At 48.3% G+C, this 141,418-nt stretch overlaps 5 protein-coding genes and 1 pseudogene across 24 annotated transcripts; 1 reads left to right on the top strand and 5 right to left on the bottom strand.

The window, feature by feature from the left end:
* Positions 1–29,057: 29,057 nt before the first annotated feature.
* On the bottom strand, positions 29,058–32,079 carry ZBTB9 (zinc finger and BTB domain containing 9). Its single transcript, XM_027525163.1, has 2 exons — positions 31,817–32,079; positions 29,058–31,560 (listed from the first exon to the last, which is right to left on the bottom strand). The coding sequence occupies exon 2, from the start codon at positions 31,552–31,554 to the stop codon at positions 30,169–30,171; it is 1,386 nt and encodes a 461-aa protein (XP_027380964.1). The 5' UTR covers positions 31,555–31,560; positions 31,817–32,079; the 3' UTR covers positions 29,058–30,168.
* A 771-nt stretch (positions 32,080–32,850) lies between these two features.
* Positions 32,851–64,093, bottom strand: SYNGAP1 (synaptic Ras GTPase activating protein 1). Of its 16 annotated transcripts, XM_027525124.1 has the most exons (20): positions 62,643–62,709; positions 60,707–60,778; positions 59,377–59,498; positions 57,151–57,256; positions 51,046–51,137; positions 50,525–50,646; positions 48,648–48,801; positions 48,329–48,427; positions 46,343–46,969; positions 46,064–46,208; positions 45,705–45,849; positions 43,985–44,221; positions 43,660–43,861; positions 43,301–43,479; positions 42,719–42,760; positions 41,334–42,411; positions 40,815–40,988; positions 39,501–39,712; positions 38,338–38,431; positions 32,851–34,744 (listed from the first exon to the last, which is right to left on the bottom strand). In XM_027525124.1, the coding sequence occupies exons 3-20, from the start codon at positions 59,479–59,481 to the stop codon at positions 34,598–34,600; spliced, it is 3,960 nt and encodes a 1,319-aa protein (XP_027380925.1). In that variant the 5' UTR covers positions 59,482–59,498; positions 60,707–60,778; positions 62,643–62,709; the 3' UTR covers positions 32,851–34,597. The 16 variants fall into 16 exon arrangements, with proteins under 16 accessions (XP_027380925.1, XP_027380922.1, XP_027380919.1 ...); XM_027525121.1 differs by lacking the exons at positions 60,707–60,778; positions 62,643–62,709 and adding an exon at positions 63,901–64,093; XM_027525118.1 differs by lacking the exon at positions 60,707–60,778 and having other exon boundaries at positions 62,643–62,744.
* Positions 64,094–64,854: 761 nt separating this feature from the next.
* On the top strand, positions 64,855–66,433 carry CUTA (cutA divalent cation tolerance homolog). 3 transcript variants are annotated; one of them, XM_027525174.1, is made up of 7 exons: positions 64,863–64,947; positions 65,029–65,080; positions 65,339–65,547; positions 65,699–65,758; positions 65,869–65,914; positions 66,043–66,092; positions 66,209–66,433. In XM_027525174.1, the coding sequence occupies exons 2-7, from the start codon at positions 65,039–65,041 to the stop codon at positions 66,333–66,335; spliced, it is 534 nt and encodes a 177-aa protein (XP_027380975.1). In that variant the 5' UTR covers positions 64,863–64,947; positions 65,029–65,038; the 3' UTR covers positions 66,336–66,433. The 3 variants fall into 3 exon arrangements, with proteins under 3 accessions (XP_027380976.1, XP_027380975.1, XP_027380977.1); XM_027525175.1 differs by lacking the exon at positions 65,029–65,080 and having other exon boundaries at positions 64,855–64,947; XM_027525176.1 differs by lacking the exons at positions 64,863–64,947; positions 65,029–65,080 and adding an exon at positions 65,092–65,179.
* A 98-nt stretch (positions 66,434–66,531) lies between these two features.
* Positions 66,532–71,979, bottom strand: PHF1 (PHD finger protein 1). Its single transcript, XM_027525158.1, is given in 16 exon segments — positions 66,532–67,171; positions 67,326–67,406; positions 67,676–67,770; positions 67,853–68,042; positions 68,151–68,178; positions 68,181–68,254; positions 68,414–68,481; positions 68,588–68,711; positions 68,867–68,935; positions 69,113–69,208; positions 69,371–69,519; positions 69,614–69,714; positions 70,490–70,585; positions 70,684–70,765; positions 70,849–71,023; positions 71,760–71,979. Coding segments are annotated over 15 exon segments (1,701 nt in total). The 5' UTR covers positions 71,008–71,023; positions 71,760–71,979; the 3' UTR covers positions 66,532–66,882.
* A 1,029-nt stretch (positions 71,980–73,008) lies between these two features.
* KIFC1 (kinesin family member C1) lies at positions 73,009–87,929 on the bottom strand. Of its 3 annotated transcripts, none has more exons than XM_027525155.1 (11): positions 87,735–87,929; positions 80,528–80,665; positions 80,346–80,439; positions 79,771–79,824; positions 79,605–79,655; positions 79,016–79,413; positions 77,572–78,351; positions 76,260–76,550; positions 76,092–76,165; positions 75,901–75,976; positions 73,009–73,214 (listed from the first exon to the last, which is right to left on the bottom strand). In XM_027525155.1, the coding sequence occupies exons 1-11, from the start codon at positions 87,744–87,746 to the stop codon at positions 73,170–73,172; spliced, it is 2,013 nt and encodes a 670-aa protein (XP_027380956.1). In that variant the 5' UTR covers positions 87,747–87,929; the 3' UTR covers positions 73,009–73,169. The 3 variants fall into 3 exon arrangements, with proteins under 3 accessions (XP_027380956.1, XP_027380955.1, XP_027380957.1); XM_027525154.1 differs by having other exon boundaries at positions 80,528–80,668; positions 87,735–87,879; XM_027525156.1 differs by lacking the exons at positions 80,346–80,439; positions 80,528–80,665; positions 87,735–87,929 and having other exon boundaries at positions 79,601–79,655; positions 79,771–79,786.
* A 190-nt stretch (positions 87,930–88,119) lies between these two features.
* Positions 88,120–130,618, bottom strand: LOC113882290 (annotated as a pseudogene).
* Between the last annotated feature and the right edge of the window lie 10,800 nt (positions 130,619–141,418).

Below are 141,418 nucleotides of genomic sequence, written 5' to 3'. Positions count from 1 at the left end.
TTAGTCTCTCAGTCTTTGCCACCCCATGGACTGTGGCCCACCAGGCTCTTCTGTCCATGGAACTCTCCAGGCAGGAGTGCTGGAGTGAGTAACCATTCCCTTCTCCAGGGGATCTTCCCAACCCAGGGACAGAACCCATGTCTCCTGCACTGGCAGGCTGAGAAGCCTGTATCCACCACACCAGCTGCTTAAATATTTTGAGGGGCGGCATTAAAGACTTGAGTTTTTTTAAAGCAGGGATCCATTCTTAATCACCTTGTATCCTCAGCACTTCATGTGAAGTCCCTGATTGAATGAGGGGCTGAGTTAGGCAGGAGCTTTCACGTGGGCCATAAAGCACCAACCAGGTGCCTGCTCCTGGGAGGAGGTGGGCTTGTAGTCAGACTTTCCTGCCCCGCAGGGCCGGGAGAGGGGTTACCGCTGGGCGCCCTCCAGCGCCCCCAGCCCCATAACAGTGAGGGCGGTGCCTGAATCGAGCTGGGGCGATGGGCTGAGCGCACCTCAGCCCGCCAGCCCGCGCCAGGGGGCTGGGATGCTGGGAGGAGGAGAAAGAAGCACCTTGAACCCCAGGAGTCGGGAGAAAGCTTACAAGGATGGGAGGAAGGGCTTCCGTCAGAGGAAAAGGAAGGAGAAAACCTAGGTTTGAAACAAAGCAGTCATCATCACCCCTACCCACGTAACCAGAGGGGCCCCGGAAGGCTGAACTCCAACTGCAGACGGTGGGCCAGGCGCGCCGGACCGCCCCTAAAGTGCAGGCGGCGCCAGCCTCGAGCCGCGGAAGAAGCAGGTTTACGAGCCTTGAAACCCTCTGAGATAAGATAACATCCATAAAATCCAGGATTGCTAGAAAGTCGCAGACTTTCTTCTCCAGACTGCCGAAAATAGAAGGTAGGAAGTGAATTAACAGCGCTGGGAATGAGAAACGAACAAGGCCAGGCGCGCTTGTCTTTAAAGCATCTTCTGTACACATTCCATTCCGGGTGCTGAACCAAGCAGTTTTCACTTCTTGTGTCATTTAATCCTCAGAACAACACAAGGAGATGGATGCCCCAATCTTGTTTGACCGATGAGGAAATTCTGTTAGGTTGAGTAATTTGCCCAGAGTCCCCTGGCTGACTTGAGAGAACCGATTTAATCACTATGCCAGTAACTTTTAAACTTTTGGGGATGACCTTCAGTAAAAGAGATGTATTTTAGATCCAGAACACATAGGTATAACTGAAAGGAAATTTTATAAAACATGTACTCCTGCTAGCTACAGTGCTCTCTGATTCTTTCTATCCTTTGCATTTTATGTAAAAGGAAACACTGGTCCCGACCTGCTTAATGAGTTTCATAATTCATTAAAGGCGCAGGGACACCCCTCCTGCCCCCCACCCCTCCCACTGGAAAAACACTGTATTACTGCCTTCCAGAAGCAGAGAGGCTGGACTGGACTCTGAAGAGGGCTTTACCAGGCTAGTGATTGCTGGTGTGAAGGATAAATACCCTCCTCAGATAAACAGTGAAGGCTGCAAGTCTTCTTGAATCTCCTGGCCCTGATGAATTACATCCCAGCCGAGTGAGAGAACTGCCTCAGAGATCTTGGAGGAATTGCCACCAACAAAACTGGGAGTGGATTATGAACAAATCCTTAATAAGCACTTACAAAGGGGCACTGCATACATTCACAAGGAACAGGTCTCTGTCCCGGTGGAAATACTTCTGCTGTTACTGTAGACACCTGAACTTCAGCAGAGTGTTGGACTAATATCCTAACAGCCCTCAGGAGAACATGAGAAATGTGGGATGGCTGGATTCCTCTGGAGGTCTAGTTGCTAAGACTCTGTGCTCCTAATGCAGGGGCCCCGGGTTGGACCCTGGGTTGGGAAACTAGATCCCCCATGCTGCAACTAAAAGATCCTGAATGCTGCAATGAAGACCCGGCGCAGCCAAGTAAATAAATATATTCTTAAAAAATAAATAAAATCAGGCTTTTCTGGTGGCTCAGTGGTGGAGAATCCGCCTGCAGGAGACACAGGTTAGACTCCTGATCTAGGAAGATTCCACATGCCGCAGAGTAACTAAGCCCGTGCACCACGCCTACTGAGCCTGTGCTCTAGAGCCCGGGAGCCGCAACCACTGCAGCCGGCACGCCCCAGAGCCCGTGCTCCGCACCAAGAGAAGCCACTGTGGTGAGAGGCCCAGGCACCGCAACTAGACGGTAGCCCCACCCACTGCAACCAGAGAAAAGCCTGTGCAGCAACGAAGACCCAGCACAGCCAGAAATACATGAATAAAGTTATATTTTAAAATAAAACAAAAAATTAAAAAAATAAAATCTTTTCATACATAAAGAAATGTATTCCCAGTTGGCTGCCTATCCTAAACAGGGCTCAAAAGAGATAGTCCTTGCAGGGAGTTCTATGTAAAATCAAAAGTACCAAACAAGTGTGTTAGAATTTATATTTTTTATTTTTTAAAAAAGTTTTATTTATGTATTTATTTCTGACTGTGCTGGGTCTTCGTCGTTACATGGGCTTTTCTCTAGTTGTGGCAAGTGGGGGGTTACTCTTTGTTGTGATGAGTGGGCTTCTCATTCTGGTGGCGTCTCTCTTTGAGGAGCATGGGTTCTAGGTGCGCAGGCTTCAGTAACTGTGGGCCAGTAGTTGCAGCTCCCGGGCTCTAGAGCACAGGCTCAGTAGTTGTGGCCCACAGGCTTAGCTGTTCTGCGGCATGTGGGATCTTCCCAGACCAGGCATCGAACCCAAGCCTCCTGCATTGGCAGGCGGATTCTTTACCACTGAGCCACCAGGGATGCCCAGAATTTATACCATATTTAAATGCATCTGTCTCCTCCACTAGAATGTGAACCCTCTGAGACTGGAGAACTTATTTCATTTGCCACCTTTGTATTCTCAGGGCTTAGCCCAGGCTCAGGCATTCATTTATTCATTTATATTAATTTTTAAAGTATAGTTGATTTACAATGTTGTGTTGGTTTCTGCTAGACAGCAAAGTGAGTTAGTTATACATGTATATATATATCCATTCTTTTTTTTAAGAGCAGGCTCAGGCATTGAGATGCTTCTCAGTCATTCTTGGTGGAATGTGACCATCAATTGATCAATAGCTGCCTGAAAGAGAACTCCAGGGACATGGTCCAGGGCTCTGGCCTGAATCCTCTCATGTTCTACATTCTCACCAGTTACTTGGACGTGGGAATGGATGACATATTTATCAAAGTTTCAGGTGGCACAAAACTGGGACAGCCAAAGCACCGGATGACAGAATCAGGGCCCAAAAATAACTCAGCAGCCTGGAATGGTGGGCTGAATCAGGATGAAAAATAATAGAGATCTGTATCCTGCCTGAAGGTCTAAAACTTAACTTCCTAAACCCAGGATCTGGTTTAACAGCAACACATGTGAGGGACATGGGGGGTTTATGGGAAGCTAACAAATGAAGCACCAATGCAGTGAGGCTGCTGACACTGCAGACTCGGCTTGGTCACCACTACAGGGAAGGCAGCGCCCCTCTACATGGTGCAGGTCAAAGGAGGCTGGAAGAACCGGCTTGGTCTAAACAGTCATGAAGGATGAGACCGACACAACTCTAGAGGCGGACAGTACAGAAAATTTGCCCACATCAAAACCCAAGATTTTGTTTAGTGAAGGACACCATCAAGGTACTGACTAGATGGAGGGCAGATTAGAAAAACATATATTAAATGGAATGAATACCTAGAGTATTTAAGGAACACGTGTGAATCAACACGAGAAAGGCAGGAGGCCAAGAGAAAAGAGGGCATTTCACAGAAGAGGAAACTTGAACTGCTACCAGCTTCAGAAGAGATGCTGGGATGCACCACTAATCAAAGAAATGCAAATTAGAGCAACAGGATTTCTCTTTCTGGTAATAGCAGGATAACGCTCTCCAGCCATCTTCCTGCTGAAAACAACTAAGTAAGCTGGACAAGACGTTGAAAACATCCTCTGTAAAGAACTCACAAGGCGGACAGCTTCAGTCTGTAGGTCACCAGTACCAAGGTGGGAGGAGCCCAGAGGCTGCTGTCCTGCTAAGGAAGGGCCTTTGTCCACTAGGGGAGGGCTGACCTTCCCTTCTGATGACATCTGGAGAAGAATGGGTCTCCATCACAGCCCAGGGGCCTGCCCGGTGGGAAGTCAAACAGGAGACCCTTTCCCCCGAATAAGGCAGGATGAGGATAAACTATTTTATTTTATTTTATTTTATTTTTTTTTAGGATAAACTATTTTAAAGTGGACCAACTTGCCAGAAAGACAGCCTGGTTCTGTTTACCTGGGTTACCCAGGATATCCCAAGCCTTGACTTTGTGTGGCTGAGTATGACAAGGTACCCAGGCTCCTGGAAGAAGCAAAAGAAATTCTCTATGGAAGAAATTACCTTCATCCTGGTGCTCAAATTATCCCTACAAACAATTTTTCCAATATAATGACTAGCATATAGTCAAAAATAACTTAGGGCACAAGGAAATCAGGCTCCAGCCTGTTGCCGTAGAAGCCCAAATTCTGCTAGACTCCAAACCAGACACCTCGGGGCACAGGTGGCACAGAGCGCTTAGCCATCAGCAAATGTGCCCAGAACCCAGGGACTGGGGAGGGGGTGACAGTGTGGGTGCGTGTGTATGCCACAGAGTGCAGGAAAGTTCTCCCTGGCAGAGCTGGTCAGGTTTTCTGATAATCTTCTCACTTTTCCAAAAGTGTGCTTGAAGAAACGTGAAAGTGTTAGTCACTCAGTCGTGTTTGACTCTTTGCAACCCCATGGACTCTAGCCCACCAGGCTCCACTGTCCATGGAATTCTCCAGGCAAGAATACTGGAGTGGGTAGCCATTTCCTTCTTCAGGGGATCTTCCCGACCCAGGATTTGAGCCAGGGTCTCCTGAACTGCAGGCAGATTCTTTACCATCTGAGCCATGAGGACCACATGCTTGAAGAAGGGCCACTTTTTCTAATTTGCTTAAAGGTATCCTGTGGCCTAGGGGCAGCCCCATGCAAAGACTTTAGACATTGAAACTATCTTATACAGGCTGTAAAATAATGAAGTGTATGATCATAAAGAAATAGGTTGAACACATCTGCGAGAAATAGAAAATTAGAAAAAGAGATATGGTGGGTTTGAAAAAGAACCAAGTGGGACTTCTAGAAATGATAAATGCAGTAAATGAAATGAGAAATCATTCCAGTGAGATAACCACTATACCAATCAGAGAGACAAGTCAGACGGGAAGGAAATATTCAACACTGGCTAGGATTCAGGGAACTCAGATCCTTGGCCAGGGCTTGTGGATATGAGTAGAAAACTATCTTCTGGAGAGGCACCTGGAATACTTTGTGCAGTGGCACACATATGCCCTGTCACCTAACAGTACTAACCCTGGGGTCAGAGCTCAGAGAAACCCTTGCACGGGCCAGTGTGGAAATGACCTTGAGGGCCACCATCCCAGCCTCACACGGGCTGCAAGCAGCTGGGATGTGGCCCTCATGCAACTGGCGGTGGCTTTATTAAGGCAGATGTGGAAAGCAGGTTTTCATTTGGGATAACTGATACTATAGCCTGTAGAAATTGAAAAAGGAAGAGGCTTTTTTTTTTTTGCCATGCCACATGGCATGTGGGATCTCAGTTCACAGACCAGGGATCAAACCCACACCGCTCGCCTTAGAAATGCGGTCTTAAGCACTGGATCACCAGGAAAGTCCCAAGAAGGCTTGTCTTTAAGGGGTTCTGACTAAATAGGAAGCCAAGGTGGTTTTTTAAATTGAGATGATTACAAAATTCAATTTTAAAAATATTTTATTTGTATTGCTGTCATAGTATTAAAATCATCTAATTTGTTTTGTTAAAGTCAGTACACATTTGTTATAGAAAAAATAATCCAGATTATATGGCATGGCTGTTTTAGAAAAATAAAATAATGTCAGTATTTTTGGGGGGGGGAATGGTGGTTGATCTTCTCAGAGTCTGGCAAAAATAAACTCATAGCCAAAAAGGAAATCTGACCAATTAGTTCCAGAGAGTTAACCTCCCAGGACTCTATTTATTTGCATCATCTGTTTTTGCTAAATATGTTAACAAAATCATCTTTCCATTCTTCTGTGTATACTTTTGCAAAGTTAATGATTAACTTTAATTATTTAGTTAATTATTTAACAGCATTAAACATTTTAAAGTCCTTATAATAAAATGTAACCTACAGCCAAATCTGAGATGTGAAGATATTAAATTTTTTTAAACTCTTTTTTTTGGTTGCACAGCATATTGGATCTTAGTTCCTAAACCAGGGATTGAACCTGTGCCCCCTACAATGGAAGCACAGAATCTTAACCACTGGACCACCAGAGAAGTCTTGAATCAAGTTTATACCAAATGACAAGTACCAACTAGTGACAAATAGTCAGTTGGTGGATTGTTGATTAAATCAAGAGACCAAGACTAGTACCTTAAATAAACTCATACCATATATTTTAAATAGTGAATTGAGTCTACCTTATGAAAATCAAATCACCTAACTCCAAATGCTAGGTACAATTTATGTTGACAATATTTAAAACAGTTGGTAATTCCTGAACATCCTGGCTCTTCCTTGGAAGATGATCCTGGAAAGAGCTTGACAGACAAGACGGGCAGACCCAGAACCTAACATTCCTAGTGGGCACATCCCATCAGCCTGTGTGGGGCTGGGTAACATACACTGAAATACGTTGGCACCAGTCGGCTTTAATGCTGCCTGGCTTGTTGATGTAAAATAATATATGTTGAGGCTATGTTGGAAATTCCTTATTCAGGAATTAAATTCACACTTGTTTGCTTGGTTGGTTTTGGAATGCTCAGCTCAGATATCTTTTTATTAGATTCTCAGAGCTGTAGGTATTTCTCATAAGTAAGCTTCTTGTTGCCTTTTTTGTACATAAATGAAATCCCAAATTGGAAAAATGAAAACTAACTTTTTTCTACTTAAAATGCAATTCTTTTCTAGTTTTATGTGTTCTTTTCCCCTTTTCATTAATTATTTAACACATTTAATGATCCATGGGGGTAACTGGCCTGAACTGAAACTGGGGAAAAAAATACATATGTAGTACAAATGATTATTTTTTTCCCTAAAAATTGTTTTGAGAAATAATGGAGTGAATTTAAAAGAGCATGAACTTTACAATCATTCCGACCTGGGTCTTAACTGGGGTTCCCCAATCAGCTATAAATTAATGACCCTGTTGCTGTTTCTGTTCCATAAAATGGAATATCACCGTCCTCACAGTTGTTATAAAGTGTAAAGCTAATGTGAGTAAAGAGCTTGGTGTCTGGGATAGAGTTTTTGATATTATTCCCTGTGTGATTCTTGCCAGGGTTTGATGGCTTAAGCATGTAACTCTATTTTATTTTGTTTGTTTATTTTTACACAGCATGACCAGGTGGATCATTCTGGCCCTTCAATCTATTCTTTTCAACGTGATTTAATTTTCACCTGTACTTGAGACATACCATCATATGAGTTAATTTATCCAGTCTTCACAATAGCCTATGAAGGTCTGTCTCAAGGCCATCAACATAAGCTCACAATCCAAAATTAGAAAACCCACAAGGAAATAATCCACACTGAGTAAGAGTTTGCCTACGTAACAAATAGCAGGATTAGACTCCCAAAGCACAGACAGTAGTTACAAGATTCAAACTATAAGTGTGATAAAAACGATTAGTCATAAAACAGAGAAATCAAATGCATGAAATAAACAGAATATTATAAAAAGATTAACTAGGTATCAATGATTACAAATAACTAATATAATTCAATATATAAATATAAACTCAATGGATGGGTTAAACAGGTTAGAAGTAGCTGAGGTTAGAATTGGGCACTAGAAGATAAATCTGACAAAAGTATCTAAAATGTAGACAAGAAAGATAAAGAGATGAAAAATGTGTAAAGGAGAGGAAGAGGCATGGTAGATAGAATGAAATGTTCTAACAAATATCTGAAAAAATTTTGAGCAGGAGAGAATAGAGAGAATGAGGGGGAGTGCAGAAAAATGCTCACTTATTTACAAATGCATTCAACAACTATTTATAAGCACCTAATACGTGCCAGCACTATTTTAGGCTCTTAAAACAGATAATGAGATGATGAGAACAGATCATGATTGATCATCATCCAGAACTGGTTTTGCACAAGAATTCTCTCTCAGTCTCAGGAAATAAGTCTCAAGATACACTAAATCCTCACCCAGATACATCAGAAAGAAACTAAAGAACTCAAAGACGGGGGGATGGGGGGATATTTTAAAAGAAACAAGAAAGAAAACGTGTGTTCCACAAGCAATGAATCCAGGACAAATAGCAAATTTCTCAACAGCAACTATAGAAACAAGAAGACAGGGCACTGCTGCCTTCCTAGGTCCTGGAGGGAATATCCGGCAACTTACACCATTACACCCAGGTGAACTATCATCTGAGAATAAAGCTGACTTGAACAAACCCCCAGGATACAGTCGACTCCTGTTCAGGTTTACCTAAATCCTTACTGATCTTTTTAGACAGTTGGAGAAATATGAATATAGATTTAGTATTAGATGGTGCAAAGAATTATTATTTTATTAGTGATAAGGAAGTTGTGGTTAAGTAGGAAATATCTATTTTTATAAGATAAATACTCAAGAATTTAGGGGCAAAATGTCATGATATGTGTAATAACTTAAAAAAATCACAATGAGATCTTATTTTACATAATGATATTGGCAAAAGTAATGAAAAAAAAAGAAAGAAAAATCTGCAAATACCAAGCACTGAGGAAAACAAATGTCTAGATGCTGGTGGTAGAGGAGTAAATGGGCTAGTTGGAGAGTAACTTGGTATCAAAGAAATTTGATAAAGCTGAAGATACAATTTCCTCCTACCCAGTCAGATTTGTATCATAGAAAAATTCTCCTACCTGTGCAGAAGCCTATTCCAAGTGGTCCCAACTCATGCTAGTTAGAAGTTAAATGTATATGCCCGCCATCTTTAGCATACCCTTTTCCAACCCTCTTCACAGTCTCTTATTGTATCCTGACTGAAATCTATCACACAGAATATCTGTCTAGAAAAAGTCTAAAGCAAATTATTAACAATACAATCTTAGCATATAACTATGTACAGGAATACTTATATAACAGATGGCTGCTGCTAAGTCACTTCAGTCATGTCCGACTCTGTGCGACCCCATAGACGGCAGCCCACCAGGCTCCCCCATCCCTGGGATTCTCCAGGCAAGAACACTGGAGTGGGTTGCCATTTCCTTCTCCAATGCATGAAAGTGAAATGTGAAAGTGAAGTCGCTCAGTCGTGTCCGACCCTCAGCGACCCCATGGACTGCAGCCTACCAGGCTCCTCCGTCCATGGGATTTTCCAGGCAAGAGTACTGGAGTGGGGTGCCATTGCCTTCTCCACATAACAGATGGATAAGTAAGATATTATTGTTTTCTGATAGGAATATTGCATCACCTGTAATGTGATCTAGTCAATTAAGTTTGATTTAAATCTAAACAAGCCTTTGGATCTAACTTGCAGTTTAAAGGAAATCTAGAGGAAAGAGAAACATGCTAAACACCCCTGTATGGAAGCAATCAGACCCAGGAAGCGGGCTACGTCATAGGAAAGCCAGCCTTGTCAATTCAGTTAATCAGTGTTATGAAAAAAGGGACAGTTCAAAACTTAAAGAGGCTTAAGGGATACAATAAAGAAACCAATGCAGTATGTGGTTCTCGATTGGATTTGATTGGAAAACCAGATATTATTGGGATAATTGAGAAAATCAGAATATGGAATGGATATTAGATGACACTAAGAAATCACTATTTTGTTAGATATGTTAACATTAATTTGGCTATGTAAGCAAAAGTTTTTAAAAATGTAGATACAAACATTTAAGATTAGAATATCAAGACATCTAAATTATGGATTTTTAAAATATAAAGTAAGTTAATTTTTTATTGAAGTATAGTTGATTTACAATATTTCAGGTGAACTGCAAAGTGATTCGGTTATTTTTTTTTTTAATATTTTTCTCCATTATAGATTATTATAAGATTGAATATAGTTCCCTATGCTATACAGTAGGACCTTGTTTTTTATTTTATATACAATTGTGTGTATTGGTTAATCCCCAATTCCTCATTTATCCCTCCCCTTGCTTTTTGCCTTTAGTAATCATAAGTTTGTTTTCTATATTGGTGATTCTGTTTTGTAAATAAGTTCATTTGTATCTTAGATTTCATGGTAAATTAATTTTTTAGGTGAGGGTGAAATAAAGTCACTCTGAGAAAAACTCAATGTTTATCACTTACGCAGTCTCAGTGCAAGATTCCTAAGGGATATATTTCTGGATGAAGGAAACAGAACACTGAAATGCGAGAGAGAAGAGCTTACAAATAAGGACTTTACATTTAAACAGGTTTGACTGCATAAAGCAACAATAATAACATCAATATGGAGGATCTAAAAATAAGCCATATCTGAATGCTGGACATATTAATGTACCATATGGAAGGGAGAGGGTCAGTGTAGTAGCAATCAGAAGCCCCTTTACTGTTATGGAAAAAGGTACATAAATAACCTCCTTTAGACTATCAAGTATGCACATTAAAATAGAAAAGAACTTACTAAAAGAATAGAAGAAATAGGAAGTATAACTTCCAAATCATTACAGAAGTAATAAAGGAAAAAGAAAATACAATCATTTCAAATGCAAGCAGGAAAGCAGAAAGTAGCAATTTAGGAAAATCACAATATAAAATATTCATTATAAGATAGTAACAAATCCAGATATATAACTAATTGCAATAAATATAATTTTCCATTCCCCAAGGATTGTTGTATTTAATGATTTTTAAATATAGAGCTATATGCTATATATTAAAGATATCCTTTTCATCATAGGGGACTGGAATGCGAAAATAGGAAGTCAAGAGATACCTGGAATAATAGGCAAGTTTGGCCTTGAAGTACAAAATGAAGCAGGACAAAGGCTAACAGAGTTTTGTTCTTTTAAAATTTATTTATCTGGCTGCACTAGATCTTAGTTGCTGTGTGGGATCTAGCTTCCTGATCATGGATTAAACCCAGGCCCCCTGAATTGGGAACATGGAGTCTCAGCTGCTGGACCACTAGGGAAGTCCCGCCAACAGGGTTTTGTCAAGAGAACACGCTGGGCATAGCAAACACCTTCCCACCCACCCAAGAGATGACTCTACACATGGACATCACCAGGTTAATACCAGAATCAGGTTGATTATGTTCTTTGCAGCCAAAGATGGAGAAGCTCTACACAGTCAGCAAAAACAAGACCGGGAGCTGACTGTGGCTCAGATCATGAGCTCCTTATTGCAAAATTCAGGCTTAAATTGAAGAAAGGAGGGAAAACCATTAGGCCATTCAGATATGACCTCTAATACCTTATGATTATACAGTAGAGGTGAAGAATAGATTCAAGAGATTAGATCTGGTAGACAGAGTGCCTAAAGAACTATGGAGAGAGGTTCATAACACTGTACAGGAGGCAGTGACCTAAACCGCCCCAAATAAAAAGAAATGTAAGAAGGCAAAGTGGTTGTCTGAGGAGGCTTTACAAATAGTTAAGAACGAAGAGAAACAAAAGGCAAAGGAGAAACAGAAAGATATACCCAATAGAGGGCAGAGTTTCAGAAAATAGCAAAGAGAGATAAGAAGGCCTTCCTAAAGGAACAATGCAAAGAAACAGAGAAAAACAATAGAATGGGAAAGACTAGAGATCTATTCAAGAAAATTAGAGATACAAAGAGAATATCCATGCAAGAATGGGCATGATAAAGGACAGAAATGGTAAGGACCTAAGAGAAACAGAAGAGATTAAGAAGAGGTAGCAAGAATACGCAGAAGAACTGTACAAAAAAGGTCTTAAATTTGGGATAACCATGATGGAGTGGTCACTCAACTATAGCTGGACATCCTAGAGTGTGAAGTCAAGTGGGCCTTAGGAAGCATGACTACGAACAAAGCTAGCAGAGGTGATGAAATTACATCTGAGCTATTTAAAATCCTAATGCTGTTAAAGTGCTGCACTCAATATGTCAGCAAATTTGGAAAAGTCAGCAGTGGCCACAGCACTAGAAAACGTCAATTTTCATTCCAATCCCAAAGAAGGATGATGCCAAAGAATGTTCAGACTACTGTACATGTGCACTCATTTCACATGCCAGCAAGGTTATACTCAAAATCCTCCAAGCTAGGCTTCAGAAGTACATGAACTGAGAACTTCCAGGTGTGCAAACTGAGTTTCAAAGAGGTAGAGCAACTAGAGATCAAATTGCCAACATTCACTGGATCAAGGAAAAAGCAAGAGAGTTCCAGAAAAACATCTGCTTCATTAACTATGCTAAAGCCTTTGACTATATGGATCACAACAAACTGGAAAACTCTTAAAGAGATGGGAATACCAGACCACCTTACCTGTCTTCTGAGAAACCTGTATGTGGGTCAAGAAGCCACAATTAGAACCAGACACGGACCATCTGACTGGTTCCAAATTGGGAAAGGAATATGACAAGGCTGCATTTAACTTATATGTAGAGTATATCATGTGAAATGCCAGGCTGGACAAATCACAGCTGGAATCAAGATTGCAGAGAGAAATATCAACAATCACAGATATGCAGATGATACCACTCTAATGGCAGAAAGTGAAGAGGAACTAAAGAGCCTCTTGATGAATGTGAAAGAGGAGAGTGAAAAAGGTGGCTTGAAACTCAACATTCAAAAAACTAAGATCATGGCATCTGGTCGGTCTCATCATGTCATGGCAAATAGAAGGGGAAAAAGTGGAAGCAATGACAGATTTTATTTTCTTGGGCTCCAAAATCACTGCAGACAGTGACTGCAGCCATGAAATTGAAAGATGCTTGCTCCTTCAAAGGAAAGTTATGACAAACCTCAGTTCTGCTACTGCTAAGTCGCTTCAGTCGTGTCTGACTCTGTGCGACCCCATAGACAGCAGCCCACCAGGCTCCCCCGTCCCTGGGATTCTCCAGGCAAGAACACTGGAGTGGGTTGCCATTTCCTTCTCCAATGCATGAAAGTGAAAAGTGAAAGTGAAGTCGCTCAGTCGTGTCTGACTCTTCGCGAACCAGGCTCCTCTGTCCATGGGATTTTCCAGGGAAGAGTACTGGAGTGGGGTGCCATCGCCTTCTCCTTCTTCTTCTTCTGAACTGAACCTCAGTTCAGTTCAGTTCAATTGCTCAGTTGTGTCTGACTCTGCAACCCCATGGACTGCAGCACGCCAGGCTTTCCTGTCCATCACCAACTCCTGGAGCTTGCTCAAACTCCGTCAAGTCAGTGATGCCATCCAGCCACCTCATCCTCTGTCGTCCCCTTCTCCTCCTGCCTGCAATCTTTCCCAGCATCAGGGTCTTTTCCAAGGAGTCATTTTTTTTGCATCAGGTGGCTAAAGTATTGAAGCTTCATCATCAGTCCTTCCAATGAATATCAGGACTGATTTCCTTTAGGATTGACTGGTTGGATCTCCTTGCAGTCCAAGGGACTCTCAAGAATCTCCTCCAACACCACAGTTCAAAAGCATCAATTCTTCAGTGCTCAGCTTTCATTATGGTCCGTTGGCTATATTCCTTGTGTTGTATAATATATCCTTTTAGCTTAGTTATTTTAGACATAGTACTTTGTACCACTTAGTCCCCTATCCCCATCTTGACCCTTCCCCCTTCCCCTTTGTCACTGGTAACCACTAGTTTGTCTTTGTATCTGTGAGTCTGTGTCTTTACTACAGTCATTAGTTTTATTTTTCAGATTCCACATTTAAGTGATATCATATAGTATTTGTCTTTACTATGTTGTAAACAAAAGTGCTGTCACCCAGGCTTTGTTATTCCACTCATAGAGCACAGGCAGAATAAATTTAGCACAATACTTAAGGGCCTTATGGTTTTTAGAAGGGCAAATGAGCACTGGCTTCAAATTAAAGTTACCAGTTGCACCAGCCCCTAACAAGAGTCACCCTGTCCTTTGAAACTTTGAAGCCAGGCACTGACTTCTCCTCTCCAGCTATAAAAGTCCTAGATGGATTTCTTCTTCCAGTGTAAGGCTATGCGTCTGCACTGAAAAGGCTATTTGTTTAGCACAGCCATTTCTATGAATTAGCTAGATCTTGTGCAGATCTTCCTTCGGCTTCTACATCAGCACTTGCTGCTTCACCTGGCACTTTTATGTCATGCGGATGGCTTCTTTTCTGAAACCTCATGAACCAACCTCTGCTGGCTTCAAACTTCAGCTTCCTCACCTCTCTCAGCTTTCACAGAACTGAAGAGAGTTAGGGCTTTGCTGATCAAACTATAGCTGATTTGATCTTTTGAGACCACTAAAGCTTTCTCCACATCAGCAATAACGTTTATCATGTCCAGAATTATTGGACTCATAATTGTGCACCAATATGAGATACCCTTGAATCTGTATTTAGTTTATCTCTTCACTTCTGGTATACTTGTATCTTATGGCAGCATCCAGGGTACTTCTTACTCCCTGGTGTAAGATGTTTTCAATTTAAAGGATCAGTATAATATTCTGGAGAATATCTAGATGATCAAGGTCATGTTAGCCTATATTTTGACAGAGAGAGCAAGAGAGGGTGCAAGGGAGTAGTCCTGGGAAGGACCATGACTGGATACCGAAGTCTATTCTGTGTGAATGTAAACTGTTTCTGATCTTCCTTCCTGATAGAGATAGAAAAAAATATAATTATCAGGTCAAAAGCCATATACTAGGGCTTCCCTGGTGGCTTAGTGGTGAAGAATCTGCCTGCCAGTGCAGGGGACACAGGATCAATCCCTGATTTGGGAAGACCCCCACACACCTCAAAGCAACTAAGCCTGTGTGCCTTAACTGTTGAGCCTGTGCTCTAGCGTCCAGTAGCCACAACTATTGAGCCCACGTGCTGCAACTACTGAAGCCCTTCCCCCCTAAAGCCTGAGCTCTGCAACAAGGGAAATCGCTGCAGTGAGGAGCCCGTGCACCACTAGGGAGTAGCCCCTGCTCTCTGCAACGAGACAAGCTCGCACAGCCAGACCCAGCGGAGTCAGAAGTAAATAAATACTTACAAATAAAGGCAATATACCAAGAGCCAGAGGCTATGTTGGATTATCAAACAGTCCACCACCATCCACCATAATCAATCTGGTTTTTACAGGAGCCATTAAAGTTACAATTCAGTTGCTCAGTCATGTCCAACTCTTTGTGACCCCCCAGACTGCAGCATGCCAGGCTTCCCTGTCCATCACCAACTCCCAGAGCTTGCTCAAACTCATGTCCATCGAGTCAGTGATGGCATCCAACCATCTCATCCTCTGTTGTTCCCGTCTCCTCCTGCCTTCACTCTTTCCCAGCATCAGGGTCTTTTCCAATGAGTCATTTCTTTGCATCAGGTGGCCAAAGTATTGGAATTTCAGCTTCAGCATCAGTGCTTCCTGTGAATAGGAACCATAGTAGTGAAAAAAAATAAGAGGAAATATAACCATATAACCACCACATTCTTTGAAGTATTTGAGGATGATATTAATGTCTGCCATTCTACATAGGATGCAAAACTACTTCTAATTGATCTTGGCTTGGTAGGGGTAGACGATACTGTTTTGGGAGCTTTTACTTGTCTTTTCCTACCATTATGGCTCTTACTCCATAGATCAGGGAACTCCTAGGAGGGTTCTACCAGAGTCTAAATAGATCCTTTCTAACTATGCTTTTGGGAATTACTGATATCATCAGAGGATTTCTGCATAGACCCATGAGACTTACTGTGAGAAATACTTAGGCCAGGACTCCATTTATCGCTCAGCTTCCCTATACCACTTACTACGGGTGCCATGATGTTGCTTTGGTACCCTAATACCACTGTCAGTTCACATTCTAAAACCCACATCTCTTAGAAGATCCTGTGTTCCTCCTTTTTCCTATGTACAGTTCCTTTAATAAATTAGAACAGGTCCTATTAGGATTAGAGGAACTTCTAGGATGTTGTCATAGAGTTTTTCCTCAAGATAATTCTCTGGGTCTGAGAACTGGCTCTGATCTGTCAGTTGAGTGAGGGATCATGATTCTTCTCTTCAGTAGCAAACATCAGCCTTTGGCTCATTCACTCTTGATCTTTTTGTTTTGGCTATGTAGGTTGCGTAATGTCCTACCTGGCTATCTACCTTGCAGCAGGAATACCCTGACCTATTAGCTGTTGACACAGACCTCTATCTGCCTCTTCCCTCTAGTTTCCATTATGCTTTGCTGCCTATCATGGTAATTACGCCTGCCTTGCCCCTGACAATTAAGTCAGGGCCTCTACTCTTTCAAAATTGTATCTCTCTATTGACACTGGGGACTCCAGTTCCACATCAGCCTCCTCTGAGATGAATCCTAGCTGTCAAAGAACAGCTACTACTGATAATCTCAACAATGTCAGTGTTCATCTCTAGCAGACTTATTGCTTTATTGAGGGGAGTTGCCTCTGGCCTCCAGGAAACACAGTCAACTGAGGAGTTTTTTTTTAATTTCCATTTCTGATTGTTGATAAAGCAGCGCTTTTTTGTTTAGTTATTTTTGACTATGTTCCATGGCATGCAGGATCAAAGTTCCCTGACCAGGGATCAAACCCTCCCCTGGCACTGGAAGCCCAAAATCTTAACCACTGGACTGCCAGGGAAGTCCTATGTTCTCTGACAGTAAAGCAAATTTAATCTAGCATGTCTACATTTTAACTTTTCCAAGGAAGTTCTAGCATCTCCTCCTCTCTCACTATGGGGTGTTGCCTTCCTGAGCCTTCAAGGAGCTTTCTCAGTGATGTAATAGGTTCAGTTCCAGGTGTCTTTGCCAGGATATTAAATCCTAAGTCAGAAGAGAGTGTCTTTTTATTAACATATGCTTCCTTATCCAGTCTTATATTCCAATCTTGCTTCAGCACCCTTAAGATCCCCTTCCCTTGGTACATGCTCCCAATTCCTACTGGTACATATTAGCCAGGTTCTGCAACTCTTCTGGTGAATAATTTCCTTTCTTCCAAAGTAGAGTCAGTGTTTCCCCAGCTGGGCCATAATAAAAGATCCAAATTTTTAGCCTAGAAGTCATGTAGGAAGTTGCAGGCAAATCTTGAAGAGGGCAGGTGTCACTTACAAGGCGTCTGTCTCAGATGCTGAAAGTGAAAGCTAAGAAAGAGTTGTAAATGGCCTGGTTAAACACTGAAGTTTTCTCAAGCCAGAGCCAACCTAAAAAGACCTAGAGAGTAATTTTCATTTTCTGGTTTTTTTGTTGTTGTTGTTGTTGTTACCCGTAATTATCAAGGTATCCAGTTTTCAGAACTTCCCTGGAAGTCCAGTGGTTAAGACTCTGCACTTCCAAGGCAGGGTGCATGGATTCAATCCCTGGTTAGGGAACTAAGATCTCGCCTGCCTTGCAGCATGGTCATGTGTCTTTAACGTATTATTTCACTGTTCATTTACATTACTGCAAACATTTGTTACAGTTAAAAGGAAAACATGATTTGTACCCTAAAGGTTACTGCACAAAGTCATTAATGAGTTAATTACGTGTTGAACAATTAGAGAGCTGGTGTTTTAAAGGCTTTATTTTAAGCAGAAAACCTGGTTGATTGTTATATACATATATGTATTAGAGTGTTTCAAGTACTGAAAGAAATTGGTTGGGGCTTCTAGATGTGCTGGGAATATGTATGTTTTTCTATTTAGAACAATGATGTACAGACTCCCCTTCTTAAAAATTCACTATCTAACATGTTTTTAGGAATGGATTAAATCTCTGAGGGATGCCTGAACTAGAATATGAGATACTAAGAAGAATAAAATCATATTGTTATTACATTGTTGTGAATATTGCAGTCCATTAGAGACACATGCTCAGCCACTAGTGATGCTAACATTGATCATCTGATTACAATTAATGCTTTCCCTCTTGAGATTGGAAAGTTATCTCTGCGGTGGCTCTATATGAATGTTTACAACAATCAATCATCTGGTTTTAATACCAGTTGATAATCCTTAGCTGAATCAACAATTTCATTGGAGTTTGTTAAATTATGTTTTTCTGATTGTTTCCTTATACTGTTTACAAGAATTCTGTGAAGGTTTTCTTCATTAACTGGGACTATGTGGTTTTCCTAAAATAAACTTTTACTAGAAGAGCAAAATAATGCTTAATAGTCTCCCTTTGGACTTCCCACGTGTCTCAGAGGTAGAGAATCCACCTGCCAACCAAAAGATACAGGTTTGATCCCTGGGTTGGGAAGATCCCCAGAGAAGGAAATGGCAACCCACTCCAATATTCCTGCCTGGGAAATCCCATGGACAGAGGAGCCTGGTGATGGGGTTGCAAACAGTCAGACATGACTTAGCGACTAAACAATAACAACAATTTTCCCTTTAATTACCAATTTTCAAAGCAAATGTTTTAAAAGTTACCCCAAATGGCAATGAGTGAAGAGTTCTTGATTTATTCTCATTTTGAGTATCATCATAAAATAATGAATTTCATTCAACCAATGTGTTCAATTTGATCATTATTCTTTTAGTTACTGAGATTGTGATAACTTTGTTCAGTGGGGACATTTTCATGTAGGCTTCTGGGTTCTTTTGACATGACAAACTTTTATCTTCTAAAGTTTTCTTGCTTCCTAACACAAAAAGGTGTCTCAGGTGCACTTTGAAAAATGCCTACTTCTAGATGTGGAATCAGCAATTTCTTCAAGAAGCCATGCCTTCTTTTAGTAGGCACTAGGGTTGCTCATTGTTTCTAGTCCCTTTCAGTGGACAAGACCAGAAAATATATATTTGAAAACTCATAAGTTCCTCCTGATTTTTCGTTTTAAACATTATTTTCAGTGGGTTTCCTTGGTTATACAATTGTATATCTTTTCTCTTATGCTAAAAGCATTGACTCCTCAGGGGCTTCCCTGTGGTCCAGGGATTAAGAATGCACGTGCCAGTGCAGGTGACAGGGGTTCGATCCCTGAAGATTTCACACGCTGAAGGGTAACAAAGCCCAACTTCCCCAACTACTGTGTGCCCACAGCCTGTGCTCTGCAACAAGAAGCTGCAGCAGTAAGAGTCCTGCACACTGCAAGGAAGAATAGCCTCTGCTTGAAGCAACTAGAGAAAACCCTCACACAGCAATGGAGACCATCATAGCCAAAAACAAACAAATAAAAACACCGACTGCTCCCACTTTTAATATAACCATGTCTTTTGACCTATTTATTGGAAAATACTTTATTTTTTAAATTCCTGTATTGGTAATACTTCAAACAACATAATTTCAGAGACAAGTTTAAAGCTTAAGAAAATTTCACATTTAAGGGCTTAAAAGTTTAAACTTTTAGTCAGGGATTTTTTTGTCCTTAAGAGTACATCCCATTAAGGATGGAAAGTCTTCAGAACTAACTCTCTTTGTGATTATATTGCCAAGTTGATATGGTTCAGTTCATTTGTTCTCAAATTGAAAGAATTTTAAAATTTTTATTTTTTGATTAGGTAATTAAATTACATAATTCAAAAACACACAGGCACTTCCCTGGTGGTCCAGTGGTTAAGACTCCACGTTCCCAAAGCAAGGGGTCCAGGTTCGATCCCTGGTCAGGGAAATAGATCCTGCATGCCAAAACTGAAAAAACAAAAGATCAATCCTGAATGCCACAACTAAAACCCCATACAGCAAAATAAAAGCAAAAAACCCCAAAGTACACCTACAGGAGTCTTAAAGCACATATGGTCATTTCTGTCCTTACCTCAACTTCTTTTCCCATTTTTACTGTTTTCTTATTTATCCTAGGAGTGCTTATTTTTACAAATGTAAGCAAATATTATACCTTTCTTATTTCCTCTCTACCTTTCAGTTCAGTTCAGTTCAGTCGTTCAGTCATGTCTGACTCTTTGCGACCCCATGAATTGCAGGACGCCAGGCCTCCCTGTCCATCATCATCTCCCGGAGTTCACTCAAATTCATGTCCATCGAGTCGGGTGATGCCACCCAGCCATCTCATCCTCTGTCGTCCCCTTCTCCTCCTGCCCCCAATCCCTCCCAGCATCAGAGTCTTTTCCAATGAGTCAACTCTTCGCACGAGGTAGCCAAAGTACTGGAGTTTCAGCTTTAACATCAGTCCTTCCAATGAACACCCAGGACTGATCTCCTTTAGAATGCACTGGTTGGATCTCCTTCTCTTGAGAGAAGACTCTCAAGAGTCTTCTCCAACACCACAGTTCAAAAGCATCAATTCTTCGGCGCTCAGCTTTCTTCACAGTCCAACTCTCACATCCATACATGACCACTGGAAAAACCATAGCCTTGACTAGACGGACCTTTGTTGGCAAAATAATGTCTCTGTTTACTGTCTCTCATACAAAACATAGCATATTATGTATTAATATATCGTCCTGCACTTTGCTTTTTACACTCCGCAATATATGCTGGAGATCACTCTAAATCAATAAAGAGAGCAATGAATTATTTTAAGAGTCAAGTAGAAAGTTTTATTAACTTTGACCAGAACACCAACCAGAATGTGCTTGTAAAACAAGATTCTTGACTCAGTTCAGTTCAGTCACTCAGTCGTGTCCAACTCTTTGCAACCCCATAGACTGCAGCACGCCAGGCTTCCCTGCCCATCACCAACTCCCAGAGCTTGTTCAAACCCATGTCATCAAGTTGGTGATTGATTAGATGCTCTTAATGTGCATTAACTATTTCCAAATTTCTCACTCTTTTTAAAAAGTGACTATATATACAAAAATTATAATTAATACAATTCTCTAGAATGCATATGTGTATTTGGCATTTTTATTCAGTCTACATCTATGGATACACGCATTTTTCTGTAAATAACCAAAGAAAGGGCTCCCTATTTTTCTAAACTCACAATACCATTATCACAACTAAATTTTTAACAATAATTTCTGATATCTTCAAATGTCTAATCAGTTGTCTCATAAAGGTGATAATATATTTTTTTAAATCTTAAAAATAAAAAACTATGATCCAAACAAGGCCCACACATTACGATTACTTAGTCTTTTAAAATCTTTTAAACTGCAGGTTTCCTTCCATCCCTTTTTTCCCCTTGCAATTTTTAAAGAATAGTGGTTGTCTAATCCCCAATTTCATACAGTCTCAATTTTGCTGACTGCATCACTGTGGTATGGCTTAACATGTTTCCCTGCCTTCTGCATCATCTGTGAATTGGTAGTTGTATCTTGAGATTTGATCACATTCAGGTTCCATACTTTCGGTTAGACTAATAGGTGGTGGCAGTGTTCTCCAAAAGCAACATATTACACAGACATATGGAATTTAGAAAGATGGTAACGATAACCCTATAGGCGAGACAGCAAAAGAGACACAGATGTATAGAATTGTCTTTTGAAAGTGAAAGAGGAGAATGAAAAAGTTGGCTTAAAGCTCAACATTCAGAAAACTAAGATCATGGCATCTGGTCCCTTCACTTCATGGGAAATACAGGGGGAAACAGTGGAAACAGTGTCAGACTTTATTTTGGGGGACTCCAAAATCACTGCAGATGGTGACTGCAGCCATGAAATTAAAAGACGCTTACTCCATGGAGGAAAAGTTATGACCAACCTAGATAGCATATTGAAAAGCAGAGACATTACTTTGCCAACAAAGGTCCATCTAGTCAAGGCTATGGTTTTTCCAGTGGTCATGCATGGATGTGAGAGTTGGACTGTGAAGAAAGCTGAGCGCCGAAGAATTGACGCTTCTGAACTGTGGTGTTGGAGAAGACTCTTGAGAGTCCCTTGGACTTCAAGGAGATCCAACCAGTCCATTCTTATGGAGATTAGCCCTGGGTGTTCTTTGGAAGGAATGATGCTAAATCTGAAACTCTGGCACTTTGGCCACCTCATGCGAAGAGTTGACTCATTAGAAAAGAGTCTGATGCTGGGAGGGATTGGGGGCAGGAGGAAAAGGGGACGACAGAGGATGAGATGGCTGGATGGCATCACCAACTCAATGGACGTGAGTTTGAGTGAACTCCGGGAGTTGGTGATGGACAGGGAGGCCTGGCGTGCTGTGATTCATGGGGTCGCAAAGAGTCAGACACAACTGAGTGACTGAACTGAACTTGGACTCTGTGGGAGAGGGCGAGGGCGGGATATGAGAATACCATTGAAACATGTATATTATCATATATGAAACAGATCGCCAGTCCAGGTTTGATGCATGAGACAGTGTGCTCAGGGCTGGTGCACTGGGATGACCCAGAGGGATGGGATGGGAGGGAGGCGGGAGGGGCATTCAGGATGGGGAACACATGTACACCCGTGGTGGATTCACGTCAATGTATGGCAAAACCACTACAATATTGTAAAGTAATTAGTCCTCCAACTAAAATAAATTTTTTAAAAAGCAACATATTTTTATTGTCTGGTTGTTTCTTTTTTTATGGTGTTAGCCACCACTGATGCTCAATGTCTAGATCCATTAGCTCACTAAGGGTTCATTTACTTTTTACTGTGGCTAATATACCTAACAAAATTTACAATTTAAGCCATTTTTAAGTGTACAGTGGCATTAAATAATTCATGTTGTTGTGAAACCATCACCACTATCAATCTGCAGAACATTTCTCATCTATCCAAACTGAAACTAGGTACCCATTTAACAATAATTCTCCTTTCCTGCTCTCCCCAGCCTCTAGCAACCACCATTATACTTTCTCTATGAACTTGACTGCTCTAAGTCCCTTATATAAGTGGAATCATAACAGTATTTTTCGTTTTGTTCCTGGCTTATTTCACTTAGCATAGTGTCTTCAAGGTTCACCTATTTTGGAGCATGTGTCAGAATTTTCTTCCTTTTTTAAGGTCAAGTAACATTCCATTGTATATAAATACCACTTTTTGATCATCCACACATCAATCAGTGGACAGGCTGTAGATGTGGTACCATTTCTTAAAAGGCAAAAAGAGCTTATATGGAAACATATCAATAAACCTCAGCAAAATCATTAAAGTTGTCTGAATTACAGGTAGAGTCAAGAACAAGAAGCAAGATCTCCATCCCCACACAAATTTGCAACAGATACATATTCTGAACTCAAACTGTGGTTCCAGCAATAGTTTTCAGACCTCAGTGCAAGTGCAAAGGAAATTCCTATATTTCATTTAACTGTGCAGTTGGAGAGCCTCTACCTATCCTTCAACTGGATGTGCTTAATTGACAATGTGGAAAACAGTGAAAAATTCTTAAAGAGATGGGAATATCAGACCACCTTACCTGTCTCCTAAGAAATCTGTATGCAGGTCAGGAAGCAACAGTTAGAACTGGACATGGAACAACAGACTGGTTCCAAATTGGGAAAGGAGTATGTCAAGGCTGTATATTGTAACCTTGCTTATTTAACTTACATGCAGAGTACATCATACGAAATGCCAGACTGGATGAAGTACAAGCTGGAATCAAGATTGCTGGGAGAAATATCAATAACCTCAGATATGTAGATGACAGGACCCTTATGGCAGGAAGCAAAGAGGAACTAAAGAGCCTCTTGATGAAAGTGAAAGAGGAGAGTGAAATAGCTGGCTTAAAACTCACCATTCAAAAAACTAAGATCATGGCATCCAGTTCCATCACTTAATGGCAAATATACGAGGTAACAATGGAAACAGTGACAGACTTTATTTTCTTGAGCCCCAAAATCACTCCAGATAGTGACTGCAGCCGTGAAATTAAAAGACGCTTGCTTCTTGGAAGAAAAGCTATGACAAACCTAGATAGCATACTAAAAAACAGACATTACTTTGCCAACAAAGGTCCATATGGTCAAAGTGATGGTTGTTCCAGTAGTCATGTATAGCTGTGAGAGTTGGGCCATAAAGAAGGCTGAGCGCCGAAGAACTGATGCTTTTGAACTGTGCTGTTGGAAAAGACTCGAGTCTCTTGGACTGCAAGGAGGTCCAACCAGTCAATCCTAAAGGAAATCAGTCCTGATTATTCATTGCAAGGACTGATGCTGAAGCTGAAACTCCAATACTTTGGCGACCTGATGAGAAGAACTGACTTACTGGAAAAGACCCTGATGCTGGGAAAGATTGAAGGCAGGAGAAGAGACAACAGAGGAAGAGATGGTTGGATGGCATCACCAACTCAATGGACATGAGTTTGAGCAAGCTCCAGCAGTTTGTTATGGACAGGGAAGCCTGTCGTGCTGCAGTCCATGGGGCTGTGAACAGTTGGACATGACTTGAGTGACTAAACTGAACTGAATTGACAATGTAATGATATGATAAAAGGCAAGTTATCAAAAGAATATAAATGATAGAAGTCTATAAATGCCTTTCAAGTGATGAATATGCTCAATTAAAATCACATGCTCTTAGACTGATACCAGTTCTGGCAGTATTACCTATGTGAAGACATTTTCAAAGATCAAATATAAAAAATCTCACTATAGATCAGCACTAACAGATGAATGCTTGCAGTTGATTATAATGATAGGAAACACTGCTTCTAATTTTTTTTTAGCTGCACCATGCAGCACATGGGACCTTAGTTCCCCAACCAGGGGTTGAATCCATGTCCTCTGCACTGGAAGCACAGTCTTAACCACCGGATCACCCTGGAAAGTCCTAGGAAACAGTAACTTTGATCCCCAATTAAGCAGCTGACTTGTACAACAAAAATTTGTACTCAATTATTATTTTGAATTTTGTTAATAATACAAAGAAATTGTGGAAATGTGTTTTCCTTAATTTATGTACCTATATATCCTTGATTTTGCTTCTTGGCATGTAAAGCTTGATATTTACTATGTGATCCCTTATAGAATAAGTTTGCCACCCCCTGGTCTAGAAGAACACTTGTCAATACATCCAGCTGCTTGTGATCTCTCCCAAGTTCTATTCCTGTCTCCCACTCATTAAATGGCCTCTAATTCAAGCCAAAACTCTAGAAATCTTGGTATTTTACTTTCCCACAATCTCTACATTAAGCTGTTAAAATGTTGTGTGTCAGTCCTGCCTCGAAAAATTGTAACTTTAATGCATCTCCTTCTCTCCATATCTGCTTTTACTCACTTCTTGTCTGCACTAATGAAATAGTCTAATTGGTCTCCCTGCTCCCGCTCTTGCCCTCTGTATAAAATTTATTTTTGGCTTCAGTGAGTCTTTGTTGTTGCGTCCTGGCTTTCTCTGAGGTGCACGGTCTTCTCATCGCCGTGGCTTCTCTTGCTGCCGAGCACGGGCTCTCAAGCGCAGGCTCAGTAGCCGCACACAGGCTTAGCTACCCCAAGGCCTGTGGGATCTTCCTGGACCAGGGGCAGAAGCCACGGCCACTGCATTGGCAGATGGTCTTTACCACTGGACCACCAGGGAAGTCCAGTGAAAGTGTGAAGTTATTCACTCACGTCCAACTCTGCAACCCCATGGACTGAAGCCCACAAGGCTTCTCTGTCCACGGAATTCTCCAGGCAAGAATACTGGAGTGGGTACTCAGTCCCTTCTCCAGGGGATCTTCCTGACCCAGGGATCGAACCCGAGTCTCTTGCATTGCAGGCAGATTCTTTACCATCTGAGCCAACAGGGAAGCCCCGGAATCTCTTTAAAATGTGAAAAGATTATTATTTCCCTAAACCCCTTATTGCTTTCTCAATGCATTTAGGATCAAATCCAAATTCCTTATCATAATCAAGGCTTCATATAGTCCAGTCCACCTCTTCAATCACATCTGCAATGAACTGAATGTTTATGTTCCCCAAAATTCATGTTAAAATCCCATCCCCAAAGTGGTGTCATTAGAAGGCTGGGCATTGGTGAGATTAGGTCATGAAGGTGAGGACCTCATGAATGGGATTAGTGCCCTTATAAAAAAGGGACTTCAGAGAGAGCTCCCTTTCTGTTTCCACTGTGTAAAAATACAGCAAGATATATGAGTCAGGAAGCAGGTCCTCATGACACCAAATCTTCTGGCACTTGATCTTAGACTCCAGCCTCCAGAAGTGGGAGAAATAATTCTTTTGTTTATAAGTCACCACATCTGTGGTGCTGTTAGAGATGCCACAATGGACTAAGACAACATCTCATTCCTCTCCAGGTTCCCACTCTCATCAAATACACCTCCTATCTCTTCCTTGGCCTTTACAACTGCTAAATACTTAACTGGAACCACTTTCCTTGCCCTGTTTTGCACGTCTGGTGTAGTGGGAATTCCTAATAATGTACTTCACAGCCTTCAGAAATTTCACAGAAATAGTACCTGGAAAAACAGCATGTATTAAGAAACTATATTGATGATTATTTTTCATGTCTTTCTTAGAATTACAGCCTTGTTACAAACCCCAGGGTCAGACCCAGAAGGGGTTATGACTGGGATCATGAAAGCGTGGACCTTGGAACACCCAGTCCGTGTCAGGCATGAATGCTGCCCATGCACTTGCTAACGGCTCCCGAGACCAGCCCAGAAGGGAATGGCCTGGGGTAAACACACGGAGATCTGGACTGTGTCAGCGTAGTCCATGATGTTTAGGAGTATGTGATTGATATGGCCTGTGTGTTGAGAAAGATAAGATCTGAGAAAGTCTTGAGGTCTGCAGTTATGAATAAAAGCTGGACTCAGAGTAGACTCTGCACCTCAGTCCAATAGAGGCCACAGGTCCCCTGACCCCTTGCACCAGGTTTCATGCTCTGTCTTTCTTCTTGTCACTCGCTCCTGGACCATTAGAGCAACAGTCTGGGTCTTTCTTTTGCTTTGGATACTAGATAAATATGTACAGTATACCTTCCTTTCCTGTTACTCTCCATCTTATTGCCTGTTGTATTTCCTTTCCATCTATGAAGTATGTACACAATGGTTTAAACATCTGTCTCTTAAAGCAAAAATCCAGGCCCAAGTCCTTGTGATACTTTCTGCTTTCATCAGTGCCCGGTATACAGTAGACGCTTATTGTTGAAGGAATAAAGAGGGAAGAATCTAAGTGGTTTGGGGGTTAGGAAAACTGGATATATAAAACTAAGGGTCACCAGTATTTAAATGCTTTAACTCAGAAAAGTGGATAAAATCATCCAGGAGTTTATCAAGTTAGAAGACAGGGGAAGAGCCCTGAAAAACTAGCATTTATGAGAAAGGCAGTAATTAAAATGGTAACATCTAATCCTTACTGAGTGCTGTATGCTTCATTTCCCTTTTAGTTGAAAACATTTTCCCTTTATGGATGTGAATGCTCCCTGAGAGAACTGATCCCTGAGTGTGGGGAACTGATGCTCTCACTCTATAATAAGAGCTGACATTTATTGAATTTACTGAGTACAAGGCACTGTTTTAAGCATTTTACATGTATTAATTCTCACAATACCATGAACATATTAACTGTTAATGAGAAACTAGAGACAGAAGAGTGAAGATACAGGATAGAGAGGATAATTAAGAGAGCAAAGGCTCTGGCAAGGAGCCTAGCCGTGCACAGTAGAAGGGACATTTCCTCCACTATAAAAAGGAAAAGACAGAGGCAGAGAAGTGCACGTTTACGTGAGTTTAAACCACAACCTTTCATCATGGAACTCGATTTCTCTATAATTCTAATAACTTGATAAAAAAAAAACTTCTAACATGGAGTTTTAATGGGCTTCATAGGAAGTAATAAAGAGCTGGGGGGAATAAGGAGCAGGAGGAGGCAATTCTGCTATATGTCTAGACATCTATTAAGTGCTAGGTATACCTGAAGCTTTACAGATCCCGAGATGGGAAACATGTGGAGACTGTATGGGTGGACCTCTGTTTTTGGATGGGCCCCCTTCCCCACTCTTCTGTGCCAGAACTTCAATTTACCCTTGAGGATTCCAGGACTTGTTGCCTCAGTGAAATGCATGGTCACCGTGCTCTGGCCAGAGGGCGGCCCTGAGGCAGAGTCCACTCCTGGGAAATTTCATCATAAGACGGGAGACACGAGACATAAGACTGACTGGGTCTTCCCAAAACATACGACCTCAAGAAATCCCCAGTTTCTGCTCCCTGAAGCCCTGGAGCTGACCCAGGTCTCATCCTTCCAAAGGCTGGTCTTTTAGCCCTTCCTTCCGTTCCAGGAGCCACCCCACCCTTCAGATTCCTGTTTTGATAAGGCTAGTCAGAGCCAGCGTCCGTTGCTTGCAATCCAAGGATCCTAGCCAACAGATACACTCACTCACAGAATGTGCGCCGAAGAATGACAGGTGGGTGGCATGGCAGTAGATCCAAGGGCGGCAGCCTCCAGCCCTGACCCTGTACCCAGTGTGGTCACAGCCCTTATAGTGGGGATGGTTCTAGAAAGACTGACAGATCCCAGCTAGAACTCACCTTCTCAGCCACGGTCATAGTTTTAGCCCCTTTAGGCTCCATACCTAATAACTTCCGAGGTACCTGCTTTGGCAAAGGTTGTCAGTCTTGGCTCTACAGTTCTCATGCTCACCATTTCCACATCAATTCGGCCACCTATCCCCACTGCCACACTCTGGCAATGTGGTCTTTGTGAAACCTCTGGTGATCTATAATAGGTTCTTTACTCAGCTTCCTTTGTGCCACTACAGTAGCTTGTACTGTCCCCCATCATGGACTTACTATACCACATTGTCATTATGTCTAGCTTTGGTAGTAGCTGCAAACTCTTCAAGGCTAAGAGTGTAAGTCAGGGTTGAATACAGTGCTTTGCAATAAATGTTGAACAAACCAAACAATACACATAATATATGCAGTCAGGAGGCAACATTATAAAATCATGTGAAAAATCCCTAAAGAAACAACAACAAAAAACCAAAGAATCAGTTAGAAGGTACGTAACACCCCACACCTCAAAAAAAAAAAAAAAAAAAGGCAGGTGAGGACTGAGAATCTGGCCCACCAATGTTCAGGATTGTGTTCTCTGCATCAGTGTGAAACTATCTGATTCTTCCCACTGACATAACCCAGCTGCATAAGGAATACATCCAGGTCTTTGCAACTGTTTTCACATGTTCTCTCCCATATAAATGACTCAATTCAGTTCACAGTTAGCTTAGATTTCATGGCAAAGTTTATTTGAAGAAATAAAGAGAACTACGACAATCTCCCCATTCCAACATCTACCCTTCTATGTGTGGACCAAGGGGCTGTAATGTGGGTGAGGATGGACAGGGAGGAGGTATGGTCCCACTGTGCAGTTATTTCTCTAGTTTTCAGCATGTGCCACCTCAGCCCTGAGTCCCTCTAACCTCGGCCTCTTGTTCAGAGCAGTGGCACTACCCTGAGAGTGTATTAGGTCAGCGGCCATCTCCTGAGTTCACTGATCACATTTCAGTCCCTGTGATCAATGTGAGTGATGAGTGGTGGTCAAAGGTAGACAAGAGGCACAGACTGTGGAGGGAATACCTCTATTAAAGAGGGTTCTAAGTGACTCATGGAATTCTCAATTTGTTAAAGTGCTCAACTACAACATACAAAATAAAGGTGTTGAAAAAGTACCTACTGGTGAGAAAGTAATTTATAGACTGAAGGGTTTCCAGAAAATCATAACAAAAAAAAAGTATATAAGATGACCTTTACTCGTAAAATTTCAGCAATGATGAGAGAAAAGTAAAGCTTAGAGCTTAGTCTCTGGATTACTAGAACTCTGAATCAAACACATCTCTAGATGGAGACCAGCTCCCTTAACTTCTCATAGAGACTGAATTAAACATTTATCATAATTTTTCTTGCTCTAACTCCTCTCTCATCAAATACCTTCTAATTGGAAATTTAATCCAGTTTCCTGTACGAAAAGATCTATTACAGGCAACTGATCAGTATATCTACAGCCTGTAAACCAGTTCCCGTAGGACAGTTAGCAAAAACTTGCAAATATGTCAGGTTGAGGCCCACACCCAAGAAGAGATCCGTAATATATCTATCCTTGTGGAATAATTAACAAGATATGGGACGTTGCTGCTAGTCCTGTGGTTAGGACTCTGCACTGTCCACTGCTGGGGTGCAGTTCAATCCCTGGTGGCATGCTACGAGGTATAGCCAAGAAAAACCACCAACACCAACATCAAGATACAGGATCAGGGTACTGTGGTAGTGAGGGGTAATAAGTATCCAGCAGCAGCAGTGGCTCCCTTGTCCTGAAAGTTAGCATATGGCCTCAGCAATCACTTGTAAGTCCAATGAGCAGTGGCCCAGCCCTGACCCTTGCAGAGGTCCCTATGGCGAAGGAAACAAGCATGGACTCTGAACCGGCGACCACAGTGAGGACAGGCATGTAGGGCTCCAGCATGCGTCTTCATATGCTCTGTCAGATGGTGCTTCAGCTTGAAACGCTTGTTGCAGATGCCACAGCCAAAGGGTCGAAGGCTGAAGGTCAGCATGATGTGTCGGTCGCGCTTTGGCTTCACTGCAAAGCGCTTCCCACACAAACAACCAAAGCGTTTTCCATCTGCAGGGGGTGCGCCACCTAGCTTCACAGGCCCATGCACAGCCTGCCCTGCTCCTCCAGGTCCCCCACCCCCTGATAGGATTTCATTCCCATGAAGATCCACTGGTTTCCAGGATGGACCACCTCCTCCAGATGTTGTCCCTGCTCCTGAGGGCAGTAGGAACCCTAGTTCTCCATTCTCTTCAGTGTTCCCTGCTGGAAACACTTTGGTCTCCTCCTTTGCTCCTACAGACTGACTTCCGCCTCCTGCTATCTCCTCCTTGGACTCAAAGGGTTCCTGCTTGATGTAGAAGACTTTGGGGGGCAATGCAGTATGAGGAGCGGGAGGCTCAGGTGGGGCACTCTCACCCTCTGGAAGCCTGCAAGGAGTAGTGGATGTGGGCAGGGGGTGGGATACAGGAGGGCGAGGAAAACTCCCTGATTCTCTCTGAGGCTGAGGAGTCTGAGAGGGTGCTGCTGACCCTTGGTCCTCCTCATCTTCCTCCTCTTCCTCTTCAACCTGAAGCTGTAACACATCTCCCAGTTCACTCCCCTCCCCTCCAATCGGGCTCTGGGTAGAAGGAGAAGACTGTGCCGGGGTCTGGAAAGGGGAAGAGCGGATGCACCAGCCTCCTGTGGTGGAAAGAAGTGTGTGGAAAGGGGTCGCTCCTCGGGATGAAATCCCACCACCGGTGTTTTCCAGTTCTCTAAGGATCTCTGAGCACTGATCTACCACTTGCCACATCTGCAGGCCACTGGCCACAAGAAGGTGCGCAGGGAGAGCATCCAGGGGCAGACGGAGGTGCCCCGAATAAATGAGCTGGAGCAGCCCCTCGAAGGCATCGGCTTCGATAACGTTGGGTAGGGTGAGACGCGGTGCATCCCCCAGAAGTAGTTTGTCGTGGAAGTAAGGAGAAGCGGCGGCCAACACTGCTTTGTGGGCCCTCAGTTCGCGGCCCTGCACCAGGAGAGAGACGTCACAGAACTTTCCCTCCAGCCTGTGGCGGTTCAGGGCCTCCAGCAGCAAAGAGCTGTGCTGAGGGAACTCGATCTGGATCGTCCGTGGGGCTGGGTTGCAGGCTGGGGAGGGGGCTACGGGAGGCAAAGGCGTCGAGGTATCCATGGCCTCCTGAGGAAGAAAAAGACCCCAGAGGGTCGGGTACAAGAGGTGAGGGGGCGGGGAGAGCCCCTGCGCGACGAGGGCTGTGGAGGAAAGAGGGGGTCACAGAAGCTCTGGATAAGGAAAATCGTATCTCCCCAAGCAACGTCCGCCTCCGCTGCACCCCAACGTGTGGGAACTTTTCGGTCGCCGGTGGTTCGGGCAGAACAGTCCCACACACTCCCCCGCCGAGAAAACCTAAAACAAACCACAACAAAACACCAACCGGGGCTTGAACTTGCAGGGCCTGTGGCGAGGAGGAGGTCCTTCAGCCGTGAGCCGGATCCCGCCGGCCCGGTCGGCTTCTTCCCGCCGTTCTGCTTCCCAACTCACGTGCCCGCAGAGTCCAACTCCCTGGCAGGCACCCGGGGACCGCAAGCGCCAGCCACTTGGCCCTTCCTGCCGCCACGCCCCCACGGATACACACGCGGTCCTGCGTCCAGAGCGGCTCTGCAGCAACCGCGCCGCCTCTGCCGGAAGCCACCTCCTCCCCGCCGGAAGTGGGCCCCGGGGAGTTGGGCGGGGCCAGGGAGGCAGCCAATAGGAAGGCGCCGGCCTACAAGCCTCACGTCGATTGGTCACGCCAGCTAGAAGGCGGTGCGGGCGGGAGGCAGTAGACCGGGCCCAGGCCACAGAAGGGATGAGAAGGCGCAGCCGGTACCGAGGGCGCGACCAATGAGCCATGCCAGTGATTAAATGCAACGCCTGCCCCCGATAGGTGCTGAGATTAAGAGGGCACCTAGCATATGGGCTAGGTATTGTTCGCATCTCCTTCTATCCCACGCCCCCTCCCCCGACCTGCCACCCGCGAGGTAGGAGTTCCCATCCTTTCCTCAGGGAAAGCCGAGACGGCAAGTGCTGGCCCAGAGGCCGACTCCACAAGGCTGAGGCACCAAGTTCTTTCCTCCGTTCCGTACGGGAGCACTTTAACCAACAATGAAATAATCTTCACTTCTAGGTAATTATTTTTAAGGGACATGTAGATGTACACTTGTGTTTTATCAGATACTGCTGCTGTTCCTTAACCTCTTTATTCTTGGGGTTAAGTGGCGCAGTGGTGAGACACATGGGGGAAATTTGGCCTGTGCAAAACCCCTACTCTACAGTGCTGGTTGGGAGAGCGATATTCTAGGGCCAAGACTATGGCGGCACACAAGGATACAGAATTTCTCCCAAGCTGTCAGCTTCCTCTCAGAAAGCAGTTCCTGTCACCATGCTGATCCTCCCGGAGGTCCGAGACTAGGAAAGTCAGCACCGCGATAAAAGAACAATCTCCGTTTATTAAACATGATTTTTGTTTCACCACACACTCCAGAAAAAAAGGAAATGGGGCTGGGAGTGGAAGAAAAGGGGCAGTGGTGGGGGAAGAGAGTAGGCTGGGGGTGGGGTGGGGTGGGGAGGGAGAACGAGAAAACAAAATAAAACAGGTAGGAAGAACATCTCCCTACCCTTATGAGGGGAGAGAGAATCGTGGTGGGGAGGGGGCCAGGAAGCGCTGTACAGAGGGGTTGCCCCCAGCCCACACACACACACCCCGGATATGTACAGTACAAATCCCAGATAATTACAACAGCCAAAGAACAGAAGAGGAAAGGGGGTCCAGGGGTAGGGTCTGAGGTTGGGAAAGCAAGGAAGGGCACAGGGATAAAATTTCACATATTTACAACTTTTATATAAGTATAAATTTGGCCCCGGCTGGGTGTCTGTGTGTAGGGGGATGGGACTGAAGGGGAACTGTCCATACAAAAGAAAGAAGGGTGGAGTCCGAGAAGTCTCAATACCAAACGCAAGAAGGGATGAGGGGGCAAGGCTGGGTAGAGGACAGCAGTCAGGGAAGAGGGGGTGCCAAGGAGGGCCTTCTCTCCTCCTATGACCGACCCACCCCAAACCCCATCCATCCTACCTCCCCTATCCCGCCAGAGAGCTATGTACAGAGAAACACCGAAAAATTGTGGAGCTGGCGGGAGGGAGAGATGTGGAGGGAGATTGGGGGGGGGAGGATGAGAGGGAAGCCCAGCCCTGTCCTACCTCCCCCAGGGGACAGAGTCATGGAAGGGGGCCCCCAACACCCCTCCTCCAACACAGGTCCCCCTTCCCTGGGGGAGAGAGACATGGCTTTTCCTAGAGTAAGTTCCCCCCTCCCCCTGGGAGTAGAGACCAAGGGTGGGGGGCAGGGGGGCTGTGTGTGTCAGGGTAGGGCAGATCAGCTAGTCTGTCCTCCCCAACATACACCCCCCTCCTAAACCCTAATCCCTCCCCTGAACCTCAGTTCCACCCCACCCAACACACTGGGGGAGGGGGGGGCCTGAGCCCCCTCACCCCGCTCTGGGACCAGCCAAGAGCAGATCAGGTATGGGAAGAAAGGGAGACAAGTCCCATTCCCCCTTTGCCGCCCCCTCCCTGCCCCGGTGGCCCCTCCACCCCATCTGGGTTCTGGGTGGGGAGGGAGAGTATTTGAGAGTGGTAGGAGGAGAAGGAGTTTGTGCGTGCTGAGCCCCCCCAGACGCTCCTGAGAAATCAAGGGGTAATAGGACCCCCTCACCTGGGGTCCCCTCCCCGTAACAAGGGGGACAGGGGAGGCCAAAATGGGGCGGTGGAGGGGAGTTAGATTGTCAGCTCTGGTTACTGCTAAAAAATCACCCTGAAGTTGAAAGTTTGGAGGTGCCGCACCCCCAGGGTGGGGGTGAGGGTCTGTCCCCCAGTGCTCAGGGGAACGATGAGGCAGAGGATGGGGATAGCACCCCGGAGTGAAGGGGTCTGTGTCCTGGGGCAAGGGTCCTTGGGGTCACAGGGGACAGCACCCCAGCAGGAAGGAAAAGGGGGCAGCTGAGGGTCCCCGCTCTCCCTCCCAGAAATGGTGCAGTGGGGGTGGGGGACTGGTGCCCCGCAAGGAGGCGTTCAAGGAGGCGATCCCGCTGTCCCTCGGCGACGTCCAGTCCTGGTGGTTGGTGCCGTTCCAGGGTGGGGTGCACAGGGAGGGAGGAGGAGGTCTGAGATGCTGGGTGGGCTAGTGGTCTGCGGTGTTTCGGAACTCGCCGTTCTCAGTGATCTGCAGCCGGGGTGGGGGAGGTGGGGCTGGGGGGGCCAGGCCGTTCCAAGGTGGGGCCAGCGTCACACGCGGGTTTGTTGGACCCAAGGGGGGAAGCTGCCTCTCCTGCAAGATACCAAAGAGGAGAGCGCGGACTTATTGAGACGCTTCGCGGGGGCCTGGCTGCCAGCCCCCAAGCAGTGGCCTCCCCCAGAGCCGGCCCCCTCCACCAACTGTCCCACCCCCTTCCCCAAGGAGACCCCTCCCACCCACATCCTCCTCGTTTGTTCTCACCTGCAGGAGAAGGTACATCATCTGGAATCAGGGAGAAGAGACTCTCACCCCGACTCCTAACTGGGGCCTTCAACCCCAGGAGTCACACCAGGAACCCATTTCAAAAGAGGTCAGTTTCCTATCTCACCCCCAAGCTAACCCTGGCACCTTCCACTGCCCAGGGCCCCCTCCCAGGCCACCACCAACCTGAGGTGGGAACTTAGTGCAGAGGGAACAAGGAAAGGCAGTACAGCAAAACCTCATTAATCCAAACCCCCATGGACTGGAATTTTTTCATAATTTGAACAAAAACTGGCTTGAGTTTTCCTTTATCTGTGAAGAAAGAGTGTGCTAAGCAAATTAATAGTAGAAACATGTCTGTGGGAGGGAATATTTAATCTATATCAGAAAATAGGCTTTTCAATCCTATCCATTCATTAACACATGCTCCCTGAGGGCCTCGAGTGGAAAAGCCTCGTTCATGGAGTTCTACTTACTGTATATATTCTGAAGACATGCATTTCATTAAACAGATACTGTCATTCAGTTTTGTCACTTATTCAGAGTGGCCATCTCCTCAAATACAACATTCTAAATTAGAGAGGTTTAACTGTACTGGGGTGAAGGAACAGGATTCAGGGAAGTAATGTGGGAAGGGAAAAATACTGTGGGAGGGCTGCCTCTCTCTCATGCTGATGTCAGAAAGGAAGGACCAGGAGCTCCTGCAGAGACGCAGCATGCCCCAAGCTCTGCGTCCCCAGGAAGCAGAAGGACTTCGTTCCTCTCCACCCCCACATTCCTTTCGTTCCCTCACCCTGGGCTCCCAGTTACAGGGTGAGCGGGACTCCCACCCCTGGTCCTATTCTACCGCTTCCTACCCTTCCTGGACCAACTCCTGTCTCCTCCCCTCAGCTCTGGCTTCTGTTCCTCTGCTGGGAGCGGAGAACACCATGTATTCTATGCTTCAGGTCGCTCATTTGGCTTTTAAAAATACAGACATAAAATTAATTTTTATGTTAATGGTTGAGTTGCAGAGGGACCAAAACCTGAAGGGGGTTTATAAAAAGTGTCCAAGTTATTTCCTGGGATATACAGCACTGAAGCCTAGCAACCGAGCTGTGTCTGACCGAATCGCTAAAGACGTTAACAACATTCCAGGCAGAAGCTCCCGGATTAGTCTTCTTCACCTCTCAGAAGGTCACCCAAACCCAAGATTTAAGCAAAGCTGCCCTCTTAGCTACGGAGTATCTCCCACACTTTCCAGGAGTCAGCGAGAGAGGAAGTCACGTGCAGTAGGGCATCCTGAGTGTGGCGGGAGAGCAGGGGAAGGAAACCTCAGACTCCCTTCCCTCTGCTTGTCTGCATGCCCCCTACACCCTCAGGGACCCAAATTTAGAAAGGAGATAAATTAGGGTGCCATTATTCATTTTACAAAAGAATTCGCCACAGGAGTCCTTTAAATGGTGAGGGCCCCTGGTGCCTGGCAGCATCTGTTTTCAGCTCACTAACTACTTTGACAGAGAGACTGGGCAGGCAGAGAGTTAAAATTACAGAGTGAGGAGCCACTGCCCACTGCAGATCCATCCTGCAGAAAATAAAGCCTCTCAGAAGTGATGTCGCTGGTTGACAGTTCCCATTTACTGGCTTTTCAGGTAGGGTTCTGTGTCCAGCAAGGCCACTGCGGAGCAAGAGACGGGGAGTGGATGGCATCAGCAGCCAACCTAGCATCTCTGCCTGAAATCAGCACGGCTCCCAGCCCATGATTTTATCTAGGAAGACATCTCCTGCCACTGCCAACTCCCACACCACGTGGGCAGGTCCACATCCTAACATCTATCAGGGTCTCCTTTCTTGATCCTTCTCCTTGCTCCACTCACCCTTACTGTCTTGACATCCGAATGGCACCCTTTCCAAGCCCCCCAAGTCTCCCTGCATTAACTACACAATCTTAACTCCCACCCAGCAGGGCCGAATAGGAGCCCCAGATGCTGTCTACCTCACAGATGTAGGGAAGGAAAAAGAGAAACAGGTGAGGGGTGGAAGGAAGGAGAGCTCTCCACAGAACCAGAGGAAGGGAGAAGGAAGAGGAAACCCCAGGCTACCTGCTGCAGCCTCACAGCCCCTTTAGCCAGCGCCCCCCCAACCCAGCATCACCACCCCTCCTTAACAAACCCTACCCCAACGTCCCAACCCCCAAGAACGCTTTGGTGAAATGGGGGGTGACAGACATACACTGGAGAGGTTAGAGGAGGAGGCAGGGTCGGGGGAGGTGTGGGGAGGCACTGTGATCTAGGGGTGTGCAGGCATCTAGGGTAAAGTGCTTGGTAGGGGGCAGGGATCCCTGAACAGTTCTAGGAGGCGGCAGGGAAGTGCTCTGGGGCAGTGCCTGGGAAGATGGGTCTGTGCAGGTGTCCGGAGGGTCGCATCTGGGGAGGTCCTCAGGTGTGGGGAGCAGCCGTGAACCGGGGAGGGGCTCTGGAGAGTCAGAGGGAGTGGGCTTCACGACCAACCTGTAGTGGTCCGGAGTCACCTCCCCCTGTGTCCTCCGCCCGTGGTCAAAGCGGAACCAGGAGAATTACCTGATGAGGAGCTGCAGGGGGAGAGAGTGGGGTCAAGGGGTCAGGAGCCTTGGTGGTTCTAGGGGGGAGCCTGGAGGTCAGAGCAGAGGAGAGAGAAGCACGGGTGGGCAAGTGAGCCGAACTGGGGGGAGGGAAACAAGGGGTTAGAGGACGGGAGGGAAGTCCTAAAAGCTGGCTGCGGGGAGAGAGGGCGGATGGCGGGAGCTGGGGCAGTTGGGCAGGTATGAGGACCAGAGGGGGTGCAGGGCCGAAGAAGGCGGGCTGGGCTTTAAACACAGGCAGGAGGGGAGGGCTCAGAGTGTGGGGCCGGGGGGTGGGCTTCAAGATCCCAGAAGCTGGGAAGAGGCCTAGCGAGCTGTCAAAGACAAGGAGAACTGAGGGGCCCAGGAAGCAGTGGTGACGAGCACGCCCAGGGCACCGGCTGGAGCCCAGGACACAAGCACCCCTAGCGCCTGGGGCTCTGCGCTGGTGAAGCACCGCTTCCGGCCCCCTGGCCTGAGAGGCGTGGGGAGACTGTGCCCCCTGACTTTTTCGGGGGCCAGCCCAGAAGGGGCTGGGGCCAGGACTCAGGTCTGGGGGCAGAGAGGCTGAGGTTCTGGCTGGAGGTCCTGAAATGCGGCTGAGTAGGGGAGGCAGGGTGGGGAGGCACAGGGCAGGGTGGGGGCTGACACTGCCGGGAGTGACGAAGGCACAGACGACGGGATGAAGATGGGGTCGCGGGGACGGCCGGGAGCAGCCGCTGGATGAACGGAGGACGACAGGAGAGACGGCGGCAATGGGCCCGGGGTGGCTGGCGCAGTGACCGCACGAAGGACAGTGGGATGGATGGGGATGGGACACGGAGAAGATAAATGACATTGTAATTTCCACCTGAGCGTCGAGCAGCCTCTTCTTGGGTTCGGGCAGCGGCTCAGCCATGGTGGGGTGGTCCCGGCGCAGCTCCTCCTCCACCAGCATCAGCCTGAAGGGACGGGCTTCAGTGGGGTTAGTGGCGGGCACAGGCGGGGAGCCTGCCCAGGGAGATCCCGACCCTGGGGGCCCTGCCACTCTCTCGAGAAGCTTTGGCACTTTTCTCCCCTGCACTTAGAATCCCTCCATTCCTCCGACCCGCTTTCTGGAATGCTTGCATCTCTCTGCTAAGGAGGACCTCTGTGCCCTGGGAGCACCCCCCCCCCCCCGACCAGGCACACAGCACTCAGCACTCTATCCATGAGCAGGCCCTTCCGCAGACACTGCAGCTGAAGATCTGGCTCCTCCATCCCCTACGCCACCTCACGGAACCGAGACTGTCTCCAGAGCAGCCCCTGGACACCCTTGGCCCAAGAGGGTCTCTACAATCATCATTCCCAGCTTCTCTCTACCTTCAAAGAAGGTTCTCAAGGTGATTTCTCATAAAGGATATCACAGTAGTGGTTTGCAAAAAAGTTTCAAGTCAAGCTTTTCTAATTAATCTTCCTGAAAAATACACTGAGAATAGATGGCAATGGAACTGGCCCTGGTTGGAGTGGGGTGTGGGGTCCTACCCAGCTCTCAAGCTAACTGACCCCTTGTTGAGACACTTCCTCTGGAGCTCAGGGCTTGGCAGAGCGCAAGGGAGAGCGAGCATCGTTCACTCCAGGATGGAACACCTCTCCAGGATGGGAAGGTCAGGGGCCACTGTGGCTAAGGGACCTCTGCTTAGATTTGGGGTGAGCATCATAGGCTGGCTTGAGAATAACCAGTGGGGAGTCCCAGCCTAGGCCAGTCCAGACACACAGAGATGGCTGGACAGTAAGAGGTACATTTCTAAGGGCTTCAGACATTACTCTACTAGGAGAGAGAGCAACGTTTAGTAAAGGGACATTTAATGCACTAAGCATGAGATTTCTCTTGATCTGGTAAATGGTGGAGGAGGTGGCATCCCTAGGAGGGCCCTGGGCTTTCCTCCAGGTGTCCTGAGCTGGGGGAGTGGGTGGGACTGGAGGCGGGGTTCGCTGACCCTCTTCAGCCTCAGGCTTTTCCTTACCAGCCCTCCCCGGGCCGCTCCTCACCTGCCGATGATACTCTTGATCTGGGAGTCCTTCTCCACCTGCTGCTGCCGTAGCCTCTTCTCGCTCTGCTCCAGCCGGGCCTGATACTGCATCAGGATTTTGCTGGTCTGCTCTTCCTGGGACAGCAATCTCCGCTCATACTCCTCCAGCTTCCGGTTGGACATGTGCAGCCGCTCCTTCAGCGAGTGGATCTCCTCCTCATACTCCTTCACCTGCCCGCCGGGCACACGACCCCGCACTGTGAGGGGGGCTGGGCCTGACCGTGCACCCAGCCTCTACCCTGCCTGCTAAGCACAGCACCGTGTGGTGAGGGATCCTCACCAGTCTCCTCCAGCTGTTCCCTGGCTCTTGATCTGCCCCCCTACCTCTCTCTCACACACACACTTTTAAGAAAGTCCTCACATGGGGCTGAGGCTCTGTCAAGACGTAACAAGACCGTGGACTCCCCCATCCTAGAGGTATACACATGCCCTCACGCGTGCACCTGGACACAGGAAAACCAACACCGAAGCCTAGACAGACTCACGGACACAGGCGGAAGGCACTTTGCCCTTGGTTTGTTAAATGGTGCTGGAAATAGTTTATAATAGGCCTAGAGATATTCTCTTAGCGCAAGTCTATCTACATCAATCCCAACGTTTTTCTTTGCTCAGACTACTTCTCCCCAAAACCCTCTCTGCTCCCCAGGTTGGAATCATGTATCCTGTATGTACAATCTAACCCTGCAGTCACCCTCTTCTTCAGGGTCCTTGAAGCAATGGCTCCCAAGCAGCTTTCTGCTAAGCGAGTAAAGGCCAGAGCTTCGGCTAACTTTTGCTTGGGGCCACCGGCAGCTGAGAGTCTGGACAGTCTTCCCCACGTGCGCCACTTTCCTGCACGAGACCTCTGATGGCTACCCGTCACCGGAGCCTGTGGGACAGTGATGGGGGAAGCCGTGCATGGCTCGTGGTGTAACTGCCCTGCCCTCGCCCAGTGGCTCAGCTCCCACTGCTACTGCAGTGACTCCCCTCCTGAGAAGTCACAGAACCCAGGGCTTATGCTCTCCCTGGGGAGGAACACAGAGGCGGTCTAATACAGAGCATGCTTCCCCCGACAATCTACCATGTGTGGAACCCACAAAACAGAGCTGAACAGGGCTTTTCAATGGACTGATTGTATCTTGCATCCCCTGAAAGAATGAGGGCTTCTCAGAAGGGATCGGGTCTTTGTCCTTTCTTCTCATAACTACTTGGCCCCAGGTGTTGCCCTTGGAAGGGACTAGAAGCCTGCCCTGTGGGTAATGACAGGGCTCAGGGTGGGGAGGGCCCCCCGTACCCTGTCCAGTCGGCTCTCGTCCATAGACTTGGAATACTCCTTGAGTTTGTACTCTTCCCGCTCGATGTGGGCACTCTCAATGTCAGCCGACAGGTGAGGCATGTTGGAGACCCAGGCCACCGTCCGCTCGGAGGCCGGCATCGTGGGGTTCAGCGTGGACGGCGTCTGGGAGTGCTGGGGCAGGGGAGAGGGAAGGCGGAAGGAGGTGGGCGCTTTGAAAGGCAGGGAGCACGGCCCAAGGAAATGGGAGTCCCCCGACTGATCCCCTCATGAATGCTGTTCTCATCACATCTGCCCTGGGAGCCCCAAGAGGGCAGGGAGGCCTGTCTGTTAACTGACAAGCACACAGTGCCCAGAACAGCACATGGAGCAAAGCAGGCCCTCTGTGCACTTTGCTTAATGAACGAAAGGAGGTGAGAAAACTGTGACTTCAGACCACAGAATGTTGTGCTCCCCTCGACCCATCTCCTCCTCCTCCCCTCCCGCTCACTGCCCTGCCAGCCCTCCCGCCCGTCCTACCTGCTTGGTGATGGAGGGCTTGAGCCCCCCGCCGCCGCCACCACCACCGCTGCCCCCGCCGCCCCCGATGCTGCCCTCCTTGCTGAGGCTCTGCTGCCGTGGGCGGGCAGGGCCATAACTCGGCTCTGGCGACTGCAGCAGGTTCCCACTGGACGGCCGAGGTTTCTGGGCAGCGCTGACTGTCAACTGCTGAGACTTGCCCCTCTGCAACGGGGGCGGCTGGCCCCCGCCGCCCCCACCACTGCCCCCACCACCGCTCCCGCCTGCAGGCCCTGAGGGGACAGGCCTCTGGGGACCAATGGTGATCTGGGGAGGGGACAGCATGTGCTGCAGGTTGTCCTGGAGTGAGAGCTGCCGACGGGTGAAGTCAGTGCCAGAGGGTCCAAACTCATCACTGTAGCTGTGGCTGTGAAGGATGGAAGCGGCAGGGGGCTTAGGGACCCCTGAGGAGAGGTCCTCGCTCTTGCTGTAGCCGTGGAACGGGGCAAAGGTGTCCCCTGGGGGCTCTCCGCCTCGGTGGTGGTGGTGGTGGTGGTGGTGGTGGTGGGAGGAGGGTGGGGCGTGGCCGCCGCCCCCTGCGTGGCCCCCTGGGGGGCCTGGCCCATCAGCGGCCATGTGGAAGAGAGGATTCTGGAAGGAGAGGGGGATGCGCAGTTGCTGGGCAGGGACACCGTCTGTGGTGATGCCCATCTGGCTGAGGCGCATGCCGGCCGCGGTGATGGACGAGCCGCTCCCCTGGGAGAGGCGGCCAGCAGGCGCAGGCCGCAGCCCCAAAGCCGCGGTCAGGGAGGCCTGGCTCGAGTGCAGCAGGTCCCCAACAGCTGCCAGGTTGGACACGCTGCTGCTGTTGAGGCGGCCGCCGGGCCCGTCGCCCTGCAGGTCCAGCATGGAGACACTCTTGTTGACACTCAGCATCTTCTGCTCCGGCTCTGTGATGTCCGAGCTGCTCGTGCAGTAGGCGGGGGAGGACCGGGCCAGGGGTGGGCGACTGACATAGAACAGGTCTTTCCCCCCACCAGGCGGTGGTGGCGGGGGCTTCTCCTTGGTTGGGGAGGGGAGGCGAGCCATGTCCATAGAGCTGTGGGAAGGGAAGGGAGCACACGAGTGGGAGGTCAGAGCGGGCCACCGGCAGGTGAGCCTCTGTGGTCAGTGAAGGCCTGGGGTGAAGAGGGGGCCACAGGGCAGGAAGAGAGGGCGGCGGGCAGGGGGCAGAGGTGCGAGAGGAACAGGGTGGGACGGGCCTCCGGCAGCAGGGGCAGATGGGGCAGCAGGAGGAGGGATGAGGCCGGGTCTGGGCAGACGCTGGGGAGATGAGGGATGGAGAAGGCTGGGAGCAGGCGGCAGACAGCAGAGAGAAGAGGGCGGGGGAGCGCAGAGCCCCTCACCTGTTGAGGCCTCGAGCCATGAAGGACTGAAGGTCGATGGAGCTGGAGAAAGATGCAAGAGGGGCGAGCACAGGCAGAGAAGGAGAGAGGGGGCGGAGGTCGGACGCGTGGAGGTGGGCGGGGTGGCGGATGGGAATGGTGTCATGGAGAGGAGGGGCAGGGCGGGCAGTGCCCGGCGGCGCAGGGGAGGCCCTGCGAGGCAGGGCCAGAGCGGGCAGGGTCTGCGGGGTCCCGGAGGAGACTAGGACAGAGCCATCTGCACGTCCTGACACCAGGTGGCTGGTCCCAGTGTCCTGGCTGAGCCCCGACCCGGGGCAGGCCCAGGCAGGCTGAAGGCCCCCAGGCTCCTAGCACGTGGAGCTGGAGGGATGCTTTCGGCAGGGGATGCTCTGTGCTGCTTGCTTCCTCTGACTTAAACAGGCTCTCAACCTAACCACTGGACCTGTCTCCTTACGGTTTTCTCTAAGAAAACGCTTCTCTTTCCTTTCTTTCAAGTCCTTGACAGAGGCACACGGACCCAGGAGTGTATCCAGGACAGACGTGTGGGCTCTTAGGGCACAGCCGGGGGCTCCCGGGGCTCACCTGTTGAGGTCCCGCATCATGTAGCCCTGCATCTCGGCCGAAGGGCCCCGCAGCACCATGGGCTGAGGCCGGGGCCGCTCGCTCTGCCGGCTCGGCTGCCTCTGGATGTTGGGGTTCCTCAGAGCCGTGCTGATGTCATTGAGGAGCCGGGGTAGCGGGCCCAGCTTCAGGAGGGCTTCCTGGAAGAGGGAGGCTGTTACCTGGGGGCCTCAGAGTTCAGAAAGGGAAAGGTGTCTGAGCCCAGGAAGTGGCTGTGACGTGTCCGGGATCAGACAGGCAGCAGAATCTGCTCAGGGGATGGTCTCTGGGCCACAGGAGCCTCTGGAGACCTAAGGATCCGCCAAGGGGCCCATGCTGACCTTGCTGAGCTGGGGCAGCACCTCCCACAGCAGGGCGTGCAGCGTGGAGAGCTCTCGGCCCAGGTCGATATAACCCTCAAAGCTACTGCTGTTAGTCAGCGTGTCCAGGTTGGAGATCTCGTACAGGAACTGCTGCATGGAACCCCACTCCAGCTCCAGAAACTCGTTCATGAAGCCCAGAAAGTCCTCCTTTGAGGTAAACCTGGCCAAAGTATCCAGAAGGTACAGGTCACACCCAGAAGGCCCCAACCCACGCCTGACTCTAGGGACTCAGGAGACCCTTCCTGCCAGCCCCACCCGACCCCCGGCCTGAGGCTTCCCTCACTTGGAAAAGTTGGCCAGGTTCTGGATGACCTTGGCGATGAGCGTGAGGGTTCTCGAAGTTTGCTCATCTGGGTACTCCTGCATGAGCCCGAAGAGGCTGGGCGACATGATGGCCGGGCAGAGGAAGCGCAGGAAGAGCGAGGCGCTGATCAGCCGGTCCGCAATGTCCTCTCGGCCCCGCTCTGCACAGCGCAGTCGCCAGGACGCAAACACCTCCTTCAGCTCCCTCGGGAACACGCTGGCGGGGAGGGGCGGGGAGACAGAGAGAAAGAGAGAGAGAGAGAGAGACCGGGACTGAGCCCCAGAGACCCTCAGCTTCCAGGGAACATGCTGAGGGGGGTGTTAGGAGGCGAGGGTGCAGAGGCAGAGGTGAGAGTGACAGGGCATGAGGGAGGGCGTGGGGGGAGGATGGGGGCTGAGGAGGAAAAGGGCTGCGGCGGGGACAGACAGCGGAAAGCGGGCCGGAGGGGGAGGCGGGGGACAGGGACACACGGGGAGACAGCGCGTGTGCCAGAGAGACGAGGAGAGCAGGAGAAGAGAAGAAGACACCGGGAGAGACAGAGATGGGAGAGAGATGGAGGGTCACTTGAGGTACAGGGAGCTCGGACCCCCCAACTCTTCTGGATTCCAGGGAAATGGGGATGGAGGCACCCCAGGCATGGCCCCAATCCCTGGAACAGCTCAGAGTTCAAACCCCCCCACTCCCAGGCCCTCCTCTGCAATGTCCCATTGACACCTTAAACTTCGAACCATGGAGAGTAGAGCTGAGCGTTGCTCCCACACCTCCAACCTCCAATGAGTTCCCCCTCTTGACTCCCTGGTTCTGTCAGTTAGGCCACTGGTCGCCCAGCCACCAGCCTCACGGCCTCAGGACCCCCCCAGACACAGCCCTTCCTTTCCAATTAGCTGAGGACACCCGGTGATCCTCTCTGCAGAGGGTCCTTACAGCGGCCCCTTTCTACTTTTCCTGCCAGATCCTGACTCAGGATCTGATTTCCATGCCTGACACAGTAACAACAGCCCCCAACTAGCCTGGACTTCATCTCCCTATCCAACCGCCTCTGCGCCCATTTCTACTGAAGGCCTAACCTTCACGGTCACGATATTGCACACCGTCACAGGCGTCCCCTGACCTACTGAGAACTCAGGCTCCCTTACTGGGCAGTGAGGCCTTCACACGCTAACTTTCCTCACCCCGTCCCACCACGTGGCCCTCCATTCCCCACTGAAGTGAGCCACACGCTCCACTAAACCACTTCTGCCTGCTGCCCCAGGACCTCTCGCCCTCACGCATAGGTCTGCTCCACAGCCTTCTCCGGAGGCAGCTTCTCAACCCACCATGTTCTATAGGTCAGAACCTGGCCCAATCTTCTAAGCCCATCCCAGGAGCACCTCTCCCATGAAGCTGTCTCTGCTCATCTCCAAGCTCTGCCTTCTCTGACCTTATGTGTGGAGGCGGGATGGAGGGTCCCCTTCTTGGAACTTAACACATACTACACTGCCCCTTGGCTTTCTGCATCTCTGATATCCCGCCCCCTCTGGTGCAGGGCCTCTGAGGGCAGAGGCCAAGCCTCGCAGCTCTCTGTCTGCTCTATACCACTGAGCACAGCACTCTGCCCACAACTGGTTCTTGGGTCTCTTTGAAGATGGACAGATGGATGAACAGATGAACACACGACTCCCCCAACCCTGGCCCCCCAACCCAGAGTTCCCAGTCTCACCAATGGGAGTTGACCACCTTGCACAGGGCCAACTCACAGCACATCCGCAGGTTGGCCTGGTGCTCAGCCAAACTGGATGCCGTGCACTTGATGGGGTCCACCTCACAGTTCTCCTCAGATTCATACAGAGCACGGATGAATTCCCCTGCGGGGTTGGAGGCACAGTGGGGGTCAGTCACACTTTCAAAGGGCAGAGACAACTGGGGTTTGGGGATTCTCAGAATCAGGCTGGAGGCTGGGGACTCTGGGTCTGGAAGCACCGAGCTGAGGCAAGGTGGACTTGGGGTCTGGAGGAGCTGTGTTTGGGGCTGGACCGGGTGTCTGTAGGTTTGGGGAGAAGGCCTGCAGGAGGGCCGTACCGATGGCATCCTTGAGGTATTTCTGACCAATCAGTCTCATGTACTCTTCTATGGCTTTAGTGGCGAGCGTGTTCTCGCGGAATATGAGGTGTTCTCGTTCCATGAACCGGTCCACCTCGGACATGGCCATGTCTGAAAGGAAGTCCTGGAGTCCAGGAAGAGCCAGGGGTCAGCCTCTGTTCAACCCAAGCTCATGAAGACACACATGCCCTCCCCTTACTGTCCCCACAAGCGAGCGCCCATGCCCAGGTCACCTTGTCCTGAGGGCCCAGCACTCACCTTGGCCTTGCCTGTACTCTGCAGGATGTGAACCAGAGCACTGGCGACCTCCTCCTTGCCCTTGACGTTCAGGGCGGGCTCCAATACCGCACAGAGCATCCGATAATGGTTGGTGACGTACTCAGCGAACTCCTTATACAGCTCCATGGGCAGGATGCTCATCGTCTGGTAACGCGCTTTCAGCCGCACCGCTGGGCAACCTCCTTTGCCCTTGCCCCCTGAGCCACCCCCAGAGCCCCCTCCCCCACCCGAGCCCCCCATACCCCCAGAGCCCCCGCTGCCCGTCGGCAGGGTCACAGGGTACCACTGCTCTGTGAAGTGGCGCCCGGCCAGGGTGGCCACAGGCACAGTCACCAGGCCGACATAGCCTGCCTTGTCCTTCTTGCGCTTTTTGTCCGAGTCACGGTATAGGTGCAGCCGCAGGGCCCGGACGGCTGGCAGGTTGTTGAACTCGAAGTGCTCACCCCAGAAAACGGTGTCCCCTGAGGCTGAGCGGGGCTTAGAGGTGGTGCGTGCATACAGCATGTCATCCAGGCAGAGCTCACAGTAGTACCGCTTCTTGGGAGGCAGCTCCCGGGCCTCTATGATCCACAGCTTCAATACGTTGTCTACCCGGCGGCTGTTGTCCTGGCAGGGTAGGGTGGGTGAAGGGGAAGGGCCAGAGAGCCAGAGACACCAAAAGAGGAGAGACAGTCAAAAACCCAGTCTCTGAGACCAGCAATCACAGAGTTGAGAAGGTGTGTATGGAACTGGACTTTGTCTCCCTCAAATTCGGTCTACTCGGAACCTGGGAATGTGACCTGTTTTGGAAATATGGTCCTTGCAGATAAAATCACATTGACATGTGGTCAATACTGGATTAGGATGGACCCTAAATCCCATGACTGGGGTCTATGTGGAGAGGGAAATTTTGAGACCAGATACACATGGAAAGGAGAAGACCCAGTGAAGATGGAAGTAAAAATTCTGCAGATGGAGCTATAAGTTAAGGGATGCTGGAGACTGCTGGCAATCCCCAGACAGTATGAAGGGGAAGGGGAGGATTCTTCCTAGAGCTTCCAGAGGAGCAAGGCCTTGCCGACACCTTAATTTTTGACTTCTGGTCTCCTGACTACCAGAGAATAAATTTCTGTTATTTGAAGTAGCCTAGTTAGTGGGAGTTTGTTATAGCAGCCAGAGCAAATAGATATAGACTGAGCTCATACATCAGTTGATAGAATTCGTATTGGGAAAAGATTTTAAGTTATAATAATAAACCCAAAATATTAAGGTGGGATTTGAACAGGAGAACTGAGGAGTCTTTCAAAGACAATCAGAAGTTAATTGAAAAAAAAAAAGGCATAAATGCAAAAGGTGAGAATCTACAGTTAATGCAAAAAGGGCCTGGAGGCTGACAATGACCAGTGAGGTTTCAGTGTGAAAAGAGCCTGGTATCTGGACTCTGCAGCAGGGAAGATTGCAGCATCTTGGGTCTAGGTTTTAAGGAGGACATTGACAAACAAGGGTTTCCAGAGAGGAGCTCACTGGAAGCTGGGACACAGAGAACAGCAGACGGAACTGGGAGCGTTTCTCCTGGGAAGAACACAGACTCACAGAATTTTTGAGCCAGAGGAACTTTAGAGATATTCTACTTCAACCCCACTCCTACCAGTTGTACAGAGAAGAAACCATGGTTTCGAGATTCAGCTATGTGACCAATCTGTGTGTGCTACAGAAACACTGCAAGCGGGGCTGAGCGCCCACCTGTCAGGGTATTAGGGGGACATCCCTGCTTGCAGGGAAGATGCACTGGAGGAAATTCCAGAGCCCTGTCAGCTCTCTATCTATGACTTCTATGGAAAGGAAACATCATAAGGCAGAAGAAAACAAAAAGAAACGGGGGGTCTCCTTCTACTCCTCCACCTGCCCCCCTCCCCTCTCGCCAAGGACCCCGGCCCCCTGGACATCACCCTGCCCATGCCATCTGGAGCCCCAGACACGCAGTACCTTGTTGGGCTTCACTGCCCGCTGCAGGTTCTCGATCCATTTGTCCCTTTCAGCGGCAGAACGACAGGCAAAGCATTTTGTTCCTGATGATGTTGTTACCTGAAGAGGGGTGCAGGGTCAGAGGGGCTCTAGAAGAGAGAGGACTCCCAGGGCTGGGATCACCCCACCATCTCTTCCTCCCGGCCCATTCCACCTTCCTCCCAGCCCCAGAGGCTTCTGTTTGCCTGACATCCCACCTCTGCCACCTTCTCCAGGCCTCTCTGCCTCTCCCTCCTGGACCCCGACCCTTGGGCCTGCCCCAGCCCCACACAGCCAGTACCTCAAAACAGAACTCCTGGCCCAGAATGGAGCTGTGCACTGGCTTGATAATGGAGTCTTCATCCAAGTTGAGCTCCAAGGCCTCGGCCGCGCTACTAGGACTCAGCAGGGACTCGTGAGAGTGCGACTCCTTAAAGCTCTGCATCAGCCGGGCCCTGGCAGGGTGGGGGTCCAGGAGGGGGGATCAGGGCCCAGCCTGCTTACAAACCCAGACGGCTGCATCACCAAGCAGGCTCTAGGAGGGACAGAGACCTGGGGAAAGCGCTCCTACACCCACTTCCCACAGACACAGAAACCCAGCCCGTACAGGGAAGGACACAAGGGGTGTGAGACAAAGCCCCTCCCCTCAGTCCACCACCTAAGGGGTTCTGAATACTGGGGACACCCAGAAGTATCTCAAGCCAGAAATGAAAAAAGTAAACAGGTGGGCTTTGGACAGTTCTAGATGGGACTTCTAGGTGATCACCCCCCTAAAAAACCCCACAGCTATGGGAGTCTTGATTCTTGGGAGTCAACGTTACAAGTACGAAGATGTTGGTCTGGGCCTGCCACATAGGTATGACCTAAAAACCACTTAATAAATCCAAGAATGAATGAGGTAAGAGAACACATTTTAGCAAAACTGAGGGAACGAATGAGGGAAAATAGTAAGAAACGCGAGAAGGCTGTGGGCAGAAAACTGAGAGCAGGAGCATGGGTCTGAAAACGAGGACTAGGGAGGAAGAGATGGGGAAAGGAGAAGACGAAGAGGGAAAGGGAAGAGTGGAGACAGGGCGGCAGAAGGTGAGCAGGGGCCCTACAGCGCGGGCTGAGGGCACAGAGGGCAAGCAGGGGGGAACTTGGGAGCACCCCTCAGGAGAGCAGAGGCCCACGCGCTGAGGGGAGTGGAGGCCGGAGTCACAGGACCCAAGCTCTGGGAGCCAGCAAGGGGCTGAGGAGTAGAGAGCAGTGGGGAAGGGAGGGGGAGCTCGGGTGTGGGAGCCTCCGTGGAGCTATTTATAGCAGCCCCGTCATCTTGGGCTCCATTGCCGTCAGCGCGACGCTCCCCCGGCCCCCCGCCCCCGCGGCCAGGAATACCAGGCCCTCACCCCCTGCCGGCCCCAAATCCAGCTCCGGGGACACGGAGGGGGAGGGGAAGGTGTGACTCACCTAGCCCAACTCCCTACCTGCCCTGCCTCGGGGGCGGCCAGACGGGGGGAAGGAAGGACAGGTTTCTCCCCTGGGAGGAACCGGGTGAGGGGGGATCCCAAAGAGGGACCCCAAGAAGCAGACCCCAGGAGCCCAGGAGCAAACGACGTTTCCTTCCAGCCCAGCCCTGGCGACGGTGCCCTCTGGCCTGTCTGCGGCCTTCCTCCTCAGGCTCAGTCCGTGATGAACCCTCCAGCCTCCCCCCCCCCCGCCCCCCCCACTCCCCGGGCTGTGGACCTGCACACCTGTGCTGCCTGCCCTCCTCCACACGCTCCACATGCACGTGCCGCCCCGCCCCACCCCGCCCCCCCTTCCCTGGGACCCTCCACCCAGATCCCCCAGTCCCTCCCAGCCCACCACCCCTTCCCTGTCCTCTCCCGGGCTGTCACTCCATCTCTGTCCTGTGCAGCTCCGTCCATCCCAGCCTGGAGACCATCCTTCCCCAGCCAGGAGAGCCCCTCCTTGGCTTCACCTTCATCCCCTTTTGGCCGCTCCCGTTCCCCGCCCCCACTCCCCACCTCCTGCTGCCCCTCCATTCTGGCTTCTGCCCCATAACACCTCTCAGTCAATCTGAGGCCATCAAGCTCTGCACTCTGATAGCCCCCACAGAATGGGCAGTGGGCACTCCAGAGCCCCCTACTCTGCATCCAAATCATCCCACCCTGGTCCAGCCCACTTCAGACCCCATACCGGTCATGGTCAGCACTTCGGAAGCGAGGCAGGATCTGGCGGAAGCTGCTGGTCCGGTCAAGTTTGGGTTGTGACTTCGTGCGTTTGATGGAGCTTTTTAGCCTCCGGCTCAGGAAGCCTTGCTGGGTGGGGGGAAATGGGGATAGGGGTGGGCTGGGGTAGGGTCAGTTCCACCTGCTCACTGCTCAGCTGGTAAAGAGCCCCTGGATGAAGGCGGGATTGGGGGAAAGGGAAGTCTCCAGGGTGAGAAAAAGGGCACAGGAGCCCTGCTACCAGTTTGTCTTCCTTTGCTCCCACGGGTGCGAGTGCACACACAAACACACACACACACCAGCCTAGAGAAGGTGGGAGGGCTGGTCTGAGAAGCAGGGGGGGCAGAGCCAGGAAGGGGGGAACCAAAGAGGTGGGGGGACACACGCACAGATTCTCTCTCCTGCCCCCTTTCTCACAGTCCAGGGGCTCCAGCTGGGACTGGCGGGGAGGGGACCAGCTGAGCCACATCTGGCAGGGCCTTCACTCACCGAGGGCCGGAAGGGTGCGGCGGGGGCGGCCTCCATGCTGTACTGCTTCCCCCCTGGGACACTCTTCCTCCTCGAGCGACCCAAGTGGTATTCTGGAGGGGAGGAGAGGGCCAGCAGGGACGTGGGAGGGGGTCACTGGAGCCCCGGGTCCACCCTGGCCCCAGCATATCAGCCCCCTCCCTCTGCCCCTCAGCTCCAGCCTCACCTACCCCCCGGGAAGCAGCAGGAAGAGCAGCGGCGGCTGAGAGGCTGGCGGCGGGAAGGAGGGGGCAAGGAACCTGAGCCGGAGCCCCCAGAGGGGGACGGGGTGGGGGGCCTCAGGCCCATGACTGGGGTTGGGGCTGGCAGTCAGCAAAGGGGCATGGCTGAGAGCATCAGTTAAACTCCAGGAATAAAGGACACCGAAGAGCCACAGCACCTAGGTTCTTGGTGCCCACACCCCCAGGAAGGGGTCAGCTGGGGGGGAAGTCGGGTTAAAGGTCATGGGCCAGAGGCAGGCTTTCCTCCTCTTTCAACTGGGCACATCTTCCCCCGCGACCCCACTCATGGAAGCCCTGTCTGTCTGGAGGGCCAGGACTGCCTCCCATGACCCCCTCCCTGGCCTGGAGGGGGAGGTCCTGGAAGGGACCTGTGCGGAGTGGAAGCGGAAGCAGCCTGGGGACAGCAAAGGGCAGGGGGGAGGGGAGAAGGGGCTGGCTCCACGTGCACTGCAGATGCAGGGAGTCAGAAGGGAAGGGGGAAGGGGAAGGGGAAAAACGCAGGGGAGCGGGGAGAATGGGCAGTGGGCACTCGGGAGACTCCCAAGTGAGGGCAGGGCGAAGAGGAGGAGGGGAGGTGAACGCGGAGGAAGCTCGGATGGCTCTGAGTCTGGAGGGGTGGCAGCTCGGAGGAGGGAAGCTGAGGCTCTGCTGCCAGGGAATTGAGAGGGGCTGAGGAGCTAGAGGAGAATGAAAGTGGGGGGATGCCAAGCTCGGGCTCCAGCTCCAGAATGGCTGCCCAGGCCTGGGCTCCCCCCTCAGCCCCACAGTCACCACTGCAGCCAATGGGGGGGCAGGTGCTGCATCAGGGGCGGGGCTACCATCTCCACAGCAACAAGAAGCTACAGGCTGGTGGGGGGGACCGGAAGAGCCGCCTGTTAACCCTCTAGCGTCCAAAACAAGGGAGGGCCAGGGCCACAGCCATAGCTTCACTGTCAGCTTCCTGAACTGCAAATCGCCTGCAAATTGCCCAGCTTCCCTATGCCTCTAAAACCCAGGTGTTAGGAGATCTACACACAAAAAATGTGGATCCCATGACATGGAAACCCTTGTCAGTCCCTCAGCAACACATGTGTAGAGCACAGAAACATACACTGAGCTATGTCGGGAGGGGGACATATATACATGATAACCACAATACGAAAAATTAAGAGGAATCTAGGTGCTTATGAGACATGCAGAGAATGGTGAGGTGGCGGTGCCACAGGTCCACATCCTGAGGCCCTGGGGCCCACATACCCCACAGGACACATGCTTAGACATATGTGAGCACTGCAGCAGGGGAGTGCATACTTGACCCTGACACTCATGAGAGCTGCTGGTGTGGACCTGGGGCAGTTATGTAGGCAGCACATTACAGAAAAGGACATTTAACCCAGAGACCCACACAGGGCCCCCACACAGAGGGGGCCACTTTAACCTCTAAGACACATGCTTAAGTAAACCAAGATTCTGACTGCATCAAGGTACCCCCATACCCCCAAAGCACAAGCATCTTTCATTCACAGGAAAAGTACAACCACAACCATTCTATCTCAGGACAACCCCTTCTTCCCCAGCCCTTTCCTGACTCCAACACAGGAGTCCCTGTGTTGCTACCAGAATAAAGAAAAATCAAGGAACAAATGTATTAACTACCCTTCTGTTACACACTCAACAGTGCATCTAAGGGTTCAGGGTATTTCCTTCCTAAGTCTTTGCTTTTCTCAGGTCTGCTCGCCTCATTCTATGCCAAATAATGCAGTTCAGCCATTATGTTCATATAAAAGATCCTGTAATAAAGGCAGAAAGTCTAACTTCAAATCCACTAAAATTCTGCTTTAGAACTAAAGAATTAACAGGAGAATGGATTTGCTAATTGGTTTGCTTGATTCTTGGAAGTAATATAATCTTACACATATAACTAAGTACTAAGAGGCACAAACTCATTTAAGTCAGACGTACACAGAGACCACATACGCATATGCTTACAAAGACCCTCACTGCCACAATGAAAAAAAACCAGAAACACAGGATATCCTGTTCTTAGTGCTGCATGCAGTGACATGTTCAGAACACATGCCACAGGCCCATGTCCACGCAGAGAGCAAACCTGAAAAGCACACACCGAGATCCTGGGCCTCCGTGTCCCATCCCTGCACGATGTATACACGCATGCACACGCATAACAGCCACCTACACAGACCCGTAACACAGGCATTGTGCACACACCCACACATGTACACACCCTGTATACACACACAATTGCACTCACTCACACACACAGCAAGGGCTTGCACTCCCACCTCTCCAACCTCTCTAATCTTGCCATCACCCACAGAATCTCCCCATATCCTCCAATCGCCCAAACCGCTAACCTTCCCTTTGGCCTTTCTTCCCCGTCACACCCTGCTGGCAGCTCTCAAGGGGAGCCCCGGAGGAAGGCTGCCAAAGCAGGTGGAGGAACAGAGCTGGAGAGGAACGGGCACCTCTACCAGCAGGTCCTGCTGTGCCAGGCCTCACTGGGAGCCGGCCTCTAGGATGGCCTCTCCTGAGCCAGCCAAGCCCGATCCTACAGGCCCACACAAGCCCCAGGCCTAGCCGCCACTCTCCTCTCAGCGACCGCTTCATGGGAAGGCCTGACTCTCTTGCCCCTGCGCTGCCCCCCCACTCCCAGGCCCCTTCTCCACCAGCTCCAGCCAGTTCCCCACCTTCTCTCTCCTCTCTTCTCAACCTGACACCACCAAGTCCCACCTGCCCAAATCCTCTTCAGCCATTCCCTCTCCTCGCCAAGCCTCTCTCAGTCCTCCTCTCCCCCAACTCCCCGCTTTTCGTCTTTACCCCACTCTTTCCCTTTTCAGCTAGCTTTCCTGTCCTCACTCCCTAACGGAGCAGGGGCTCACACCTGCTAGCCCAAAGGTGTTTCATACATGGTAGGATTCCAAAGAATACACTCACACACACTTACTCTCTCCCCCCACTTGCATACCACCCACATCCAGACACACCCTGGACACCCATGCTGGGACTGACACAGATCCCCAGGCCAATGATGGAACACACATGCAAAGACACACACCTGCCACCAGGGACACAGAAATCCTCCTCATGCAGCCACACATCCCCACACACAGGAGACTGACAGAAGGCGAGCCCCAGCCAGGGACATGCATTCTCAGGGTCAGAGGTGACAGGGACCAGTATGGCCAAGGGCTGCCCCCCAAGCCGGGGCAGCCAGCAAAGCCTTAGGTAGGAAGCAAGCCGAGGGCAGGACAGGTTGCAAAAGGCTGGCTGCACATGTGCACGCGAGGAATGGGCCCCGTGTGCACATGGCACTAACACACAGGAGACACAAGCCTGGACACCGACACACACGCGGACACCAGGGCTGCCGCCTCCACCGAGGGGCTCCAAGACCACCCTACACCGGCCGCCCCCGCGCGCTCCGGAGACTGGTCCTACGAGGCCAGTTTCCGACCCCCCGCCTCCGCTGCCCCCCGCCAGTTACCATAACTCCCCCCACTCGGTAGATGCAGCGAGAACATGCGGAGGGAGCAGCCGCCGCCGCCGCCGCGGCCTCCCCACCCCCGCCCCGCGCCCACGCACACGCGCGCCCCCTCGAGCGCGGCGCCCCCCCACGCGCTCCTCGTCCGCCCGGCCCCGCCCTTACCTCGCACCGCCCCCCGGAGGGTCGGGAGGGGGGGCTCCCCAGCGGGGGAGGGGCGGGTGCGGCAGGAGAGGGGGCGGCGCGGCCCGGCTCGCGCCGCCCGGCGCGGTGGGGGCGGCGGCGGGGCCCGGGACGGCCGGGACGGCCGCGCGGTGACGGCCGCGGGAACGGCTCCCTCCGCCGCCGCTCCCGCCGCTGCCGCCGTTGCCCGGGCCCCGCCGCCGTTGCTAGGCGACCGCTGCTGCCGTGGCCGCCTCTGTCACGAGCCCCGTCGCCCGGAGACAGAGCGAGAGAGATGCGGGAGGGGGGCGAAGGGACCCCCAAAACCAACCGGGCCTCCCACCATCCCTTCCTGAGCTGGACCCCCCATCGAAACCACGGAGGGAATGAGGGGCGGCGGCTCCACCCAGGAGAGGAGGAGCCCTGAATGCCGATGCCCCTTGAAGGTCCGGCGACCTCTCCTGGGCTCGAGAGTCCACAGCCTCTACACAGACCTCGGACCCAGGCCCCCAGGGTCCCAAAACTTCTAGGTTCCTTGCACATTCTCCACTCCCTTTACACACTCCACGTCCCCCTGAGAACCCCAAACGTTCACCAGCCAGCAACTCTTTCACTAAACACTCCCCCCAAATATATATATCCCTGGACCCCCTCCCAGCCCTTACTGAACTTCCAACACAAACTCCTCCACACACCATCCCCAGTTCCAAACATACATGAGTGCCCTCCTCCCTAACACACAAGAGACCCACACGAGAGACCCCAGACCCTGAGGAGTGACAGTAAGAAGATAGAAGGGGAATATGTGGGCAGAGACGCCCACCACCAGATATATAACAAACATGCTCCATGAGCATGTGACCATTCTGGCCTGGACACACAGGTATGCACACATGGACACAAACCTTTCCCAGGCATGGACATGACTGACTCTCTCTTTCACACACACACACACAGATGTGACAGACATCACACACATTCTCTATACACATTCCACCACCACCAGCAGCACCACCTGGCTTTGCCTCACAGAAATGTGCTACCCACACGCCCCCATGGTCACAAGTTTCCATGACAATGACACACACCCCTGGCCAGCGATCCACCCAGGGTCCCAGAACTGGCCCCCAAGAGCAGTAAGGCCTGAGCCTATCAGAGAGGGCTGAAGGGAGCCAAAGGATGGAGACAGGCCACTAGCTCTACGGAAGAGAAACTGGAAGCCTGGATCCCTGAGGGGAGGGGGGATGCTGGTAGAATAAAGGGGTCACCAGGGATTGAGGGGATGAAGGACCTGGACCCTTGGTCCTGGAAGGGGGACACAGTGGTAGGGGGCAGTGACAAGGGGGTTTCTGGGGGCTGAGGGCGTCTCTCTGCACCTTGGCTGCAGATCTCTGTTCTCTGCCTTCATCTCCCCTCACTGTTCCCATGGAAACCTTTTAAGCGAACTTCTCAGGAAGACAAAAATCTTTTTTTAAATGACTAAAGAGGGGGGTGGATGGGGGGGGCAGAAAGAGGGAGGGAGGGGAAGAGACAGATGGAGAGAGGGAGAGTTGGAGAGACAGACTGAGCACATAGCTCCACAGACAGACAGAAAGGAGATGAGACTGGGGGTCTGACGGAGTTCCACCGAGAACACAGGGGAGAGGCAGACGACCCAAGAGCGACAGAGAAAATAAGAGAAATCAGGGAGGAAAGCAGAAGAGGGTGACAGAATTGCAGAAAAATAAAAACAGCTGATGAGAAAAAGAAAAGGGGGCAAGAGGGAGGGTCCCCAGGCCAGAAGGTCTGGGAGAAGAATCAGGAGCGTGGGGGGTGGGGCAGAGGTCTGGGGGCAGGGCGGGAACTAGGTCATTCTCTCCAAGATCCCAGACCCAGGCCAGGGAGGGGCAGGGGCAGCCACACTCGGACAGGAAGCGAAAGATCTAAGCAGACTATTTTTACAAGCACCGGGGAAACAGTCAAACTTCGCTGCTGGAGAGGAAAAAGAGAGCGAAACAGCGAGGACCGCTGAGGCCTCTCACCCACAGCCTGCGTCCCGCTCAGACCCCAGACGAGGGCGCCGGCTCTGCCCGGGCTCCCACACGGTGCGAGACTTCGTCTCCGCCCCCTCCCGGCCCCGGACGCCCCCTCCCCTGCACCCAGGCCCCCGCAGCCCCCTCCCCGCGCCTGTTCGGGGTACGAGAGCCTGCTCGGCCGCCGTACCATGCTCGCCGTGGGGCCGCCCCTCCACCGGCACGGAGACCGTGCGTCTCAGCAGTTTGTTGCGACTGGACTCGCTCCTCCGGTCCCGGATCAGAAGGGGGTGTATCTAGGGGATGCGGTGGAGGGGGGGCGTCAGACCTCGCGGGCCCAGGCCGTCCCTCTTCTTTCTCTTCCCCACCAGAGGAGGCTGAGCCTCCCTTCCCACCAGTCTGACCACCTGCCCCCGCCCCTCCGTACTCTTTTTAGGTGTCTCGTACTCTTTTAGGTGTCTCGGGGTGAGTGGATTTCTCATTGCTTTCTCTCTCCGAGTCTGCTTATCCCCTCCCGTCCCACCCTCCTCTTTTCTTCCACCATGTCTTTTGAAACACCCTCCAGGGAATCCCCGCAACCACTCTGGCCTTTGCTGCTCCCCAAATCCACTTTCCCCTTGACCTTCAGTTCCTCCATTCTCCCTGTTCTCCTCCCAACCTCCCACCGCCCTCACCCCCTTCCCTCCCTCCGTGGCTGTCACGGGGGTAGCAGAAGCTGCATTTATAATCAGGATCCACAGCTTGTCTCCCTCCCACGGCCAGGCTTGCGGCCAGAATGGGACCCAATCTCCCCACCCCCTTGAGGGCCTGGTCACCTCCCCCCCACCTTTCATCGCCTTCCATGGCCACCCCTTCAGCCTAGCTCACCTCGCTTTAGCCATTACCTCTCCCTAAGCCTCATCCCCAAGTCTCCCTGGCCACCTCCTTCCTAACCTTCCCCTCTCCACCCCGCCAATCTCCACCCCTTCAAGAACCACCCACCCCACTAGTCCCAGCCTGGGCTCCACAACCCAGCCAATTCCAGTTCCCTGTGGCCCTGCACACTGCCATTCCAGGCCCCCCTCCACACCCTTCCTACCTCAGTTTCTAGCCACCAGTCCTCTGGACCTGTCTGTCCCCATCTCTCTCATTCCTTCATTCTCCCACCCACTGTCCAACCTCTTCATTCTCACACAGTCTCCAGTTCCCCCATTCATCCTACAGACCCCAAACGCTTGGCCACGACTAGTGACCATTCAAATTGGCCCCCAGTGCCTAACACTTGGACTCCCCAAAGCACCCTTCCCTTGAGTCACCATGTCCTCCCTGGACGAGGCTTCAACTTGACTCTGTGCCTGGGAAGCTCTCTACCCAGGCCTCTCTCCACACTCACTTGCCCCCCAGATTCCTCGAAACTCTGGTTAACCTCAACTCCAGTTCTAACCCTGCCTCACTACACCCTTCCCGACAGCTTTTGGGACATATCTCTCACCACCTCTCTGGTCTTGCAGGTTATCCTATCACTCTCTAAAGCTTACCTAAGTCACCCCCACCGCCTGAATCACACCTCTGGGGATCCATTCTTCAGAGTCACATCTTCTGTTTCCTCCGATGGATGCTCTACTGCTGACCTGACTCCAAAACCAGAACCCACACTCCCCTGGATCTCTAATCATACTGCATGGCTGCTACCTCCAAGGATGCTCTGTTCATTTCACATCTTCCAATTTGGCTGGTCCTTGCCTCTATCCCACTCTGACTCCTTTAGACAACTTCCCATATTCCCAGTTCCCCTCACCCCCCAGGTATCTCTTCCCTCATATTCCTTCCCCGTGTCCCTGGCAAAAGCCCTCTCAGCATCTCTCTAAACCCTGATCTCAGGCTTCCCTGTCTTCACCACCATCGAGGCCCAGACCTACTGCTCTCCATCATCTCTCCTTGTACCCTGCAGCCCCTTCCCAGTTCCCTCAGAGACCCCACTCTGAGTCCATGCACTCTGCCCCATGCCAGGGAAAGGATGGGGAGTGGTCAGTGATGAGGCTTGCTCAGTATGGAGAGAGGAGAGGGAGCTGTTCCCTCCAAAGTGATCCATGTCTTCACCCTCCTCCAAGCCCTTTTGTTTCCATTTCTTAGCCTAACCTATCCCACAATAGGAGCAGGGTGAAAACAGAAGGCACCCCCAAATCTTTAGAACCATAGCTCCTCCCCATCACTGCACATGGCCCTCAAAGACCCCCCTGGCCAAGGGAAAGAACCCCTGCCCCTTCTGACGTCTCAACCAAGTCTCAAGGCCACCCTCCTCCCACCACTTGCCAGTATCTTTCCCTTTGCCATCTCTGTGTCTCACGTCCCTTTGCAAATGAGGATTCTCCCATCCTTCTCTCACATTTTCCCATGCGACCCAGAGGTCTCTTCCCAGCCTTCCCACCCTGCTCACCTCGTCCTCATCCAGCATGAGAAGCTGGTTCCCCGAGATGATGCAGAACCGAGGGTTCCAACCAGGACGATCATACGGGGAGTGAACGTATTGGGTTCGGTGCATAGGGGGTCCCCGTACATCTAGGGGGCAGAGATACACAGAAACCGTAAGGGAAGCTCTATGCGTTCAGGGGACAGAAGAGTCCATAAAGGGGAACAAGGGGCCCCCACCCACCTTAAGGAGATCATAGAAGGGGGTGAGGCCCCTGAAAACTATAGAGGAACAGAAGATAAGCTTCTCTGGCTGGGGCGGTGGGAGCTGAGGGGCTCAGTAGACTTGGCAGAAGAAAATACAGAGGAGTGGTTCAGAGGGGAATGATATCCTGACAGAGTGTGAGTTTGGAGGCAGAGAAAGGGGAAGGAGCTCTCCATCCACTTCTGAAAAGTCAAAAGGCGGAGGGTCCAGCAAAACTGGCGGAAGAAAAATACCAGAAGGTTGGTGGCAAGTGTCTGGGAAGAGGAAGGGCAACCAGATAGCTGCAGAAGACGAGGATTTGGAAGGTGGCCCCACCCATCTGCAAGAGAGTACGGAAGCCTACAGAGCTATGGGAAGAAGGATGGGGATGTAGGAACATTTGGGTCATGAGACTAAAAGCTAAATGTCTAGAAAAGAAAGGGAGTGAGCAACTGACTTATTCCCAGGGTCAGAATCCTGAGAGGGCCTCCTCTCCTGCCTCTCTGCTTTCCTTCACTCCCTCCTCCCCAGCCCAACTCTGCTTTATCCTTCAGGGAAAGAGCTGCTTCTGCTGGTGGGAGAGGAAGGATGGGTCTTGTTGGTATCTGGCTGTGGAAGGGTTGGGGACTGAGGAGGCAGGAAATATGCCCTTGTTTGCATGAATACTGAGTTGATCTCTTCCCCTACTCCATGCCCAGAGGTCAAAGATTCAATACTGTCCCCTATCCCACCTCCCCAGTCTCCATGGACAGGATGGAAGCCAACTCCTCAAGTAGGAACCTCCCCAAGGCACCGTGAGAAGCCTGAGGAAGGAAGAGGGGAGGGAAGAATGAAAGACCCAGGCCTGTGACATAGAGGCTGGGGATGGGGACAAAACTTCCACAAGTAGTAGACTAAGGGTCGCCCCTCCCCTGATTCTGCTGTTCTTCCACACCCCTGTGCGTGCAAAGTGCCTCTCCTTTAAACCCCAGTGCTACACACCATCATGGCGGCATAGTGGGCAGGCCCTCTAGAAGTCAGAGAGATCAAATTGATGACATCAGCGTGATAGAAAAGAAGCTTAAGGAATGAGGGTGACAGAGAGTTTAGAGGAAAAAAGATCAAATCCCCTTACCTTTCCAGGATAATTAATCATGGGAATATTGCAGGAAAAGAACTGGCCAGTGAACTTCATTCCAACTAAAAGCTATGAGTAGCAGAGTGTTAAAAAATCTAGCCCCTGTCTGTAAACATGGTTCAAATTTACCCAATCTGCAGGTCAGAGACAGAGGTGAACTCCCTGAACACAGGTATATAAAAACCCCAATCCTCTTGAAACTCTGTCAGTGCCACCTCAGAGACATACCCTTTAGATAAAGAGATCACCAAAACTCTGAGACTCTGAGACTGCAGATACTGCAGGAAACATGCCCACTGCAGTCAGACCCCGAGGACTCCCAGAGGGGACATCTGTTGATTCACATCATCATTATAGGAGGGACTGGGTCAGACAGCAGCCACAGGGAGGACAGTTAGACTTCAGGGGACACCCTCCTCCTGGGAGTGGGGAAGGACACGGGGAACTTCACTTAGGAGCAACTCTGGAATACACACATACACAAACACTGCCTGGACGCAGGATGATTCTGGGAGGCAGATGCAAGAGACAGAAGGACGCAGTTAAGAAAGGGGGAAGGTTTGCTAGGATGAACACTTCCATGGGGCTCAGATGGGGATCTCTTGTAGGTCCTGTTCCAACTGTCAAAACTGGTGTCTTTGCTCCCCAAATCTCCAACAGCCCAGGAAGGAGAGGAGACGAGAGAAGAGGAATGGGTGATAAGAGATGGGGTCTTAGGGGAAAGTAAGTAGGCACAGACTTGTGATAAGATAGGGAATGGGGTGGGGAAGAAGGGATGGGGTGGAGAAGAAATAACAGGAATGGATCTAAGGGAGTAAGAGTCAGAGATGATGGTAAATCTTTAGGGACAAGGGAATACACCAGAAGGGCCCAAAGGAAGTGAGGGGGACATAATAGGGACATTAAGACGAGGGGGCCAAGAAGGAGGGGGTGGAGAGGTGGTAGAGATATAAAGGACTACCAGGCGGAAGAGAGGGAGAGAGAGAAGGGGCACCAGAGCAGGGACTGATACAGGGGAAGGACAGAAGGGGGACTCATATAAGGAACGGACACCATATGTGGGGAAAGATATAGGTGGTGGACACCAGAGGGAGGGGGAATGGAAATAAGGACTGGAGGTGGGGGAGGGGTGAAAGTGGTGAAGTGAAGGAAGTGGATAAGCCCCCAGGGATTACGTTTCAATGCTCAAGGGCCTTAATGAGGGCCTGAGTCTGGGGCCGGGTCTTAATCTGCCCCTACTACCAGCACTCAGTTTCACTTGTATTGCCCCCCTCCCCACCAATAAACACATACCGAATTTGGCCCTCCCCCTGCCCTGGTCTCTCCTCCCCCAAACCCATTCCCCATTCTCTCTCCTCTCTTCCCTCCATCTGGACCCTCCATTCCCCGCCACCCCCCTACTGCCTCCCTCTCTCTCCATCTGGCCCCCTCTCTTCTCCCTCCATCTCCTGTCTTTTTCTACCCCCTACCATACTCTGAGACCCCACCAGATCCTAGCCCTCATCTTCTTGGCTGCTATTTTCACCCCTATGTTTTAATTTTCTTCATTTTCCCCTCCTAGTCCCTCTCCTAAGACTCTGTCATTCTATTTCCTTGATATTTTCCTCATCTCTCAGCTCCCACCTCCAAATTATTTCTGCAGCTCTTCCCCCAACCCTACCCTTCTATCTTCCCACCTTCTCTGGCGATCTCTTTTCCCTTCATCGTTTCCCCCTCAGCCCCCTTCAAGGCCTGTTTCTTGGCCCCTCCGGTCCCTATTTACCCCTATCCTCCAATCCCTCCTTCCCCATTGCTCCCATCCCTGCCTTCCGAGTCCTCCTCTCTCCTTCCATTTCAGCTGCTCCCCTCCCTGGCCCCAGTTCTGCCCAGCCCCCCCCCGCCCCTCCCCCCTTCTCCCCCCCAACTGGTCCTCCCCCTCCCCTCACCACCGTACCTCTGAAGGGGGCATAGGACATCGCGGGGATGCTCCCCCGATGGATGGAGGCGCGAGACCTGCTCATCAGGCCTGGGGGGGAGGGGGCGGGGGGGCCAGGGGAGAAAGAGAAGAGAGAAAGAGGGGGAGAGAGAGGGGGAGAAGGAGGAGGAGGTGGAGGAGGAGGAGGAGAGAGGAGGAGAGAGGAGCGGAGAGAGGCAGAGAGGTGGAGAGAGAGGAGGAGGAGGAGAAGAGGAGCCAACGGCAGCAGCGGCAGCCGGGAGAGAGAGAGAGAGAGAGGGGGGGCGGGGGAGCGAGCGAGAGGAGAGCAGGAGGAGGAGGAGAGAGAGTCCCTGCAGCCCCCACCCCTACTCAGTGAGAGCCAAGGAGGGAGAGACCCCGACTCAAAAACTCTCCCGACAGAAAGAGAACGGTTCTAAAGATGCAGACCCCAGACCCTGATATGGGGAGGCTCCAGACCCACAAAGATACCTTGCCACCTGGGGGTGGGGGGGGGGGGTGGCGCAGGGGATAATCTGAGGCACAAACCCTAAGCCTAGAGGAAAAGAGGCCCCAATCTCAGAAAACAGACCCCAGACCACCCCCCCAGATGGGTCAAAGGTCAAAATCTGAGCATTCAGTCTCAAAAAGCTTCTTCATAGCTACAGAAATCTTAAGACACCAGACTTAAACAGTGATTTCAGGGACTGAGATCTAAGACCTAGACTCAAAGGAAAAGATGAGACCAGATTCAGAAAGAATCCAGACCTGAAATTAGGTCTTTGAGAACTCAGACCCACTGAGAGATATCAGAGACCCCAGACTTAGATCTCAGAGAAAAGAAACTGCAGACTCAGAGGCTGATAACTCAAAGACACAGAAACTCCAGACCTTGGTTGGCGGGGTGGGGGGCAAAAGAGACACTCTGCTAGCCCAGAGATGAACTCAGAGACCCCAAACACATAAAAAAGAAATTTTAATACTTCAGAGAGAGGGTGATTGCAGACCCAGAAACCTCCCCCCGCAAACAAAAAACAAGGACATTCAGTCCCATAAAAGATACGGATACTAAAAGACCCCATAGAGATCCCTCAGAGACAAACTCCAGAGACAGAGATCTCAGGGAGACCTCCAACCCAGAGTGGTAGGTATGAGAGAACTCAGCCTGGGAAATGCCCAGTTATACCCATCCAGCAGACCAGAGACCCCAGACCCAGGAAGGAGGGGGAATACTAGGTAGGGAAAGTGGCAGAGCCTTTTTCTCCCTGCCTCCTCTCACCTATTTCTCCTCTCATTGGCCCCTCCATTTTTGGGTCACAGGATGTGCTTGGGCCCCAGGGAGGTTATGTAGGGCAGGTCCTGGCTCCTAGGGGGATGGGTTAAGGGAAGGAGACCCAAGGCTGAGACGTAGACCAGACCCAGAGAGTGAAATAGGAAGGGGTAAGGGATAAAAGGACCATCACTACTTCCTGGTGTCTTCTTCATACCCCCAACCTGCAACCCTCCTCTCCCCCACCCCCTCTATCGATTCACAAGTCTGCCTGCAGTTTTGGGGCTTCAGTTAAGGCTGAGGCGCCCCATTTTAATCACTGTCTATCCCACTTACAGGGTCTTACTCCGTTCTTTTAAAATGCATCTTTCCACCTAGCCGTGGTCTTGCCATGCCCTGCCTGCCTAATCACTTCCTCCTATAACCAGAGACAGATGGTTTCTCAGATTATACTTGTGCATTCCCCAACTCAAGAATCTGTCAGTCCTAACCAAAATGGCAGGGGGCGCTCTCTTCACCCCCCCAACCCCCCCCCCCCCCCCCCGGCCCTGAGGTTCAATCTCCTAAGACCCTGTCATTCCTTAAGGCCTCAGGAACAGGGCTGTTACTAGGCACATTCCGGGGTTTAAGGATGAGCCCCGACTCCACAACCTGACGCATAGATTCTGCGGGGTCTCCAGCCCCCCTTTCCCAGCGCTAGGGCTCTCATCATGTGGCCTGCGGGGCTGCCCCGCGATTGGTCTCTTCGCGTAGTTCATTGAGGTACCGCTGCCTGAGGCGACCCGCCCCCTCACGTGACAGTGGAACGCCGCTGCGGCTCGCCTCAGCCTGCAATTGGCCGTTTCCGGTTTACACGGAAATGGGCGCTCCATTTCCGTGCACGTCTGCAGATCCAGGTGTTGATTGGTTGGATCCTTCTTCGCCCCTCCCGCCCCCGGAGGCGGGACAAACCGGGCCACGTGGGAGCAAGGATTGGCTGGCTTTGGAGGTTAGGGTTGTCCGGCTTCTACTGTCACGTGGTCTGCGCTGTTTTCTTATCACGTGGCTGCTGCCCAGGTAAGAAGAGGCCTCTCTTCCTGGCTTTGGGGTTCTTTCTCCGCGTAACGTGTGGTCTCTGATATTCAACCCTCCTCCCAGCATAGGCTGCATGAGGCGGGGGCGGGCTCCCACATTCCTGCTCGGCGGAGGGGTGAGTGACCGGCCCCGCCCCTTCCGGTCCTCGAAGCTTTGCCCATGACCCGTACCCCAAAACCCAGATGTTGGCCTCCGAGGAGAGAGTGAAAACTGAGTATTTTGCCTTAAATTTTCCAAGCTTCTCTTGGTTTCAGGAATATTTTCCTTCGGGATGCAGAAGAGGGAGGGCCTGAGTGTTTATGCAAGCGAAGTGTTCCGGGGTGCAGTTTTGCTGGGGTGTTTATACGACCCCGAATCCACCCCCTGCCCTTAGGCCGCTCTGCTGCTGTCGCTGTTTTGGATGCCGACACTGCTGCCTGCAGCCTCTCGCCTTCTGTTGCTACCCCGAGCCCTGCTGTCCATGGCTTCAGGAAGTCCCCCGGCCCAGCCCTCGTCGGCCTCGGGCTCCGCCTATGTCCCCGGCTCGGTCTCTGCGGCCTTTGTCACCTGCCCCAACGAGAAGGTCGCCAAGGAGATCGCCAGGTGGGGACTTTAGTGTGAAGCGAGGAAAGGTGCTTATGAAGGGAGAGTTGGGGGAGCGCCTCCCGCTGCTTCCCGCCTGTCTCTGGGAATTTTTGCCAGTGCAAAAATCGGGTCATGGGGCCTTTAAACGGTGCTCTCTCTTCACCTTCAGGGCTGTGGTGGAGAAGCGCCTAGCAGCCTGCGTCAACCTTGTCCCTCAGATTACATCCATGTGAGTCAATTAGGGGTTGGAGGGTTAACCTAACTCAAAGGGCTGACTGGTAGTCTTTTACCTTGAGGGAAATCTTTGCTCCCACAACACTCTCTCCCTGACCTTTTCAGCTATGAGTGGAAAGGAAAGATTGAAGAGGACAGTGAAGTGCTGATGGTGAGAAATGTTTCCTACCTGACAAAAACTTAATTCCCTGACCATTTACTTTGACCCCTTATCCCTCATCCCAGATCCTGGAATCAAGTTCACCCCCTGATTCAGCCATGTTTATCTTCACCCCTCAGATGATCAAAACCCAAAGTTCCTTGGTTCCAGCTCTGACGGATTTTGTTCGGTGAGAACTTTGACGTGGGTAGAGGTGAGGGTGTAAACTGTGGGGTGAGCCTTCCTGGGCAGTCTGAGGGGATGGACTCCTTTGGGTAAGTCTTTGATCCCCTATCGTTTCCACAGGTCTGTGCACCCTTATGAAGTGGCTGAGGTGATTGCATTGCCTGTGGAGCAGGGGAACTCCCCGTACCTGCAGTGGGTGCGCCAGGTTACAGAGTCGGTTCCTGACTCCAGTACAGCCCCGCTGTGATGAACCTTTGTTCTTGCCATGGTTTCCCTCATAAATATCAACACTCCTACCTTGTGATGACTGGACTCTTAATAAATCCCGTTTTTAGTTCTCTCTTCCATTTTCTTTTTTCTTTGTCAAAAAGTGAATTTGGTTGGGAAGATCAGAAGTGCTTCTAGTCCTTTTCTTCTCGTTTTTTGGAATGACTCAGGGCTGCTTAGTTTGTTTATTTATCTTTATTTCAATGATACAGAGCCCAGGATCTGTTCTCCTCCCCTCCTCAGTCTCCGTCCCCAGGGGTTAAATAATTTTAAAAAATATTTAAAAAGCTGTAACAAAATAACATCAAAGGAAATGAGGGAATGGTTGGGGGGAAGGGTCAGGAACCGTGAAGGGAGTAGAGGAGAGTGAGCCTCTTCCCCAACCCCCAACCTGGATTCCAGCCTGGACAGTAGGGGGACATACCCCTCCTAGTGCCCCAGGTACATCCCAGCTGTAGGTGAGGTCAGAGGTCAGGGTATGAAAGTGCCGGTGTGTGTCAATGGGCAGTTGGGCAGAGGCAGGCTGTTCAGAAGATGCCCCCACCTCCCCACTCAACCAGGTACTGCACAGAGCCATCAGGCCGCACTCTCCGAGCAAGGACCCGGACAGGATCCCCACGGGACAGGTAACCGACCCCACCTCGGACTCCACCCCCAGCCCCAGGAGACAAACTACGGCACAGGGGAGAAGGGGGTGCTGAGCGTCTGGGAACACCTGGGGAGGGGGCTGGGACTGAGGAAGATGAGGCAGTCATCGAGTGGGGGGCACTTTTAGGGAGGTCTGTGGGGAAACCAATGTGAAGTTCCAGGGGTGACCTAGGTAAAGAAAGCAACTGTCAGTCCAGATGGAGATAAAGACTGACCAGAAACGGAGGCCGTGTGGGGATCAGAGGAACAACAACAAAAATGCTTAAGAGACCAAGGAGGTTAAGAGTACAGAGGTATCACAGGTAAAGGAGTAAAATCTCACCTGTCTGGGGGTTCACCATCCCCAGAGGTCCCTGCGGTGCTGGCAGAGGGGTGGAAGGAAGCGAACATCCGGATGGGACTGCTGGGTTGGGAAGGAAGAAAGTCAGGACCCAAAGCAGGGGAATAGGACCCTCTCCCCCTGGGAAGGGCAGAGCGCAAATACTATCCTCAAGGAACCCGGCTCTAGAATACTGGGGAGCAGACACTGGTCTCGAAGTCTCTAGGTAAAGAAGTGGGCAGCCAAAGGGGAGAGGGAAAAGAATATTGGGTGAGGAAATCCAGAAGCTTGTAGGCAACTGGAAGAGAGGTTCCAAGGGAGTGTGTCTGGTTGGAGGGAGGAGGCGCACTGACCTGGGCAGGCAGCGGGCATCTGTGGGCCGGAAGTTGTAGCCGCTGCTGCCCTGGTAACTCTGGTTAGGGCTGGAGGGTGGTGGAGACACTGAGGCCTAGAAGGAGCAAAGGACTGAGAGATCATCCTTGATTCCTTCCCACACCACCATCTGCCCACGGGTGCCCCTGCCCCTGTACCTGCAGTGCCCTTTGCAGACGAGCCCGCTCCCTCTGCTCCTGGGGCTCGGGCTGGTTGCGCACTGCTGAGGGTGGCCCCAGCTCCTCCATTTTCCCCTTCTGCCTCCTCCTCAGGGGCTCTGGCTCCGGCCTCCGGCGCTTCCCCAGGGGACGTGAGACCCCTCCCCCAGGGCCCTGCCCTGAAGGGAAGCTGTAAGAGGCCTCCTTATCCCCCCAGCCCCCTCCCGGACACCCCAGAGACCTCCCTGTCTCCATACATGCACCCTGAGAACTTCCCCATGCCCCCTGGACCAGTGACCTGGTGGGGGCTCCGTCTCCAGGAGGGGCTCCACAGGGGGAGGGATCCGAGCATGGAGACCAAACAAGCATTTCCTCTTCTTAATCTCCCTCCCTGAAATGAAACTGGGATGAGGAGAGAAATGATACAGGGTCAGTGCTGGAGAAAAGGGACCCTCCTGTGCTGTCAGTCCTCAGAGGGCATCTTCCAGGTGGGCTGCAGCCCCTCCCTCTCAGGCTGCGTCTCCACATCTCCATCTCCTCCTGAGCCTCCCTCCGACTCACCGGTCCTTGTGGCTGTTGAGAGCGGAGAGGAGCTTGGAAGACCGTTCTCCCTTGGGGGTTTCTGAGAGCTGGGGGAGGGGATAGGAAATGGGGTCAGGAGAGCAGTGATTCCCTCCCCCATTTTTCCACATCTCCCTGGCCCACCCTGACCCCCAGAGGTTCACCACCCCTTACCTCTCCAAGGAGCAAACTGTCCCAATTCTCAGAGGTGAAGGGGAGGATCTCACGGTCAAAATCAAAGTATTTTTTCTTACAGCAAACACTGAGATGGTACAGGACAAGATGTGCCACATCCACCCTGGAGAAACACTGACTTGTCAAGGTGGTGGAAGCATTACAAGACAGGGGGCAGGCAGGGGTGTCCCCCAGGTAGGGGGCTGGGGCCTGTAAAGTGAAAAACTAGGGGGACGGAAAGAGGAGTGATGCTGAGGTCGTGCCCCATATCCAGCTCACCAGCGAAGCTGTAGCCTCCGGACCTTCTCAGGGCCCCCCCGACACACACAGCACTCAAACTCATAGAACCTGGACATAGACAAGAGAAGAGAATACACCTTTTACAGGAAACTACACCTGCCCACGGGGGAGGGAGGGGTGTTCCGAGCAAGGATGGAGCTAACCGGTAAGCAAGGCTTCAGAGGTCAGGAAGACACCTGGTCTGGGATGGGGGGCAGAGCTCCTGGAGGGTCTGCCCAGGCTCACCTGTCCCCGTAAAGGAGGGGCTTGCTCAGACACTGGGTGCAGGCCTCATGGAACCACTGCAGGCAGCTCCGGCACTGCAGCATCTTCAGGTTCCACCTGAAGGGAAACGGGACCAGTGACCCCCAGACACGCCCTCCTTAACTGCCCCAAACCCTGCTCACCACTCTCCCGCCGCTTCAGCACTCCCGCCACCCTGCCAATTCTCCTTTGTTCCCACCCCCATCACTTGTTCCCTAACCCCCGCCCCTCACTACTCACTCCCCAGGGCCACCACAGTAACAGTAGCTCTGCTGCCGGTTGCTCAGATGCCCAGCGTCCCAGTCCAACCCCTTCAGTCCATACGGCAGGGAGAGCTTCATGCCCAGCATGGCCCGGGCATAGGGGCCCTTCTTCAGCGCACCCCCCCTCTGCAGGTGGAACAGACAGGTGGCCTCAGAGGTGGGGGAAGGAAGGGTTCAGGAGAGGCTGGGGGTGGGAGGTCCCACAGGAAGGGGCCCTTACCTTGGTGGCGATGGCAAAAACGCACTGGCGGCAGACCCAGGATGCGCCCTCTCCCTCTCCAGGGGCTGGGGCCCTTGGAACGTGGCAGTCCTGGTGATAAGCTAAATAATGAGAATATTGACAGTAGACCACTTATTGCATTGCATACCTGTGTGCGCTACGTATTGGGACAAAAGTCTTACTCCATCTCATTTTGTTCTTGACCATGGTCCTGCTGGGTGGGCGTATTACCTTTATTTTAAAAGCAGGTGAGGCAGCTGTGATTCTTAGAAGTTTAGGGACTTGCCCAAGGTCAAATGGTTAGAAAAAGCCGTACTGGAACTACCCTCTGCCTGCATTTGGGGCTTCCTTGATAGCTCAGTTGGTAAAGAACACCTGCAATGCAGGAGACCCCGGTTCGATTCCTGGGTCAGGAAGTTCCCCTGGAGAAGGGATAGGCTACCCACTCCAGTATTCGTGGGCTTCCCTTGTGGCTCAGCTAGTAAAGATTCCGCCTGCAATGTGGGGAACCTGGGTTTGATCCCTGGGTGGGGAAGATTCCCTGGAAAAGGGAAAGAGTACCCATTCTAGTATCCTGGCCTGGAGAATTCCACGGACTGTACGGTTCATGAGGTCACAAAGAGTCAGACACAACTGAGAGACTTTTGCTCATTCACACCCTCTGCCCGCAGAGCTCATACATCCTATCCCAAGGCCGCCTCTCCCTGTGCTGGAAGGGAGTGAGGTTACAGGCTTGTGGAGACTGGCCAGAGCAGTAGCTTGGGGACTCAGACCAGGACAGACAGTATCAGGACCAGTGCTGGAGGGAAGGGTCAGAGGCACCCTGGCAGACCTAGGGCAAGCTAGGCCATTCAGGTGTCCTGCCCTCTCACCCACCATGGCGACACTTCTCACAGCTGACCAGCCGGTTCCCAGGGACCACAGTCTCAGAGCGACATACACAGCAGAGGAGTTCCTCCCCAGGGAGCGCCGCTGTGAGAGAACAGAGTGTCAGAGGGCCTGGCCTCCAGCCCCTTTCTGTCCCCCATGCCAGGCTTGTTTTCCACTGGATCCAATCTCAGGCTTCTCACCAGGGCTAATGTCTTTCCATAGAACCAGAAACTGGGAATCATCCTCAAACTGAACCAGACACACCTCCCGAGCACTGTCCACCTGGAATGGGTGAGCACAGAAGATGGAACAGAAATCAGACTAGATAAGGGGAATGAGAAAATGTGACAGGTCAGAGGTCTTACCTTTTTGATGGTCCCCAAGTATAGCAGCCCATCTGTCCATCTGGCCAGCACATCTTGACCCTCCCAAAGTCGAGGCCGGGGGCCTGAGGTGGGAGCAGGGGAAGCTGGGTCCCAAAGTGGGGGGGCACCAGAGCGGCTCAGCCGGGGGGGCTGTGCCATTGCATCCTGGGGGGGCCTAGTTAGAGGTGAGACGGTAGGAGAAAGTTACGAATATTGAGGAACCAGCCCCCATTTTCTTTGCCTGTTTTTCTGTCAAAGACTTGAGCAGGTGTGCCCAACCTCCATTTCCCTGAGACACCTGGGTAGGAAACCCCTGGGCACCCCTTCCGGCCTTCCTGACTCCAGCTCTCCCAACAGTCATCACTGGTTCTTTTCTCCCCACCGTCCCCCCACCCCACCAACCTAGTTCTCTAGTTTCCCAGCTGCCAGAGTTCCCCTGGGACGTTGTATCCCGGCCTTGAGATTTTAGCAGAAACGATGGTTGCAGAGGCAAAGGTTGCCACTCAGTTTCTGCTGTCACCTTCTACCGCTGTTTACAGAGGGATTACAATTGGGGTGCTGTTTCCCAGAGATGTGTTTCGGGAGCTTTTTCTGGAGATGTTTTCGAGTGGAAAAGGTTGCCTCCTGGGCCCCCGTGTCTCATTCAGAACAATCATCTTGGTGCTAGGTTATGTCAGGTCACCCTCAAATTCGGGGCTCCCTGCCCCCGGGTTAGATAACTTCCCTGAGTGCCCCGGGAGGGGGGCGTGTCCCAGTCCGGGTCTCTTCTCCCCAGGACCGCGAGTCCGAGAGGGGACTTGAGTCGGCCCAGCCCGACCCGCCGCCCGGGCGGCGCGGCTCTCCCGCCCGCGCCCTGCGCGCCGACCCCCGGCTCCCTGCCCCCCCACGGGCGCCTCCCGCCGCCTCCTTACCAGTGACAGCTGGGGCCGCCGGGAGCCGGGCAGAGGCAGACGTGGGAGACTGAGGTGAAACCCCCGCGCGGGGAGGGCACGGCTGGGCGTCGGGGGGGCGTGCAGGCAGAGACCGGGGGGTCCCCAGGCCCAGCCCCTCCGTCCCGGCGGCTCTGGGGCGTATGACGCAGCAGCCAAAGCAGCGGCAGCGGCAGGAGGAGGCGGCGGGGGGAAGGAGGGGAGGGGAGGGGAGGGACAAACCGGCTCGGGGGGAGGGGGGAGGGAGGGGAGGGCCGGGGGGAAGGAGGAGCCGGGGGGGGCGGGCACCTCCTCACCCCACCTCCCTCACGGCCAGCGGGCCTGGAGGGCGCGGAGCGAGGGGAAGCGTCTCCGCGGATGGGGCGGGCGGGCTCTCGGACCCGGCGGGAGAGGGAATCCCCGCAGCCCCTTCCTCCGGAGGGAGGCCTGCCCTCGGGGCAGGAGGGAATCCCCCGCTAGGCCGCCGGCCGGGCCGCCGCCCCGCGCCACATCCGTTAACTGCCCCGGGCCCCGCAGGGTCACTCCGGGCCCCGCCCCGCGCTCTAGTTCACGACCCCGCCCTCCATTCACCCGTCCCATGGCCCCCGCCCCGCGGGCCCCGCCCCCTCCCGCCTTTGCCCCGGCCCCGCCCTCCCCGGAGCTAGTTGCCCCAACCCCCGCCCACTGTCGCCGCGCCTCTGCGCACGCGCGACCCCTCCCGCGCGCGCGGCACCTGGGAAGACCCAGCCCTCCTCTGACGGGGCGGCGGCCCTCGGCGGTTGGCGCGAGGGAGTTAGCCCATGCGCCCCGCCCCGCGCGGCCAAGGCGGGTGCACCGACTAGGAGAGCTCGGACCGAGGCGGTGACGCCGCCGAGAGCCAGCCAATGGCGGCGGGCGGAGCTAGCCCCGGCGGTTCGAAAGGGAAGGAAGAGAAAGAGCGGGAGGAGAGAGCCCGCAGCTTGTGGGCGGGCGCGCCGGCCCCACCCCGGACTCGGGCTCCCACCTTCCCGCACTCACCGAGTTCCTGCCCCGGGCGAGGGTGGCCTGTGGCGGAGGAAGCGGAACTAGTGACTGAAGACCTGGTGCGCACACCCCCCAGAAAGTGGATAGGGACGGGAGAGGGGCAGGGGGCTACCCTGACTCTGGAGTGACCCGTTAGAAAAGCTGAAGCCCTGTCCCCGTGAAACAGACGTCTGGCAGAATGGAAGAGCCACAGCTCCCATCTTCATGGATATGACAAATATCCCCCTTATTGGACAACCGCTAATAAAACCTTTATTTAAAAACAACAAAAAAATTCTCTTCTTTATTTGATAGGCCCAGGTATCAGCGTCCACTCCCAATAAAGCACACCCACCCACTCCCACCCCGCCGTGTGTCTCACACATACACACACACAATCTAGATCCATCTTCATTTCTTGTTGGCCTGGGCAGTGCCAATAACACACTGGTTCACCTGCGGGCAGGGGATTTAGACAAACAGGATAAAAAATTTTCAGAGCAACCAAAAGAACAGTTTCCCCAAAACCACCTCTGAACCCTCAGTGTTAGGGCTGCCCTTAGAGTCCTGAAATAAGGGCTCTGAAAGCAGGTTCAGGCTGGTCCCAGTTCTCCCGCGCCCACTGGGCACACTAGATCTGGAAGAGGAGGAAAGGCCAGAGAAGGGACAGAAGCCCCTCACAGGAGCAGAGAGAGCACTTCTCCTCGACACCCCTAAAGCCCTCCCATGACTAGTGCTCAATAAGCTAGATAACACGTCAACATAAACATAGGAACCAAAGTTCCTTAGAAAATTAATGATCTTCAGTCTATGGCAGGAAATGTACAAGATGAAAATGTACAAGGAGAAAGGACTACTGGGAACTTGTCTAAAGGGCACAGGAGCCAAGTTGGAGCTTCCACTGGCCAAAGGCGGGCAATTTGGCATCAGAAAGAATGATTTCAAAGGGTATATATCAAAAGTACAGATAAGATGTTACCTCCTGGATAAAAACTCACTGGTCACCTTTGGAAGTTGCCAGGATACCAACTTGGAAATTGATGAAGAATATAGCATTTATCCCATCTTACCTATATGGACTGAATTTCAGAATAACCAAATAGATGACAAGGGAGAGTTCTCAAGAATTGTGATTAATAAATGTAGAACAGCTGAGAAAATTAGAAAATCACCATTTTAAAACTCCCTAATGATGGACGTGAGTTTGAGTGAACTCCGGGAGTTGGTGATGGACAGGGAGGCCTGGCGTGCTGCAATTCACGGGGTCGAAAAGAGTCGGACACGACTGAGCGACTGAACTGAATAATAGATCTAGGGCTCCCATGGTGGCTCAGTGGCAAAGAACTGCCTGCCAATGCAGGAGAGGTGGGATCAATCACTGAATCGGGAAGATCTCCTGAGAAGGACATGGCAACCCACTTCAATATTCTTGTCTGGAAAATCCCATGGACAGAGGAGCCAGGTGGACTACAGAGTTGGACATGACTTAGTGACTGAACAACAACAAACAATAGATCTAGACAGCATCGCTGATAAAATCATTAGGGGGGAAAGTTGAAGGGAGTTTCTAAATGGATAGATTGGGCTGACAATACCCAAGTGCAATGATCAATTTTTATATCATTAAAGGTGAAACAACTAGCAGGAGGGGGAAAAAATGGAACAACTCAATACTAGGTGCTTCCTGATATGATGCAATAAAATGTATCATGCCATTTTCTTGCTAAGAAATTTGAATCTGATTCAAATCAAGCCTCCAAACCTAATTACAAGAAAACAAAAATTGTGGAGGAAAGAGGAAGCAACCAGCCAAAATATAGAATATGATATGTTCTATAGGACAAATCACCCCACTTCAACAAATAAATGTGGGGGTGAGACTATTACAGATTAAAAGAAACTCAAAAGACCATTTCAACTAAAAAGGGTGGTCCTTGCTTTGATCCTGAATGGAACAAATCTTAATGTATAAAAGGCATTTGAGACAATCAGGGAAAATTTAATATAAACTGGGTATTAGAGGATATCAAAGAGTTCATGTTTTTGGGTATTAATGATGTTGGTAGAATTTTAACTGAACTTGTAAGGTAGCAAGGGAAATCCTGATTAAAGCAGAAGACCACGGCAGGGCGCTAAGGTGGTCGATTACTTCCACAGCAGCAAGAGTGCAGAAGAACATCTGCAATCTGAGGCCCTGAGCAAAGCCAGAAAGTATCTCAAGGCTATATCCTCAAGAAAATGAATTATCAGAGGACTCCATTACTCTCCAAGGCAGTCTGTAAAGAAACTTCCTGACTTAACTCTTGTGGAGGGAGCTTAAATTTCTTAGAGAATTCATAGCCTGAACACAGCTGACCCTTGTGGGGACTGGAGCCTGAATTCATGCTGTGTATTTGGAATAGCCTGAAAAACCTGTATGTCTTTGATCCAGGAATCCCATTTCAAACAATCTCTCTCTGGATAGTTAGATGTAACCAAGCAAATATAGAATGATATGTATAAGGTTAGTCAACATAGGCTTGTTTGTACTAGCAAAAGGGTGGAAAGAATCCAAGTGTCCAGTAGAGGGAACTGGTGGATAAACTTTGGTGCATCCACACAGTGGAGTCCTAGAAATGTAAAAATAATGGGATGATCTCTGTGTGCTGGTGGGGAATCATCCTGGGGCTGTCTGATTTTCTTCTTTTCCCCCACTCTCCCTGGCCACCGCCCTGTCCTTAAGGTTGTCTTGTTAATCAAAAACAAAAAAAAAGGCAGGACAACATATAATACATGAGAGAGAGGGGAAGAGATGTCTTCTGTAAGAAAGAGGGAATCCCACGCATATTGCTTGTATTTGCAAAAAGAAACACTGAGAAGAGAAGTAAAAGGATAAAGGATGAGAACGACTACTAGGAGAGGGAGAACGCGGTGGGCGGGGCAGAGGCTAAAGCTCACTTGTATACAGCTTTCTACGTAGGTTTGACCTTTCAACCACCTAGTTTTAAAACCTTAATTCACACCCCCCCCAGAAGTCAATAGTTAAATGCCTGGCAAATGTACATCCTTTCAGGATGCACGTGCCACTGGCCCCAAGGACCAGGGTGCAGAAGTCTACAGTCAGCAGGAAGCCTGACGGGGACGGGGCTGCTAGTGACCGCACCTTGGAGGCGAAGCGTAGGGAGTTGAGGGACTCGGAGACGTTCTCTTCTAGGGGAGAAATGTTCACAAACATGAGCCTGTGGACAGAGGAGAGGGGGGGCAAACCCCAGAATCAGTGTCCAGGTCTCCAGTACGTCGCTGCCCCCACCCTGACCCTGACACAGTGGCTCCCAGCCCACCCCTTCTGCTCACATCTTGGCACTGCCACCCAGAGAGTTCTGCAGCAGGTAGGTGAGCTTGCTGTTCCGGTAAGGCACATGGGACTCCTACAGGATAGAGGGACAGGCAATTAGGACAGGGCTGGGGACAGCCAGCCTCAGCTGCTTCCCAGGGCCCACCTGCCCCCACCCCCATTCCTACCTTGTTGCTCAAGGCCATGATGACCAGCCCCAGCGTGGACAGGCTGCTGTTAATGGCCTGTGTTTCCCGAAGGCGTTCCCGCTCCCCAGGGCCGAGTGCTAAGCCGGGGTCTAGCCGCTCACTCCCAGCCAAGTCCACCAGGCTGAGGGGGGCCGCACACTGCAGGCCTCGGCTAGCGTGCTCCCCAGAGATCTGCAGCTGGAACACGCTGTGACTACGCGACGAGCGCTCATTCTGGGCTGTGCGGGCCACAGCGCGGTTCTGGCGGGCTAGATGGAGCAGGGCTTCCACCTGGGGCAGCAAGAGGTGCAGTCAGGCAGTGGTGAGCACGTAGCCAGGTCAGGCATGCATGGTCGCTTCAGTCTAGTCCGACCCTTTGCAACCTGTGGACTGTAGCCTGCCAGGCTCCTCTGTCCATGGGATTCTCCAGGCAAGAACACTGGAGTGGGTTGCCATGCCCTCCTCCATGGGATCTTCCCAGCCCAAGGATCAAACCCCCGTATCCTATATCTTCTGCACTGCAGGCAGATTCTTTACCCACTGAACCACTTGGGAACCCACAGGTCAGATATGGCAATAAGCAAGACCCAGCACCTGCCTTCTTGGTGCTTTTTTTCTAGCCAGTGAAAGACTAAATAATTAAAATACACAGTGTATCTGAGAGTATCAAGGAATTAAAAATAGAAAAGCAGTGTGCGATGGTGAGGGTTTCAATTTTAGAAAGGATAACCAGCAGTAATTTCCTGACCGTCTGGTGGTTAGGACTCAGAGCTTTCACTGCCAGGGCACAGGTTCAATCCCTGGTTGGGGAACTGAGATCCCATAAGTCATGCAGTGCAGCCAAAATTAAAAAAAAAAAAAGATGGTCAGGGATGGCCTCAACACCTTAAAATCTTTAAGGTGGTGAGGGAGCAATCTAACCCTGCTGGGAAAGGAACGTAAGACCACATGTCAGGCAATGGAGAGGAGGTACAAAGCCCTGATTCAAGGGTGTGATGAGCAGGCTGAGGAAAAGTCCAGAGGCCAGTAAGGGTGTCGTGAACCTAACAAGCAGCATGGGCGGAGATGAGACCGAGCTCACCGTGCGGGGCCCAGGGTCACCTGCGTATGAGGCACGCCACTGCTCTCCACGCCTTGGTTCCATGAAGGTGGATGCACCTCACAGCCCGCCAGCCAAAGCCAAACATCCGATCTACCGTCGCCACTCGCCCTTCCTCATCCTGGCCCGCTCCCCCACCTGTGTCCTGTGTCGCTCTGCCTGCGCCCCAGCCCTCCAACCCCATGTCCAGGCCTAGTGGCCCTCAGCGCTTACCTCCCTCTCACAGGAGACCGGAACATAGCGCGCGTTGGTGACAGTGAGCTCCTCGCTGCCTGGCCCTGCCCGGCGAATCTCACACTCACCCCCCTGGCCCTTCCGGGTCCCAGTGGCCAGCAGGTCTCGGACAGTCTCGTTGTAGATCTCTACGTAACTTGCCACAAAGCTGTAGGTCCAGCCCTGGCCACTTAGCTCCTGGGCCACAGAAAAGAGGTGTCGCAGGGCACGAGGGATCAGCCCCTCCATCTGGGGGTCTCCCCCAGGCCCACCCTCCATGGTGAAGGTCTTGCCACTGCCTGTCTGGCCATAAGCAAAGATGCACACTGGATAGCCATCCAGGGCTGACTGGACAAGCATGGAAATCTCCTCAAACACTTCATCCTGTCCACTCCCTGGTGGGAACACCCGGTCAAAGGAGAACTCATGGCGGGTAGGGCCAGCTGGCGCCCCACTCAGGGTCCCACGCCGCTCGTCAGACCGCGAGAGGCTGAGGCGGGTTGGAGGGTCAGAGGGTCCACAGGGGCCAGAGGGAAACTGGAGGAAGCCAGGGGATGGGGTGGACTCCCCTGGAAGGACGGGGCGGACCCGGCAGAACACACGGATGTTGCCTTTGAGTTCCTGCAGCTGGTTGTGTAACCGCCTGCGCTCCATCTCGAGCCCGTGGAGACGGTCTTCCCGCTCAGCCAGTATGGCCTCCCGGGCTGCAGCCTCCTGGCGCAGAGATGCCACCTCTTCCTGGCTGTCCGACAGAGAAGCTTCTGAGGTCTGCAGCCTCCGCTGTCCAGAACAGAACATACATGCATGGTGAGACGCTGCAACCAAGAGTAAGAAGTTTCACGATAGGACTGGGGGTGAGAGGTAGGCTGGCCCCTGACCCCAAGGACTTCAGAGTCTGGTAAAGAAGAGATAAGTGAATGTAAATCGTAGTATTAGAATAAGGAGTACATGGAGCACCAGAAAGGGCACAAGGACGAGGATATCTAGGCTGACACCCCAAAGCGTGGGAGTAAACCAAGAAAGGATGGGGTGCAGAGAGAATATTCCACAAAGAGGGATGTGCACACGCCAAATGCCCTGAATTGAGAATCGAGTCATTTGACAGACTGCAAGTAACTCATTCTTAGCTGGTGCTCACCAAGGAGCCAAATGGATGACAAGCAGGAGAGAGAATGCATGGGGACCTTTATCAGTGAAGACAGACAGAAAGAAAAGAGGTGGAAAAGTAGAGGAGACGCAGATGGGAGAGGGGTGGGTTATGGCAACAGAATGGGATGAAGTGGGGCAGGAAACAAGACAGTCAGAAGTGCGCAGAGCGGGGGCGAGCAGTGAGCAGGGTGGGGGACGGTGCTGCTGGACAGAGGCGCTCAGGACTTCAAAGCCCCAAGCGACTTCTGGGCCACCTAGAGAGAAGGGTGGCGTTAGACGAGAAGCCAGCCCTCACCTCCTGCTCTCCCAGCCGGGCAGCCAGTCCCCTGCGCTCCTCCTGCAATCTCAGCTGTTCCTTCTGGAGCTCTTGCACTAAGCCCTCCTGCGTGCCCAGCCGCTCTTCCAGCTCCAGGACACGGGCACTCAGGTTCCCCAGCTCCCGCTGGCCCTGCTCAGCCTGGGCCCGCACCCTGGTCAACTCCTCTTCCAGGGTCTTACGCTCTGCCCCCAGGGCCAAGGCCTGTTGCTGGGCCTCCTGGAGCTGGTCCCGCAGCTGTTGGTTCTCCTGGTCCAGCACCTGCTTCCTCTCACGGTAGCATTTCAGCTCTGCATTGAGGTCACATAACTGCCCCTTTAAGTCCCAGGCCGGACGTTTGGGTTTCTTCCCTCCCACCATGGGAGGTGCGGCTGTCGCTAAGATGGACACAGAGAAGACAAACGTCAGGGCAGCCCCAGTTCTGTCTCCCTCCTCCCTCCTCGCCTTAGGGCTCCACACCTGAGGCTCCGGCTCCTCCTTCAGGCAGGGGAAGGACCAAAAGGACTTTTCTGGGCACACCTCCTCTCCCCAGCCCAGCCTCTCACCCAAGATCTTATTTGTTACCTACTTCCAGGCTTCTGGACGGGAACAACAGGACCTGGCTTCTGAGTCTTCAGCACTAGAGAACCAGGAAGGTGGCATCAGGGGTGATAACACCAGAGTCCCTCCACCTCTACCCACCTCCCTTCACCCCCAACCCCTTCTCAGCCCTGGCTCTCACACACTATTATTACCTGGGGCAACAGCCGTGGAACATCGGGGTGCTGGCTTCCTGGGAGCTTTGGGCACTGTTGGGAGACAGGGGAGAGGAAAAGCAGAGTCATGACTCGCAAGGATGGGAGTGCGTCCAAAGACAGAGGAGTTGCTTTTTAAGAAGATTATAAATAAGATAACCTTCCTCTTCCTCTAAATCTGACCAACTCCTAAAGATATCCTTCCTAGGACCAACATGCCAAGAAACAAGCTGGACCAAGACAAGCGAAAAGAGCAGGGCGGGGGGTGGTGAACGACGTGTGAAGTATGTTAGAATGTGTGTAAAACACACTGGGGAGCATGCCCATATCTGCTTGCAGACCCACGGAGCACCCCTGGCAGGATTCGCAGCTGCCCCCAGGGAGGGGGCTGGCTGGCTGGGGAACAGAGGCAGGAGGGAGGCTCTCACTGCATAAGAACTCCTGTGCCTTTGGGACTTTGAAACCCGTGAAGCGTGTTACCTATTCAAAATCAGCTACGACTGAAAGAAAAGACAAAGACAGACGTGAGCTCAAGAGAGCTGTGGACCGGCTCTCTCTCCAGCCCTGTAGCCCACCTGCGGTCTGGCCTTGTGTCTGTGGCGCGGAGCTGAGGGCTGCTGCTCTGGGGTGGGTCGTGGTCACTCTGGTGCCCAGGCCTCGTGTTCTTTTCTGGGGAAAGACAAGGGTTGGGTGGGGTCCACAGCTCCATCCGTGATGGTTTCACACACACATCCATGGATCTCCAAACCCAGCTCACCTTCTCCGGCTCCAAGGCCTCCTCCATCTGGTCAGGCCCCCTCTTCAGCCTGCGTCCCGAGAGAGGCAGCCGGGAAGCAGCCTTAGCCAGGGGTCTCTTCAGCTCTACGTTCCCCTTCACTTCCAACAACGGGGACCTCTGCTGGGAAGAGAGAGGCCCTTCAGACCACACCCCGAGGCCCAATGTCCCAGAGTTCCCCTTTATGGCCCCTGAGCCTGACTGTCAACATCATCTCCAACACGCATTAAGTCAGTACCCCTGGGGCCACACCCTGGGGCTCTCAGATGAAGTGCCAGCCAAAAACCACGGAGGGAGGTGGGACATGACACAGTCCCTAAGGGACAGGACGGACAGACACATGCTGGACTTCAGCTAACTTTAAGGGGAGGACCTAAACAAGCAGTGAAGGAACCCTCCTTTTGGAAGGCAAAAACTCGGCCTGCACATGGCATGGCTGAGAAACCGATAAACTCTTTAGTGAGAGCTGAGAATCATAAACAAGGGAGTGACTTAGAAAATAGACCAGGCTGAGGCTGGGTGGGAGGAGTAGGTAACATTTATTAGGAACAGTTTCAAACGTTTTACTGTATCAACTGACTTAAACCTCACAGCAGCCCACCCAGGAGATGCTATTATTAGCCCCATCTTGCAGATGAGAGAAGGAAGGCTCTGGGAAGTAAAAGAGCTGGTCTAAGGTCATTGATGAATAAAAGGCAGAGCTGGGGTTAGAAGCCAGACAGTCTGGTTCTGGAGGCTGTGTGTTTAACCACTGGACCACACCGTCTCATAGGGCACTGATGCCACATTAAGGAGTTTAGGTTTGGGCCCTGCATGCATGGAGAGTCAGATACAGTTTCTGATAAGGCATGTGAAAAAATATACACAAGAGGTTGTTATAAATAATAATAATGAGGTGGAAGTAGGCTGACTGGCAAGGGGAAGATAAGAAAGTAGCAGCATGACCAGTTTGGAGAGTACCAAGGACAGGGATGCAGTGGGGGTAAGGGAAAGGAAGAGCCTCTCCTCTGAGCAGCCCAGCTCAGGGTCTGGGGATCGTGCCCAACCTCTGCTTACTCCTGCCTTGGGAGACCAACCATCCTGGTTCGCCAAGGACTGAGGGGTTTCTTGGGACACAGGACTCTCAGTGCTAAAACCAGGTCACTCCTATGCAAACTGGGACACGTGGTCACCCTTCTCCTATCCCCTCAGGAAAGCACCACGGATAGATCAATTTCTGATTTTCACTATGGATAACTATTAATTCCAAGGCCAGTTTCTCTCTGCCCTTCAGTTTCCTTCATTCATTCAATATTTACAAAATACCTATTCAGTTCAGTTCAGTCGCTCAGTCGTGTCGGACTCTGAGACCCCATGAATCACAGCATGCCAGGCCTCCCTGTGCATCACCAACTCCCGGAGTTCACCCAGACTCATATCCATTGAGTCAGTGATGCCATCCAGCCATCTCATCCTCTGCCGTCCCCTTCTCCTCCTGCCCCCAATCCCTCCCAGCATCAGAGTCTTTTCCAATGAGTCAACTCTTCGCATGAGGTGGCCAAAGTACTGGAGTTTCAGCTTTAGCATCATTCCTTTCAAAGAACACCCAGGGGTGATCTCCTTTAGAATGGACTGGTTGGATCTCCTTGCAGTCCAAGGGACTCTCAAGAGTCTTCTCCAACACCACAGTTCAAAAGCATCAATTCTTCGGCACTCAGCCTTCTTCACAGTCCAACTCTCAAATCCATACATGACCACTGGAAAAACCACAGCCTTGACTAGATGGACCTTTGTTGGCAAAGTAATGTCTCTGCTTTTCAATATGCTATCTAGGTTGGTCCTAACTTTTCTTCCAAGGAGAAGTGTCTTTTAATTTCATGGCTGCAGTCACCATCTGCAGTGATTTTGGAGCCCCCAAAATTAAAGTCTGACACTGTTTCCCCATCTATTTCCCATGAAGTGATGGGACCAGATGCCATGATCTTCGTTTTCTGAATGCTGAGCTTTAAGTCAACTTTTTCACTCTCACTTTCATCAATTTTTAGTTCCTCTTCACTTTCTGCCATAAGGGTAGTGTCATCTGCATATCTGAGGTTATTGATATTAAAATGCCTATTACATGCCAGGAAATGATCTGGATTCTGGAGTAACAGTGGTCCCTGTCCTCAGGATGGCCACAGGAAGGTAGGCAAGTAAAACATAAAGAGATGGTTAAATCTTACTAAGTGCTATCAGAAAAGGACCCCAAAGGAGGGAGTGGGCATCCAGTTTAGATGGGGAGAGAGCGTTAGACACAATCCTACAAAGTATTTTTAGGCTGAGCCTTGAGGATGAGAAAGAGTTGGCTTGATGGGCTTGGGCCAAGGAGGAGCATTCCAGGCAGAAAGCAAGGAGAGGGATGTGCAAAGAACGACAGATTATTCTTTTCAGCTGAACACAGGGATGTGCAGAGAAAGTGGGGAGAGGAGGGTAGAGGCAGGAGGGAAAGACTGCAGCAGCTGGGATGCCAGCATGGAGTCTGGGGTCTACTGAAAGCAAGAGGACTCTGACATTTTTAGTCAGGAGAACAGTATGATTCAATTTGTACTGAAAAAGTGAACTGTGGACTTCCCTGGTGGTCCAGTGGTTAAGATTCCGTGCTGCCACTGCAGGGGGCTCAGGTTCGATCCCTGGTCAGGGAACTATGATGCTGCATACTGCACAGTGCAGCCAAAGAATAAAAACATTAAAAAGGTTTAGGGGCTTCCCTGGTGGCTCAGTAGTGAAGAGCCCGCCTGCCAGTGTGCAGGACACAGGTTCCATCCCTGGTCTGGCAGCTATTGAGCCTGCGCTCTAGAGCCCGAGCTCCACAAGAGAAGCCACCACAATGAGAGCCCACACAGCAACCAGAGAGTGGCCCCCACACACCACTCGAGAAAAAACCCGAGCAGCAACAAAGACCCAGCATGGCCAAAAATAAATAAATAAACACAATTATACAAAAAAAGATAAACTAAGGCATATTTTTAAAGTTTTTTTTTTTTTTTTAAAGCAAACCGTGTCCAGTGCAAAGAATGAATGGAAATAGAAGATGAGGGTTATCACAGCAGAGGGATGGCATCATTCCCTCATCCATCCATTCATCATGGGTCTGTCCTACTAGGTTTGTTGAACGATGCTCTGGACCAGATGCTGTTGTAGGCCCTGGGGCAAGAGTAACAAATGTAAAGTCCCTGCCTGCCCATAGCTTACTTTCCAGGGCAGTCTTTCCAAACTGGAGTACAAGAGAAAGCTCTACAGAAAATGAACTGTCCCCACTCCAGTATTCTTGCCTGGAAATCCCATGGACAGAGGAACCTGGTGGGCTACAGTCCAAGGGGTTGCAAAGAGTCGGACACGACTAAGTAACTTCACTTTCACTTTCAAGAAATAAATAAATGTATTTGTTGAAAAAAAAAAACAAAGAAAGAAAATGAACTGTCTTCTCAATTCTCCCAAGAATGTAAACAGCTATCACCATTCTAACAGCTCAAGAGAAAAGTTAATTCATTAGATACAAAGATGCCTGAGGGCATTAGAGCTTACTTCCCCAGAACTCAGTAGAGAGGGGATATTCTAAGAGTCTGAGGGCTAAGCAGAGGTAGCATGGGGCCGGGGAGCAGAGGGCAGGCAATGAAGGAGACCAAGTCTGGCTGACTCTAAGAAGCCTGCCCTGCTTCCCAAGATCACAGGAGGAAAAGCTGTGTTTGTTTTTCAGTAAAACTTCTCGTTTTTAAATATTGTTGATTCACATGCAGTTGTGGGAAGTAACACGAAGAGATCTGAGAGTACATGAAGGCTAATTTTTAAGAAATGCTAAGTTGAACTTCAGGGAAGTGAGGCTGAACTACTTGTGATACAAAGAGGTTCAGGGATGCTCACAGAGAAAACTCTGAAACAATCTGATATCCTGTTTTTTTGTTTTTGTTTGAAGTTTATTGGTTTATTATCTTTCCTTACATTAGACTGTGAGCATCACAAGAATATGTCTGCTCTGTTTACAGCTACAGAACCAGAGTGTCTAGCACAATGTCTGCTGTACGGTAGGACTCAATACAGTTTTAAAGGAATGAAATTAGATAGCCACCAGCAGTGAAAGTGAAAGTGGCTCAGTCGTGTCCAATTCTCTGTGACCCCATGGAGTATATAGTCCGTGGAATTCTCTAGGCCAGAATACTTGAGTGGGTAGCCTTTCCCTTCTCCAGGGGATCTTCCCAACCCAGGGATCTAACCCAGGTCTCCCGCATCGCAGGCGGATTCTTTACCAGCGGAGCCACAACAGAAGCCCAAGAATACTGGAGTGGGTAGCCTATCCCTTCTCCAGCGGATCTTCCTGACCCAGGAATCGAATCAGGGTCTCCTGCAATGCAGGTGGATTCTTACCAACTGAGCTATGAGGGAAGCCCATCTACCAGCAGAGATTCAAACTACTGGCTCATATACAAATAAAAACGAAAAAAAAAAAAAGAGGTTGCATTCTTTTTTTCCTGCCACTTGCAGAATTTTGCACAAAAAATACTGATTTTAATTTTTAATTAAATGTAACATGAAAATTAAATTTTTCTTTTCAGTATTTCAAAGTCAAACATTCAATTTCTTAATCAGCCGTGCCCATTGTTCTCCCTATGCTAATATAGTGGATCACCGAAAGACCTATCTCCTGGGAATTTGTGTGGGTTCAGAAAATGTGTTCAAAGGTTTGTTTACTCAGGACAACTCCAAAGAGCACAGTATTTAATTTTCTCCCATCTATAAAGCTGCACAGGACAACTCCCAACTTTCCACATAAGCTCCTTCCATAACATCACCTTCCATAACATAAAAGCAGATTTTCATTGACCCCTCCTATACCACTTCCCAGGTTCGGAGATGGGCACCCTACTGCTAACTTATCCATGTGCACATCTGCTCCCACCCCTCATCCACTCAAGAAGAGCACCCAGTCAATCCTTCCTTCTCTGCACCATCACTTCCCCTTTCTCCCGGATCCTTCCAGTCAGTATACAACACATGCTGTTACTGCTTCCGACCAAAAAGAGTTTTTCTCTCCTAAACCCTATCAGGATTTCAATCCCACCATTCCACCAAAACTGCTCTCAAGGCCACAAGTCACCCTGTGTTGATCAGTCCCTCTTACTAAGTTCACTTAGCTCCTGGGAGACCATCCTCTCCTGGTTTCCTACCTCTCTGGTAGATCCTCTTCATCTCCCCAAATTTTAACAGCGGTCTTTCTAATCTCTGTGTTCTAGGCCACTCCTATGGCTTTGCATACTCATATGCTGCCACCGCCCAAACTTACTTTGACTTTACACCTTCAGCCCAGACTGACTCTGAAGTCATACTGCCTTCTCAATGTCACCACTTGGAATCCTAGTAAACAGGCCAAACTCTGACCGCCTGACATCTAATCCTTTCAACCTTGCAGCTTCCTCCATCTGTTGATATAACTCCCTCTTTCAGCTGCTCAAGCAAATACATCTAAAGTCCTCTCATTCTCTTATATACCACAAAGTCCAATGTCAGCAAATGTGGCCAACTCTATCATCCAAATAGATCCAGAATCGGACCACTTGTTAGCACTTCCCCTGCCACTCCCATGACTCAAATCGCCATCATCTCTCACCTGGATTATCACACTCCACTGGTTCTCAGCTAGGGATGACTTCATCCCCAGGAGATGTGTGACAGTGTCTGGAGACACTTTGACTGGCATGGTTAGGTGGGGGTTGCAACTGTCACCTAATGGGTAGAAGCCAGGAATGCTGCTAATCAGCCAATGAATAGGACAGCCCTCAACCCCCAATAAAATGTCAATAATGTTGAAAGCTGAGAAAACCTGCCCCATTCCTAACAGCTCTCCTTGTTTCTATCCTTGCTCCTTTACAGGCTAATCTCAATGCAGCTGCTAGAATGGTCCTCTTAAAATGTAAGACAGATCTTGTCTCTCTTTGCTTAAAACCATCCAGTGATTCACCACCTCACTCAGAGAAAAAAACCAAAGTCTTCACAGTGGCCTGTGCAAGAAGTCTGTTATCTGACTTCCCTTACCATAACATTCCCTCTTGCTCATTTCAATCCGGCTTTGCTATACAACTCTAGGGACTTTGCTCTAGGGGATTCCCTCTGCCTGGAATGATCTTAATAACCCCTTGCCTGTTTCCCTCACTTCCTCCAAGTCTTGATTCACCTCTCACCTTCTGCATTGGGAGCTTACTAAGACCACCCAGCTTACTAAGACTTGCCAGCTAGCTTCCCCTCTTCCCCTCCTAATCTGCTCAAACTTTTCCTTTTCTGGATAGCCCTTAAAACCTTAACAGCATTAGACGATTTACTTATCATATATTGTCTGTCTCCCCAAAGAATGGCAGCTCCATGACGACAGGGATCTCTGCTGCCTCCCAAGCACATCGTTAGGTGCCTGGTAAATATGTGATGAATAAATATGAGACGGCTTCTATTCTTTTTCATTGTCACAACACACTGCTCCACTGTCTGGCTGGCAGGATACAAAAACTATCTCTTTGTAGCAACTTGACTTTGGGTAAATCTGAATGCCAAACACTAGTAAACAGAGGATTCTGGCAGGAGCCCTTTTCTGGCACCAGACGTCAATCCACTCTGTCACAAACACACTTCTCTCCGCAGGAGGGAAGAGGCTGCAGGAGGTCCTGGGGTGCCGCAGGGTACTGATGAGAGAAGACATTAAGTTAACCAGTCCCACTGAGCAGAGATCTCTGCAAAACCTGGGGAAGGAGAGATAATGCAAAGTCCTCAGTTCAGAGTAGTACTCCATCCCTCTTCCCTTCCGATGCCCCCAAGCGGCTGCAAAAAGGAGAGAAAGGACACGAAAAGGCATTAGCAAGGATTCGGCTTCAGTCACCGTTTCCCCAGGGCCATCTCGGAACTCACACTGAATGAACGGGAGGGAACGTGTTCAGACAAGCCTGAGGATTCGAAACGGGAAATCCTGGATACATGAAAGTGAGGAAGGGTGCGGGGGCTCCCTGAAGCTGCAAGAAGGCAGGCCGACGTGCCCCTGCCCTCCGGGGCCGCTGCCTGCCTTCTCCGCTCTCCACTCCGCATCCCTCCCACGGAGCGGATCTGGGCCCCGCCGGCCGGACCGAGGCCTCCGGCCGGTCAGCGCTGAGGGGTGCGGCAGCCGGCTGTCGTCCCCGCGCCGCCCGCCACTCACCTGCGGCTCCATGTCCGGCTCGGGGCCACGCACGCCGGGCAAGCGCGGTGAAGAGGACACCGAGCCGGGGCTCTGGGGACCCGCGTTCTCTCGCGCGCTCGCGACACAGGGTACGCGCGCTCCGGGTCCCTGCGTTGCGGGCCCCTGCGCTGCCACACCCGCCACTTTTGAATTTCAACGGCCGCCACCCGGGCTCACCTCGCTCGGCCCGCTGGGGCCAATCGTCGCCGTCGCCACAACCCACGGCCAATCGCAGCGCCCGCCGCCTCCCGAGGCCACACCCCGCCTGGCCGCCACCGCCTCCCTCCTTCTCCCCCCTCCCGCCGCGGCAGGAGACTGAGCCCCACTTCCGGCACCCTTCTTCTTCCCTCACCCCACCCCTCCTTCAGCGGGAGGCGCGCGGCGCTTCCGCTCGGCTCCCGGCCACCGCTCGCAGCGTCAGAAATGGCCGGGAACGCGCCGCCCGAGCGTAACTCGTGTGGGGGCGGGGACGCCGGCTCCGAGGAGGCGCGCCTGCGCAGAAGTACCTGTGCGGGGCGCGGGACCGGACTAGCGCCTCCTAACGGTGGCGGCAGTAGGAAACGCGTTCGCGAGCCAAAAACTGGACCAGTGGGGTTGCGGCTGTTGCGCGACGTCCCCGCGCTGCTGAGAACTGATCCCCGAAGCTGGATCCCGCTTGCTGTTGTCAGAGTGAATGATTCTGCTCATTTCCCCGGTCTCTTTGGCGTTTCTCACCACATTTCAGGACCTTGAGTACTGCTGGCCGCTGCATGGAAGCTCGACGGTGGGGATTCGAGGTACAGAGGAAGGGGATTTTTCTCTGCGGTCACCCTTTACGCCTTACCTCCTCTGTGTACCTGGGCGCTGTTACTGGTGCTGGAGAACTGACTTGAGTGTTTCCGAGGCTAGAACGCACGGAGGATTTACTGCTTCCGTTTATGGAATATTTTAATGCTTTTCAGATAAATGGCTCCATTTACTGGGCTCTTAATATGTGTCAGGAGAAGGCAATGGCGACCCACTCCAGTACTCCTGCCTGGAAAATCCCATGGACCGAGGAGCCTGGTAGGCTGCAGTCCCTGGGGTCGCTGAGGGTCGGACACGGCTGAGCGACTTCACTTTCACTTTTCACTTACATGCATTGGAGAAGGAAATGGCAACCCACTCCAGTGTTCTTGCCTGGAGAATCCCATGGACGGGGGAGCCTGGTGGGCTGCCGTCTATGGGGTTGCACAGAGTCGGACACGACTGAAGTGACTTAGCAGTAGCAGTAATATGTGTCAAGTGCTTTCCATTTCTTATCCGCAAACCAGAAAAAGGAGACAGGTTCAGAAAGGTTAAGTTAACAAGTGCACAAGTAAGGAACCACACTGCTGATTGGAAGTGTGATTGAATCTAGATTCCACTAGCTTCAAAATGCAAGGTATATCGGTTATCTCACAATACTTCTAATATTCTTAGTAACAGCAACAACCCCTGACCTGTGAATAATTTGTAGAGTGTTTCTACCACCCCCTAGTCACCAACCAATCCTGGGGGTAGGCAGGGCAGGGATTTTATTTATTAGACTGAAAGCGGATTCTTAAGGGTTTTGTCTTATGCATAATTGGAGACACAGTTCAGTTCATTCCCCTTGTTGTGTCTGACTCTTTGCGACCCCATGGACTGCAACAGCCAGGCTTCCCTGTCCATCACCAACTCCCAGAGCTTACCCCAACTCATGTCCATCGAGTGGGTGATGCCATCCAACCATCTTATCCTCTGTCGTCCCCTTCTCCTCCCACCTTCAATCTTTCCCAGCACCAGTCTTTTCCATTGAGTCAGTTCTTCGCATCAGGTGACCAAAGTATTGGAGTTTCCACTTCAGCATCACTCCTCCCAATGAATATTCAGGACTAATTTCCTTTAGGATGGACTGGTTGGATCTCCTTGCAGTCCAAGGGACTCTCAAGAGTCTTCTCCAACACCACAGTTCAAAAGCAATTCTTTAGCACTCAGCTTTCTTTAGAGTCCAACTCTTATATCCATACATGACTACTGGAAAAACCATAGCTTTTGACTAGATGGACCTTTGTTGGCAAAGTAATGTCTCTGCTTTTTAATATGCTGTCTAGGTTGGTCATAGCTTTTCTTCCAAGGATCAAGTGTCTTTTAATTTCATGGCTGCAGCCACCATATGCAGTGATTTTGGAGCCCAAAAAATAAAGTCTCTCACTGTTTCCATTGTTTCCCCATCTATTTCCCATGAAGTAATGGGACCAGATGCCATGATTTTAGTTGTCCAAATGTTAAGTTTTAAGCCAGGTTTTTCACTCTCCTCTTTCACTTTCATCAAGAGGCTCTTTAGTTCTTCTTCACTTTCTGCCATAAGGGTGGTGTCACCTGCATATCTGAGGTTATTGATATTTCTCCTGGCAATCTTGATTCCAGCTTGTGCTTCATCCAGCCCAGCGTTTTGCTTGATGTACTCTGCATATGAGTTAAATAAACAGGGTGACAATATACAGCCTTGACGTACTCCTTTCTCAATTTGGAACCAGTCTGTTGTTCCATGTCCAGCTCTAACTGTTCTTGCCTTGAGAATCCCATAAACAGTATGAAAAGGCAATTGGAGACACACCAAACTGGAATTCAAGCCACCTATCTTCTAATTCAGTGCTTTGACTGGAATTCAAACTTGTGCTTGTGGAGGGGAGCAGACTGTGTGGAAACACAGTGCCTCAAAAACCCTGTCAACATCCCCCAACCTTTGAAATCCTAGGAAACCTACAAGGAGAAGGAGCCTGAAGAGTGAGCAGTGATGAAGGAAACCAGAAAAAACCAACAGTGGATAGGTAAAGAGGATAGGATGCCTGATGAACTATGGACTGAGATTCGTGACATTGTACAGGATACAGGGATCAAGACCATCCCCAAGAAAAGCAAATGCAAAAAAGTAAAGTGGCTGTCTGAGGAGCCCTTACAAATAGCTGTGAAAATAAGAGAAGTGAAAAACAAAGGAGAAAAGGAAAGATATACCCATCTGAATGCAGAGTTCCAAAGAATAGCAAGGAGAGATAAGAAAGCCTTCCACAGTGATCAGTGCAAAGAAATAGAGGAAAACAATAGAGCGGGAAAGACTAGAGATCTCTTCAAGAAAATTAGAGATACCAAGGGAACATTTCATGCAAAGATGGGCATAATAAAGGACAGAAATGGTATGGACCTAACAGAAGCAGAAGATATTAAGAAGAGTTGGCAATACACAGAAGAACTGTACAAAAAAGATCTTCATGACCCAGATAATCACAATGGTGTAATCACTCACCTAGAGCCAGATATCCTGGAATGTGAAGTCAAGTGGGCCTTAGGAAGCATCACTATGAACAAAGCTAGTGGAGGTGATGGAATTCCAGTTGAGCTATTCCAAATCCTAAAAGATGATACTGTGAAAGTGCTGCACTCAATATGCCAGCAAATTTGGAAAACTCAGCAGTGGCCACAGGACTGGAAAAGGTCAGTTTTCATTCCAATCCCAAAGAAAGGCAATGCCAAAGAATGCTCAAACTACCACACAGTTGCACTCATCTCACATGCTAGTAAAGTAATGCTCAAAATTCTCCAAGCCAGGCTTCAGCAACACGTGAACCATGAACTTCCAGATGTTCAAGCTGGTTTTAGAAAAGGCAGAGGAACCAGAGATCAAATTGCCAACATCCGCTATATCATTGAAAAAGCAAGAGAGTTCCAGAAACAACATCTATTTCTGCTTTGTTGACTATGACAAAGCCTTTGACTGTGTGGATTACAACAAATTGGAAAATTCTGAAAGAAATGGGAATACCAGACTACCTGACCTGCCTCTTGAGAAATCTGTATGCAGGTCAGGAAGCAACAGTTAGAACTGGACATGGAACAACAGACTGGTTCCAAATAGGAAAAAGAGTTCGTCGAGGCTGTATATTGTCACCCTGCTTACTTAACTTATATGCAGCGTACATCATGCAAAACGCTGGGCTGGATGAGGCACAAGTTGGAATCAAGATTGCCAGGAGGAATATCAATAACCTCAGATATGCAGGTAACACCACCCTTATGGCAGAAAGTGAAGAAGAACTAAAGAGCCTCTTGATGAAAGTGAAAGAGGAGAGTGAAAAATTGGCTTAAAGCTCAACATTCAGAAAACAAAGATCATGGCATCCACTCCTGTCACTTCATGGCAAATAGATGGGGAAACAGTGAGAGACTTTATTTTGGGGGGGTCTCCAAAATCACTGCATATGGTGGCTGCAGCCATGAAATTAAAAGACACTTTTCCTTGGAAGAAAAGCTATGACCAAACTAGACAGCATATTAAAAAGCAGAGACATTACTTTGCCAACAAATGTCCGTCTAGTCAAAGCTATGGTTTTTCTAGTAGTCATGTATGGTTGTAAGAGTTGGACTATAAAGAAAGCTGAGTGCTGAAGAATTGATGCTTTTGAACTGTGGTGTTGGAGAAGACTCTTGAGAGTCCCTTGGACTGCAAGGAGATCAAACCAGTCAGTCCTGAAGGAAATCAGTCCTCAGTTCATTGGAAGGACTGATGTTGAAGCTGAAACTTCAATACTTTGGCCACCTGATGCAAAAAGCTGACTCATTGGAAAAGACTCTGATGCTGGGAAAGATTGAAGGTGGGAGGAGAAGGGGACGACAGAGGATGAGATTGTTGGATGGCATCACCGACTCAATGGACATGAGTTTGGGTGGACTCTGGGAGTTGGTGATGGACAGGGAGGCCTGTCGTGCTGTGGTCCATGGGGTTGCAAAGAGTTGGACATGACTGAGCAACTGAACTGAACTGAAAGAGGACTGAGAAGGGAAAACTGGGAAGATATTTGTATCAAAAGGCATTTATCAAAGTTAAAAAACAAAATGTTAGAGTGGGAGAGATATGGACATTAAAGAGGAAAAAGTTTACTTATCTTAATTGATGGAGAAAGACTGCTCAAAATATTCAACATCCATTGATATTGAAGAAAAGACCATAACTTGATAAAAATCTTCAAAAATCCAACAGCACACATCACGATAATAATAAAATATTGAAAGCCTTCCTTTTAAGATGAGAAAAAAGGCAAATAAAACTGCTCTCAATAATCCTAGTCAATATAATAATGAAAGTTTTAGCTAGTCCAATAAACAGTGACAGCAAATATATAGGGATTGGAAAGGAACAAGAACATCAGTATTTACAGATGAAATTTTTTGTGTGTAACAACCCCAAAAGAAATTTCATGTAGAATTGGCAAGTGAGTTTAGTAAGATTTCTAATTCAAAAAAAATACAGAAAAAATATACACATAAAATTTTTGCATTTCTCATCAGCAACCATCAGTTATAAAGTGTAACTTTTAAAACACACTGTTTGGTTACATGACTATATACATATATAAAAGTCAAGCTCTGCACTTGACTTTGCATTTTATGTTATACTACAATAAAAATTTTAATTAAAAATATACCATTTGCAATAGGAACAAAAATACAAAGAACTTAGGAATAAATTTAACAATAGGAATGCAAACCCTTTGTGGAGAAAATGATAAAACCTATTGGAAGATGTTCTAAATTAATGAAAAGATACACAGTGTACTTACAGAGAAAGACTTGATATTATAAAGATGTCAGTTCTCTCCAAGGCCTTGGTGTTGGGCTAAGCGGGATGATAAAGCCTGTGATACCTGGTGCTGCTAGAGCCTGTCGCATCTGAGTACCGCAGGAGCAGGCTGAGTGGGACAGCCCTTGGTGGTCCTTTCCCCCTCCTCAGAGATCCTTCTTGCAAGCTGAGGAGGATTTCTTGTTTTGGAAATCACATTCCTGAACTCCACATCCCCTCCTCCCCCTGCTTCTTTTCCTTGCTCCTCCGAGGGATTTCCTTCCACCTGCCCAATGCTTTGCAGACCTCTTTGCAGATGGCAAGGTGTGCAGTGAAGTTACCTTATGGTTACCAAAGGCGAAAGGTGGGGAGAATAAGTTAGGAATTTGGGAGCAACATATTCACTCTATCTCAAGTAGATAAACAACATATCCACTCTATTATATGTAAAGTAGATAAACAACAAGGTCCTACTGTATAGGGAACCATATTCAATAAGCTATGATAAGCCATAATGGAAAATAATACACAAAAAAACTATATATATGTAATAACTGAATCACTTTGCTCGACAACAGTAACTAACAAAACATTTTAAATCAACTATACTGAGCGACTGATCTGATCTGATCTGATACTTAAAAAAGGAAAGAAAAGAAAATTTAGAGGAAAAGAAATCATTCTTCTAGCCACGGAAGCCACTGTGTACTGCCTTGCAGCCTTTTTTCCGTATGTGTTGTTGCCTAGTTGAAATCCCAAAGATAAGAACAAAACCGAGAAGCAAACCAAACAATGCTGAAGACTCTTCAGATAAAATGTAGTATATCTATAAAATGGGCTGTCCTTCAGCCATAAAAAGAAATAAAGTACTCATACATGCTACAACGTGGATGAACCGTGAAAACATGCAGAATGAAAGGAGCAGGAGCAGACACAAAAGGCTGCATATTGAATGATTCCATTTATATGAAATGTCCACAAGAGGAAAATCCGTAGAGACAGAAAGTAGATCACTGGCTCCAGAACCCAGGGAGGAGGAATGGTGGTTGGCTAATGGGTTTCTTTTTGTGATGATGAAAATTGTTCCAAAATCATATAATGGTGATGGTTGACCAGCTCTGTGAATATATTAATACTAAAAACCAATGAATTATACATTTTAAAAGGATGAATTTTATTTCTCAAAATTGTTATAAGAGGGCCACTCAGTTTTCAAGTACAGTTCATCATTTTTTTTTTTTTTTAATATTTCTTTCTATGCTTGTTTGGCTGCACTAGATCTTCATTGCAGCACTTGAGATCTTCAGTCTTTGTTGCAACATGGGCTTCCCTTGTGGCTCAGCTGGTTAAGAATCCGCCTGCAGTTATATCGCAGGAGACCTGGGTTCGATCCCTGGGTTGGGAAGATTCCCTGGAGAAGGGAATGGCTACCCACTCTAGTATTCTGGTTTGGAGAATTCTATGGATTGTATAGCCCACGGGGTCACAAAGAGTCGGACACAACTGAGTGCCTTTCACTGGTCACTGGTGGGATCTTTAGTTGCAGCATGTGGTGTCTAGTTTCCTGATCAGGGATTAAACCCTGGTCCCCTGCATTGGGAGCACGGAATCTGAGGCACTGGACCACCAGGAAGCCCCCAGTTCATCATTTCTTAAGTGCCCACTTTGTCATACATTGTGCTAGGCTCTTGGGCAACACTGATGAAGGAAATAAATATCATTTCTTTCCTCCCAGAGCTTCCAGTTTGGGAGTGAGGGAGACACAGACAATAAAATGTTACCTACCATATGGTAGAAGAAAGACAGGTGCTGGAATCAGATCACCTTGCTCAGAAGTGAGGAGGTGAAGAAAGATTTCCAGGGGAAGTCCTCATCTCAGGTGGGAGCAGCAAGATAAGTAAGAGTAAAGGGGAAAAGCAGCTTCCATTTTGCAGGAGAGGAGATGTGGGTACAGATCAGGGGCTGAGGTCCCCAAGGCAGGTCTAGCTGTATGAGCCAGAGAGGAAGCTTTTTGGGTCTGAAAGGACTCAGCCAGAGGTGGTTGACCCCACTTCCTCCCGCCCCCAGATTTTTGTCTCTCCCAGATAACCAAGTCATAGGTAGATACTAGTCCTATGATGGGGAAGCCGTCTCCCCCTACAGATAGTTAAGGAGAACAGTGGGCCTTGTGATATATTCTGGAGAGGAAGACAACCGCCTCTGGTCTGCAGACCCAGTTGCCAAGGAGGCCTCATTCACCACCACCACATCCTCCATCTTTGTGGACCGGCCTCCCAGGATGCCGGTGCCAGCCGGCAAAGTCGATCAGGTCCCGAGAACATGCACGGCGGGACTGAGAAAAGAAACTAAAGCAAGAGACTACAACAAAGATGGGGTCGAGAGGTTCAGACACGTCTCCACGAAGGGACGCAGTCTGACACCAACTTTATTCAGCATCTTATATTTATACAGAAAATCGTGAGAAAGACAAGACAGTTGACATTTTTTCTTGGTTGACCTATACATCTTACAAACAGTCACAAGAAATCTTGAGAGTATGGGAATGGCACCCTGTTATTATTTCTTACACCAGATAACATTTCTCTGTGCATGAGAAGTTTGCACAGAACTCCAGGTGTCTGCAGTAAATAAGCGCCTAATCTCTGGGGTGGCGGGACAGAGAGCTATGTTTGCAAGCAAACCCTCAAGGACTGAGGCAGCTCCCAGAGCTAGTGTCCTTCGGACAGAGGACCCCATTCTCACGGGCAGCTCCCCGCACCAGGACCTTCCGAAAAGTTGAAAGTCTAGGGAAAACATGCCCTTTAAAGTATGTGTAGGGAGAAGGCAGTGGCAACCCACTCCAGTACTCTTGCCTGGAAAATCCCATGGACAGAGGAGCCTGGTAGGCTGCAGTCCATGGGGTTGCTAAGAGTCATGCACGACTGAGGGACTTCACTTTCACTTTTCACTTTCATGCATTGGAGAAGGAAATGGCAACCCACCCCAGTATTCTTGCCTGGAGAATCCCAGGGACAGAGGAGCCTAGTGGGCTGCCGTCTATGGGGTCGCACAGAGTCGGACACAACTGAGGTGACTTAGCCGCTTAGCAGCAGGGAGCCATCTTCCTTTGTTGGGTCTAATGCTCCTAAAAAAACTGAGTTATAATACAAAAGAAAAATCAGTTCATTGCTTCATATTTTTTTTTTTTTTGCAAGATGCAGATTCAGTGTAAAAAAAGCTTATCATGGCCAGTAGCATGGAGCCCGGGGCTCCTGCAGCATGCCACACTGCTGGGTGCTGAGAATACAGCAGTGAATGGGACAGACAAGGTCCCTGCCTTTTCTGAAGTTCTTCCCCAGTGAGAAGCACAGTAAGTCCCCTACATACAAACGAGCTCTGTTCCAAGGGCACGTTGATAAGTCCAATTTGTTTGTTAAGTCCGACAAAGTTAGCCTAGGTACCCAACTAAGACAGTCTGCTATGTAGCACTCTGCTGTAATAGGTTTATTATACTTTTCACACAAATAATACATAAAAACAAATATGCATAAAGAATCAAGCATTTTTAATCTTAAAGTACAGTACCTTAAAAGGCATGGGTAGTACAGTACAACAGCTGGCATACAGGGACACGTTGGTGTCTTTGAAAGTTCACAACTTGAAGGTTCGTATGTCGCGGACTTACTGTTACAGACAGATGAGCAGACAGAGAGGCAATGATAAAACTAAAAGATGAATGTGAGCTCCTTAGCACAGCATGTACAGCAGTATGAGTTACTGCATCACTCCAGGCAGGGAAGGCCACAGCCAGGCTCTTCAAGTGCCTGGGACTGAAAAGGGCTGGAGCAGAGAACAGTCTGGGGAGATGAGGCTGGAAAGGGTGGCAGGAGGCCTTCACCCTGCATGTCCCTGGCTGCTGGCATTGCTCCATGGGCCCTACTGGCACCGAGGAAAGTCACCCACCTGCCTTACGGTCTGCGCTTTATGCCAGGTTGTCCCCTGGGGTGGCTCTGCCTGCCTCCTCCTCAGACTTTCAAGACCTCAGCTCTGCAAGCCAGCCAGCCCTTCTCTTCAGCTGATGTGGCCGCCTCCCAGGTTAGCCTCTAGTCACACACGCAGCTCAAAGGATGGACTTGTGCTTAGTCCCTCAGTCGTGTCCGACCAAGAGCACACGGGCTGTAGCCCACCAGGCTCCTCTGTTCATGGGATTCCCCAGGCAAGAATATTGTAGTGGGTTGCCATTCACTTCTCCAGAGGATCTTCCCAACGGAGGGAGCTAACCCAGGTATGGTGCAATGTAAGCAGATTCTTTAGCGTATAAGCTACAGGGAAGTTACTCAAAGGATGGACAGACCTCGTATTCTCGCTGCCTCCTGCTGGTGACTGTGTGTAAAAAGCAAGGGTGCCATAGCCTTGGGAAAAAAAAAGATCACATTCCAAGAAGGCAGTGATTATGTCCTAGACAGCCCAAGAGAATATATGGCTGAAACATGGGTTGATGTATGTGCACATTATCAAATTTCAAGTGATCAACGTAACATGACCAGAAAACAAATGACCCTTTACTTTTCCTGTGTATTCTGAGTAAGGCTTCATTTGTGGTTGTCATCTGTGAAGCTCTGTATCACTCTTCAGAGAGTCATCAGAAGCCAGGATTCAAACATGACACTGCACCCTGAGTAACGATGTACCAGCTTTCAGTACAGGGGATCTGAAAGAAAAGAGATCTATGTTGTTCCAAATCAAACACATCCCAAAGAGCCATGACTGTATTTCCTTGCAGTGGTGGGAAGTATAAAATTATCCAGGAGCCTCGGTTTCCCTGGTGATCCAGTGGTTAAGACTCAGTGCTTCCAAGGCAGGGATGAAGGGGGTTTTGATCCTTGGTCCGGGAACTAAGATCCCACATGCTGTGTAGGGTGGGCAAAAAACTTATCTAGGAAGAGCACATTGGACAATGCAAACCAAGAAACAACGATTCCTGGACGGAATGGGAAGAGATGATGCCTGGAGACCACAAGAGAAATCTTCACCTGTACAGGTTGGACAGTTAAAAAAAATACATAAGTACATTTTTTTTACCCATTAATATAAATTCTCATCAGTATGTCACTATGCTTCACTTGGGCTTAGGTATTTTGTGGGTGTACGCTCAATCTCTCAGTCATGTTGACTCTTTGCGACCCCATGGACTGCAGCCCTCCAGGCTACTCTGTGCATGGGATTTTCCAGGCAAGAATACTGGAGTGGGTTGCCATTTCTCCTCCAGGGGATTTTCCCCACACAGGGATCGAACCTGAGTCTCTTGCATCTCCTGCATTTGCTGGGCGGGGGGCGGGGCTGGGGGAGAGTCTTTACCACTGAGCCACCTGGGAAGCCATGTATTTCATAGCAGTTTTAGAAGTCAATTTGTTTATAGATTTTGCCCTCACACCTTAGGCATGACCCTGCCTTGATATGTCCAACTGCAGCTTAACCACCTCCCCAGCACCTGCTACTCATTTTGCCCCTGTCTCCCACCTCCATCAGCCTTGCCAGAAATCTAACATTCTCCCTCCAACCACCCTCTCCCCACCACTGCTGCCTGCCTCCCATCTCTTCCACCTCCCTGTCCTGCAGATTCTACCTGCTGCTCATCCTTCCTCACCTTCGACCTCTCACCTCTCACCGGGACAACTACAACCGCATCCAGCTGCCTCTCCCATCCTCTCCTTTTTCCTGCTGACTTTTCACTTGGCAGCCAGTGTGATCTTTCAAAAGTGCAAATACCAGGACTTCCCCAGTGGCCCAGTGGTTAAGGCTACAAACTCCCAAAGCAGGGGGCAAGGGTTCCATCCTCGATCAGGGAACTAAGATCCCATATGCTGCACAGTATGGCAGAACAAAACCAAAACGACAATAAAAATCAATTTAAAAATAAAATGAAGTGCAAACTCCTCAATAATGACATGAAAAAGTCAGGATTTCTCTGGTGGTCCAGTGATTAAGAATCTGCCTGCCAGTGCAGGGGACATGGGTTGTATTCCTGGTTAGGGAAGATTCTATATGCTCTGCAACAAGAGAAGCCACCCAATGAGAAGCCTGCAGGCCACAACTAGACAAAGCCCACACGCAGCAGCAAACGCTCAGCACAGCCAAAAATAAATAAATACAAATTTTTGAAAAAGAAAGTCAAAGCAACAGCATTGTTCTGTGTTTGAGTATGGGGAGGGAACTTTAAGAATCCACTTGATTTAACATGTTATGGGATAACTCTTTTAACACCATAATCACAAATTGGTATTTTTATTGTTGAATAAACTGCCCCTTTGGGAAAAGTTTCGTAAGCTCACAGATGCCCTATTTATCTCAACTGATACGAATTTTGAACCATCATTAAATTTCACAGTGAAAATTGTAATTTGTCTAAACAATGTGTTGTAAGAATTTGGAACAACTAATCACATAATAAAAGCTCTTCACAAATTTACTGGCCCTAAGAGAATTCCTATTTTCTTCCCTTTGATGCCAGAATATTGAGAGCAATTTACATGCAAAGTCAAGATGCATTCACTTTGAGAACTGTACTTAGCTTTCCAAAGGTTTCCAAATCTAGTTAGTGAACCCTTTCCTGGTTAAAAATGACTTCCATTCTTCAAAGAAAAATCCATATATCTGATCTTACATTTTCTTTAAAAAGACCCTGCGTATTTTTTGCTTTCAACATGGCTTAACTGGTCCAGTGCACCGGCTCATAATGCCCACCTGGACAGACTTCTCCGGGGCAAACCCACCCTCACTGTAGAATCCCACCACGTAGATTTTTTGGCCACTCCAGATCCATGCAGGATCTTAGTTCCCCAGCCATGGATTGAACCTGGGCCGTTTGCAATGGTAGCACTGAGTCCTACCCGCTGGACCACCGGGAATTCCCAGAAGCTTTTTTTAATTCCTCACTCAAACGTCACATTCTCTCTCACATCTCGGTCTTCATATTTAAAGCTTCCAACAGTGTTCTCCCTTCTCTTTCCTTCTTTTTCAAAGTGATGAAATAAGTACAAAACTGCAGAGCATAGTCATAATGAACATCACAGAATTACCACCACCTTCTTCAACACTATTCATCCGCTCTATTTTTTAATGAGTAAAACATTAAAGACTCGGTGGAATACCCTGCATATGCCTTCCTGATCCCCTTCCTCTTCCCGCAGAAGGAACCTCTAGCTTCAATGCAATGATTATCATGCCCATGAATGTTTTCGTACTGTGTCTACATATCTGTGAAAACATTGGAAATTTTAATCGGTTCAAACTGGACTTATTAGACAACGAATTGCAGTTTAGTTTCAAGTTCACACTATGTTTCTCTGTTGCCTTTTCCTTTATAAGTTATCTCAGAACTTTTTGCTCACACTTAAAGGCTTTCTCTTTTTCTGCCATGCTACACAGCTTACAGGAGCTCAGTTCCCTCAAAAGACTTTCGTTCCCACATGAAACAAAATCAGAGAAGTGAGCAAGATCTTGCTGTAGAAGTTTCAGTACAAACAGTCAAATTTTGCATTCTGCAGAATCTGTAAAATACCATAGAGAGGAAACACAAGGTTACTTTTTAAAAAAGATAATCTGGTAGGCAGGTTTCAATAGATAACCAAGAAGTATAATTTTGTGAAGCCCAAACAAACTTCATCTGCATTGGGCCTTTTACTTGAATTGATTGAGGCCAGGAGAATTAACTTTATGGTATTTGAACTGATGACACAATAGCCTGTTTCAAAACTGAAAAGATGCAAAAGAGCATCTGTGAAGTCTTTCAGCCACTTCATCCCTCACCACATGCTTCCTGTCTCTAAAGGCAGTGCAATCAATCTCTTCCAAACTATTTAAACGGGACGATACTCTAGGTGTTCTTCGGCAACTTGCTTGGTTTCTCCAATCAAACTTATATTTTTGAGACTTCTATATTTTGAAACACTTTGAAAATGAGATAGCTCCTTTTATCTGCTCTATAGCAGTGCTGTCCAGTGGAACTTTCTGCAGTTTTGGAATGTTCTCTATCTGCACTGTCCAATACTATAGTACCCAACAGCCACATGTGGCTACTGAACATTTGAAATGGGGCTAAATTTGATAGAGGAACTTAATTTAAAATTTAAAACATAGAATTAATTAATTTTGGGGGGTAGGGGGCAATGCCTTGCAGCGTGTGGGGTCTTAGTTCCCTGACCAGGAACTAACCTGTGTCCCCTGCACTGGAAGCATGGAGTTCTAACCACTGGATGGCTAGGGAATTCCCCTAAAATTAATTTTATTTTAAAAATTTTCCTCTAGAATTAATTTTTCCCCTAGAATTAATTTTAATAAATTTAAATTTAAATAGGCACATTTGGGGCTTCCCTGGTGGTCCACTGGTTGAACCCACCCTGCAGTGTGGGGCTCATGGGTTTGATCCCTGGTCTGGGAAGCTCCCACATGCTGCAGAGCAACTAAGGTCCTCACCACAGCTACTGAGCCCACGCTCGCAGCCTGAGAGCTGAAAGCACTAAGCCCATGCACCACAACCCCGAAGCACAAGTGCCCGAGAGCCTGTGCTCTGAAACAAGAGAATTCACTGAAATGAGAAATCGAAACACGGAAACAAAGAGTAGCCCTTGCTCTCGGCAACTCGAGAAAGCTCCCGCACAGCAGCGAAGACCAGCACAGCCAAAAGGACTGAATAAATAAAAATGATATTAAAAAAGACACATGTGGCTAGTGGTCACCATATTGGACAGCACAGCTCTGTAACCTGCAATTACATAAATAGACCATGAATCATTTTTCCCTTCTTTCATTTACGGATGTTATTTCCAACTTCTTCCTTTTTTTTTTTTTACATTTACATTGAGATATCTGACCAGTTATTTTGGGACAATTATGTCATAGTCCGTGTTCGGGTTGGAAAGAATATCCAGACATGAGACAGAATGAGAGGGAAATAAAGTTTATTAGAGTTGACAGACACTGTTAGAAGACAAGGCTGGTTCGAGGGAGAGCTGACCCCAACTGATTTCTATATAAGAAAATGCTGCAATGAACATACTTTTCTATGCCTTCTTATGCAAATATGGGAGAATTTGGATATAAGTTTATAAGTGGAGTTATACTGTCAACTGTACTAGGCTAAGCTAGGCTAAGTCACTTCAGTCGTGTCCGACTCTGTGTGACCCTATAGACAGCAGCCTACCAGGCTCCCCCGTCCCTGGGATTCTCGAGGCAAGAACACTGGAGTGGGTTGCCATTTCCTTCTCCAATGCATGAAAGTGAAAAGTGAAAAGTCAAAGTGAAGTCGCTCAGTCGTGTCCGACCCTCAGCGACCCCGTCAACTCTACTAGATATTGCCAAATGATTTCCACAGTGGTTTTTCCAGGTTACACTCTCATACAGTGTAAGAGGGTCCCTATTGCCCCATAACCGCAGAAAGGCTTGATATTACCAGGCTTATCTTTGCCAATATGATGGATGGGAAATGTTATATCACTGTCGTTGTTTTTGTGGGCGGTGGGTGGGAGTATATTTTGGCTGTGCTATGTGACTTATGGGATCTTATTTCCCAGACCAGGGATCGAACCCATGCTCCCTGCAGTGAGGGTGCAGAGTCTAATCACTGGACTGCCAGGGAATTCTTTCCCGTTATTTTATTTTTCAATAGTTTATTCATTATATTTCTAGGTTAGACATATAACACAAACAAAATGTTAAAATTGTATTTCTTCAAAGCGCAGTGGGGGGAAAAAGGTAGTGGGCAGATGAACACAGTCTTTGAATATTAAATCTTTGCTTTCGTGGAGAAAGCAGCTGCTCTAGAGGCAATGAAGTTGGTTCATCTTAAAGTCCAAGGTATTGCTCTTGAAGGGCTTTTTCTCGCTGAAGTTATCATTGACTTTTTTCACAAGGAGACACTGCTGTGGTTCAAATGGATCTTTCAGTTACACTTGATAGCTGAATTCTTAATATCCCTCTGGAAGTTCAGTAATGCAGCTTCCATTTTATTTTGCATTTTCACGGAACCTACCTTTAGTCTGCAGTAGTCGCCTCAGCTCCCCTTTAGAGAAGCCAGCCCAAACCTTTGCCGAGGGTCTCGGCTTGCCAGCACAGCTAGAGCATCCAAAGCTCAGAGCCCCAGCTGCCAAGAGGACCACCCATGTACACTGAGGTTCTTCCCCTCACTGTTACTTTAAATTCCATTTTCTCTTTCTTCTTTGAGAAATTGTCTTCATCCTGTCTTCATTGTTCTCTTTGGTTGACTGTCTTTTTCATACTGCTTTGTTGTTCTTCATACATTCTAGACTGTAATTCTTTCTTGGTTATATGCCTATATATGGTGTCTATTATAATATGCTTTTGATTATTCATTTAATTTTTGGAATAGTAATATATTCACAAGTATTCCAAAAGGTACACAAAGATAAGCAGGCAGATTACCATGAAGGTGTGGTCACTCACCTAAGCCAGACATCCTGGAGTGTGAAGTCAAGTGGGCCTTAGGAAGCATCACTATGAACAAAGCTAGTGGAGGTGATGGAATTGCAGTTGAGCTATTTCAAATCCTAAAAGATAATGCTGCTAAAGCACTGCACTCAATATGCCAGCAAATTTGGAAAACTCAGCAGTGGCCACAGGACTGGAAAAGGTCAGTTTCCATTTCAATCCCCAAGAGGGGCAATGTCAAAGAATGTTCAAGCTACCGCACGATTGCACATTTCATATGCTATCAAGGTACATGCTATCAAGGTAATGCTCAAAATCCTTCAAGCTAGACTTCAACAGTACATGAACTGAGAACTTCCAGATGTTCAAGCTGGATTTAGAAAAGGCAGAGGAACCAGAGATCAAATTGCCAACATCCGTTGGATCACAGAAAAAGCTAGAGAGTTCCAGAAAAACATCTACTTCTGCTTTACTGACTACACCAACGCCTTTGACTGTGTGGATCACAACAAACTGAAAAGTTCTTCAAGAGATGGAAATACCAGACCACCTTTTCTACCTCCTGAGAAACCTGTATGCAGGTGAAAAAGCAACAGTTAGAACCGGACATGAAACAATGGACTTGTTCAAAATTGGGAAAGGAGTAAGACAAGGCTGTATATTGTCACCCTGCTTATTTAACTTTTGTGCAGAGTACATCATGTGAAATGCCGGGCTGGATGAAGCACAAGTTGGAATCAAGATTGCCAGGAGAAATATCAATAACCTCAGATATGCAGATGACACCACCCTAACGGCAGAAATTGAAGAGGAACTAAAGAGCCTCTTGATGAAGGTGAAAGAGGAGAGTGAAAAAGCTGGCTTAATACTCAACATTCAAAAAACTAAAATCATCACATCCAGTCCCATCACTTCATGGCAAATAGATGGAAAAAATGGAAACCGTGACAGACTTTATTTTCCTGGGCTACAAAATCACTGTGGACAGTGACTGCAGCCTTGAAATTAAAAGATGTTTGCTCCTTGGAAGGAAAGCTATGACAAATCCGGACAGCATATTAAAAAGCAGAGACATCATTTTACCAACAAAGGTCTGTCTAGTCAAAGTTATGGTTTTTCAGTAGTAATGTACAGATGTGAGAGTTGGACCATGAAGGCTAAGCGCCAAAGAACTGATGCTTTTGAACTGTGGTGTTAGAGAAGACTCTTGAGAGTCCCTTAGACTGCAAGGAGATCAAATCAGTCAATCCTAAAATCAACTCTGAATATTCATTGGAAGGACTGATGCTTAAACTGAAGCTCCAATATTTTGGCCACCTGATGTGAAGAACCAACTCATTAGAAAAGACCCTGATGCTGGGAAAGATTGAGGGCAAGAAGAGAAGGGAGAAGCAGAGGATGAGAGGGTTGGATGGCATCACCAACTCAACAGACATGAGTTTGAGCAAGCTTCAGGAGATAGTGAAGGACAGGGAAGCCTGGTGTGCTGCAGTCCATTTGATGGCATAGAGTCCGATACAACTTAGCAACTGAACAACAACTCTTATGGCTGGATCTGATCTCACTCATACTCCCTGGCTATTGCAACCTCTCTGTGGCTCTGGAGAACCCAGTGGACTCCCTGAATATCTACTATATCCCCCACCTAGCCCCCGACCCAAGCTGTCTGAATGTTACACCTCTGTCACCCGTTCACCATCTTGCTTGCACTCCACGCCCATGGCAGGCCCATGGCTCTCAACTCAATACCCACCTAGGAAAAAACTAAAAGTGCAAACTACTCTCTGTCTCCCTCCTGGTTCACCTTGATTTGCCCATGTATCTACACTGGACACCAGTTTGTACCGACTTCAATGACTTCTTCTATTTTCTGGCTGTTTTGAAGCCATTTCCCCACTCCCACGGTCAGCCTCTTTGATGTCTATCTCACTGTCACCTCCTGGCTTTCTTCTTCAATCCCCAAGACTAGAAGGGGTGGCTTCTCTTGCATTCCTTTCATATCATACCCTTGATTTCCTGGCTCTGGTTGCCACTTCAGAAGACAGGAGCCCCTTTTGGAAGTCATCCTTTGAGGTAGATGTTATGATTGTCATCGTGAACAGGTGACGAAATCAGAAACGAGAGATTAAATTACTTCTCCCTTTTGTAGAAACTTGGACCTAGAGCTCGATCTTGATTATGTTAAATAGGAGCTAAATGAATACAGAAAATGATTTCTCTGTGCGTGCAATTGCAAGTCTATTGTCTTGCTGCAAAATCCTATTTTGAATTTCAACACATTAGCTCTTTTCTCCTCTTTCTGTTCTTTCTGAAACAATCTTAATCTTCTCACAAGCAGGATAATGCCACAACCAAAGAAGGAGGAGGCCACTTAGTTGCTGAGGGCAAAGAGAAGAGCACATGAATGGTTTCTTCACACAGTCTGCATCCCAGCTCCCCGTTTCCATCTGACTTCCCATCTGCAGAGTCTAGTGAATTTTTATATAATCCTTTGATTTTCTGCACGTACACGTGTGTCAATATGTGTGTATGTATGTGAGTGTGTGGGGCAACACTGAGAAAAATGAATTCTCTAATTATTCTTCTAAAACTTTTTTTTTTTTTGAGACTTTGGCTTTTAAACCCCAAAGTCAAAAATTGAATAAATGATAATCTGCATTCTACTCTATTTCCTTTCCTGAGATACTAAAGGCAGGACCTTTGTTTTTGTGATGGGAGTAGGGATACACATAACAGAAAATATGACAATAGGGTCATGTATTTAAAATCTTCCATCTCCGGGATCTAAGTCAATGGCAAGAGGCTTGGAAAAGAGAACAGTGGTGGTGACCCAACCCAGCTCCCACAAGCTGTGCATCCTGCTGTTTTCTCCATCTTCTTTGAGCCATCACCTGGGCTTCAGTGACCTCTGAATGCAGCAAAATGCAGCCAAGACATTTTTGAGTCTCAGCCATATGCCTGGAAATGTTTTTTGTACTTTCATGTACCTTACCTCATTTTTTCCTTGAATCAATCCTTCAAGGTACAGTTACCAAACCAAACTTAGGTCCATTTGCCCAAAGCACAGCAAAGTCAATCTACCGACTCGGGGTTGTGATGAAGGAAAGGACAGCATTTGTTGCAAGACTCCAAGCAAGAAGTATGGACAGCTCATGCTCAAAAAACCAGACTTTCCCTTGGCTTTCAAGGAAGGGCTTTTAAAGGCAAGGGGAGGAAGAGGGTTGTGGGGTGCATGATCAGCTTGTGTACAGTCCTCTGACTGGTCAGTGGTAAGGTAACAGGGTCAACTTTCAAGAATCTCAAACATCAACCTTCTGGTTCCAACTGTTCTGGGATCTATGCGCTGGTGGTCAGTGAACAGTTAACTTCTGCCTGGTGGGGCTTTAATATCTGCAAAACAACTCAAGAGTATGGCTCAGGATAGGATTTATAGCTCCTGAAGAGGAACTAAATGTCCTTGCTGTTGTATTACGGATAAAGTTTTTATTACCTTGTCTTACTCTACTGCTTTCCTTTGTTTCTGCTTTTTTTTTTTTTTTTTTAAATTTCTCTGATGAAATCTGCTGTCTGAGATTTGGGGAAGGTCTAGGACACGACTGAGCGACTTCACTTTCACTTTTCATTTTCATGCATTGGAGAAGGAAATGGCAACCCACTCCAGTGTTCTTGCCTGGAGAATCCCAGGGATGGGGGAGCCTGGTGGGTTGCCGTCTATGGGTCGCACAGAGTTGGACACAACTGAAGCGACTTAGCAGCAGCAGCAGCAGGATGAACAATGAGGCCTGGTGTGCTGTGGTTCATGGGGTCGCCAAGAGTCAAACACAACTGAGCGACTGAACTGAACTGAACTGAACTAGGAGGTTAAGCCTTTTTTTTTTCCCCCATTTATTTATTTTTTAATATTTTATTATATTTTATTTTAACTTTACAATATTGTATTGGTTTTGCCATATATCAAAATGAATCCGCCACAGGTATACATATGTTCCCCATCCTGAACCCTCCTCCCTCCTCCCTCCTCCCTCCCCATACCATCCCTCTGGGTCGTCCCAGTGCATCAGCCCCAAGAGGCAAGGGACACAGGGAGAGGTAGGGGGTGGTATATCCCCAGGAAGGCCCTCCAGGGTCCTGCTTGGTTTCAGTAGATATTACTAGTCTTACTGTGCTCAGCCTGAAAGATGTTGAATAACTTCTCCAGAGCATCACAGCTTTGAGGTGGGGAAGGAAGTGGGGATTCAAACCCCCTCCTCTGTGACGACAGACCTCACCATTCTTTCCCTACATTAGGGTGCCTCTTCAGAGAATGGGCTGACACCACATGGGGAGAACTCCATAGAGAGGAGTAATTTCTTCCTTGCAGAACTTCTTTTAAATTTTACTTTCATTTATTTTTTATGGCCGTGCTGGGTCCTCGTTGCTGCGTGTGGGCTACTCTTTTGTTGTGGGGCTCGGGCTTCTCGTTGCAGAGCGTGAGCTCCAGGGTGCACGGGCTTCGGCAGCTGAGGCACGTGGGTTCTAGAGCTCGGGCTCAGTAGTTTTGACCCACGGGCTTCGTTGCCTTGTGGCATGTGGAATCCTCCTGGACCAGGGATGGAACCTGTGTCCCCTGCATTGGCAGGCACATTCTCAACCACTGGACCACCAGAGAAGTCCAAAACTTTATTTTTCAAACAAGCATAAAAGTGAGTTTATTTAATCTGATTGTAAACTAAAGGGATCAGATTTCAGCTCCTGGAAAAAAAAAATGAGGCCCCAGCTCCCTTGCCATTTGTTAGAAGGAGCTCATACTAGGATGGGTCCAGAAGTCACCCAGCCTGGAGGTACTTTGGGGAGCATTTCCTATTCTTCTCTTCAAACTTAGGTTTTCGAAGCATATCAGTAAAGAAAACAGTCCTTATTACAGATTTTTAAAAACTCTAACATGTATGTTTCCTCCAGACCAGCACATGATTTTAACTGCCTTGTAGGTTTCGCTCTTTTCAAGTGCAGTCTCAATGCTGTCAGACCTTACTGGTCTGGAGAGGAAGTCTCTCAAACATCAAGAACTCAAAGTTCCTCTTTTGGTTCAGTTTTGGTTTTCTGTTGATATATACCAAACTGTCCCAAAACATGATGCCTTAAAACAGTGACCATTTGATTGCTTCTCACAATTCAGTGGGTCAGGAGTTCTGGCGGGTCACAGGTCCCCTGCCATCCCTGTGGTGTCCATGGGGCTGGAAGGTCCATCAGGGCATCTCCCTCCTGCGCTCAGAGTCTCAGCTCGAAGTCTTCAGTGGCCGGGGGTGACTGGAACCGCCCGCCTGTGGTCACACCTCTGAGGCCTCAGTCCTCAGTGCCTTGTTGTGACCTCATCATGCAGTCGCTCCAACAGGGTAGACAGGCTTTTTACCTGGAGACCCAAAGCTCCCAGAACAGGGACTTCCCTGATGGTTCAATGGCTAAGACTCTGTGCTCCCAATGCAGGGGGCCCAGGTTTGAAGCTTGCTCAGGAAACTAGATCCCATGTGCTGCAACTGACTCCTGACGCAGCCAAATAAATAAATAGCAACGTTCCCAGAAGAGGAAAAATAGTAACTGCTGGGTTTCTTAAGGCTTAGGCTCAGAACTGGCACACAGCCAAGGCCACGGTGCTCTATTAAATCAGGTGGCAGGACCAGCACAGGCCAGCACTGTGCTCTGTGAAATCGAGGAGAGGGGCCATCGTGAGGTCGTGAATGCTGGGAGGCGTCCACTGGGGGTCACTGATGTCGCAGGCCTCCACCCGCATCAGCCAGTCCTGCAGACCAGTCTTCCCCTGACATCTCCGGATGAGCCCACAAGAGGCCTCATTCGTGTCCATAAACATCAGCTGTGGCCACCATGAAGTACCTACTGTGTTCTTCCTCTTCCATTCTGCGTCTCTGCCCACAGTTCTCAGAGCCACTCAAGGAAGTTTTGTTTTCTGGTCCTCATATCATACTAACATCCATTCCCACTGGAAGTAAAGTCTCTACTATAATTGATTTATGCAATGCATTCTTTAGAATTCTGGTTGATGAGCTAGCCAGTGCCTTTCTCCCTTCACTTGGGAAGAAAAATAATTCACTTGAACAGTAGTGCCTCGGGGTTTTACTGAGAGTCCTTCTATTTATCATAAATCTTGAAGGCTGATCTGGGTGACATAAAGTTCCCTAAAGCTTCTACTTTGTTGCATACATGGATGATTTGTTTCTTTGCGCTCTTTCTCAAGGCTCCTCACAGGAAGACAGCATCCAGTTTGCTAAAGCACTCAGCCCTAAAAGACTAGAAAGTTACCAAAGAAAAAGTGCAGTTTGCCCAAATCTGGATTCAGTATCTGGGCGTCTGCTCTTAGAACCAGGACTACACCTAGATCCAAATAGACTTCATGGTCTCCTAAGTTTCCCCAAACCCAAAACTAAGTGCCTACTGTTTTTCTCTGGATAGCTGGTTATTGTCAAAATTGGATTTCAATTTCTCTTATGGCCAAACCTCTGTAAGTTTTACTCAACAATAATGACCCCAACCCAATTTTATGGAAACAACTGGAGGACATAGATTTAAGACTTTAAAAGGGAGTCTGATGAACCCACAGGCCATTAGGTATCCCAATTATCGGATTCCCTTTCTCCTTTTTGTATATGAAAACTAAAGAATGCCCTTGGAGTATTCACCCCAAAACAGGGGGACCACTGTTGACCCATAGGGTATTACAGCCAGCAACTGACCACCTTGCCCTAGAGCCATTATGGTCAATGCCCTTTTAGTCAAAGCCACTGAGAAAATGATTATGAATCTCCTTTAACCTCATGCAATAGAAACCCTCCTGAATTCTCATTACACTGAACTTTTCTCGGCCAGACACCTCACCTCCTATGAAGTCCTTCTGTTACCTGATCTCATGTAACCTGTTTATGTTATAGTCATCTTAACCCTGTCACTGACAGAATCCCTCGTGATTGCTTAATGCTGATGGATCACCTCCTGATTCCTCTTGGTGATCTTGAAATTCCTCTGGGTAACACTAATTTCTTATGGTTTACTGATGGTTTTTGTTCAAAAGGTGACAACCATAAATATTATGCTGGGCTGCTCTCACAGTTCCTTTTGATGTTGAGGCAGCATGTTTACCTATGGCCAACAGGCTGAATTATATAGTTTTACATGGGCTTGTTCTTCACACAAGGACAATATTTATATGGATAGTTGATATGTTTTCAGAGTAGTTCATGATTTTAGAATGCTGTGGAAGCAATGTGGCTTCCTTACTTCAGAGGAAATAAATTTTTAAATGGCTTCTATGTTCAGAAATTATTAGGTCCAGTACTTTTACCTGCTGCTTTAGCTATTGGTAAGATTCTAGGGTATTCTGAACTTGACCCTTTGGAAGTTAAGGGAAATCACCTTACTGATATTTCCACAAGAAATACTGCCCTTAAAGGGACTACCAGCTACTAAACTTGTGTCATAAGCCAAAGGGATATTTCTCCCAAATGATAACTTAGAAACACTGGCTAGAGAAGTCCAACCAACTGGCCTCAGATACGGAAAAACAAGATTTGGAATTCAAAAATTGTTGATTTGGTTCTGAAATTCCCACTCCTCACTACAATACATGGATTAACCCATTGATTTACTGACAAAATGATAGCATTCATGACTCAATATTGGTGATGAAGCGTTAACAACACCACAGAAAGTGCCCACCTCACTTACCCCATTTGTCAGAAGTATAACCCAGAGAAGTCTATTCAACTATTCCTACATTTGAACTGCCCAATGGACCGTTCAAATTCTGGCAAATGGGTTCCATACAACTTCCTCCATCTTCTGGATACACGTTTCGGTCGTGGTCTGTATGTTTTCATGTTGGACCAGGGCCTTGCCTTGCAGATGGGCTACTGCCTCTTTTGTGGCTGAAGTCTTTTTGGAAAAGATTATCCCTACTTAGGGCCTCCTCTCAAACTTCATTAGTGATCAAGGAACCCACTTTATTGGCCAGATACTTCAACAACTCGCCTGCACTTTGGCCAGTTCTACAGCAATTTCACTGTGGTTACCACCCTCAATTCTCTGGTTTAGTCAGATGCGCTAATGGCATCATTAAGATTCAATTGGCAAAATTTGTAGAGTCCCTCCAAATACCTTGGAAAGACCCTCCAAAGCATCGTCATTGGTCCTTCCAAGCCTCAGATCCGCCACTTTCGGAACTCATAAGTGCTCACCCTTTGAGACAGTTTCAGGATGCCCAATGCACTTGCTTCTGTTTCTTTTGACCCACAACTGATCAAAGGAGAGGCATTCCAGGATTGCAAAGGCCTAACTGCTTCTATTAAAAATAACTGTGCTTTGGTAGAGCAATCTTTCCACAGTTTGTTTTCAAAAGAGGAAAACATTATGCATCACACCTTGCAATCTGGAGATTTTCTCTCTTGAAAAAGACAGCCTTCAGAGGAAGGCTCTTCATCGTTGCTGGAAAGGCTTTTATCAGGTTTTTCTAACCAAACTTTGTCCTGCAAGACTCTGAGGAATAGGCCTTTGGATTTACCTGGAATACGTAAAGAAAGTACTGAGCCCTGACCGGGCCTGCCCGTCACTTGGCGACCTGAACTGACGCAGATGAGATCCAACGAAACGGTTTTCCCAAAATATCTGGACGAGGCCTGTTGAAAACTTTTCACCAAACCTTTTTGATGACATAATACCTCAGAAGATTTCCAGTGTCTACGATCTTGATAACATATGGACTTGTGATAAAAGGTACATTTCTCTCTCCTGACCCTCCTCATTGCTTGAATGTGATCTTGATAGGCTTTCAATCTGTGCATTTTCCCTCTCACATAAGACACTACACCCAGGAAAGGTACTTTCTGATATTGAGGGACAAAAAGCTGTTGAAGTTAGAAAATCTGTTCCTTGATCAGCAGTGCTTTCAGAGAATGACCTTGATCAAAAGGGAGAAATGGTAAAAAAAAAAAAAAAAATTAATAAATAGAAAGTGAAAGTGAAGTCGCTCTTTGTGCCCCATGGACTGTAGCCTACCAGGCTCCCCCATCCATGGGATTTTCCAGGCAAGAGTACTGGAGTAGAAACCTCAATTAAATAGTCAGGAGACCAGCAGGGGGAGCTCTCACATGCTGCAACAATGCTGCTGCTGCTGCTAAGTCGCTTCAGTCGTGTCCGACTCTGTGCGACCTCATGGACGGCGGCCCACCAGGCTCCCCCTTCCCTGGGATTCTCCAGGCAAGAACACTGGAGTGGGTTGCCATTTCCTTCTCCAATATGCATGAGAGTGAAAAGTGAAAGTGAAGTCGCTCAGTCGTGTCCAACTCCTATCGACCCCATGGACTGCAGCCCGCCAGGCTCCTCTGTCCATGGGATTTTCCAGGCAAGAGTACTGGAGTGGGGTGCCATCGCCTTCTCTAACAATAGCAGTCTACCAGGAAGAAGAAAGACTCCTCTTCCTTCCTGGCAAGGCGTCGGTCAATGAAAAGTCATAGATTCTCTGTTTTTTATAGCTGTCCCAACTTCCTTTTCTGCTCTATAGGAGAGTTCCAAGATGTGTGTTTTTCATTTTCCCAAAGGTTTTCCATAGCATTAAGCCTCAGTTACAGTTAGCCTTACAGCTGTTTTCTCTTCCCTGTCTCACTTTCCTACTCCTCTATGCTTCCAGTGAGTACTTCCACTTGAATACTTGGTTTTAGGGTCTCTTTTGGGAGAACTGAAACCAAGACATTCATGTTAAATTTGAAAAGCCCCACTCAAAGAGAAGAGATTGCTTAATCAGCTTTTTAGTGTCCCATTCTTAAATATAGGCAGATAGCCAAGGATCATCAGAAGTTTTAAGAAAAATCTCTAACTTGAAATACAGAGATTAGTCAAAACAAGAATAAGAGACTGCCTCAGAGGCGCGCGTTCATGCTCACTTGCTCTGGCATGTCCACCTCTTTGTGGCCCTATGGACTGTAGACTGCCAGGTTCCTCTGTCCATGGGATTTTCCAGGCAAGAATTCTGGAGGGGGTTGCCATTTCCTCCTCCAAGGCATCTTCCTGACCCAGGGGTGGAACCATGTCTCCTGGGTCACCTGCATTGGTGGGCACATTCTTTACCACTGAGCCACCTGGGAAGCCCCTACCTCAGAGGAAACAGAGACTAAAAGGGGGAAGAAAACTTGCCAAAGTATCTATTATGAATTTCTTCAAGAGAGTCAAGAAATTATAAATTTATGAAACAATCACAGAATACTATAAAAAATAATACTCAAAGAACACAGCAGAGCTCTTGAAAATAAAATCTATGATAGTAGAAATGAAAAGCACAGAGACTTGGAGTTGCTGAAGTCTCTCAGAAAGCAGAGAAAAGAAAAACAGTATGAAAAATGAGGAGTGGGAGAAAGGACTTAAAATATTTAGGAAATCAGTCCAAGAAGTCCAGTATCTGCTTCTGGGAGTTATATAAAGAGAAAATAAAGAAAACAGCTGTGGCTTCCCAGGTGATCCAGTGGTTGAGAATCTGCCTGCCAATGGAGGGGACATGGATTTGGTCCCCGGTCCAGGAAGATCTCACATGTCACCAGGCAACAAGGCCCGTGTGTCCCCAACTACTAAAACCCGCACACTCTAGAGCCCATGCTCCTCAACAAGAGACGCGACCACAATGAGAAGCCTGCACATCTCGACTAGAGAGCAGCCCTTGCTCACCGCAGCTAAAGAAAGCTCTCGTGCAGCAATGAAGACCTTCAGTTCAGTCCAGTCACTCAGTCGTGTCCAGCTCTTTGCGAGCCCCATGGACTGCTGCACACCGAGCTTCCCTGTCCATCACCAACTCCCAGAGCTTGCTCAAACTCATGTCCATCGAGTTGGTGATGCCATCCGACCATCTCATCCTCTGTCGTCCCCTTCTCCTTCTGCCTTCAATCTTTCCCAGCATCAGGGTCTTTTCCAGTGACTCAGTTCTAGAGCTGATAAAAGTAAATAATTTTTTAAAAAGAAAAGAAAACATTTGGAAGGATATAACCAAAGAAATAATTTAAGAAAATTTCCAGAACTGGTGGATGAGTTTCTAGAAAGACGAGGCCCAGTACATTAAACAAAATTAGTTCTAGAGTTATATTGGGCTTCCCAGGTGGTGCTAGTGGTGAAGTACCTGTTGCCAATGCAGAAGACATAAGAAAAGTGGGTGCGATCCCTGGGTTGGGAAGATCCCTTGAAGGAGGGGATAGCGACCCACTCCAGTATTCTTGCCTGGAGAATCCCAGGGACAGGGGAGCCTGGTGGGCTACAGTCCATGTGGTTGCAAACAGCTGGACATGACTGAAGCTACTTAGCATGCATGCAGAGCTAGATCATTTTGAATTCACCACTGTGAAAAAAGAGACCTTATCAACTTCTAGAGAGGCTAAAACAGTTTTGTTTTTTGTGTTTTTTTGGCTGCGCCACTCAGCATGCGGGATTCTAGTTTCCCTGCTGCTGCTGCTAAGTTGCTTCAGTCATGTCCAACTCTGTGCGACCCCGTAGACGGCAGCCTACCAGGCTCCCCTGTCCATGGGATTTTCCAGGCAAGAGTACTGGAGTGGGGTGCCATTGCCTTCTCTAGTTTCCCTGCTGCTGCTAAGTCGCTTCAGTCGTGTCCGACTCTGTGCGACCCCATAGACGGCAGCCCACCAGGCTCCCCTGTCCCTGGGAGTCTCAGGCAAGAACACTGGAGTGGGTTGCCATTTCCTTCTCCAATGCATGAGAGTGAAAAGTGAAAGTGAAGTCGCTCAGCCGTGTCTGACTCTTAGGGACCCCATGGACTGCAGCCCACCAGGCTCCTCTGTCCAAGGGATTTTCCAGGCAAGAGTACTGGAGTGGGGTGCCATCCCTACCAGGGATCAAACCTGCATCTGCAGTGGGAACACAAGGTCTCAACCACTGGACCGCCAGGCAAGTTCCCTAAAACAGGTTTTACACAAAGTATCAAGAGCAAGAATTCCATCCATTGAAATAAAAAACATAGCGGAACAACGCCTCCAAATTTTCTAGGAAATTTTTTCCAATCTAAGATTCAATACCAAACCAAACTATTAATTGGTTCATGAGGAGGATAGGTACACTTCCAGATGTACAAAGTCTCAAAGCATTTGCTTCTCACGTATCTCTGCTCTGGAAACTTACAGGATGTGCTCTACCACAACTAGGAGACAAACAAAAAAGAATTCTTGATATGCGTGAAGCAGGAGATGGAACACAAGAGAAGACGAAGAGGATTCCCAGAAAGACAGTGAATGGAGACTCCAAAGACCACAGCTGTTCAGCAGGCCTGGAGGGCAGCCAGTTCCCATAGGAGATGGTCAGAGGCTTCAAGAGGAAATTTCACTCAGAAAATGTGATAGATGACTTGATGTGTTTGAACAAATGGAAGAGAAATACATACTAGGAGATATTTGGAAGTTGAATTAATGGTAAGAATATAGAAACAATACACACAAAGGCAATTCTTAGGTCGAGGGGAAGGAGAGTTTATTTAGTGAGTAACCGGATGCCATGATCTTCGTTTTCTGAATGTTGAGCTTTAAGCCAACTTTTTCACTCTCCACTTTCACTTTCATCAAGAGGCTTCTGAGTTCCTCTTTACTTTCTGCCATAAGGGTGGTGTCATCTACATATCTGAGGTTATTGATATTTCTCCCGGCAATCTTGATTCCAGCTTGTGTTTCTTCCAGTCCAGCGTTTCTCATGATGTACACTGCATAGAAGTTAAATAAGCAGGGTGACAATATACAGCCTTGACGTACTCCTTTTCCTATTTGGAACCAGTCTGTTGTTCCATGTCCAGTTCTAACTGTTGCTTCCTGACCTGCACACAGATTTCTCAAGAGGCAGGTCAGGTGGTCTGGTATTCCCATCTCTTTCACTTCATGGGAAATAAATGGGGAAACAGTGTCAGACTTTATTTTGGGGGGCTCCAAAATCACTGCAGATGGTGACTGCAGCCATGAAATTAAAAGACGTTTACTCCTTGGAAGGAAAGTTATGTCCAACCTAGATAGCATGTTCAAAAGCTGAGACATTACTTTGCCAACAAAGGTCCGTCTAGTCAAAGCTATGGTTTTTCCTGTGGTCATGTATGGATGTGAGAGTTGGACTGTGAAGAAGGCTGAGCGCTAAAGAATTGATGCTTTTGAACTGTGGTGTTGGAGAAGACTCTTGAGAGTCCCTTGGACTGCAAGGAGATCCAACCAGTCCATTCTGAAGGAGATCAGCCCTGGGATTTCTTTGGAAGGAATGATGCTAAAGCTGAAACTCCAGTACTTTGGCCACCTCATGCGAAGAGTTGACTCATTGGAAAAGAGTCTGATGCTGGGAGGGATTGGGGGCAGGAGGAGAAGGGGACGACAGAGGATGAGATGGCTGGATGGCATCACTGACTGGATGGACGTGAGTCTGAGTGAACTCCGGGAGTTGGTGGTGGACAGGGAGGCCTGGCGTGCTGCAATTCATGGGGTCGCAAAGAGTTGGACACGACTGAGCGACTGAACTGAACTGAACTGAACACTTGTGCACTCATAATATGTTAATGATGAATATCCATTTAAGCAAAATGAACTATATAGTACTAACTCTGTGTGATGACAAGTGGTAATTAGACTTATGGTAATCATTTCGTAATATAAAAAATATCAAATCACTATGTTCTATGCCTGAAACCAATATAATATATTGTATGTCAATTATAATTCAATAAATAGTTTTTTAAAATGAGCTATGTTGCACTGGAGAAGTGGATAGATGGGTGGGAGTAAGCGTTTGAATCCTAACCATTTGAATCTTTAGACTAAGTACATGAATAATTGATTAAAAATGACAATGTTGATTAAAAATATAAAAGTATGAAATTAATACCAAAATAAACAGCTAAGCGAAATAAGATTGGGACTTCTAAACCGAAAATGAGGTACCAGTAGGGATCAGCAGTCTACTGATTTTTTAAAAAAGTCTCATAAAATTATATGACATTGTTTTTCAGTTTCTTCACTGAAATTTTTAAAAAATTATTTATTTTTGGCTGTGCCACCCAGCATGTTGGATTCTGGTTCCCTGACCAGGGATCAAACCTGCACCCTTTGCAGTGGAACCATGGAGTCTTAACCACTGGACCGCCAGGGATGTCCCTGAAATTTTTTATTGAAGTATAACATGCCTACCCAAAGTGTACATGTCATAAATATACAACTTGTTTTTTATTTTTACACCTATTTTTATATTGGTCTATTGTTGTCAAGATGTATTGTGAATATTTTCTGTTACTTTATGAGTTACCTAATTTACTTTTAACTATGTTACACAAATAAAAACAAGACCAAAATTATATGTTTTGTACAAGAAACACATCAAATACAAAGCTATATTTAGGTTAAGGATGCAAAAAGATACACTATGAAACTCTAATCAAAAGAAAGCAGAGGGGCTACATTAATATGTGACAAATAGAGTTCACAGTAAGGAATGTTACCTGGGATAAAGAGGAATCAACTCATGAAGAACATAACAGTCCTAAATATTCATGCATTGAACACAGCTCCAGAATATGAATAGTAAAACTTACAGAACTGAAAATCAAAATAGACAAACCCACAATTATAGCTGGAGGTTTCAACACTCCTGTCTCAGGAATCAATGAAACAAGTAGACCAAAACTCAGCAAAGATAAAAAGACCTGAACACCCTAAACAAACTTGACCTAATTGACATTTATAGAACTTTCCACCAAACAGAAAAACAACATTCTTTCCAAGAGCACATGAAGGGTTCAGCAAGATCAATCATAGTCTGGGCCATAAAACAGCCTCAACAAATTTTAAACAACTAAAATAATAAAAAGTATGTTCTCTGACCACAACTGAATTAAATTAGAACAATATCTGGAAAATCTTTCAAATATTTGTAAGTTAAACAACACACTTTTAAATATTAACCCATGTGTCAAAGAGGAAGTCACAAGGGAAAGTAGAAAATATTTTGAATTGAATAAAAATAGAAACACAATATATCAAAATGTGTGGGGTATAGCCAAAGTGGTGCCTAAATGGAAATTTAAATATTAAACTAGAAAATAAGAAAAGTTTCAAATTATTAATCTATGTCCCTTAAGAGGCCAAAAAAAAAAAAAAAAAAGAGAGCAAATTAAATTCAAAGTGAACTGAACAAGTAGGAAATAAGGAAGATTGGAGAGGAAATCAATAAAACTGAGAACAGAAACAACAAATGAGAAAAATCAGTGATACCAAAAGCAATTTATTTGAAAAGACCATTAAAATCATATAAACCTATAAATAGACACATCAAGAAAAACTATGTTTAAAAATCTGTAGGAGCAGAAATCAAATCAGTGCTGGCCCCTGGCTCCACGTTAGGGGAGGGGACTGAGTGCAAAGGAGCGGGAGGCAGTTCTGAGGGGTCTGGAGATGTGCCACGTGTTGGTCGTGGTGGTTCTGTGATTGTACACATTTATCAAGATACATGGAACTGTACACGTAACAAGGGTGATTTTACTGTACGTAAATCATATCTCAGTGAACCTGAAGTAAAGGAAAATACAAGAGTGCGTTTTAGTATTTTACGTAGAAGGAGAATTTCATGAAATTTTTGCTTTGGATGCATGTGTGTTCTGGATTGCAGTAAGAAAATGCTTTTTATCCGATAAAATTGGAGTTAGAAAAAGCAAGTCATTGTCTGAGAACGTGCCAAGGTCCTCCCTATCCTGGGACTTGACACGAGTCGGTCCCTCTGCCTGAATCACTGAGATAGTTCGTTCTCCAACTTCAAGTCACCTCAGGGAGCCTTTTCCAGGCCACGCTGTCACGAAACCCAATGCCTCCCCGCCCTCTGAAGCAATAATTCTCTCATGCTCTTTATTTCCTTTATATCATTTACTAAAATCTATGCTTATTATTTCTATAGCAGTACACTGAGTCTGTGGGCTTAGAGGTTGTAATCAGATAACAGCTTTATCCTTTGCCGCCACTTTCCCGAGAACCTGCCCTGTGGAGCTACTCCTTTCTCTGCCTCTGAACAACTCAGGAAGGCCACAGAACATATCTACCCACTATCTCTATAAAAAGCCCTTTACACTTCATCTTAAATTACATTTCATCTCTAGGCCAGCTATCACTGGCTTTGAGACAGGCGATACGTGGACCCCTGGGCTGGACAGCTGGTGTTTGTCAAGTAGAGTAAAATTCAAGCTTTGTTCTCACCCAGACACTCCAAGGACAAAGCTAGTGGCAGAAGCTGAGCTCTGCAGAAGTAACGAGATTAGGTGCCCGCCCTTGAGGTCAAGGAAAACTTCCCTGTCTGCACACGGACAGGAAGGCTTCTTGCGAGTCAAAAAGGGGGGGCCCAACTCCATAATAGGTGTGGACATGCACCCACATGCCACTGTGGTAGAATCCATCTTAGCGGAAAATTGCACGCCCCTCTTGCGGAGGGTCCAAGGACCAGCAGGTTGTGAAAATAGAAACATGTAAAATTGGCCACATGTAAACAAAGACCACAGCTTCCCAGGGGCTCAGTGGTAAAGAATTTGCCTGCCGATGCAGGAGACAAAAGAGACGGGGGTTCAATCCCGGGGCGGGGAAGATCCCCTGGAGGAGGGCATGGCAACCCTCTCCAGTACTCTTGCCTCGAAAATGCCATGGACAGAGGAGCCTGGTGGGCTACAGTCCATAGAGTCGCCAAGAGTCAGACGTGACTGAGCAGCCGTGCAACGCATGCTCGCAAAGACCTGGAAAGACTGCCCTGCATAAGAGATTTAAATTACCTCTTTGCTGTGCTCCTCATTCAGGACACCTCCACTCCTCTCTGGGTGTGTATTTCTGCCTTGCTTCTGTCTTAAATAAACAAACAGTTTCTCTCTGTGCTTTCCCACATGTTATTATGCTGTCTCTCTAATAATAAACTTAGTTTCTAATAATAAACTTTTCCCTGTTTTCACAGTTTTTGCCTCCTTGAAACATTCTTACTTTCAAAAGGAGGCAGGGGTAGGGGTGGGGTGGGGGAGCCTAAGGAGGAAGCCAGGATGACTTTGCTCCTATCCTCAAGCCCTGGTGGTCCAGTGGCTAGGATTCTTGGTTTTCATCCAGGCTACCCAGGTTTAAGGGGCTTCCCAGCTGGCTCAGAGGTAAAGAATTCGCCTGCCAATGCAGGAGACACAAGAGACACCGGTTTGATCCCTGGGTCAGGAAGATCCTCTGGAGGAGGAAATGGCAACCCACTGAAGAATTGATGCTTTTGAACTGTGGTGCTGGAGAAGACTCTTGAGAATCCCTTGGACTGTAAGGAGAGCCAACCAGTCCATCCTAAAGGAAATCAACACTGAATATTCATTGGAAGGACGGATGCCGAAGCTGAAGCTCCAGTACTTTGGCCACCTGATGTAAAGAGCTGTCTCATTGACCCTGATGCTGGGAAAGATTGAAGGCAAAAGGAGAAGGGGGCAGCAGAGGATGAGATGGTTGGATAGCATCACTGATTCAATGGACATGAATTTGAGCAAACTCCGAGAGAGTGGAGGACAGAGAAGCGTAGTGTGCTGTAGTCCATGAGGTTGCAAGGAGTCAGACATGACTTAGCAACTGAACAACAGCAAGAACAACCCAATTCCTGGGCAGGGAACTGAGATGTCTCTTCAGAACTGCTCACTGCTCTCTCTCCCAGATAAGCTTGACTTGGAAAATTGTGCTGAGGAACAAAGACAGCGCAGCTGGCGTCTTTGTGTGTTTCTTTCCAGCCTCACTCAGCATCCCACCGTACCCATCAAAGCCAGAGGCAGGGAAGCAAGGGGAGGAAACGCTTCACTTAATAACCAGCTCAGACCAGCAGTGGTTTTGGTTTCCTCTGGCTGTGGCAGATGTTCAGATTGACTTTTGCTCTGTGGGATGTTTGTGGGTTTGTATAGCCCCGTGATTGCTAGCTACCTCCTACCTACACTCTATATCCCAAGCTTTGAATTTACATAGGTGTTGAATTGGCTGCAGTTCTCCTCACTTCCTATTTTCTGGGCCCTTTGCAACATGCTCTTGGCAGCTACTCCATCAAAAGGTGGAGCTTTCTTGCCACACTCCTGCAATCTGGATTGGCCTTATAACTGGCTTTGGTCAATAAAACAAGGTGAAAGCAACCTTATGCCAGCTCTGAGCCAAGGCCTCAGAAAGCTCTGTACACTTCTGCTGTCAATCCTAAAGCACACTCAGGCTAGTCTTCTGGATCACTGGCCCTGTGGCCCCGGCACCTCTTATCAGTGCATCCACGCCCAGGCAACCTTCAGAAGCAGAGCTGTCCAGGAGTGAGCTTTGCTGAGATTACAAGAATTTCATGCAGGAGCCCAGCTCATACTGCTGACTCACAGAAGGGTGACCTAACTGTATGGTTGTTTCAAGACACTAAATTTTGGGGTAGTTAGATACACAGTGTTAAATAAAACAAAGTGGACTGAGAAAATTTGAAGATCTAATTGGCGTTATTCAATGATTCATGAAATGGACAGCACCCTATCTAACAAAGAGGAGTGTGCTCAGGGAATTCCCTGGTGGTCCAGGGGTTAAGGGGGCTTCCCTGGTGGTGCTAGTGGTAAAGAATCTGCCTGCCAAAAAAATGCAGGAAACACGAGAGTCGTGAGTTTGATCCCTGGGTCAGGAAGATTCCCTGGAGTAAGACCCTGCACTTTCACCGCCATGGGCCCCGGTTTGACCCCTGGTCGGGAAACTAAGATCCCACAAGTCCCACAGCATGCCCACCCCAAACAAACAAACCAAACAAAGAGAAGTGTGCTCTGAGGAGATGCACAAGATGCAAAGATTTTACAGGCAGAAGGAGGCAGAAGGAGGGTGAGACAAGGAGGTTAAAAGTGAATTTTCCAGGGATGATCCCCTTGCCTTACGGGAAGGCAGCGGGTCTTATCAAGCTGATTGCTTCACAAGGGTTGCTCAGGTAATTTCAGAGTAATTGGTTTAAAAGTCCACTCTAGGGAGAAGCTGAAACTGCTATATCATCTCACGGAAAAATCTGAACAAAGTTTTTAGCCATCCCAATACTAAGTCTTGGTGGGACTTAGCATTCACTGTGCTAAGTCGTGTCCGACTTAGTCAGTCATGTCCAACTCTTTGCAACCCCATGGACTGTAGCCCGCCAGGATCCTCTGTCCATGGGAATTCTCCAGGCAAGAATACTGGAGTGGGTCACCATGCCCTCCTCCAGGGGATCTTCCCCACCCAGGGATCAAACCCAGGTCTCCTGCATTGCAGGCGAATTCTTTACTGTCTGAGCCACCAGGGAAGCCTATGAATACTGGAGTGGGTAGCCTATCCCTTCTCCAGGGGATCTTCCCAACCCAGGAAATGAACCAGGGTCTCCTGCCTTGCAGGCGGATTCTTCACCAGCTGAGCAACCAGGGAGGTCCAGGACTTAGCATAAGTGACTCCATTTGAGGCTTGGGGTTTTTTGTTTTGTTTTTTTTTTTGAAAACAGCAATTAGCTAACTGATACAGTCTGTTAAGAAGTTATCTGTGCCAGGTGGATTCTAGTTAAAAATTTGCATGGCATACTCTTATCTTGCTTTAATTTGTGTGTGTGTGTCCTTTTGAGTCTTTCTTTTTAAACTTTATTTATTTATGGCTGTGCTGAGTCTTCCTTGCTGTACTTGGGCTTTCTCTAATTGTGGCAAGTGGGGGCTGCTCTTTAGTTGCGGTGCGTGGGCAATGCATGCAGTGCAGTGCATTGCAACGGCCTCTCTTGTTGGGGTGCACGGGCTTCATTAGCTGTGACATGTGGGCTCAGCAGTTACAGCATGCAGGCTCCAGAGGGTGGGCCCAGTACTTCGGCACACGGGCTCAGTTCCTCCACAGCAAGTGGAATCTTCCAGGACCAGGGATCAAAGCAGAGTCCCCTGCATTGCAAGGCGGATTCTTAACCACTGGACCACTAGGAAAGCTCCTTATGATTCTTTTCTTAAAAAAATCCAAATAACAGGATGAGAATTATTGTTTATTTTGGTTTTCCAAGCCAACTTTTCTTGGCATAGGCTCTTTGACTCCCATCTTGTGAAGCAGAGATTATTATCTACTTTATGAATAGCTAATTGAGTCCATGAAACTTAAAAGATGAGTCCAAAGTTACTTAGCAAGATGTAGAGCTAGAATATGAACCTAGGCAGTCTGGCTCCAGAGCTGATGCTATTAAACATCATCTACTCTGTTCCCTGTCACACTGAGAAGCATTTCCTGGTGTGTGTGTAAACCAGTTTGAGAAGCACGGGCTTAAAATAATCTTTATCTGTACACTGTGACCTCTAGCCTTCACTTTCCCAAAGTTATTTCTAAATTACAGGCAGCACTCCCCAAAACATAAACATCTCTTTCAAATCAATAAGAAAAATATTGACAACCAATAGAAAAACGGGCAAAGGATATAGATTATTTATGGGAAAGGAAATTCAAATGGTTTTTAATTTGATTGAAATCAAAATAGTTAATTTCACTCTTAACTTTAAAAATAACCGTTGATCTATTTAATTTATTTCGGCTGCACTAGATCTTGTTGCTGCACCCGGGCTGTCTCTGGCTGCAGCGAGCAGGGCTACTCTTTGTTGTGGTATGCAGGCTTCCCGTCGCAGCGGCTTCTCTTGCTGCAGACAATGGGTTCTGGGTGTGCACAAGCTTTAGCGGTTGTGACACACGGGCTTAGTTGCCCCGGGGCACATGGGATCTTCCCGGACTAGGGATAGAACCCACATCCCCTGCACTGGCAGGTGGACTCTTAACCACCCTTGTAGGGACCACAAGGGAAGTCTCTACTCCCAACTTTTAAAATGTAAATTAAAATAACAGTGACACACTTTTTTGCCATCAGATAGACACAGGTAAAGAAGCTTGATAACAAGCTCAGTTGGCAGGAGCCAGGGAAGGAAATTAGTACCGTTCATACTGTCCACACATTGTTGGTTTTTTTTCCTTGTCCATTCCAGCCGGCAATGAAAGCAAAGAGTCTTAACTACTGGCCCTCTTAACTACTGGAATTTCCTGTCCACCTATTGTTGATGGAAGGGTACAATGCAACCTCTATAGATGGCAATCTTAAAATATCCGTTATTTAATATGAAATTAAATATCCTGGTAGCTCAGATGGTAAAGCGTCTGCCTACAATGCAGGAGACCTGGGTTCAATCCCTGGGTCGGGAAGATCCCCTGGAGAAGGAAATGGCAACCCACTTCAGTATTCTTGCCTGGAGAATTCCATGGACCAAGGAGCCTGATAGGCTACAGTCCATGGGGTCGCAAAGAGTCGGACATGGCTGAATGACTTCACTCACATATTCTTTGACCAAGCAATTCTGCTTCAAAGAATATACATCTACGCTGGACTTTTTGACACTCAAAGGGAGTGCTATTACAAGCAAGAACTACCCCAGATATCTGCAGGTACAGTCACCCTGACCATGAATTACACACAAGGACCTTCATTGCAGCACCGTGTGTGTTGGTAAAATACTAGAAATAACTCAATTATGTCTCAATAGATGAACTGTTAAATAAAAGGACCCTTATCCCTACAATAGAATGTAACACAATGGTTAAAAATGAGACAACTCTGTAAATATTGATTTCAAGATATGAAATGTAAAAAACGAAGGCAAAGAACACTGAGCATGATATACTAGTATTTATGTATTTATACAGAATATATGTAAATCCACAGTTGTATGAGAAGGCAGACAGACCCAGGAAGCTGACAGACCCAGGTCTGGGGGCTCTGAAATTGTACAATTCTGGTGGCCCTTTCTAAGAAAAAGAATGCCAAAAGTACAAATATAAAATTAGGTACAATGCCCAGGAAGGGCCCAAGCAAGCAAGAGACCCTGGTGTGTTAGTCGCTCAGATGTGTGCAACTCTCTGCAGCCCCGTGGACTGAAGCCCGCCAGGCTCCTCTGTCCTTGGAATTCTCCAGGCAAGAATACTGGAGTGGGTTGCCATTCCCTTCTCCAGTCTCCTGGAGACTGAAGAACCCCGGTCTCCTGCATTGCAGGTGGATTCTTTACCACTGAACCACCAGGGAAGCCCAGGAAGGGACTCTGATGCCGAAACATAATTAGCTTCACAGTCAGTTCAGTTCAGTTCAGTTGCTCAGTCGTGTCCAACTCTTTGCGATCCCATGGACTGCACACCTGCAGCACACCAGGCTTCCCTGTCTATCACCAACTTCCAGAGCTTGCTCAAACTCATGTCCATCAAGTTGGTGATGCCATCCAACCATCTCGTCCTCTGTCGTCCCCTTCTCCTCCCACCTTCAATCATTCCCAGCACCAGGGTCTTTTCCAGTGAATCAGCTCTCACATCAGGTGGCCAAAGTATTGGAGCTTCAGCTTCAGCATCAGTTCTTTCAATGAATATCCAGGACTGATTTCCTTTAGGATGGACTGGCTTGATCTTCTTGCAGTCCAAGGGACTCTCAGGCGTCTTCTCCAACACCACAGTTTGAAAGCATCAAGTCTTCAGTGCTCAGCCTTCTTTATGGTTTAACTGTCACATCCATGCATGACTACTGGAAAAACCATACGTTTGACTAGACAAACCATTCTTGGCAAAGTAATGTCTCTGCTTTTTAATATGCTGTCTGGGTTGGTCATAGCTTTTCTTCCAAGGAGCAAGTGTCTCTTAATTTTATGGCTGCAGTTACCATCTCCAGTAATTTTGGAGCCCAGGAAAATAAAGTTTGTTACTGTTTCCAATAAATTGCCTGTATTCAGAAAGAGGGCTTCCCTGACAGCTCAGTTGGTAAAGAATCTGCCTGCAATGGAGGAGACCCCAGTTCGATTCCTGGGTAGGAAAGATCCCTGGGAGAAGGGAAAGGCTACCCACTCCAGTATTCTGGCCTGGAGAATCCCAGGGGTTGTAAAGAGTCAGACAGGACTGAGCAACTTTCACTCTCACTTTCACTTTCATCTGGGAAGATGCAGAAGAAACCAGTAAAAGATTTTGGCTCCTAAGAGGTGAACTGGTACAGAACAGAAAAAAACAAAACAAAACAAAACAGGGGATGTGCCTTTCCTCCTTTGGGATTTTGCACATATGCTCTGTATTCAATAGGAAGAGTTCTTTTGTAAATATTTGCAGTGTCAAATCAATACAATTCCTAAATAATTAAAACAGATAATAATTTCTCAGTGTAGCTGCTCAGTCGTGTCCAACTCTTTGCTATACTCCATGGACTGTAGCCCCCCAGGCTCCTCTGTCCATGGGATTCTCCAGGCAAGAATACTGGAGTTGGTTGCCATTCCCTTCTCCAGGGGATCTTCCCGACCCAGGGATTTAATCCAGGTCTCCTGTATTGCAGGCAGATTCTTTACCATCTGAGCCACCAAGGAAACCCTGGTGTTTTATAGGTACCAACACAACAGTTGTTTACAATGAGAAAGCTCTATATGTAATAATTTATTAGTTTCTCTAATTTTAAAAGGATCCATCATTTGGCCACCGAGTAAGAACAGGAAAAGACCTCTTACAGGCCTAATATAAACAAACACACACACAATAGAGCAACCTAGTAAGACCGTGTGGGACATTTATATCTCAGAGACACAGAGAAGTCACCTTCCCCCTAGAAGGCTGTGCTTAAGGTTTAACAAGACAGCTTTTAATTTTTAACTGCATATGCCTTAAAGAGCCTCCTCAATACTTAGGGCGAGATTCAATTTCTCCAGTTAACTAGGTACTCACAAGAATTTCTCAGAGAAAGAATTTCTTGGAGAAAGGTACATTTCTTTCTTTAGAGATTTCAGTCATTTTCAAGACAAAAAAGAAGGTACATACCTTTGTTGGCTGGTTGAGCTAAGGATAATGACTATTGTTTTTTTTACAAAAAAGAAGGTACATACTTTTGTTGGTTGCTTGAGCTAAGGATAATGACAATTGTTTTTTAAATGCCAGTAGCTTCTTTCCATCATAAGAAGTAATAAAATCTAGATCTTAAAATTGGACTTAAGGTTTTATTTCTCATATACTATTGATCATCTTACTGTACCTTCTTGCTAATTTTTTTTTTTTTACAGCATCCTGTTTTTCTTTCATAGATACTCTAGCTTATCTATGAGGAAGTTTATTATAATTTATGAGGCGTTTCCCTCTTCTCTGTTTCCTCCGTGTTGTTTTTTTTCCCAGCCACAGACAGAGCCCAGACTTTCATAGATCTCTGCCTGTCTCGTGTGTCCATCCACACACGTATCTGTATATCTCTGGTGGCTCAGGTGGTAAAGAATCTGTCCACAGTGTGGGAGACCCAAGTTTGATCCCTGGGTTGGGAAGATCCCCTGGAGAAGGATATGGCAACCCACTCCAGTATTCTTGCCTGGGAAATCCCAAGGACAGAGGAGCCTGGTGGGCTACAGTCCATGAGGTCACAAAGAGTTGGACACGACTGAGTGAGTAAAGACAACATCTCAATGGAAGGAGAAAGGCAAAAGGTGTGTGTGTGGCGGGGGGGTATCTCTCATACAAAAAGTCCAAAATACAGTTCTACCTGAAGTGGTCAGTCCGAGTGTGGCTGTGAAGTGCCAAGCAAGAGATGGCACTCAGGAGTGGCCCTTGGTGCTGACTGGGGGCCATGGCAGACCAGTTACCAGGCTCCTGAGACCAGCCCTGCATTGGGAGGGGTGGGGAAGGGCACAGGCTGGCCCTCCTCCCAGTTAGCAGGGAGATGGTGGGATCCCCTCCGTGGTCTTCCCCCTGGGAGAAGCAGGAGCCCTCCTTTATTTCGAAGTGCACCGGAAGGTTGCTGGCCGTCACAGAGCCTGGGGCCTGCAGGAGCTGCTTCCCGGAGTCAGGGCTACTGTTCTCTGCCTCCAGAGGCCTGGGGGCTTGCGGGCCAGGCTGCTGCCCGGGTCAGGCAGGCTCCTGTCGGGCACTGTCACCGAGGGGCAGAACAGATCCAGGAGGGTGCTGGTGTCCACGTGGAAGCCGTGCCTAGTCTGCCTGGTCTTCAGGTCATCCAGGTTGGAGTCTGTGGATCCAAGTGGTCCTTGAGCTCGGTCCCTGACTGGACTCGGTAATGCAGACAGCAGGAGGGGCTGGGGAAGAGACAGGCGACCCCAGGCCTCTGAGGGGTGTGAGCCAAACTGTCCAGGTGGGTTAGGCTGAGGCACCTGATGGGGGGCGGGGGCGGGGCCGGGAGGGGCAGGGACTGTGGGCAGGGCGCTCCCCCCAACCCCCCATCTGTAAAGGGTGTGGTTGATGTGGCCTGGGCGGCAGGCTCAGATTCTCCCACAGAATGGTGTCCAAAATCACTGCAGCTGGTGACTCAGCCATGAAATTAAAAGACGCTTGCTCCTTGGAAGAAAAGCTATGACCAACCTGGACAGCACATTAAAAAGCAGAGACATTACGAACAAAGGTCTGTCTCGTCAAACCTATGGCTTTTCCAGTAGTCATGTATGGATGTGAGAGTTGGACTATAAAGAAAGCTGAGCACCGAAGATTTGATGCTTTCAAACTGTGGTGTTGGAGAAGACTCTTGAGAGTCCCTTGGACTGGAGGGAGATCCAACCAGTCCATCCTAAAGGAAATCATCCTGAATATTCACTGGAAGGCCTGGTGCTAAAGCTGAAACTCCAATACTTTGGCCACCTGATGCAAAGAACAGACTCATTGGAAAAGACCCTGATGCAGGGAATGATTGAAGGTGGGAAGAGAAGGGGACGACAGAGGATGAGATGGTTGGATAGCATCAGGGAGGCGATGGACATGAGTTTGAGTAGGCTCTGGGAGGTGGTGATGGACAGGGAGGCCTGGCATGCTGCAGTTGGACACGAATGAGTGACTGAACTGAACTGGAGACAAGGGAGTCCCCATCACAGAGGACTGGAATCCTTGGCCCAGGGGCTCTGAGGTGACCTGGGGGGTGGGGAGGGCTCCTTCTTGATTTCAACCAAGGGCCTGCTGGACAGGGGACTCTCTTTGCCAAGGGGCTGCTGGGGGCAGCTCAGTGATGTCACAGATGATGGGCCGAGAGCTGGCAACAGCATCTGGGGAGGAGAGGCTGGGGCCGCTGTAGGCCAGGCGGGAGCCTCACAGGGGCTGTAGTGGACCTGCTCCAGGGAGTGTTGCCAGCCATTCTGGGGCTTGGGATGTGCCGAGCCGCCGTCTTCAGCATCACCGGGATCGTTCTCATCACCTGCAGGATCCGGCTGGACGCGCCAACTGGATGAGAACGTGGACGAGCCTGTCAACCGCCTTCTGTGGCCTGGCTTGCTTCTGCTGCAGGCCGGCCACGTCCCGCCACGGGGCCTCGTCCTCTGCCTCATGCGGGGCGGGTTGGGGTCCGTGCTCTCCTGCTTCCCCTTCATCCACGGAAAGGCGGTCAGCAGCCTGGTGATACTGTCCTGGCGAAGCTTTATGTCCTCACTCCTCGGTGGACGCACGGTCACTTCCCTCCTGATCGTTCTCCAGGAGCTACTCCTGGCCGCGCAGGAAGCGCGGTGCTGGCACTCGGGGTCATCGACTCTGGCCTGACCCGGCTGCCGGTCTCGATGAGGACCACCTTCCGGAAGCCACAGGGGTCGAGCAGCCGCACGAGGCTGGCCGCGCCTTGCTCGGGGACTCAGGCAGCCAGCCAGCCTGGTCGAGCACGTGGACACAGCTCCACGTGTCTGTCAGGGGTCGCTCAGGAGGGTCCACGGCTTGACCAGAAAGGCCGGATCGTTGCTGGGCCCGCTTGAGCCAGGGACCGTCGGTGCGATGGAGATCCGTCTGACCGGAGGCAGCGCAGCCGCTGCCGGTAGCGGCCCCGTGACCGGCGGGGACCGCGTGGCCGCCGCCATCTTGCAACAGGCGCGCTCCCACCAGCTCCGCCGGCTCTCCTCCTTGTTGCTTTTTATTTTAATTTTTTTGTTCCTGTCCAAAATCTCCCTTAAATGTCTAGTGATCTTGACCTGAAAACTCCTGCTTAAAAGCAAGCCACCGGCAAGCTGGTGGGCCACTGTGGTATCCAGGTGGGAACTAGTAGCCTTACTGTGAGTTATTGAGAGACAATCCAGACTTTAAAAGTTTTGAATCAGGGGCTTCCCTGGCTGTCCAGTAAAGACTACCTTCTGATGCAGGGTGGAGGAGGGATCCGAGGTGCTAAGATTCTACCTGCGTTGTGGCCAAAAAACCAAAACGTAAAACAGAAACAATATAGTAACACATTCAGTAAAAAACTTTTAAAAGATTTTTATTTGAATCACATTCAAACGTCTGTATCTGTGGGTATTTTTCCTTGAGGGAGGCAGTTGCCTCCAAGCGTCAGACTCCTGGGTGATTGAAAGTGGATTGCCGGTCTTCTGGGACCCAGCTGGGGAAAGGAGGCTGCGGGTTCACTGCTTGGTATATAGGCCTCCCATCAATAAAAGTCTCTGTATTCAGTATGGAGCCTCCTCTGCTCTCCATTGGGTTTGAGGTCCCCAAGGCCAGATTTGTGTGGTTTGGCCCTGTTTTGCAGAAAGTTTGCACTTTCATCTCAGGCTCAAAGGATTTGTTAACAAAATAAGCCACTCATTTTATACAGATAAATAATACAGATATTTATTAGAGAATTATCTAACTTACTTTCAACATACTAACATTAAAAGAAAAGAGAACTAGAAAGAGCAGAGACTATATAACCAAATTGAGTTCTGACCAACATCCAGATTTAAACAGTCCTGTGTCACAGCACATCTGGAGTCCCAATTGGGAAAGGGTCCCAGGCAGCGTGTCCCGCTCCATGGGTGAGCCTTCAAAGATTGCCATTTAGGGTTCCCACTTATAATCCCAGGATGGATGCAAACTGATATCATCATCAATCTGTGACCAAGTTGCAAGCTTGGTTTCAAGTTAATGATGTTGGTTTTGCCATGTAAAACTTTGAACGTTGCTAAGCCCTGACCTGCCTCTTGAGAAACCTATATGCAGGTCAGGAAGCAACAGTTAGAACTGGACATGGAACAACAGACTGGTTCCAAATAGGAAAAGGAGTACGTCAAGGCCGTATATTATCACCTTGCTTATTTAACTTATATGCGGAGTACATCATGAGAAACACTGGGCTGGAAGAAGCACAAGCTGGAATCAAGATTGCTGGGAGAAATATCAATAACTTCAGATATGCAGATGACACCACCCTTATGGCAGAAAGTGAAGAGGAACTCAAAAGCCTCTTGATGAAAGTGAAAGAGGAGAGTGAAAAAGTTGGCTTAAAGCTCAACATTCAGAAAACGAAGATCATGGCATCTGGTCCCATCACTTCATGGGAAATAGATGGGGAAACAGTGGAAACAGTGTCAGACTTTAATTTTGGGGCTCCAAAATTACTGCAGATGGTGATTGCAGCCGTGAAATTAAAAGATGCTTACTCTTTGGAAGCAAAGTTATGACCAACCTAGATAGCATATTGAAAAGCAGAGACATTACTTTGCCAACAAAGATCCGTCTAGTCAAGGCTATGGTTTTTCCAGTGGTCATTTATGGATGTGAAAGTTGGACTGTGAAGAAAGCTGAGCACCGAAGAATTGATGCTTTTGAACTGTGGTGTTGGAGAAGTCTGTTGAGAGTCCCTTGGACTGCAAGGAGATCCAACCAGTCCATTCTAAAGGAGATCAGTCCTGCATGTTCTTTGGAAGGACTGATGCTAAAGCTGAAAGTCCAATACTTTGACCACTGCATGTAAAGAGTTGACTCATTGGAAAAGAGTCTGATGCTGGGAGGGATTGGGGGCAGGAGGAGAAGGGGACGACAGAGGATGAGATGGCTGGATGGCATCATCAACTTGATGGACGTGAGTTTGGGTGAACTCCGGGAGATGGACAGGGAGGCTGGTGTGCTGCAATTCATGGGATCACAGAGTCAGACACTACTGAGCACCTGAATTGAACTGAACTGAACTGAAATACAGTGGACTTTCCAGACCTCCTGTTACTAATTTCCCCAGCAGCCGGTGACTGGTACACTTCCACTTTCTTGGGACACTTTCCTTGGCCTCCAAGACCCAACACTTACTGATATCCACCTCTGTAACCACTCGATCTCCACTGCCTTTCTCATCCTGACATTAAATGTTGCAGCTGTCCAAAGCTTGGTCTTGAGCCCTCTTCTCTTCTCACTTTGCTAACTTTGGAAAGCTCCTCCTTAAGAACTGGAAATTTTAGCACTCGCCTTCCTGTCTGGATTGCACCAATAATCCTGAAGTTATTTTTGCATACAACCTTGACTCCTTTATCCCTTCATCCTTTCCCAGCACTCCTGGCAAAAGGTCCTAACTCTGCCTCTCTGCCATTGCTTTCACGTGGCTGAGCATATCTCAAGGGAAAGAAAACTACACAACCATGCTGGCTTTGAATTTCTCACTTTGAATTTATGTTAAGTCTTAAGTAGACTTCATACTGGCTGACAACCATGCTACATGTCCCTAATCCAGTGGTCTTCACCTTGAAGTGTGCAGACTCCAAGGAATACCCAAAGTCCTTACAAGGGACATGAGGACATGACCGGTTATGAAGGTATTCATGTTCACGTTCTCTATTTTTGTATATCCTTCTCCTAAAACTAATTTACCTCAGAACTTTTGTGCATATTTTCTCTCCTCCTTTTTTACCATTTCCCATTTGCCATTCTCCCAAGGTGGAGAAATGTAAAAACATCTGGGTTGCTAAACAAAAGTATAATTTGAAATATTGTTTTGGAAAGTAAAGGACTCTAATGATTGAGTAATGAATCCTTTAGCAAGTGAGGTTGTTTTCAATTCTTTGTTTTCAACAAAATTAAAAGAGAATCTAATTGAGTTTTTAGTTTGATACATTAAATTTTAATGTATTTTGCAATACATTTATGATGGCTTATGATGTGATTTTTCACATATAGTTCAGAAGGAGTTCAAAGAAGTGAGTGTTGGGTCTTCCCTGGTTGTCCCTGTTGCTAAGCCTCCAAGTTCTCAAGGCAGAGTGCCCAAGTTCAATCCCTGGTCAGGAATCTAGATTCCCACATGCCACAAATAAGAGTTCGAATGCCCAAGCTGCAACTAAAGATCCTGCATGTCGCAACAATGATTGATGATCCCACATGCTGCAAATAAGAGCTGGCACAGCCAAATAAATAAATGAGAAATGAGTGTCATTGCTATGATAAATTTACATTGCAATTCCCATTTTCTTATTTATGTGAACAAGAACTCTCAGCTTTTATTTTTATGGAAAAAAAAATAGAGAATGTTACTGAAAGCTGACTCATTCCATCAATATGATTTATGATTCAGGGATACATGAACTGTTACCTAAAGCCACTCTGTGTGCCTGAGGCACAGTGCAGTCAAACAATACTGAAAAGTTAAGAGTCTGGAGCAGAGAGAAGTTTACCGCCTATATGTGCGTGCTTAGTAGTGTCCCGTCTCTTTACAACTTCATGGACTGTAGCCAGGCGGGCTCCTCTGTCCATGGAATCTTCCAGGCAAGAATACTGGAGTGGGTTGCCATTTCCTACTTCAAGGGACCTTCCCAACCCAAGGATCAAATCTGGGTCTCCTGTGTCTCCTGCATTAGCAGGCAGATTCTTTACCACGGTGCCACCTGGGAAGCCCTAAGGTTTATTGCAGGGCCTGGCAAACCAGAACTCCCCAGGCTTTCAAGCAGAGCTTTGTTTTTTTCTTTTTGGCTGCCCCTCTTGGCAAGGCTATGGTTTTTTTAGTAGTCATGTATGAATGTGAGAGTTGGACTATAAAGAACGCTGAGTGCAGAAGAATTGATGCTTTTGAACTGTGGTGTTGGAGAATACTCTTGAGAGTCCCCTGGACTGCAAGGAGATCCAACCAGTCCATCCTAAAGGAGATCAGTCCTGGGTGTTCATTGGAAGGACTGATGTTGAAGCTGAAACTCCAATACTTTGGCCACCTGATGCAAGAGGTGACTCTTTTGAAAAGACCCTGATGCTGGGAAAGACTAAGGGCAGGAAGAGAAGGGGATGACAGAGAACGAAGATGGTTGGATGGTATCACCGACTCAATGGACATGAGTTTGGGTAAACCCCGAGAGTTGGTGATGGACAGGGGGGCCTTGGCGTGCTGCGGTTCATGGGGTTGCAAAGAGTGGGACACGACTGAGCGACTGAACTGAACTGAACTGAACTTGGCATGTAGGATCTTAGTTCACTGGCGAGGGATCCAATCCGTGCCCCGTGCAGTGGGGAATTTCAATCACTGGACTGCCAGGGAAGGCCCAGCAAAGCCCTTTGAAAGGGAAGATGAGGAAGGGGTGTGGTTAGTTGTTGCCAACTTCTTGGCGTGGAATGCCTTGTTCTTACAGCTGTCCACGTAGATCAGGTCACAGTCAGGTCATGATGTTCCTCCAAACCTCAAACAAAACTGATACTAGAATAGTTATCCTGGTCAGGTCAGGGTCAGGGTATCCTGTATACTGGAAGCTATAGGCAACATTCTTTTACAAAAGGTGCAGAGCCAGCATGACTGAGCCTAGGCAACAGAGCACTAAAGTTAAAAGGAACAGATCTAGTATGGAGTCACATCTGTTCTTCCCTATTACAGAACTAGCTAAAAACCCTTTAAAAGATGCATTGTGAATAACATTTTATATTTATATTTAATAAATCTATCAAGCTGTATAATACATCTGTATAATACATGTGATTTCAATCAATTTGCTTTGTTGCTAATAGTTCAATCCAAAAGTTTAAACATTTAGAGTATTATGATTAAAAGAAATTAAAAAGAACTAACTTTTTGAAAGTATATTTTGTTACAGAGAAATAAAGATCAATACAAGGCTTTCAGATATACATTAAGATAAAATTATGTAGTGGAAATGAATGAAATATGAGTTCAAGGAAGAAGTAAATAATGTACAATGTCCAATTGTTGAAAAAGAGTCTATTCATGATTTTTAAAGGATGATGTTGAATATCAAAAAGCTATGGCATTGGGACACCCTTGGCAGTCCAGTGGTTAAGACTCAGAGCTTCCCCTGCAGGGCACACAGGTTTGGTTCCTGGCTAAAAAACTAAGATCCAGCATGGAGCACTGCACAGCCAAAAAAAAAAAAGTTATGGCATTTAGGTTCTATTGGTCACATTTAAAAGAGTATTATAAAGTTTTATTTTTAAATGTCAATATTTGTGATATTAAATATTTTACATTGTTTGTAGTTATTTAAATTTACAAGGAAAGAAATTAGATATGAAGTAAAAGGCTTTTAGGGAACATGCAAACAAAAAAATTGAAGACTGAGCCCTATATTTAAGAGGACACGACATGTCAACACACACAAAAACTTTTGAAGGGACATAAGGTATCTGTGTTACTAAGGACTGACACAATTCTGGCGCAGTGTATTAGCTATATAAAAAAGTACCCCCAAAACTAGCGGCTCAAAACAGCACACATTATTTCATGATGTCTGTGGGTCAGAAACCTGCGAGAAGCTTAGCTGGATCCTCTGCTTCAGTGTCTCACAAAGTTGCAATCAAAGTGTTGCCAGTGATCTCATCTGAAGGCTCAGTTGGGAAAAGACCTGCTTCTAAGCCTTTCCCCAAGTTGTTGGCAGGATTCAGTTCCTTAAAGGTTGCTGGACTGAAGTTATCAGTTTCTTGTTGACTACTGCCCAGAGGCCACCCTCAGCGTCTTGCCATGTGGGCCTCTCCAAAATAACAATTTGCTTCATCAAAACCAGCTGTGGAAAGAGTGCCTACAAGACAAACATCTTGACGTTTAACCTCAGAATTGACACCCCATCACTCTGCCATATTCTATTCATTACGAGCAAGTCACTAGATTCAGCCCACACTCAAGGGAAAGGGGTTACATATGGGCATGGCTGTCAGAAGGTAGAGACCACTCGGGGCCACTTAAGAAGGTTGCCTACTACACACAGCATGACCAAGTCTAAACATCTGCCTTTATAATTAACACTATTCAAGTCACAAGGAATGTGTTTCCAGACCTCTTGTCCTCTGTCATTGAAGCAAAAGGTGATGGTGACCAAATGCTGTGAAGATTCATGGATTGTGACCCTACAGATGGATACTTGTTTGGGATGCAAGAAAAATTTAGCAATGATAGGGATTAAGTAAGAGGAAAGACAAATTAACTAACTTGTCAAACCTTCTCTCTCAGTCAGGAGGAATGCAATCCTTTCTTACATTATGATGTATCCTTTCTCAGAGGGCTACAGTTGTACATGGTGGCTGAGGGATATTTTCCTTGTACTAAATAATTAATATTACTATTCAGGTTGTATATATATATACACATAACAAACATGGCACATGAAGCTACACTGGCAACTAAACAGACATCTAACACTTGAATTACACGTTGTTTTAATTTTATAAAAAATATTTCATAACATTTAATTAAAATTTCAGAAAGTTAAATTTTCATGTCAGCGTTCTATAAGCAATTTTTGTTTATTCAGTATAATTTGCAATTAACACTTTAATTTTTTAAATTAATCACCAGAGATGTCTTATTTATCTATCTATTTATTTGTTTTTGGCGGTGCCGGGTCTTCGTTGCTGTGAGTAGGCTTTCTCTAGCTGTGGCGCACAATGGCTCCTCTTCACTTCGGCGCTCGGGCTTCTCATCACATGGCTTCTCTTGTTGCGGGGCACAGGTTGTAGGCACGTGAGCTTCAGTAGATGTGGTGTGAGGGCTCAGTAGTTGAACCGGATTAGTTGTTCCACAGCATGTGGGATCTTCCCAGATCACAGATCAAACCCGTGTCCCCAGCATTGGCCGGTGGATTCTTAACCACAGGACTAGCAGGGAAGCCCCTACGCTTTAATTTTAGTAGACAATTCAAATATTAGAAAAATAACATTTGAAAGCATGAAAATAATTTAAATTTTACATTAACTTCATTTTATGTGTTTATGAAAATATATTCAATATATTTCACAAAGTTTGAAATTAGTTTCATTTACCTTTTAAATTCTTTAGCCCATTACCATTACTAGAACATAGGCTATGTGAAAATCTCAGTGAACACTATAAATAGTGACTTTGCAAAAATGAAGAAAATATAAACAGCTTGAAATATGTATTTACTAGTTTGTAAATAATACGTCTTTTTAAAATTGAAGCAATATTGGCTACATTTCATGCGTACAACATTACGTTCCTACTTCTGTATACACTACAGTGGGCTCATCACCAGAAGTTTCGTTTCCATCTATCACCTTGGAGTCGCTACCCTTCCCCCACCTCACCTTCCTCCCATCCATTCCTCTCTGCCCCTGCTTTGTTCTCTGTATTTATGTGTTTCTTTTTATTTAGTCTGGCTTGTTCATTTATTTCAGTTTTTTGTTTGTTCTTTATACTCCCCATATGAGCAAAAATCACACAGTTTATTTGTCCTCCTCCATCTGACTTATTTCACTTAGTGTAATATCCTTAAGATCCATATTGTCTCCGATTGCAAGATTTCATCTTTGTACGGCTGGCGGTATTCCACTGAACATGCATGTGCCACATCTTAGTTATCCTTTCATCCACCAATGGGCACTGAGGCTATTTCCACAGCTTGGCTATTGTAAATGATACTGTGATAAACATGTGAGATGCATATATCTCTTAAGTTGGTGTTTTCATATTTGGGGGATAAATACCCAAAAGTGGAATAGCTGGATTATATGGTAATTCTAGTCTTAATTTTTTGAGGAATCTCCATACTGTTCTCAATAATGGCTGTACCAATTTACATTCCTCCAAAAGAATACACAGATTCCCTTTTCTCCACATCCTCATCAACATTTGTTATTTCTTGCCTTTCTGATAATAGCCATTCTGACAGGCATGGTGATATCTTGTGATTCTGATTTGTATTTTCCTAATAATTAGTGACGCTGAACATCTTTTTCATGTGCCTGTTGGCCATCTGAGTGTCTTCTTTGGAAAAACGTCTATTCAGCACCTCTGCCCATTAAAAAAAAAAAATTGAGTTGTGTTTTTTCAATGTTGAGTTGTATGAGTTCTTTATATACTTTGAATATCAAGCCCTTATCAGATATACAATTTTTATATATCTTCTCCCATTTCGTAGGTTGTCTTTTCATTTCTGTTGATGGTTTCCTTTGCTATGCAAAAGCTTTTTAGTTTGATATAGTTTCATTTATTTTTGCTTTTGTTTCCCTTCCTGCAGTGACATATCCAGAAAGATAATGCTCCAATCCACGTGAAAGAGAATACCGTATAGTTTTTGTCTAAGAGTTTTATGATTTCAGGTCTTACATTCAAGTCTTTAATCCATTTTGACATTTTGAGTTGATTCTTTGTGAATGGTGTGAGGTAGTAGTCTAGTCTCTCTCTCTCTCTTTTTTTTTTGCATGTGGTTGTCCAGTTTCCCCAACGCCACTGATTGATGAGACTATCCTTTCTCTAATAATGCACATCTTTATTTGGTTACTTGTCCAGCCTTATCTGGTCCACCAAAAGAATACCTAGGTACATGTGATAGTAATTAAATGAGGTCATTTTGATATTGTCTCAGTTGTGTTGTCTTATTTTGTTGTTATGAAGGTAGACTTATCAAAGGTAAGAGTAAAGAACATATCTAACAGTTTATTAGTTTGCTGATTAACTTTAAAAATTTAAACTTATTATATATAAGCCTCCATTTTTACTCTAGCTCTGGGGCACCTTCTTTTCTCTCTTCACATCAACTCACTTGTGCCCAACTGATGACATTACTTCCTAGTTCGTGGAAAAAAAGGGGCAACAGAAAAGAACTTCTTTCTCCACTTCCCACCTTCTCCTGCATTTCTGCTCTTAGACTCTGTCTCCGTCCAGGCACCACAAGTTTAAGTGTCTATCTAAGGCCACTCTCTCCACTTGCGCACTGAATCTCAGTCCTTCTCAGCCAAGGGCATCACTCCTACCACTGCACTCTCTGGTCCCTGTCCCTCTGTACTTTCTCATTCCTATCAGTATGTGAAAATACTGAGATATTCTTATTTTAAAAATCCTTCCCCTTGAGCCTGCATCTCTTTCTACACTATGCAACATTTCTTTCCTTCCCTTTAAAATTATTTGAAAGGATTGGTTGTACTCTTGTTCTCTTCCTCATCTACTATTTTGTCTTTAATTCTCTCCATTTCTTTCATTAAGAGATGGGTTTATAGACTCACAGACATACAGAACAGACTTGTGGTTGCTAAAGATTGGGGGACTGGAGGAGGGAAGAATGGGAGTTTGGAATTAGCACATTCAAACTATTATATATAAGATGGATAAACAACACGGTCTTACTGTATAGCACTGGGAGCTATATTCAATATTCTGTGACAAACTATAATGGAAGAGAATATATGTATGTATAACAGAATCACTCTGTTCTACAGCAGAAATTAACACAATGTAGTGAATCAGATCTACTTCAATAAAGTTTTCTAAAAAAGCAATGGATTGGGAATTCCCTTGCTGGTCCAGTGGCTGACTTCACGCTCCCAACGGAGGGAGCCTGGGTTGGATCCCTGGTCAGGGGACTAGATCCTACATGCTGTGACTAATGATCTTGCATGCTGCAAGTAAGACCCCATGCAGCCTAATTAATTAATTAATTAAAAAAGAGGTGGGTTTGTGAGGTCCATACCTCCCCTCCATGAATCTAAACAGGTTTGTAAGTGTCTTGTAACCAATAGAATGAAACAGAAGTCATGCTGTATCATTTCTGAGGCTAGCTTATAAAAGATGATATAACTTCTGCCTTATTCACTGCAACATGCCTTTGGAGCCATGAGTGCCATGTAAGAATTTTATCTCAAGGTTTCCATGCCATGAAGAAACACAGGCTGCTTGGAGAGGACACATGTAGGTGTTCTAGCCAACAGCCGTAGCAGAGAACCAGCTGACAGCCAGCATCAACTGCCAGATGTGTAAAAGAAAGTTGTTTCAGATGATCCCAGCTCTTATCATTTAAGTCACCCTCAGCCTGTAAGTGTCCTCAGATAAGGACTAAGACATCACTGAGCAAAGACAAGCCAGCCTCACCATGTCCTTTCTGATACAGTATTCTGTATCAATTTTGGTGGTGGTATGTTAGGTGGCAAAAGTAATTGGAGTAGTGTATGCGTGCATGTGTGCGTGTGTGTGTACATACATAGTAAATTCATATATTTCTTAGTTTTATCTGCTGAGAAGGCCTAGAAACAATGGCATCATAGTAGCAACGAGAACATCTGGCACCTAGATCCTGGTTTCCAAATACTGCGCTGTGCTGTGCTTAGTCACTCAGTCATGTCCAATTCTTTGTGACTTCATCAACTATAGCCCACAGGCTCCTCTGTCCATGGGAATTTTCCAGTCAAGAATACTGGAGTGGGTCACCATGCCCTCCTCCAGGGGATCTTCCCAACCCAAGAATCAAACCCAGGTCTCTCATGTTGCAGGCAGATTTTTTTACTGACTGAACCACCAGGGAAACCCAAGAATACTGGAGTGGGTAGCCTATCCCTTCTCCAGGGGAATCTTTCCAAACCAGGAATCAAACTGGGGTCTCCTGCATTGCAGATGGATTCTTTACCATCTGAGCTACCTGGGAAGCCCCTTTCAAATACTATCTTTTGTTAAAAGAAGCCAGAGCCACTTGAAGAAATGGTTGATTATT

This window comes from Bos indicus x Bos taurus, chromosome 23, assembly GCF_003369695.1.
Source record: "Bos indicus x Bos taurus breed Angus x Brahman F1 hybrid chromosome 23, Bos_hybrid_MaternalHap_v2.0, whole genome shotgun sequence".
In the NCBI taxonomy this organism is placed as follows: Eukaryota; Metazoa; Chordata; class Mammalia; order Artiodactyla; family Bovidae; genus Bos; species Bos indicus x Bos taurus.
The sequence above is the reverse complement of the archived record's forward strand: the minus strand, read 5'-3'. Positions and strand labels throughout refer to the sequence as shown.

Bases quoted from the DNA above. Each gene is read 5' to 3' on its own strand.
- SYNGAP1 (XM_027525118.1), bottom strand. From the start codon at position 62,709: ATGAGCAGGTCTCGCGCCTCCATCCATCGGGGGAGCATCCCCGCGATG. The intron at 48,802-50,524 runs GTATGGGGTCTG...CCACCCTGCCAG, and splicing joins CGAAGTGCTGACCATGACCG to GGCCCGGCTGATGCAGAGCT. The intron at 34,745-38,337 runs GAAATTACAATG...GGTATCTTGCAG, and splicing joins GGCTGCTCGACGCTCAGGTG to GAGAGGCAGCTTCCCCCCTT.
- KIFC1 (XM_027525154.1), bottom strand. The intron at 79,656-79,770 runs GTAATAATAGTG...CTGGTTCTCTAG, and splicing joins TTCCACGGCTGTTGCCCCAG to TGCTGAAGACTCAGAAGCCA. The intron at 79,414-79,604 runs GTAGGTAACAAA...TGTCCATCTTAG, and splicing joins TCCCGTCCAGAAGCCTGGAA to CGACAGCCGCACCTCCCATG.
- CUTA (XM_027525174.1), top strand. From the start codon at position 65,039: ATGAGGCGGGGGCGGGCTCCCACATTCCTGCTCGGCGGAGGG. The intron at 65,548-65,698 runs GTGGGGACTTTA...CTTCACCTTCAG, and splicing joins GTCGCCAAGGAGATCGCCAG to GGCTGTGGTGGAGAAGCGCC. The intron at 65,915-66,042 runs GTGAGAAATGTT...TTCACCCCTCAG, and splicing joins AGGACAGTGAAGTGCTGATG to ATGATCAAAACCCAAAGTTC.
- ZBTB9 (XM_027525163.1), bottom strand. From the start codon at position 31,554: ATGGATACCTCGACGCCTTTGCCTCCCGTAGCCCCCTCCCCAGCCTGC.